We start from the raw sequence: 144,179 nt of genomic DNA, 5'->3' as shown, positions 1-144,179 counted from the left end.
ACATAATAATCCGAAAACCATATGTATTTGTAGTGTGAAATACATATTAATTCTCCCCCTTTTTATCAATAAAATTGGCAAAGGTACAAGAACATGATCCTAATGAAATTTCCAAAAGAGACATTTCATGACCAAAAGAAAGCATATATCATCTTATTTAGATGCAATCATAAAGCCGAAGCTAAATGCATTCATCAAGGAGTATAAAGATACAAGATAACCCCTATAATATTCCACAGCCGCATTCCCCACAAAGATTTGGCAATTAAGCACAAGTTCAAAAGAACTCTCCCCCATAAAATGTCATTCCCGAAAGAACAACAAGAGCGACCTTAATTTCAAAAAGAAAAGAAGAATTTCTTTGGACATAACATACTAAACAACCTGACAGGAAATCAACCTATGTAAACAAATACAAACCTGAAGCAAACACTTACTGGAGTTCCAACTCAATTGCCCAAAAGATCGATATAAGCACAGGGCATGAGTCATGGAAACAACTAATGAACCAGAACAACACCAATAGACTGCCTCAAGTGTTGAAACGTAGAAGTGTCTAGTGGTTTGGTGAGAATGTCAGCCAATTGTTGTTCGGAAGGCACAAATTCCATATTTATGATACCATTCTCATAGAGATCTCAAATAAAATGGTACCTTATGTTAATGTGCTTTGTTCTTGAGTGCTCAACGGGATTTTCAGTAATTGAAACGCGCTAGAGTTATCACAAGAGATCTTCATTATTCCAGTATCAACTCCATAGTCAGCCAGCATTTGTTTCATCCATAGAAGTTGAGTACAACATGACCCAGCAACAATATACTCTGCTTCGCATGTAGATAAGGATTGTGAATTTTGTTTCTTGATATGCCAAGCCACAAGATTCAGTCCTACATAGTAGAATCCCTCTGATGTACATTTTCTGTCTTCTACACATCCTGCCCAATCAGCATCTGAATAGGCAGAAAGGTCAGTGTTAGTATCAAAAGTGTAGGAAAGACCATACCCGACAGTGTGATTGACATATCGTATGATCCTCTTTGCAGCTGTAATATGAGATTCCTTTGGATTAGCCTGAAATCTAGCACAACAACCAACACTAAAAGAAATATTAGGTCTAGTAGCTGTAAGATATAAAAGGCTACCAATAATAGATCGATACAATTTTTGATATACTTTTACTCATTTCTCATCTCTATGCAGTTTACCAGTAGTAGGCATAGGTGTTAGTTTTGGAGATGACTTATCCAGGCCGAATCTTTTCACAAGATCCCTTGCATACTTTTCCTGGGATAAGTAAATCCCATCCTTATGTTGTTGAATTTGTAATCCTAAGAAGAACTGTAATTCACCAACATTGCTCGTTTCAAATGCTTTAGCAAGTGAAACTTGGAAATCCTTTGCAAGCTTCTCAGAAGTTGAACCATAGATAATATCATCTACATAGACTTGAGCAATGACAATATCTTTCCCACTCCATTTGGTAAACAAGGGTTTTATCAGATCCACCTCTTGAAAAACCTTTCCTAATAAGGGAAGTGGTAAGTTTTTCAAACCAGGCTCTAGGTGCTTGTTTTAACCCATATAATGCCTTTTTGAGCTTAAGGACATGATCTGGGAAATCAAGGTTTTCGAATCCTTTAGGTTGAGCAACATAGACTTCCTCATTTAAGATTCCATTTAGGAACGCGAATTTAATATCCATTTGGAAAAGTTTGACCTTAAGAAAACAAGCATGAGCTAATAAAAGTCTAATGGACTCAAGTCGTGCCACAAAAGCAAAGGTTTCGTCAAAGTCGATACCTTCAATTTGTGAGTATCCTTGAGCGACAAGTCTGGCTTTATTTCTGATATTGTGCCAAATTCATCAGACTTGTTCTTGAATATCCATTTCGTACCAACAACATTAATATTGGAGGGACAAGGTATAAGTTCCCATACGTCTTGTCTCTGAAATTGATTTAACTCTTCATGCATTGCATTCACCCAGAAGGGATCGCTAAGAGCTTCATCAATATTTTTTGGTTCTACTTGTGACAGATAACAACCAAAATTGCACATATTTTGAAGTTTTCCTCTAGTTTTAGCTGTAGAATCTCTTCCTCCAATAATACTGTTGGGATCATGACTCCTTTGAACCCAGAGGTGTCATGGAGGGACACGTTCTTGTTCGTCAGGATTAGCCTGATCAGTGCTCTTCTCCTCGTCACTAGAAATATCAGTAACAGTTGGGATGATTGATCGCTGTCGTATGCATCAAAAATAAATTACACTTTCTTACTACTCGAAATATATAATATATCAAGGGCAAGAAAGGATCGTTCCCACAGAGAGGACTAAGGTTGTCAAGTTGTTTCGGTTTCCTATAAATACCAATGAGAGGTTTTCTGATTTTTATGTACTAAAATAAAATAAAAGCAAACAAAGAAATAAACACGCAAATCAAGGATATAAAAATATTGGTTAAGTATTTCGTTTTGTTTCACTAACATGCTTTCTAACAATAACTAGAATTGATATTTAATCTCTCTTTTATCAAAGGCCCTAAGATACCTTGATCGCAAGTATATCCCGCAAATCTCCTATTTTCATCAACAAACACATTAAAAGATGCGAGTATGAATTCTAACTTAGAGAACAACCTAAGGTGTAAAAGCACTAATCAAGTTTAATTCCCTAGATGCATTAAGTTCTATGAAATCAGGCCAATCAAAGCAATCGAACGTATAAAAGCACTAATCCGATTTAACAAAGGTTATGACTCACTTGTGACTACTAGGATGTATCACTACAAGCAATAATCACAATTATGCTACTTGTATTCAAGGTGTATCACGTTTACGTATAATAAACCCTAAATAGCAATAGATATGATTATGAGTTCTACCAATTTGCAACTTGACAAAACTAAGAATCAATCATACATGGCGATATTTCTAGTGAATCATAATCGATAAAATTGAGACAAAACTAATTTATTGAACAAGAAACATGCTTTGTAAAATCCAACTAATCCATAACCAAAAATAAGATTAACTACTCATGTTCATGGAGTTCATAACAAGAAGGAATAAAAAAGCCATCATGTTCTAAACCCTAGGCAAAAAGTAGTAGAAGAAGATGAGATAAAAAAATCCTCGAATAGAACCTCCGGCCTCCTTTTTATAGCACCGCCATCTCCTTTCATTCTCAAAACTCGATGGCAAGTCTCTGATAACCAAGCCCGGTAAAATAAGCCCAAGCCTTTCTATGTGTCAAACCGGGTTCAGTGAGTTATATCGTGAATCACTGAGTCGACTCGGCAGGATAAAAGTCTGACAGAGTTTCCTCTGTTTTCAGGAAATTCCCAGGACAATTATGGCCAGTTTCTTCCTTCCTGCACAACCTAAACATTCATCTATCATCATTCATTTAGCCATAGTTCAACCAATTCATTCTAACTGCATCCGTCTGTTGCTTCAGTAGTACCAGCCAACACCAACACCTTGTTGTTCCTGTAATTTCCTATAATCTCCATAACTAGCTACTGCTTCTCAGCTTCCTCCTTGATCATTAACTGCAACAACAACATTTCTTCTCCATGTCAGTTCCCATATCAACTCAACTCCTTCTCTTGTGTTCAGACCTGCCCTGCACCTCAGTATCAACACCAAGGCTATCTGACACCAAATCCTGGCACTCATTTCTCTACGGCTGCACATTACTCCAATATTTTATCGACTCAGATCATACACACAGTTCATCACCAATCCTTCACACTTCAAGAACCATTCAATTTCACTACCAGTTCCACCAGCAGAACCCCCTTTAGCCATTTCAATTCAGCTCCATCACCAACTCCGTTGTAAAAAACCACCAGTTCCATGGCAAGCATCACAGCACCACCAGAACAATTCAAAACTGCACTAGAGACCAGCACAGATCCCATTTTCCTCTATGCCATTTCAGCACAACCAACAATACTGCACTCAATATGTAGCTGCAACACCACTAATATCATTCCAATTTACCACTGCTTTAGTCTTGACAGCAACAACTCCCGTGACTCCAACTTCAGTTCGCTTCACCAGCCACTGCCATCTCCAGCTTCAATAACAATGTCAGTCCACCATTTCCAGTGCCACTAGTTCAGCTGCTTAACCACTTGCAAATTCAACTCTGGCCATCACATGCATCTCTATCTCTCTGTTGACTGCAGTAAGTTAACAAGACCCCTTCGAAAACATCCACCATTATCAACACTACCAAATCTGCAATCTCATTGCCACCACCAACACCATTATAGCCGCAAAAGATCAAACCTTCTTATTCTTTGAACATCACAGACCCATGACAATCAACATCACTTCATCCTGCCAATCCAGCTCATACCCATTCTAACTCAGCTTCGAATCCCATAAATCCTCAGTATCATCAGTAACAGCATCCTTAAACTACCACCTGCAATTTCAGCTTCTCTGGTTCGAACTCTAACCCATATGAAATCTCACTCAAACCCATTTTATCTCAATCGAATTGCAGCAACACACCCATCAACTCCATCGATCTCAGAAACATGTCCTTCTCTTAATCTCCACAAACCCCAATCTCTGAAATCCGTCAAAATCATCACCAGATTCTTCAATCGATTTTACTAAAATGCAAACCCTAACTTCTTCTCGATCTCTGTCATCAACTGAGCGACAAAAACTCATTTTCTTCCTCAATTGCTTGTATTTTATCATCGGTTCCATCTTCTGATTCTTAAACTCTCTATTCGGCAACAACATCTTCTCAATCTCAGAAATCCAGCTTTACCCTTTAATCTTTACCGGTAGCAGAACCATCTCTGGTTTTACTCGACACAGAACCTCTCCTCTCAATTATGATGCCGCCATTGTTCAGACCAAGATGGAAAAGTAACAACAGATGAAGAGAAATGAATTTTCTCTGACTTTTAGGTTTGGTGTAGGAAATGAAGTTGGATATAACCACCCACGTAAAGTAGATAAGGGATACCCGATGACAAACTCAAACATGGCTTTTCGGTTTCAGAGAACCGACGGCCTAATTCCTTTCTCAACTCCACTGTCAGTTTTGAGGAACTTGCAGTTCATTCTCTACCTCCTTCTCGCGCACCTTAGCCCGCCCCAAGTGTAGCTCCCATGTGAGTTGATCTCTTTTCCCTTTACGCTCCAAATGGACGTCTTCTCCTTCTTTTGCTCATAATGACTCCATTGCACCTAATAACTCAAAAGCAAACATAAGATACATAATTTACAAGCAAACTCGCAAAGAAAGCATAAATACTAGATATAAAAGTAGGTGTTTACAACACCTATCAATGAGTTCAACTGAATCTGGTATTTCTTTGACTTTCTCAATTGTCTCAGTTGGAGGCAATTCAGCGGGAGGATTATCATGATGAAAGTTACTAATATCATCAATGATAACATTAGCAGATTCCATCATGACCTGGGTTCTGAGATTAAATACTTGTAAACCACGACTATCAGAGGCATAGCCAAGGAAGATACCTTAATCACTTTTTGTATCAAATTTCCCTCTCTGTTCTCGATCTTTTAGAATGTAACACTTACTACAAAACACTCTAAGATAGTGCAAGTTGGGTTTTCTACCGTACCACAACTCATAAGGAGTATTGAGGGTTTTAGACTGTAAGTAGACACGGTTGATCAAATAGCATGCTGTAAAGACAGCTTCTCCCCAAAACCTTAAAGGTAAGTTTTTGCTATGGAGCATTACCCTAGGCATTTCCTGAATGTTTCTGTTTTTTCTTTCTGCAACTCCATTAGCTTGAGGAGTAATAGGTGGAGAATATTGTTGAATAATTCCCAGTTCGTCACAGAATTCAAACACCTTGGTGTCGTTGAATTCAGTTCCACCGTCGCTTCTAATCTTCTTTAGTTTGCGACCTTGTTCTTTCTGGATTTTATTAACAATAATCTTGAATTCATCAAGGGTTTCATTCTTATGAGATAGGAATACAACCCAAGTGAATATGGTGTAATCATCTACCATAACCAAAGCATACTTCTTACCAGCAACCGTGGGTTGTTGAATTGGTCCGAAGAGATCCATCTGAATTATATTAAGTGGAGCTTTAGTGAGAATATCTCGAGATGATTTATGGTGAACTTTCATTTGTTTACCCTTTTGACAGGCACCACATACACCTTCAAACTTCGCATTGATTTTGGGAACGCCTCTAACAAGTTCTTTGTTAATAATCTTAGTTAAAAGATGATAGTTGATGTGACCAAAACGCTCATGCCAAAGATGTGTAGATTCCACTTTAGTCAAATTGCAACAATTGCTGAACTGAGTATCCAGAAGATAACAGTTATTTTTTCCAGGAATTCCCTGAAAAATTACTTTCCCAGTTTTGTCTACAATGTCATATCCATTTGCATTGAAGACAACTCGATGGCCTTTGTCACAAATTTGAGTAATATAAAGAAGATTTGTGGTCATACCTTTTACGTAAACTACATCATGAATATCAGGTACGCCTGGTAATTTGATCGTTCCCTTCTTGCTTATGTAGCAACAACTCCCATCTCCGAATGTTACTGGCACACCTTCATAGTCATCTGAAGAAATAAACCAAGTGAGATCACCTGTCATATGTCTGCTACATCCACTATAAAGAAACCAACAAAAGCTCCCACGCTATTAGTATTATTCTGTCTAGAATTTCCTAATAGTTTTGTGTGTCCTTTTAAAGATGCAACGAGTTGTTTAGTTTTCTTGTGAAGATTACTTGCAACTTTTAATCTCTTTTGAAAAGACACACAAACATGTTGAAAGTGATTAGAGGAATCACAACACACATGGGCCTGATAGACACATTTTTGTGTCTAATTTGTCCTCAATGTTCTGTATTGTTGGTACTCAATTTCGTACTTATTATGGTATTTTATGTGTTTGTAGGTATTTTTGGGAAATAAACATTTTTGGAAAATTCGGCTCGAAAAGTTGCTCGGGGCACCCCCGGAAAAGTACTAAAAGCACCCTCATTTTGGATAAAGGCCACCCAGGGCACCCCTCCTGTTAAAGGCTCCCCTACTCTGGATAGGGGTCACCCCCTTCTTCTTCATTTGAAAATCATTTTCGGCGGGAAATATTTCATCACCACTGCACGAGATTTTGGGAAAGATTTCTGGGAGATTTTCATGGATATTATGCTACGATTATGTTGTCACTTAATCAATAGGTCGCAGGACGTGTTTTTGGAAGGAAAACAAGGAATAAAATCTGCCCATGAATGGTTGTTGCGTTAAACAGGGTAACAAATATTCTCGGATTACGCTTGAGTTATAAGAGCATATTACGTGGGATTTAAGAGGATATATTCTCTGAAAATTTGTTTCTATCCAATCCAGAGAGAGTTTGAAAAGTTTCGGACAACTCAGACGCGTATAATAGAGGAAAGGAGAATAAAATCTCCTAAACTTTAATACGATATTTTCTGGTATTTACTCGAGAGATTGATGGTACTGTGGTATATTTATAGCTGAGTTTGGAGTCAGATAAAAAAATGGAGCGTTAGGGGGAAGAACAGAATGGAGAGAAATCAAGTTTGAGAAACCTGCTGCTGCTGCCATTGATGAACACGAAGAACATAAGACGCCTGTAGACAATCGTTCATGCTACAGTGACAGTGAACATTAGTTCGTTCTTTGTAACAGGCATAATTGTTACAAACCCGGTTTTTCATCATTTCTCTCCTTTTCATCATTTGTAAACCATTTTTGATTATAAATAAATTCTTTGAGAGGGTTTTCAACATGATGAGCTAGACCCATCGCTGGGACGACGGATGAAGCTGAATTTCATCATGTTGTAAATTTAATTAATTCCTTATTTACTTTTTGCACCGATTATAAATGATTTATGATTTCTATTAATCAATTGTTATCTTGTTTGATAGTGTATGCTTAGTCTTAGGTGCTTTTGATACACTATGCTTGTAATTTACATTTGATGTTTTACGAAATCTATTTTGGAAAATAATAGAGTTAATATTTCTTGTGTTTGGAGCTATAATTGCCTAGGATTAATTTCTAAACCACTTGAATATGAAAAACAATGAAATACCGAGTCCCAGTGAATTCTTCATCCCGTGACATATTTTGTATATAATTTCTTATTTTTATATTTAAGCCTATAATTGATCTCAACTAAGTCCGAGTGAACGACAACCTTCTATAAAAAAAATTCGATCAATTTTCACGCCGCCGACGCGGATTTGTTTATAGATTTGTTTTTAGGTTTTATTTTATCTTTTTTTTTGACGCGTTTTGGTATTTTTGTTTGCTTTCAGATTTCGAGCTAAGCTAAAGGAAAAAGAGAAAGTGCTGAAAAGAAAGGAAAAGCCCAAAAAGGAAAGAAAAGAGAAATCCAAAAGGAGTGAAGAAGAAGATTTTGTAAATAATTTTATTTTTATTTTTTTAGAAACTGTAATTAAGGTTTTTATTTTTGGACATTTTTTTTTCTTTTATTTTGGACATTGAACATTGGACGTTATTTTTAAAATCCTAAGGAAGGGTTGGTTTAAATATAAACTGCACAGGGAAGGACGACAATTACGATACTGACTCGGCCCCTCGGGTTCGTACACTGACATTGGAGTCGGTGGCCCGAGTCGACTTCAATGGTTCATCCCCCGTATGGAACGGGAGGTAAGAATTTTAAACACCTGTGAATCCCCTGCCAGCGGGTTTACTGGATGATTTTGTATGCATATATGTTGAGGACCTGAAATCGGATTTAATTTTCTAGTAAAGGGCAAGGCCTGGCCAAATCAAGATAAGGACTCGGATTTCATCAACGTTTCCTTCTTGCCCGCCTTAGGAACACGTAACCTACGCGAACCTAAAACTTAAAATTTGGACTATAACGAGACCGATAGGGTAACAAGCTTATTAGGAAAGTCGTTCGAAAAATATTGCTTACTCTTTTGAGCATACTTTGAAGTTCATGATGGCTTCTGTGAGTTTAATACGCCTCCTTGTAACGCCGGTGAGGCCTTGGGTATCAAAGCTCCACTGAGCTTCCCTCGTCTCTATTAAACTTACTTTAACTCGGATTGATTCCAGAGAGGTTTGCTCAGATTGTAACGAAATCCTTTTCGAAAGAATAGAAGCTAGTCTAAAAATAATCTAAGTGGAGCCATCATGCTTTTTGTTTTCTAGATAAAATAGGCTTGTTGTGGTCGAGTCAGCCTTGTTTGTGCTTGTTTAGAATTCCCTTGCAGTTAGGATGTCGAACTGGTATAGCCAATACAATGATTTTCCAACTGAACAACATGGACATTACTCTTTTTATTATCATAATGTGAATAGTGGTTGGGCACGCCAACCTTTTCAAGGTTTTGGGTCATACCATGGTGAGCCCAATTACTATCCACACGCGCATCGGTCATACGGGAAAGAAGATTATAATAATAGTTCTTCGTGTTTAGAGGATACAATCAAACTATTGAAAAGTAGTCCTTTCTATGATCCTTCAATTCCTATTCCTTCTCTAGAAGAATCTCTCACGAATTTAGCTGAGTCATCACGTAAGTTAGCTGAATCGACATACAAGTTAGATGAGGTGAACAACATAGTTATGGACGAAAGAACTGCAGCAACGATTGAATCTTCTTTGGAAGATATCCTTAATAGGTTAAGTGAAAACTTAGATCCAACACTTAGGGAGCTTTCTTTAGAAGAGACCCTTGAGAGGATAGTTTAGTCGACATGTAGACTTGAGTTAGAGACGAACGAAAGTATTGCTCAAAATGACTTGAATTTCCAATATAGTGTATCCAATAATACTCTTGAAAATAAGGATAGTTATTTTCATAATCAAGATATCGAGGTTAGAATTGGTGACACTCCTTGTGTAAATGAGGTTCAGCCATTTCCATGTTATGATAATGATGAGTATGATGTGGACAATATTGATGAAGAATCTGAAGTATTTAGGCATGGTGATCAGGAATTTGTTACTCCTATTGAGCTTGATAGTGATAATGATATTTCTGGTTCAAATCCCGATAATTTTAATTATTATCCACCTATTCAAAAGTACGGGGATTTGACTAGAGATAATACTGTTTTAGACGAAGTTGTACTTCCTTTTGATTACGAAGTCAATGATGGTTTAGAGGAACTAGTTTATCCTGAGAATATTATTTTCGAGTCTAGAAATTTAGAAACTCTATTCTTAGAAGAAAATGAACTCGTAGAGATGAGTGAGGATGAACCTGACTTAGAAGAATCAATTGACCATTTCCAGGAATCTGATGACCTAGAAATTAGGGAAGTTGTGACTAGTCTTTTTAGAGACACTGAAAACTCTACGTTTGGGGGTGATCATCATTCTCCATGTGCTTTAACTCTTAGAAAGCTCCCTCACTTGGGACTTGACATATGTGCCTCAACCATTTTACAAGATTATCTTCATACGCGTTTTCCCGAACCTAATAATGTCCAGGAAGAAGTTCAGTTGTTATAAACCCATCCTCTGGTTGATGTGGCTTACCCAGGCTATGATACCCAGATTGATTTTTTTTCCCACCAAAAACTTTTATTCCAATTGTGGGAACGTTTGAATTTGAAATGTGTCAGTTATTGAGTTTTGAGACTAAACCTAATTACTTTAGGAGATTAGGGTCGACACATTTGTTCAAGGAACACCACCACTCTCATTGTGGTCAGATGTGTGAATCAAATCTGATTGACTTAGAGGATCCCCAGTTATTCAGGTTATTATTATGTGCTTCTAAGTTTGTATTTGAGTTTTTCCAGACTCTAGAACCTGAAAATTCGGATCTAACTTATGAGGAAATGCAACCCATGGAAATATTTTATCTAGACCCTGTTATAGAACCTGAACCCGAACCACAGCTAGATGTAGTTGTCTTAAACAGGAAGCTAGACAAGGTTGTGCTTTATTTGTTAATTTTCTTGGCATGTTGCAGATTCCTTTTACTCGTGATAGCTCTATTTGGTTTTGGTGATCCGCAATTATTCCGGCTATTACTTTATGATTCTACGAGGTGATTAATTCCTTCCGATGTCTGGCCGAAGACTTTAAACTTAGCACTTCTTGGGAGGTAACCCAATCTCATGCAACACAGTAATATCTTTCCTTAACTCTTTTGCTTCGAGTGGTAACAGTTTCTCCTTGTTCATGCTTTTAATTTTATCTTTAGAACATTGAGGACAATGTTAGATTTAAGTTTGAGGGTATGGGAGAAACTTTATAGTTGCAATAAATAAACTCCAAAGCCTATAAATTTATGCTTATTAAGGTTGGCACTAACTAATCTAAGTGGATGGGAACATCTTGGTTGTAGGAGTTGAGGAACCAATCTAATTAGATGGAAACATCTAAAGAGTCTATTCATAAAAGCACGGAGCTCAGGTGTTAGAATTTAAAAAAAAAAAAAAAAACCATGGTAGTCTCGCCATATCTCGTTGAATCCTAATCCTTCTGTTTTTATTTTTATAAGTGACTTGGTGGGGCACACGATTCAAGTTGTTACCTTTACTAGGGTGAATTAGGATGATTGAGATACCAAAAAAAAAATAAAAAAAATAAAAAAATAAATTGAGACCATACCATCAGACCAACCGGAATAAATTCAATAAAGTCGACCACTGGTGCCCTTGTATATGCCAGTTGTGTTGACCTAGAGTTAGGTTTATCAACCACTAGTCCCCTTGTATATGCCAGTTGTGTTGATATTAGTCAGATCGGTATCTCAGTCCATTAGGATAGGTTCATCTTGGCAGAGGCCTTCAGACAAATATGGGAAACACCGTTCACTTTAAACCATCTACTTTTCTGTTTATCCGTCTTCTTAATCTTTCCATGTGATTGGTTGACTCCGGTTATGATGTCCAGAAACTATTTGAGTAGAGCTCTGTCACTTATATATGAATTTTAGTATGCTGAGTGCAAACTCGTGTACAACAATTGGAATTTCGCATCAGGGTACTTCTTCCTATAGTCAATGAGAGTATGCCAACCAAGGAGATTCTTTAGTGCCTTCCAAGGTTTTGCGTAGATAGCTAGGGTTTGGAGTAAAGGTTTTGTGGGTACACCTCTGATAAACCCTCCCGAGATTAACTCGGTCGCTAGGGCCACCTAGCGAGTTAGAATTTTATTTTTCTAGATTAGTTTTGATCGAGGACTAGCAAATAATAAGTTTGGGGGTATTTGATAGACACATTTTTGTGTCTAATTTGTCCTCAATGTGTTGTATTGTTGGTACTCGATTTCGTACTTATTATGGTATTTTATGTGTTTGTAGGTATTTTTGGGAAATAAACATTTTTGGAAATTTCGGCTTGAAAAGTTGCTCGGGGCATCCCCGGAAAAGTACTAAAGGCACCCTCATTTTGGATAAGGGCCACCCAGGGAACCCCTACTGTTAAAGGCGCCCCTACTCTGGATAGGGGGAACCCCCTTCTTCTTCATTTGAAAATCATTTTCAGCTGGAAATATTTCATCACCACTGCACGAGATTTTGGGAAAGATTTCTGGGAGATTTTCATGGATATTATGATGCGATTATGTTGTCACTTAATCGCCGGACGTGTTTTTGGAAGGAAAACAAGGAATAAAATATGCCCATGAAGGGTTGTGCGTTAAACAGGGTAACAAATATTCTCGGATTACGCTTGAGTTATAAGAGCATATTACGTGGGATTTAAGAGGATATATACTCTGAAAATTTGTTTCTATCCAATCCAGAGAGAGTTTGAAAAGTTTCGGACAACTCAGACGCGTATAATAGAGGAAAGGAGAATAAAATCTCCTAAACTTTAATATGATATTTTCTAGTATTTACTCGAGAGATTGATGGTCCTGTGGTATATTTATAGCTGAGTTTGGAGTCAGATAAAAAATGGAGCGTTAGGGGGAAGAACAGAATGAAGAGAAATCAAGTTTGAGAAACCTGTTGTTGCTGCCATTGATGAACACGAAGAACATAAGACGCCTGTAGACAGTCGTTCATGCTACAGTGACAGTGGCACATTAGTTGTATCGTTCTTTGTAACAGTTAGTTTGTAACAGGCATAATTGTTACAAACCCGGTTTTTCATCATTTCTCCCCTTTTCATCATTTATAAACCATTTTTGAGCATAAATAAATTCTTTGAGAGGGTTTTCAACATGATGAGCTAGACCCATCGCTGGGACGACGGACGAAGCTGAATTTCATCATGTGGTAAATTTAATTAATTCCTTATTTACTTTTTGCACCGATTATAAATGATTTATGATTTCTATTAATCAATTGATATCTTGTTTGATAGTGTATGCTTAGTCTTAGGTGCTTTTGATACACTATGCTTGTAATTTACAATTGATGTTTTACGAAATCTATTTTGGCAAAGAATAGAGTTAATATTTCTTGTGTTTGGAGTTATAATTGCATGGGATTAATTTCTAAACCACTTGAATATGAAAAACAATGAAATCCCGAGTCCCAGTGAATTCTTCATCCCGTGACACATTTTGTATATAATTTCTTATTTTATATTTAAGCCCAAAATCAATCTCAACTAAGTCCGAGTGAACGACAACCTTATTTACCACTATAAAAAATTCGATTACGGCCAACACCTTTTAGTTTGGCAGAGTAGTTCTGAGTCATATCAGTTTTCACAATATTTTCTCGTTGTTTATCACCTGATATATGACCATTCTTCAGAGAAGAACGTCTGGAGTTACTCACATCCATTAAAGGATTTATAATGGGTTTCAAATCCTTAAGCATTGCAATTTCCGCAACAAGATCAGAATTGATCCGGATTTGTTCATCCAACCTTTTATGGAGAATAACCAGTTTACCAGAACATCTTCTACGATTGGTTTTTAAACCTGGTGAAGCGTTACAAGAGACTTTATTGTCCATAGAGTCAGATCGCTACAAACACAGACTTGTAAGGTCCTAAACGTGTTTGCGTGCTCTGATACCAATTGAAAAAGCGGGGGTCTAACAACCACACCCAATATTTCGCTTAGGAATCTTTATGGACAAACTCCAATATACTTTCTAGAGAATCGACTAGACAGTCAGACTCAATCTAGACAAAAAGTATATCAAAGAGTTTTTATCTCTATCTCTCGATTTAAATCTTACTCAATCAAACTGCGAGTCTCAATTTAAATACAAGAGAGATAAACTTGGATGGTACCAAAGACCAAAATCCAAGTGTCAATCAATTTAAATAAATAACCAAAAGGTCGGATATTCTAATTGATTGAACAACGCACAACCTATATTATTTCAATTATATAAACAAATATAATGTGGAAAAGAAATAACACAGACACCAGAAATTTTGTTAACGAGGAAACCGCAAATGCAGAAAAACCCCGGGACCTAGTCCAGATTGAACACACACTGTATTAAGCCGCTACAAACACTAGCCTACTCCAAACTAACTTCGATCTGGACTATAGCTGAACCCCAACCTGTCTCACACTGATCCAAGGTACAATTATGCTCCTACGTCTCTGATCCCAGCAGGATACTACGTACTTGATTCCCTTAGCTGATCTCACCCACAACTAAGATTTGCTACGACCCAAAGTCGAAGACTTTAATAAACAAATCTGTATCACACATAAAAGTCTATAATAATAGATAAATCTGTATCCCACGAATATACCTATGAGTTTTGTTCAGAAAAAAATAAATCAAGGTGAACAGGAACTAATTGATAAACCGGTCTTATATTCCCGAAGAACAACCTAGTATTATCAATCACCTCACAATAGTCTTTATCGACGCGTCCAAAAAAGATATTGTGGAATCACAAACGATGAGACGAAGATGTTTGTGATTACTTTTTATCTTGCCTATCGGAGATAGAAATCTCAAGCCAATTATTACAATTGTACTCGTAGATAGAAACAGCAATATCAGATCACACAACTACAAGAAAAGTAGTATCGATCTGGCTTCATAATCCCAATGAAGTCTTTAAGTCGTTAACCTGGTTTAGAAGAAGAAACCAAAGGTTAAAGGAGAATCGGATCTAGCTTAGCACAACTAGTATCACACAGAATGTGTGGGGGTTAGTTGTCCAAATTGCTAGAGTTCTCCCTTATATAGTCTTTCAAATTAGGGTTTGCAATCAATGTTAGCTTAGTAACAAAGCATTCAATATTCACCGATAGATGAAAACCTGATTAGATTCAAGCTAATATTTATCAACCGTTAGATCGAAAACATATCTTGTTATACACAAATGAAATGCACGTTTCTGGGCTTGTGTAACCGTACCCAAACTTATACATTAGTTGGTTCAACAATAGTTAACCAAATGGTTAGTCATATGATCACTTTCATATCAACCATATTCTTCTTCACCAGAACTAGTTCAAATGACTCAAATGAACTAGTTGGAGAGTTGTTCAATTGCAAGGAAATCTCATGTACTACACAAGACACAATTGAAGTAAAAACGATTTGATTCACATGAATCGATTCATGAACTCTATATCCACGGTTTGCAATTGCATTCCTTAGTTTATAAAGATAAGTTCACTGAACATCGTTTTTTGACATAACCTACTCAAGTTCGCGGATGGAGTTTACAAACTCCAGCAGAAATTCTCGGGTTTGAGAACTTCGCCAGTTCGCGGACTGGGTTCGCGGACTGAGCTCACACACTTCTCCGGTTCACTTGATCAACAAAGTTAGCAAACTTCGGTTCCAGCAATAAGGACTTATACATATATGTGTTTCCACAACAATGCTTATATCCTCCAAATGGTTATATAGTCTAAACTCTCATTTCAATCATTGAAACATTCTCAGAGGACGTTATATAACTCAAACCATTTTTTGTCAGAGCAATTTTCAAAGTGATTGAGACATAACATGACTTTCGTCACTAGGTAAAGATGAACTTGGCTAAAGCGAAAGCTATACCAACACATATTTCGAGAAATAGATAGGCGAGGTAAACTCGGCTCGAAATACCAAATGTGTATAATCTAAGTCTATATAGCAAAACGACTTGTCTCAAGATAGGAGATAAATAGACTTTTGAGTGATAGACAAGTCCAAGTCTCCACATACCTTTTAGTCGATGAAGATCAACCAGTTTCTTGAGTATTCCTTCGTCTTGTATGATGATTTCCATGGAGTTCTTGAGCTCAACTACATTTTACATCCTAGTCTGATACCTTGGCTATAATAGACTAGAAATCAAGACTTATAATTTTGATCACTAACATTGACAAACATGCTTGAGATAGCAACGCATGCGAGTTCGACCGAGCAATGCTCTAACACTTAGAACCACTAATCTATTGAATTAGAAATTAGTTTATTGAACTTAGAGCTAAAAATTTTAAGTCTTAGTTGTAGAAAGATATATATGTTTGTATTTCATTTCACGTTGTTTCGAATTCATTTAAAATGGGTTGCTTTTCGCACGTATGTAAGTATGAGATGTGCTTACATTGAGAGGTAGATCGATTTAGTTTTCGAGGTCCAAAACTCTTGTAAGGTGGGTAGAATATAAGGATTCGCAAGCTCGTCAATGCTATTTGACCGGCCAAGTGACGATCTAGCCGCTAATGACTCGATTAGTTAAACACGAATATTAATTAATATAAATTAATCAAACAATAATCTAGATATGAAAATAGTACAATTGGTTAGATCTCGAAAAGTTATACGAAATAGGCTACTGGATCGCGTCATTCGGATACCTGACAAGGGAGATACGTCACTTGGAAATTTAACACATAATTTGACTAAAGTCAACTAATGTTGACCATTGACCATTAACCGTAAAGTCAACTTGTTGAACGAACCTCTAACCTAACTGAACTTATGCTTTGCATCTGGATATCCCTTACTAATTTCCAAGAGTTGGTTTTAATGAAACCCCAAATCAGTGTATCCTAGGTGTAAGTTTAATTAAATAAAACAAAATATTTAAGTTTATGAGAAGTTATCTTCTCTTGCATGGGAAGGTGGTGTTGTTGGATGTGTGAAGAAACAGATAATGATAAGAAGAGTTAGTGCTGGGTTATAATAGGTGAATGTTGGTATTGATAAATGAATATAAAGCTTTGGTAGAAAGTTATAAGAGAGTTAGACAAAATTTGAGCAACGATGAGAATTATAAGATGAAGAAGAAATGATCTTGAAGTGAACTAGAAATAGTAGTGATAGAAGAAAAGATAGCTGGTAAGAATGGAAGGATAGATAGAGGGAGTATAACTATTGGGAAGAAGAGAGACAAGATAGTGAAATCAAGAGTTAACTTGGGAATTAACTAGTTCGTTTATATTAACAACGAGCGATTCAACGAACGAACCAGCGGATTATGGATTTCTAGGTAGGCTGGCCTGTTATCAAAACAGGTGGGAACTCTGTAACCTTCTTGTAATCATTAAGCTTTCCTTTGTTTGCGAGCATGATGAGACTTTACTATCTGTGTGCATGAGTGTGTGTACTTTGATGTATTGCTTATATGTTCTTTTGTATGCAATGTATGTTATATCTGCATTTATGATGTTTGATATGAATGTGTTTGTGTGTGATATGCTTTGTGAGATTTCCCTGCGAGGATATTCTGTGTTTTCCCACGGCTCTTAGCTAAGTTCAGTAAGGCGGTGAGTCATCTATCGACAATATTACATTAGTAGGGAGGTAAGACACCCGTTTTAATATTATTATATCTATTTCATTTAGTAGGGCGGTAAGTCATCCGTTTTAATATTATTGTTTATTAACATAATAGGGCGGTAAACCATCCGTAAGCAATATTATATAGTAGGGCGGTAAGTCATCCGTTTTGATATTATATGTACTCTTTTATTTGAGGTAAATCACTCGTGTGCATTACGCTTGTTTGACTAACTTTCTGATCATGATGGTAATATTTTGAATCATGGTTTGTATGGGCACTCTGTGTGGACGATGTTATTATTATTGATCAGGGTTGCTCGTGTCGTCTTATCCAATGAGTTTGGCGAGGTTAGAGTGACACTTGCTTCATGATGCATAAATAGCTAAATGATTAGTTTCTTCTTGTTTCTTTCGATTTATATTCTTTTAGAACTGTGAAGAATGTTAGTGATTACTTGGGAGTTATATGTTTTTATTGAGCACCCTTTTGGGATGATGTGCTCACTCGTTCCCACTTCAGTTTCAGTTATCAGTAGAAATGGTGCACGTGAAGATATCTGTTTTTCATAGTTTAAAGCGTTACCGAACTGTGTTACATTTATGAATCTTTTGTCTATGTGTATTCTTTATTTATTGTAAAAGAACATACTAATATATAAATATCATTTGGGAGTTATTCACTTATAAATATCAGAGTGTTGGGTTCAAGTTGATTTTAGTTCACATTATGTAATTATGATTCTTAAAATCGTCAATTTGAAATTGATTCTTCAATTAGGTTGTAATCCTATCATTTAAGCAGGTTTATGATTTGGGTCGTCATAATTGTCAAGATATTAAGTCATAGTATCCCTATGTTTCTGAGATAATGCAAATTTTTAAAAAATGTTAGTACACTTAACTGAAGCATACACAAGACATTAGTTTCTAGCACCATAAAAAGAAGCCGGTGCGAAAAAAACCTGTCCCAATGGATTGACCTCAAAGTAGTCTCGGCAACACCTATCCCCAAAAGAGGAGGAAAATTTCTCACGGAGTATGTCGCATAGAAGTTGTGGCAGAAAATCTTGTAGAAAATATGTGAATTTATCTAGTTAGTCAAATGTAGGTGAAAAGGAATAGAAACTTGCAAAATGAACAGCTTCGCGTTCAGATATAATGGGATAACTTAAATGAAGAAAAAGTTCAGTCAGAGAAACCAACACAAAAAACAAAATCTCATAGGCAACAAATCATTAAAAATAATAAAACACACTCATCATTGTAGAAGACCTCTTTGTAAACTCAAGAGTACATTTATTTTCCTTCCAGATCCGATACATATTTAAGATATATAAGCACGATTTGTACTCATGATAATTATATTGGAACCTTCCTAAAAACTATAAGATTTATTGTATGCCAAGAACTCAAGGATGCAACGCACACCGGCACAATGCCCATCAAAATGAAATCTGTCAAAGTAAGAGTTAAGCTTAAAATAAGTGTTCATATATTTTTCAAGATTTAACTAATAATAAACACATATACCTTATATATATACTTATGCTTATAAGTTTCTTACCATAACGTTGATCTCTTATGTATAAGAATACTGATATCTTGATAAGGTTATCGCAATAATAGCAGGAAACTAAAGATAACATCTAGGTATGTTCAAAGCTTTTGTGAGTTACTAAGATTTCATCATGATTCCCATATTATAAGCTTTACTGTATCTAATCACAAAAGCTAAAGCTAATATAACAACAACTACTTCACATAATTCAAGAATTGTTCTACGCGGGTAATTTCCCTACTGGTGCGAATGTATTTCTTGAGTTTGTTGTGAACTTTTAACTCTTCCAAAGTTTCGACAATTCCATCTAACCCCATTATCTTATAACAATCAAACCAACCCCACACAGTAATAGAGTTTTCATCCTCATAAAGTTAATCAAGAGGTTGCACCACCTTCAAATCATGCAGTTTCAGATTTTAAATCAGCTAAAATACTATTCAAATTTATAACATCCATAATCATGAATAACTCTCGAAAACGATCAATTTAACATAATTTTTAATTTTAAACCTAATTTACTCAAAAATCAATAGAAAACTCAAATATTGGGAATGAGAAGATTTAGAAGTAACCTGTTTGAAACAATAACCTTCACATCTTCTCCATCAATAATTTTTGTTAATTACCCATGGCCTATAGCCAAGGAACAAAATAAATTATTTTTTGAGCCGATGAAAAAGAAAAAAGGAATAAAAAGGAGAAATTTACCCATATATGGAGATGACTGATAGTTGCTTTCCATTGGCGATGAATTTAGCTACTCTCGATCTAAAACCATAACCTTTTTATGTGAGATAAGTTTTTTTTCTTTGGTAAATTCTATAACTTTTTGATGATGAAACGTTTATTAAAAGCTCATAGCAATCCAAGTTGTTTCTTTTTGAAGCTCTTTGATTTGATTTTGATGGAAATTTACCATAATTTGGATTGAAATCGTTTTCCTATAATTTTTTGGATTGAATTTTATAATTCACGTAGACAACAGATGAATAACCCGATTTTCTTATTAATTGGTTTTCCTAATTATACGTGTTTTTAATATTTATTTGTCTTACACGGTTTAGGTGTATAGAAATGAAGGAATCTTTTTTTAATATTTATTTAAATAAATTATATAAAAGTAGACTGTCGATCGAAGATATCGTGCACCGACTGGGGTTATGTTGACCCGATATAATTAAGTATTGGGTGTAAAGGAAGTGTAATAACCTTTTTTTAAACATAACCAACATGAGAGTGAGTTTCCACTACCACATAATATTTTTACCAATTACACCTTGCCAAGTGTCCTCACCATAATTTCTGTATTAAAAAAGACCTATTTCAACCATAGGAAGCGAGGGTTCCATCATCGTTGAGTCAAGGCCTTTAAAGGGTACACCTGTGGACTGACACATTCCTACTTTAAAAATATGGAATTTTGGACCTCCGGAAATAAAGCCTTGAAGATAAATAAAAAGCCCAACTCAAATGGGCGAAACGTTAGGCTACCTTGATGTCTCAAAAACGTTACTCTTGCATAGCGCCCCTAATTATATAAAACCCTAGCAAAACCGTTTGTTAGTTCAAACATATTCAAAGTTTTTTTGCACCGAAGAAAAGTAAAAACTAGAAACCACACACCCTTAAATTTCCCGCGGAATGGCTAATCATCAGCTCGACAACGACATACTTCGTGGATTTGAGCTTCGTCTTCTTCGATGTACTCTGTCATCATCATCATCATCACCGCCTTCTACAACTGCTACTACTATACCTTCTTCATCTTCTCCTTCCCCAGCAGCAGAAAACGGAGATGAAAAAACTCTATACGAATTAATCGATGAAATCGTAAGTTTAATCGAGAATGGAAACTATCTTCAGGCTCTTTCATCTCAAGCTGTCCGTCTCCTCTTCGACGATTCATGTCAGAACTCCATTGATTCAGTTGAAAATTTCTACAATCAAGTTAATATTACCATTGAATCCTTTTTATCTAATCCACTCGAAGAAGTCGGCGATGAATCAAACTGGTTTTCCAGGGCTTTACTTGTCAACTGTGTTGCTGTTGCTGCGTTCTTGGCTTTCACACAAATCAATCTCACAGGGTTAGTAAGTTAGTTAGTTTTACCTATTTACTTCCGTTGTATGACAAACGATTAAATGGTTGAATGATTGCAACTGTTTATTGCAGTCCTTTGGAGAATTTTCCTTCATTTCCTTTGGCATCTTTGGGGTCGACAGAAGTCAGCTGTGGAAGGGAATGGGATATGTGGGCGCGCAGACAGCTCATGTCTACGGGTTCTGATTTGCACGGAAAATTTTCGCTTTTACAGGTATTTTATATTCTTTTCATTCAGATTATAGAATACATTAGCGGAACATATAATGTTGTGTGCTAACTGTGTGGTTGTTTAGTAATATATGAGGCTTGCTTTGGTTTAGAGTCTAGATGGGGATATTATATTATGTTTTTTTATTATCCTTGTTTTAGTTGATTTCGAGTTCTTAAGATTTGATGCAAACTGTCTATGTTGTTTACAGTACATAGTGTTTGCAAAAATGTTGCTAGTCAAAACCAAAGATATATCATTTGAGAGGAAGAATTCTTCTTGTGGTGGAACTAGAACCCTTTCATGGTGGTTGTCGAGACTCATTCTCCTGCAGCAGAGGATCTCGGAGGAGCTATCATCCTCATTGTTTGATACATTGCAAGTGTTGATGCAGGAGACCCTAGACCATTTTGGTAAATTGGAGAGCATAAGTAGTTATTGGGGTACTCAGTTACACGAGGGAGAAGCATTAGATGTTCTGACAGCGGCTCATTTACAAGCAGGAATAATAGAATATACATATGGTCGGATTGATCATTTCAGGTCAGAAATCTAACTTTCTGTAAATAACCATTTACTATTGATTTTGAGACTCCAAACTAGATGTTCATGCCATATCTGAGGTTACATTGAGCTACTATCATCCTTCACCATAAAATTGTTTCCATATCATCCCAGACAATCTTAAAAAATTCAATTATTCAGTGCTGTTGTTTATGTTGTTTCAGCTTGCAATTCTGAATATTTTGGTGTTTGTAACATCGTTCTGGTTTGAAGCATTTGTTTCATGTCATCGACATTCTGTCATGGCCATTCAATATAATTAGATAACGACATTCTGTTATCTAATTATATATATCAAGAGAATGTCTATTTAAAAAAGTTCAAGCCGATTGTCTTCTGTATTATTTTTCTCTCTGTTAAGACGATCTTTTTTTCAGTGAACATCTTAAGTCTGCTGAGATAGCATCTGGACTACAGCTTTCGGTCACTGGCATGCTTGGCTTTCGGACTGTACATCAGGTTTCTCTTCAAACCATATCAGCCTAAAACCTTTTTATTAGTTAACAATTTCTTTCTTTTATATGTTATTTCCTGCGCGCAGGAGCGACCTGTGTCCCTAAGGGTGCTTGTGGTAAACTCAAATACATCTAAACCTCATGATATAAGTCCTACAACAGGCCAAGGAGATACTACTAGTTCTGATGACTGTAGACCGAGTTCAAATTCTTCCGAAACCTATGGGGTGTCTGACATATTAATGACCCCAAAACTGTTAGATGATGGCAAAGTTTCTGAAATTGGTGCAAGTGACAGTAAAGCTGGTTGGGCTGCCAATACTATGTTGGGGGAAATTCAACAGGCTGTAGTCCTAGTACAATGCCTTCTCATATCGAAAAGTAGCCGCGAGGCCGAATATGAGAGTAAGCTACTTGAACTTTCGAACAGCTTCTCTATAATGCTCATTTTTCAAAGTATATAAGGAGTCCATTGTTTGTGCTCTTCCATCTTTGTTATCGAAATTTCTCTAAAGTGTGAAAGTCCTTAATTCATAATTTGCCTTTTTCGCAGCTTCCAATAATATTTGGTTGTTGTCGTCGTAGGTTACTGTCTTATTACTGAAGTAACATAAGAGTGCATACATTTCATATTCTTTCTTATACTCATAAGCTGTGCACCGAATTCCCAAGATGGAGTGTATAATATGTACATGCTTCACAGTTTAGCTTCATGCCTTCCAGTGAATATGGATGCGACGAAAATCTTAGACTTTGTAATGCGTGTAATAGGTTACCACTTCTAGGCTTAAGCTTAGGTTTTTCTATTTTTTCCATTGTCCTTCAACCTGACAGAATGAAGTGTGTGTTTTTCAAGCACATTTCATTTTCTTACTTCGTCAATGTCCTATGGTCTAGTTCTCCCTCTAGTTTGTCTGAATCACTTCTATAGTTACAACTAACTCCTGCTTTTAAAATGATCTTTTTAAGAAGTTTTATTTTTTCTGTCCTACAAACTGTAAAAACATCCAGATTTCGTCGGCGTGGTCATCTTTCTGTATATACTTTATGTTTTTGATAAACGAACAAACAAACAAAAGAATGATTCACATGATAAGGTTAATATCTCTTTGAGTGTTATGTCACACGGCTAGCCACTGTACTATTGAGTATGTAATCTTTTTTTATATTTGGTATCTGATCTTGTTTCAACTTATACAACTCACATTGCCGTATTGGGATTTCAGGATGGGACATGTCCCCCTACATTGAGGCTATTGATGCTCAGCAGTTATCGTACTTCATAGTAAGTTTAACTTCTAATATTTGATATTTCATACATCCCTGCAGATTTTATGTTCTTACCTTTTAGAGGATTTTATTTTTTGGTTTGTAAATGTTATAAGTGCTGTGTATTAGGCGGAAATCGCTTTTGGGCGTTTTTCTCATTAGATGGCCTTGGCCTGGGCGCCGCCTTAGGTCCAATGAGTAAAAACAGCAATCTTCAATTTTTTTGGCTAAATCAAAGAATAAAAAGTAAAGCAGTATAGTAAGAAAAGAGATAATTTTGTGAAGAAATCCTTCAAGTCTTGATTTTTCTTCTTAAGTTTCTCCTTGTTTATACATTTATGTAAATTTTATGACTCTAGGGTCTAATTCAAATAAAATGAAATATGTCTTGAAAAAAGACGACTACGACCTTGTAAAATTAGACTTTTTTACGTGTATATATATATATGTTGGTATATATATCCACCTACTCTCGGCTAATCCCCAAGTACACCCAGCCGCCTGGCACCCACCCAACGACTTCTGCTACATGGTATAGTTGTGATGTGGCACTGGTTTACTGTTCATCTGCATTGTCTTTTCACATATGATATGTTAACCATTGAACTTTTGTTTCTCTCCAAGATTCGGCGTTTTTGTGACTTGTTACGGATCCGGTGGGAATCCAGTCGTGGCCGCACAAAGGAGCGCTCATTGATGATGATGGACAATCAGGTACTTGTTTCCAGTTTAGCTCCACTCAGAATTCTGAGGGATTTGCTTATCGTGAACTTTTGGTTCCAGAGAGAATTAAATTCTGTCAGAAGTTTCCCAGGTGTCCACCACTTTTGTATTGACTTTTCCAGGACGCGTGTTTTAGGTTCAGGGTATTTATAATTCTTCTCCTGGAGCAGCAGATAGGATTCGATTATCTTATGAGGTCTATGTTCCTACAATTCCAGCATTGCGGAAGTATGTCTATTCCTATGATTGGTATCTTATCTGTAGGAATAGTTGATGGTCCATAGCCGTGAAATTATCTAATCATTTGTTCTTTGTTGTCTAATAGAGAATATGGGGAGCTTTTAGTCCGGTGTGGTTTGATAGGAGAAGCACTAAAGATATTTGAGGATCTGGAGTTGTGGAATAACGTAATTGATTGTTACTGGTACGGCAAAGCACAAAGTTGTAATCTAGCTAGGTTTTTATTTTAGTATTTCGATATTCATGCTCACAGGCACCTGAATTCTCATGTGTTCAGCCTAATAGAAAAGAAGGCTGCAGCTGTTGAGCTCATCAAGGAGCGGCTATGTGAACTGCCCAATGATCCAAGGTTATGGTAAGTGTAACCCTGAAATTGCATACATAACCTTTCTGTTTTAAATGTCTAAATTAAATATTCGTTATTTATTCACACCTACTGAGTTTTCAAAGTAGTTTCACTAGCATTGTGTACAATTTGATAAAGATCTCATTGACCTTTATTCTTTTCTGAATTGAAAGACCACGGAATCATATCAGTGGAAATAGAAAATACCAAGTAACGTCACCTTGATGATGTCATTTTATACAAATCTAGCAGTGGTTTTGTAAATCATACTGGAGTGTAGGGATTAAGATTCTTACCAACTTTGCTGACGAAAATAAGCATTGGACTTATCTATAGCTAATCTTATAATAGAAAAACAGCTGGAAGTAAAAAAGAAAAAAAAAAGTCAAGCAAATCACACATTTAATTTGTTAGTTTTAGCTCAACGAATGCTCTTACTTTATTTTCTACCATAATTGACAAACTTTCATCATATGCATATCTTCGCTTGTACTAAATGGCTTTTGTTCCAGGTGCTCACTGGGTGATGTTACAAACATTGATGCTCATTATGAGAAGGCATTGGAAGTTTCAAACAACAAGTCAGCTCGAGCTAAGGTGATCCAGTTTGTCGACAGCCAACCTGACATAATTGTTGTGTTCATTTGTAATGATTGTTTTCTCCTTTTTGTTTCTTATTTGACAGAGGTCTCTTGCTCGTAGTGCGTATAACAGGGGGCATTACGAGGAATCTAAAACCCTTTGGTATTATGCTTCTAAGAACCTCACATTTATTCTCTAATTAGCTTCTCCTATTCTTCATGTGTTCTTCTGGTCTTAAGTGTGGGATCAACTCTTATGTGTCTCATTTTAGGGAATCTGCAATGGCCTTGAATTCTTTGTTTCCTGATGGTTGGTTTGCACTTGGAGCTGCTGCATTGAAGGTGAAAATAGTAGTCAAACTATAATGTTGAAATGTTGAGAAAAAATAAAACATAAGAATAGGCGTTTTCAGTAGGATAGGTAACCTTCCTACGCGAAAGGTTACCCATTCTCACTCAGTGTTCATTCGTCGTTTAGTAATTGGGTTAACCGCGATAGAGAAACTGGTCAAATAACTTTTTTCGGTTTGTGCAGGCTCAGGATATTGACATGGCATTAATTGGCTTTTCTCGTGCCGTTGAACTTGATCCTGATAATGGAGAAGCTTGGAACAACATTGCTTGCTTGTATGTTTAGCTTCTTGATGTTACTTTTCTCATTTCCAGTGTTAGAACTAATTAATATCGGATCCTAACTTGTGTACATGGAGGAATTGATGCGATTTGATAAAATTTTAAGATTTGGAAGTGTAACCAAATTACGTAACAGCAATGAAAATGGACCTATTCCATCACAACTGTTCAAACACTTATAACTTCTGCCATTTTAAAACTCCTTTCAGGCATATGATGAAAGAAAGCTACAAGAAGGCCTTCACCGCATTTAAGGAAGCCCTTAAATTTAGGTTTTTCTTCGCCGTCCCTGCATCCTATCCTCGTTTTTTTTTTTTTTTTTTTTTGTATATCCTCTATCCAAATTTTGAGAAGCAATTGGCTTGCTCACATGTTTATTTTGAACCGGCAGACGGAGCAGCTGGCAAATGTGGGAGAATTTCAGCCAAGTTTCTTTTGAGATTGGTAACCTCAGACAGGTAAAGTGTGTTTTTTGCTTAGGTTCTACTTTATTTTTATCTGAAAGAAGGGCTCATAGTTTCTCTTGTAAAATTACTATAAGAAGCTTTTGGTGCGAATTACTTGTTAGAGCCATTCTTTTACATCCAGCATGGGCCTTAGATGTGAGTGTGGGTAGAAACACCTCATCCTAATTAATCATCCACTCTCTCGTGATTTACTGATTTACATGGCGAAGTATGGGTATCACCTGGGTAAAGTATATAGTATCTGCATGTAAGAGGAAGGACAGCAAATGAATGCTCAACTGCTTGATGGCATCTTTTAGGCATTGGAGGCTACAAAGAAGGTACTGGATACGACAAATAATAAAAGAATAGATGTGCAATTGCTGGAGAGGGTTATGGTTGAGATTGAAGCACAAGCTTTGGAGCATAGTTGTGCTCCTTCAAAAGGCAATTCATCATCACCAGACTCTGACTCGACGAGGTCACTAGAGGCTGGTCATTTGGTGGAACTCCTTGGGAATGTTCTTCAGCAGGTACCTTTCTCTGAACCCTTGTAATTTTGGCGTATCCCTGTTTTCGACTCTTTCCTTGTATCCTCCTGGTATGTTCTGTTTAATTTCATTGATTTATTATAGGTTGTCCGAGGTGGTGGTGGGGAAAATATTTGGGGTTTGTATGCAAGGTGGCATAAACTTAAAAGGGATCTCACTATGTGTTCAGAAGCCCTTCTGAAGCATGTCAGATTCTATCAGGTAAGTTTGATTGATGTGGTATATACTTATGCCGTGCTAAAATAAACAGTACTATTTAGTGAAAAAGGTTATTTTCTCTTCCTTTTAAGGCATGTTATCATCTGGATAACACACAGTACTTCTAATACACTCGATTTTCAGGGAGCTGATTTGTGGAAAAACAGAGATAGGTTTAAGAAATTTGCAAATGCATCCTTGCAACTCTGTGAGGTATATATGGAGATCGCTTCATCCACTGGTAGCTGCCGAGAACTCAATTCGGCTGAGATGCACTTAAGAAGTGTAATTAGGCAGGTATGGTTCAATTGTTTAAGATATGATCCAGAGAGCGGCTCTTGATGTAGTACCTTTTAGTCAACAAACATCACTATGCATGGCTATAGGACATCTAGCTACTTGAATTTGACCTCTTAACATTAAGCACACTTTGTATCAAAACAAACAAAGAAAAAAACATTAAAAAGTGTTTTGGTTTGTTGCTTAAACCATAAAAACCCAACACCTTTCGCCTGGTATTCTTGTATCCGTCTTTACATTGATAAAGCTACTTTCAAAATTTTCTTTCGTTTCAGGCAGTAAATTTCTCTGATACTGATGAATTGAGAGATCTTCAAGCTTGCCTTGAGGAAGTAAAGAAGCGAATAGAAGCGGCTTCAATATCATCTAATGGTAACATAGTTGTCTGAAAAAATAAATCCCAACGTACAAGGTAGTGTATGGGCAAATATACACTTCAGATAGAGACCACAGTCTGGTTGCGCAAGGCAGCACGAGTAATTGTAATGGGATTTTTTCCCCACAAAGCATTTTGATCTGATGTCACTCCATTGATTTGATAACCAGGAGAGAGGCTGAAGACAAAGTCATAAACCTCTGCAATTATTGCGAAAATGGAAGCGAGAGGAGTTAGTGCAGCAAGACGCGAGAGCAGCAGAAAGTTTTGAAAGTGGTCGAAAGGGGTCATCTACTTATTTTATTAAAAGTAGTGCACCATGAAGTAATGTTTACTTTTATGTTCAAAATGTTCCGACTTCACATGAATGATTCAGTAAACTTAATTGCGCTTGATATAGCAAATCAGCAACGAATAATTTAGCTGTGCGAAGAAAATGCGTCCTCATAGGAGTATGTGATTATTCATCACTAAGCTTCATTCAATACTCAACAAGTACATCATGATTCATGAATCAACAAGTTTGCTTTAGGATTCAGTTAAAAATCCAAATTTTTTAATATTTGTAAACTTAAATTTGTGTGGTATCCAAAATTTGTAATCTCTGGTTTATTATTATTATTATTATTATTATTATTATAAGAGCCACTCAGGATGTTTTATTAGCAAGACGACGGAGTGTATATTACAAGTCGATAGAACTAAAACACCTCTGTTAGTATTATTTCTAGTCTCGGTTCTTCTTATCCTTTCTGGTCTTGTCGGATGATCTGCTGTGAACTTCCCGCCCTTATGATTTTCTCTGGAGAAAAATCACCCCCTTGGAAGACTTTGTCACACCTTTCAGACCAAATGCACCAGGCAACAATAACTATTTTGCTGAGTTGCTTCTCTACCATTTGGTTCATATGTAACTTATCAAACCAGTCACGTAACCAATCTACCAGGTTTATATTGTTTCCGATCTGCAAACCCAAAGTGGCGAACCACACGGCTTTGGATAAAGGGCACTTTATGATGATATGTGCAGGCGATTCAGTGTGCTGAGAACAGAATGGAGTTTGCATTTATATGTGGCATGATCCCCACCAGCTTATCTCTTATTGGAAACATATTTTTAATGCATTTTGTTAGAGCAATGTTGGGTTGAATCCACAAGTTTTGCTATCTCAACCTTGTCGTCAATATTAGATGAACAAGACTATATCTTGATTTCTAGTCTACTAAGTCAAGTCTCGAACTAGGTATAGAAATTGGTAGTTGAGTATCAGATATCACCCTCAAAGACTGAAGATCGACGAAGATATTTGAAGAACTTCATCAACAAGGTATGTGAAGACTAAACCATTCTATTTACTCACAAGCTTTACTATTTTATCTATATGAGACTATGTCGTATCACTTCTAGTAGATTTACAAAGAAATTTTTTCGAGTCAAGCTTGTCTTGTTAAACATCTCGAAATATGATTCAAAGCATTGGATGTTTCAAGGTCCCTAACAATATTAGTTCGAAACAATTTATTGTTCAAGAATTAATTTTGTGGATCAATTGAAACTTTCCCAAGCAATGATTTTATCATTTGGGAAGGTTTCAAACATCAAAGAGAGAAATCCAGTTATTATGTAATTTTGGCTCAGGGTATATTGGCAAACCATCTTGCAAACCCTAGATATTTGAGTTTCCGGATTACAATGTTGGAGCATTGCTCTGTCGAACTCACAAGTGTTGCTATCTCAAGTTTGTTGTCAAATTCAGTTGATCAAAACTATATCTTAATTTCTAGTTTACATTTAGTCAAGTCTCGGATTAGGATAGAAGTGTGTAGTTGAGTAGCAGACATCACTGCGTTCTACCGTTTGAATGCGAAGATCATCCGAAGCTTTTGAAGAACTTCATCAACAAAAAGTAAGTGAAGACTGAACCACATATTTCTCAGGTTTTCACCTTTCTATCTACGAGACATTGTCGCATAACTAAATTATACAACATGCATAGCAGAAATTTTGAGTCAAGTTTATCTTGATTACGTTCTCGAAATATGACTAAGCTTAAGAACATTTGTTCATACTTGATGAATTTGATTAAGAACAATTTATTGTTTATGACCTAAACTATGATTCAAGATTTGATCATTTGAAAATAGCATGGAACAGTGATGCGTGTCATTGATGCTATTCGGGAATGTTTCGAATTAATTACTCCCTCCCTCCTAAATTATTAGTCCGTTTAGACTAAGTCAAGATATTAAGGAGCCCGGAGGAGTGTACAAAACTATCCATATTAAATGCTATGTTATTACTAAAACTAAAAGGAGTACATGGAGTATATAAGAAAAATACATTGGTAATTATAATATTTATAGAAATATTTAAATAGAAGATAAAAATAAAAATCTTTATGGATTGATTTAGTAGATTTGTTTCCTATTGAGGAAGATATCTGTTTGTACCATGAGTAAAAATGCCACATATTGGGCCAGATTAACATTGAACCACCATTTAGCCCTCATTCAAGTCTGTCATTCAGCCAACTAACATAGTATACAACCTAACCAAGTTTGTCGGTCGGTCAATGGTCAAAGTCAACCATCGGTCAACTGTCGAAGCCATGTTGCCAGTCGCGCTCCAAGCCAGTTTCCAGTCATGTTGCCAGCGGTGCTGCCAACTAGCATCCAGTCATGTTGCCAGCAGTGCTGCCAACTAGCATCCAGCCAAGTTGTCAGTCGCGCTACCAACTAATTTCCAACCAAGTACTCAGACGGCTGCCAGCCAGCCTCCATCCAGTCTCCATCCATGTCTCCAGTCAAAGCAGTCTGCCAGCCAAAGATCGATAGTCGCAGTCAATAGCGAAAGTCAACCTTGCCAGTCAAGGTCGTTGGTCAAACTCGCAAGCCCATGTTTATTTAGCCAGTTTCCACCGATCCAGTGCAAAAACCCTGGAAGAAGATTCTGGATGACTTGCTGACCAAGCTGTACATAAATTTCAAGAACATTCCAGATGTCTTCCTAGCCAAGTGACTTGCAGAGGAAGTTTGTCTCGAAATTAGGGTTTAACTCATGTATTCAGTTGTATAAATAGGGGGAATCTCAACCCAAAAGGGACACGCCCTGATAGACGGAAATACACCAGCAAACCCTAAAAGGGAGAAAACCATTCTAATCAATACATCAATAAAATATCTCTCCTTACGGGGATTCGTCCGTGGATGTAGGAAAACCATGTTGAACCACGTAAAATTCGTGTCTCTCATATTTCTGCTTGTTTTGCGTAAAATCATAGTTCTGATCATCATCACCAAAATCATCGTATTTAGTGCCTGGAAATATTTCTAGGTACAAACATTGGCGCCGACTAAGGGGACTACGAGAAAAAGAATAGTGTTTTCATGTTGAGAAAAGTATTACCGAAAGCTTCAAAATCGTGTTCGTGAGAAAGCAGTTTGGACGCCATCATAAACCACTGTTGCAGTCTAGTTGATCCTAATTGTTGCAGTCTAGTTTGATCGCAATTGTTGCAGTCCAGCTAATCACATCTGCTACAAACCAGATAATCGCAGTTATTACAGTCCAGTTGATCGTAACTGCTGCAGTCCATATTCGTTGTTCGAGATTTGCAGAAACTATTACATTCGTAAACCACCGAAACTGCATCACTACAAAGTCCGATGAAACTGTTCTCAGGACGTTCGGTTCACGGTAAAAGATGGAGTGAAAACATCATCAAAACTATTGCAGGATGTTCGATCCGCTGCATGTTCAAGTCCAAAGTTCGAAGAATTTGCTTCCCAAATAACGCAACATCCACATAATCGAGTTTGTAGTATGTTGAAATCACTACTGTCATGTTCACATGGTTGTCTAGTTGCCTATATCTCTAGGCGCTTGCAAACCCTAGGGAAAGCCCCCAGAAAAGGTCATAAGCAAAACTGTCACAAGAGGTTCTGAGAAAAGGAAACAGTTCAAAAATACTGTTGCAAAAGGTTCGCAGAAAAGATAACAGTTCAGCAAGACTGTTGCAAAAAGTTCGAACAAAAAAAGATGACATTTGAAGAAAAGATAACAGTGTCCTGAACTATTGCAACTGTTAAAGAGAAAAGATAACAGTTCTTACAACCATTACAGAAACTTCAAGGTTAGAGGCAACAGATCAGAAAAACCGTGGCCGGCGGACATGGCCAAGTCAACTGCCACGTCAGCATTGAGGTTCGTCCAGAATGCCATTACAGTTTCCACGTAAGCATGATGTCCAATCAATATTATGCCACGTCAGTACTTCGCCGTCTCAGATGCCACATCACCAATCTTACCTATACATCTATGGCCACGTCGTCCCATTCTCCACGTCGGTGATGGCCACGTCATCAAGGTAGCCGCGTCGACATAAGTGCCACGTCACCAATGGTGCCACGTCAGCAACCTCTTCCGGGGCCTTACTACCACGTCAGCAGTGCCATGTCAGCAACAACATGCACGCTAAGTAAAAATCTTCTTTCGTCAATAACTTCTTCGTTTTAAGTATGCTTTGGGTGATTTTTGGCTCGTTGGAATCGTCTTTCGATTCCCTACAACATAGAGGTGAAAAATCATGAGTTTGAGTTTTATTTTTTATTTTTAAGGTTCCGACCGGCGACATCAAACACGATCATCGACCAGTATCAAGTAAGAGCTCCATATCATTCTCAAAATTCGAAAACACTTTTGTGTCAATTTTCTATCCACAACATGCTCGTTTTCAACGTTCGTAACACTGTTGGGTCGATTTTCTATCCACCAATGTACGAGTTCAATGTTCATCAAGGCTATTATGTTGATTTGTATCCACGTCGTGTTCGAGTTCAACCGTTCACGAATCCTGTTGTGAAGATCATGCCAGTAACATCAAAAAGTTTGATCATTCGTTAAACAGATTGTGTTGACTTTTTATCCACAACGAGTTCAACTGATTTGTGGAATTCTCTCAACAACTGCTAGGGAGAGTGGATGTGGAATTTACAGGGGATGCTTGTATCTTAAATCTCCTAGATGAGACGCTAAGTATTTTATACTCTGTGATATCATCCAAATAAAAGTTGATATGTGTTTTCTCTAAGTCTTGAAGAATTTTTTGTTTAAATTCAGTACGATCCCATAGTTTTCGTACCTTTGCCAATTTTTATTGACAAAAAGGGGAAGAATTAATTAGTAGTTTCTTACTACATACATATGGTTTACGAATCATTATGTAAGGGGGAGTGAATCAACATCTATAGGTTTCACCTATTATGCAAAAGATGCAAGTATTGACTAAGGAGGGAAACATATCATCATAGTATTACTTCGAAGTTGTGATACAATTAAACTTTGGAGAAGATAATAATATTATGTTTCTGTATAACAACGATTGAGAATATATGTTTTCAAAGTTGTTATCTCTACGGATCTTCAACAACAACGATGCTGAGTTGAACACGTTCAGAATCATTGCAACTTGAAGTAACGAAGAATTCAATGAGTTGAATAACCAAGAAATCAATCATGATGGAGTCTGGATTCTTAAAGCTTTATTTTTTAATCCATATGTATTGATAGTTTTGTCACTAAAACTGACAAAGGGGGAGATTGTTAGAGCATTGCGTCCATAGTGGCAATATCTGTGAAAGATCACCTCCGGATGATCTACAAAAGTGAAGCCACTCACAAGTGTTGCTATCTCAAGCTTGTTTTCAAATTTAGTTGATCAAAACTATAACTTGATTTCTAGTCTACATTTAGTCAAGTCTCGGATTAGGATAGAACTGTGTAGTTGAGTACCAGATATCACTGCGTTCTACCATTTGAAGGTGAAGATCAACCGAAGCTTTTGGAGAATTTCATCAATAAAAGATAAGTGAAGACTGAACCACCTATTTCTCAAGTTTTCACGTACTTACCCTGTCGAATATTTTCAGATGCACCATCATTATTTCTATGAGATAATCAGCATTTGAACAACTCTATAAAAAAACACTATCTTGATATGTTTGATCACATTTGTGACTCAAGGATAGTCGTAAAGTTCTATATGAAAATGGTAAAGCTTAACAATCAATTGGCTAGTTTCGGCTAACCTTCATGAACATGTCATTGTACACAGTTCGGTTACGGTTCTTCCTGACCAGAGTGTATATTTTGTTATAATAATATCAAGTCAAGTTTTTCATCTAACAGTGATTATTAATTGCTTGATTCCTAAGCTACCTTAGCTTAAATCTAAAACAATTGGGAACATGTCGTATAGTCTATAAAAGGAAAACCTCAAAAAACTGGGGGCTCTGAAACCCTGACATTATTCGTGTGTGTCCAAGTTGTAAACTAGAGTCGTCCTCTCCTTTAAACCTTTTTTAGGTTTTACGATTAAAAAGACTTCACCTAAGGATTCGCGAATCCGGGTCCAACTATCTTTATCTTGATAGTTCGTGTATCTCGATCTTGCTCCAAAAAACAGTAGTGAATGTCGCACGACTACGTGTTGTGGCCCTGGCCTAAGCTGCCAAGGCTGTGAAAGTCGCACGACAACGTGTTGTGGCCTAGGCTGCCAAGGCCATGAATGTCACACGGCTATGTGTTGTGGCCTTGGCCTAGGATTTCAAGGCCGTGAAAGTTGCACGGCTATGTGGTCGGGCGTGGCATGGTGTCACGGCTTACGATTTGGCGTTATGGTGAATATGCCACAGGCCATATCTTCAAAGTTGTGTTAGGGACTTAGTCAGTTATTTTGGAGTGATTTCTTCTGAGTTATCAGTCCATTTTCTTAGCCAAAGCGTTGTAAGCCACAATGGCTATTCAATTGCCTTAGACACATTTGGCTAAGGTACCTTCTGAGATGTGCGGCGTACACCAGTGGCTTGATCATGTCTAGCCAATATGCCGCGATGATGTGATCATTTTATAGCTGTAATATAGGGTTTAAGTTTAAGGCAATATGCCAGATTTAAATTTGGAGTCAAAGTGCTATTTTACTATAAACTTCGAATATAATAGTGTCGCTATAGTATGCCCAAGGAAATCGGACGCGGGAGTTTTTGTGACTTAAGGCGATACTGATATGACTATATATTAAGCATAATATTCTTAATAACTCATTAAATGATGCCTAATTTTGTTCTGAATAAGACTAATACCATTATATGACATAAAAAACATGTATATTAGCACATATGAAATAACAAGGTTTTTGCTGGGGATATCCCTAAAATTTGGCATACATATACACTTTCAAAATAGCTTTAGGACTGCTGAGCTCATTAGCCAAATAAAATTTATTGATTCTCTTGCGGAAACAAAAATATACTTATGCAAATTCAACGATCCTGGTGCCGGGCCAGGGATTACTTATACAACTAAATCAAGGCTAATTTATTACAAATGCCCTTATCAAAAACTCACCATTAACATTAGTCCCCTGGTTAGCGCGGAACAATGTCGTGTTGCGTGGTAAGCATCGGATGGTGACACAAATATCACATAACCTAAAATTTCATGGGCGAGGAAAAGCGTTACTTATCTGCATGGCCGGGATGCAATATGGTGTAGCGGGCGCGGCTGTGGAGGCTTATGGAATGGTCGTGGTGACGGGGCCGGTCTTCACACTGGCTAGGGCATGACCTCGCGTGGGCCCGTGCGGTTTGGACGGCCACCTCTTGCCTAATTGGCTTTCCTAATCCAAACATGAATTTTTTTCTATGCTCGTGTCGTGTATATACATATACACATATATATTCGTGAATGAGCCATTCTTCCATCAGCGACTCATCAATTCTCACGGGAATTTCTTCCAAGTGAGAACTCAGTGATTCTTTATTAACACCTTTTAAATATGCGTCCTTCAAATTAGGGTTTGACAGCAATATAGATTAGGGTTTGTACATGAACCACAATTCCTTTAGATGTTTTCACAAGAAACTTCTGCGATGCATGATGATCATGGAAACGATGTCATGATGAGCCCTGCTCATGAAGATATTAACACAGCTACCCCGGGGACTGTTTCCAATCATTATGACAACTTTTTCGAAGGCATCATAGATAAAATAAGTCATTCCCTCATTATCGTTCTGCTCTTCCTTCAATGGAAAATCTCAAGAAATCCTTAGATATTCACATCGTCTTTGGTACAAGTATCCCTTTTCGTCGTGTTGGCAGGAAGGCACATATCACAGAACGGTAGCGAATGTTTTGGGACTTACAACTCTCCTTTCTTTGTAGATTTTTGTTAGAGATTCCAGGCGCCGTACGCGGTATTCTTCGTAATGATCAGTTATCATCTCGCCCGAACTTAAGAGTAATTTCCCCTGAGAAGGGAATGTTCTCATTTTCTGCTTGTGATGTTGCGGGTTCCAATGCCTCTACACCACGATATGAACCTAGTTTGGGACAGGAAAAATAGTTTTCAGAAGAGACTTCTGAAATTACCACGATTGCCGCTTCTGATGAAACAACATCGTCACCTTCGAGCAGTGGAAGTACTCCCTCTGACACAGTTATTGTCACACAAGATAGTGACGCTGAATATCCAAATGCCGTAGCTTTCGTTGATTTCAAGTTCGTCCGGATCCGCCCTAATTACGAATGCATCGGCGGTTTTACGATTCCTTCTCTTTATGCTGATTTGTATTCCAAAATATGAAAGAAATTTGGTCACTTCTTCGTGTGTGATTACGGCAGGTCCTTGGAAGAGAAGGTATTTATGCCACTGCCGACGGTCCAAGCAATGATGCTCCTTTCTTGCCAATATATTTCCGGTGAAGTGCTCCACGATTGGAAAACTTTGGATGAGGATGAGGCAGCTAGGCTGGATGTCGGATAGTTGCGTGACTTTCTTGCAGACGCACAAAAGAAACTAAGTCTGGCAGGTACCTTTTCTGGTCTGGAGGCGGTCGAAAAAGCAAAAGCTAACATTGAATTTGAGAGGTTGACTCAGGAATTAAAGATCGCTACTGAAGATCTCGAGAATTTGGAGAGACCGTATGCCGAAGGTGCTGAGCCGATCTTCAAAAGTTTCTTCTCTGCATAGTTTTCATAGGTCTTTAAGAGATACCATTTTTTTTCTTGGGTTTTATTTGTCTAGGTTTTGAACGGATATATTCGGGAAGGATTTTATGATGAACTGAAATAAATATTTTTGATTAAATAAAGTTTAAATCCTAATCATGAGTGCAAAATATTGCAAACATTTTGGAGGAAATACAAATATTACTGAAAACAGGGAAATTGAGATAAAAGTGGTGAAAATACTTTTAAGCTGTGATAGCTTTGAGCCATTTCCCATGTATGAATACCCCCGCGGGTTTGTCAGTGTTGACGATCTTGTAATATCCACCTAATATGGATTCAGTAACCAGGTAAGGTTTTTCTGCAGGAGAAGTGGTTATTTTCTCAACTGTGTCACCAACTTGAAAATGAATGGGATTTGGTATCTCATATGGACACATCTTCAGGATGATTGAGCTTCTAATTCCTTTAGCTTCGGCAGAAACGACTCATAGACATCTAAATATTTGAAAAGTGTTAGAGCATTGCTCGGTCGAACTCGCAAGCATTGCTATCTCAAGCTTGTTTGTCAAGTTTAGTTGCCAAACTATAAGTCTTGATTTCTAGTCTACTTATATCTAAGTCTAGGATTAGAATAAAAAGTGTATTCGATTGAAGACAAAGAACTACTAAGGGGAGCTTGTGGAGACTTGAACTCATCTATCACTCAAAAGTATATCTACTATATCTCCTATTTGAGAAAAAAGTCGTATAGATATATAGATTTCGATTATACACATTTGATATTTCGAGCTGAGTTTAACTCGCTTACATATTTCTCGAAATATGTGTTGGTAAGATTTCGCTTTAACAAAGTTCATCTTATATTCTTGACGAAAGTCAAAATATGATAATGTGAAAATCGCCTGGTAACATCTTACATGAATTGTGTGAGACAGTCATTTGATGTAGACTCGGAATGTTTCGTATTGATCTATCAATCACTTGAAAATTTCTTTGAAGCTAATAGTTTGTGTGAGACAGATATTGTCGTCTTCCGAGAATGTTTCAATGATTAAAATGGGAGTTTAGAATAATTAACCATGATTGGATATAGCACAATATGTGTACTTGTATGCTAACTATTGCAAGTTATTCCAAGTCCGGGAACCATAGTATGCGTACCCGTATGCGTACTGGTTGGTTTAATGAAAGACCGAGAACTTAGTATGCATACCCGTATGCGTACTGGTGTAAGTTGATGTCGGAAAATTCAACTGAGTTTGGAAGGTATGCATACCCGTTTGCATATTTGCGAACCCAAACTAAGTCCGGGTACTTAGGTATGCGTACCCGTTTGCATACTTGAGTAGGTTATGTTCTAAAATCGGTTTGTTCATGAACTAATACATTTATATAATAAGGAATGCAATCTTTTCTAAACCGTGGATATAATGTTCATGAATTGATTCGAGTGAATCAAAACAGATTTTGCATCAATTGTTTCTTGTATACTTCTATGAGAACATAAACAACTGAACAACTTTAGAACTAGTTTCATTTGAGTCATTTTAACTAGTTGTGTTAAGATGAACAAGGTTGATATGAAATTGTTCATATGGCTAACTTCGGTTAACTATTGTTGAGCCAACAAGGTGTACACGTTTAGGTATGGTTACCCATATTTAAATGAAATAACTTTTCATTTGTGTGTAATAAGCTAAGTTCGATCTAACGGTTGAAAGATATTAGCTTGAGTCTAATCAAGTTTTCATCTAACGGTGAATATTTAATGCTTTGTTACCAAGGTAACATTGATTGCAAACCCTGATTTGAAGACTATATAAGGGAGAATTCTAGCAACTGGGAAACCTAATCCCCACACCTCCTGTGTGGTATTAGTTGTGACTAGAGTCGATTCTCATTTAACCTGGGTTTTTCTGAAACCGTTATAGTTTAATGACTTAAAGACTTCATTGGGATTGTGAAGCCAGACCCAACTATTTTCTATGTAATTGGGTGTTCTGATCTTGTTGTTTTCTATCGTGATTGAGTACTATCTTCTTTAAGATTTGATCGAGATTTAATCTCCGATAGACAAGATAAAAAGTAGTCACAAACATCTTCGTCTCATCGTTTGTGATTCTACAATATCTTGTTTCGCTACCATACGATTAAGATTATTGTGAGGTGATTGATATTACTAGGTTGTTCTTCGGAAATATAAGTCTGGTGTATCAATTGTTTCTTGTTCACCTTGGTTTATCAAAATACGAAACAAAACTCATAGGTATTTCTGTGGGAGACAGATTTATCTATTCAATAGACTTTTTTGTGTGGGACAGATTGGTTTATCAAGTCTTCGACTTTGGGTCGTAACAACTCTTAGTTGTGGATGAGATCATCTAAGGGAATCAAGTGCGTAGAGTCATGCTGGGATTCTGAGGCGTAAAGAACGCGATTGTACCTTGATCAGTGTGAGATTAGTTAGGGATCAACTACATTCCAGTCCGAATTTAACTTAGAGTAGGCTAGTGTCTGTAGAAGCTTAATACAATGTGGTGTTCAAATCTGGACTAGGTCCTGGGGTTTTTTCTGCATTTGTGGTTTCCTCGTTAACAAAATTTCTTGTGTCTGTGTTATTTATTTTTCGTATTATATTTTCTATATAATCGAAATATCACAGGTTGTGCGTAGTTCAATCAATTAGATAATTCAACCTTTGGTTGTTGATATAAATTGATTGACACTTGAACATTGGTCTTTGGTACCGTTCAAGTTGTTTCACATAATAATCAGGCTCGCGATTTTTTATTTGTTTGATTTGTTGATTACATTGTGAAACAAAGATACAACTCTTAGATATATTTACATTGATTGAGTCTGAATGTCTAGTTGAATCTCTTGCGATTGTATTGGATTTTATCCATACAGATTTCCTAAATGAAATATTGGGTGAGGTTGTTAGACCCCCAGTTTTTCAAAAAGGATCATCCTCCCATTCGCATCTTCAAGTCAACATGGGATTGATAGCCGGTCAAGTCCCCAAGTCTTGACAAGTTGCGAGATGGATGTTTCCGATGAGATATGTGGAGTAGGACTTACTTGTAGCGGAGTTCCAAGGGTGCACAGCTTCATCTTTTCCTCAAACATTGTTATCGAATCAGGTTCAACATTTTGCGAAGGTGAGTAGTCAACATGGTATTTTGATCGTCCATCATTTCCAAACGAATCTTTCAGGGGCGGCTTCTATGGCAGGGGCGTGTCGAACTTGGTTTTACTGATATGGGTCCATGGACGGCCGAGGACTATATCATAACCCATATTTTCCTTGATTCTAAAATGTAGCATCTGTCTCAACATTCCCTATGTTTACTTTGAGGGTGACGCGACCATAGGCATTTATGGATCTTGAATCATGGCAGGTGCGTGCACAGCTTCGTGTCTGAAAATTTCAGCAGCCTGCAAAGCTTTGGTAGTTATGATGTTGATATCCGATCGGGCATCAATAAGTGTTTCTTTGAATTCGATCTGTCTGAATCTCGATCTTGGGAGCAGGCTTGTATGGAATAGTGACTTTTTTGGCAAAAAGCAGGCGCTTACCATAGATGACTCGATTGAGGGATGTGAAGATATCCATGCGTTGACCCTTTGAAAGATAAAGAAGTTAGCACATAAGTTCCATTAGACTCTGAACCGTCTTGTCAACGGATTCCTCGGAAAGAGTGAAATTTCTGACAGGTAGGGGATCTCTGTGAATGCCTTCAGTCCCCAAGTGCAATTCTCCTGATTCTATCTTTTTCCTAAAGATATGCTTCAGCCCATTACATTCACGATTAGGGTGATTGACGAACCTGTGGAAGCGACAATAATTTTGATAGCTTCATCTTATATCTAGACTTCTAGTAATTCGAGAACCTCTTCAATTGAGCAGGGAAGTCAGGAAACGCCGTATTCGATTTTGCCGGTGGTTGTTGCCATGCCGCCTTTTGAGGACCCTGTGCAGGTGCTGGGGAAAACATGGCATGTTTTGCTCGAGGAGCTTGCTGAGGTGCGACTTTTCTCTTCGGCTCCTGGTTGGTGACAACACCGATAGAGGGTTGAACTGAGTATTGTTTGTTGATTAAACGCATATTTCCTCAGGTGTCGCAGCCTTCATCCTTAGCTGATCTTGTTCTTTCCAGTAGTGACGGGGCGCTTGTGGATGATCGCTTGGACGCTTCGTGCAATTCCGAGAAAGTTTGAAAATGTAAGTTTTCAAGTAAGGCGTGATACACAGGGATCATACCGTTGATACATGATTCCACTAGTTGCTGCTTTGTTATGTTTTGGGTCATGGCAGTCGAGGGCTTGGATTTTGTATCTCTTGAAATAATCTTCGGGATTCTCGTTGTTGCGCTGAAACATCCTTCCCAGATCTGAGAACGTAATTTTCTCGGAAACAAAGAAATACTTTCCATAGAAAGCACTCACCAACTCAGACCAGCTTGATATACTGTTTGGGGCGAGATTATTGTACGAAGTATACGCCCTTCCAGTGAGTGACTTAGAAAATTCTTTGAGTCGCAATACCTGGTGGTATTCATGCACTCCTAAGCTTCTGGAAATATGAAGATGTGTTCACGGACGTTACCTGTCCCATCATAAAGAGAAAAGGTAGGTGATACATATCCTCTTGGTATTGGTGCTTTCTGAACATCCTCAGTATAAGGTGGTTGGTGGTGGTGGAATAATGACGACTCCTCTCTTCCACGGTTTTGCAGGAGTTTCTCCAAATCTTGTCGAGTGATGAAATTTGGTTGCTGATTGTTTTCTGGTACAATAGTGCGAACACCATCTTCTCGTGGTTGTTCCCTTAAATCTTCGATACTTATGGAGGATCCAGGGACATTCTGGGCCTATTCTGTCTGAACTTGACGCTACTCCGGAGTTAACTGCGCTGTTAAAGTTTTGAGGCAGGTAAGTACTTCTGTCTGAGTTATCGCCATCTGTTCCTGCGTCTTCGCCAGGTTTTTTTGTCTCTGCATCAAATCGGCTATGCTCAGAAGCGTTTCTTCATTTCTTCCTTCATTGTTGGAAGCACCTTCCGCGCCACCGGTAGGAGGAGTAGTGTTGTTTTCCGGTACGATATTGCGAGAGACATTTTCAGGATCTGGACCATTGAGGTTGCTGGAACTGGGATCAACCCTTGCACAGGATCTAAGCTCTACCATGTTTTCAAAAGGTTGAAGAACTGATTTTCACATGGATGGAGAATCTGATTTCGTGACCGAGAGGTTGATCTCCGTCTGTGGTCGCCAATTGTTAGTACCTGAAAATTACTTTCAGGTAAAACAAATGCACCGCTGTGGTACTTTCTGTTTAGGTTCGAAAATCAAAATCGAACAGGACAAGCCTAAACCATGATGGCAGCCGTTCCGTCCTGCTTCGGTCACGATGGAGAGGAAGATAGGTTGATGTTAGGGGAGGAAAGCAGAAAAGTTTAAGAAGTTGGCAATGCTATTGAATTGTGTGTATTGGGTATTGAAAACTATGAAGAATACAGAGCTTTTAAGTATGAAAGCTTGTTCATTTTTTCTGAATAGGCTAAGCGGCCTATTTATATTAGTTTAGAATACGCAATGTCAATTTCGTGAGTAGTGGAAGTCGTGAGTTATGGAGAGATGAAGATGATGGGTTTGTGTGAGATAATATAGGGAAGTTTCCAGAAAACCCATTTATGTTACGCCCACTACATCTCCTACTACTATAACTACCACATTACTTAAACTTTTCACATAGGGTGTTGCCACACCGCATGTTGTCGTAGACCACCAGAACAATGCTCTATGAAGAACACTCCCCCACCCCCACGTGATGTATTTTGATCTTTCTCAGGTGTTTTTAATGAATCATAGATCTCATCTTAATTAGGCTAAATCATAGCCATTGATAACATGCCATATGTTTAGAGCACAATCGTGGCTTGTTGTGGCATAGGCTTTTTTGGCCGAAAACAGTGCATAGAGTCTTGCCATGGCCTTGGACTCAGCTACAATGGTCTAGAATGACGCACGACGACGTGCCATGGCAGTGGCCTAAGATGCCAAGGCCGTGAATGTCGCGTCTACGTGTTATGGCCTTGTCCTAGGCTTCCAAGGCCGTGAAAGTCGCACGACAACGTGGTGTGGACTCGGCCTAGGCTGCCAAGGCCGTGAAAATCGCACGACAACGTGTTGTGGCCTTGGCCTAGGCTTCCAAGGCCGTGAAAGTCGCACGGCTTACGATTTTGCGCTATGGTGAATATGCCGCAGGCCATTTCTGCCAAATTGTGTTCGAGACTTAGTCAGTTATTTTGGAGTGATTTTTTCTGATTTATTAGTCCATTTTCTTAGCCAAAGCGATGTAAGCCACAATGGCTATTCCATGGCCTTAGCTAAGGTACCTTATGAGATATGCGGCGTAGCCAGCGGCTTGATCATGTCTAGCCAATATGTCGCGATGGTGTGTGTTAACTGCTCGATCGAACTCGCAAGTGTTGCTATCTCAAGCTTGTTTTTCAATGTTAGTGATCAAAACTATAATTCTTGATTTCTAGTCTACTTATAGTGATGTCTCGGACTAGGATAGATTGTGTAGTTGAGAACTAGACTTCACGGCGTTCATCAATTACAGAAGAATAATTACTAAGGAGAGCTTGTGGAACTTCATCATCAAAATGTATGTGGAGATTAAAACTCATATGTCACTTGGAAAGTCTATTTCTACTCTATCTTCTGTATTGAGAAAAAAGTCGTATTATTATATAGTTGTCGATTATACACATTTGAGATTTCGAGCCGAGTTTAACTCGCTTACATATTTCTCGAAATATGTGTTGGTAAGCTTTCGCTTCAACCAAGTTCATCTTATATTCCTGACGAAAGTCAAAAGATGATCATGTGAAAATCGCCGAGTAACACCTTACATGGTTTGTGTGATAGAATCATTTGGTGTAGACTTGGAATGTTTCGTTATGATTATTTCAATAACTTGAAAATTGCTTTGATGCTAATAATGTGTGAGAACGGCTATTGCCATCCTATAAGAAAGTTTCAATGATTTAAATAGAGTTTAGAATACTTAACCATCATTGGATTATAAACATAATGTTCATTCTTGCATGTATATGATCCATGACCGGAACTAAAGTATGCATACCCCTATGCGTACTTGTAGTTGTGAAATTCCGTGTACCAAGTACACATACCGGTACTCATACTTGCGTAAGGTATATGTCCGGGAATTTCTGTTGGGTTTTGGAAATGTACTTAAGTATGCATACCCGTTCGCATACTGGCGAACCCAAACTCAGACCGGCTATTTAATACATTTATATATTAAGGAATGCATTCTTTGGAAACCGTGGCTATAATGTTCATGAATTGATTCGAGTGAATCGAACCGACTTTGCTTCAATTGTGTTCTTGTATACTTCTATGAGAATATGGCAATTAAACAACTCCTTAACTAGTTTCATTTGAGTCATTTGAACTAGTTATGGTAAAGACGAATAAGGTTCATATGAGAGTGTTCATGTGGCTAACCTTGGTTAACTACTGTTGAGCTAACATGGTGTACACGTTTAGGTACGGTTACTATTTTCTCTGTAGTTGTATGTTCTGATCTTGCCCTATTCTATCGTATTGAGTACTGTCTTCTTTAATATTTCCTCGAGATTGATTCTCTGATAGGCAAGATAAAAACTAGTCACTAACATCTTCGTCTCATCGTTTGTGATTCCACAATACCTTGTTTCGCTACCATACGATTAAGATTATTGTGAGGTGATTGATAATACTAGGTTGTTCTTCGGGAATATAAATTGGTTCCTGTGAACCTTGATTAATCAAAAGACCGAAAAAAAACTCATAGGTATTTCTATGGGAGACAGATTTATCTATTCCAATAGGCTTTTCTGTGTGAGACAGATTTGTTTATCAAGTCTTCGACTCTGGGTCGTAGCAACTCTTGGTTGTGTGTGAGATCAGCTAAGGGAATCAAATGCGTAGTATTCTGCTGGGATCAGAGACGTAAGGATCACGACTGTACCTTGAATCAGTGTGAAATGGATTAGGGTTCAACTAAATTCCAGTCTGAAGTTCACTGGTAGTAGGCTAGTGTCTGTAGCGGCTTAATACAGTGTGGTGCTTAAATCTGGACTGGGTCCCGGAGTTTTTCTGCATTTTCCTTGTTAACAAAATTTTGGTGTCTGTGTTATTTCTTTTCCGCGTTATATTTTGTTATATAATTGAAGTATCATATGTTGTGCGTTGAGATCAATTAATTAAATAATCCAACTTTTGGTTGTTGATATAAATTGATTGACACATAAATATTGGTCTTTGGTACCGTTCAAGTTGTTTCACATAATAATCAGGCTCACGGATTTCTATTTGTTTGATTTGCTTATTACATTGTGAAACAAAGATACAAAACTCTTTGATATACTTTTATATAGATCGAGTCTGACTGTCTAGTTGATTCTCTTAAAAGTATATTGGAGTTTGTCTATTCAGATTGCCAAACGAAATATTGGGTGTGGTTGTTAGACCCCCGCTTTTTCAGATTTAATTTGTCATGATTTCTGGATCAAGAGTGTTGTTCAACATTTCAGAGATTCAGCAGGTTTGGGACTGACTTGGTGGTTGAGTCTCTTAAAAGTATATTGGAGTTAGTTCATACAGATTGCCAAACGAAATATTGGGTGTGGTTGTTAGACCCCCGCTCTTTCAATTGGTATCATAGCAGGCAAACACAATTAAGATCTTACAAGTCTGTGTTTGTTGAGATCTGAATATGGACAGAAGTGCCATCTCTGATAAACACATCACCAGTAACAGAAGTTCTGTTTCTATGAAATCTATTAAAGAGAAATATTTGTAAATCTCGAATATAGACGAACCTAGTGTTCTAACGAAACAGACTTTTATTGACAAGTGTTAACCAGATTACCTTACGGACGAGTCTGACTCTGAAGTTGAAAGGGATAAAACCAAAGAGAGTGCAGTGATTCTAAAACTTGTTAGAATCCAGGCTGATGATGTCAACCGGTTGAAACACAAATTCAATGTCCTTGTTGGTATGATAAATGAGCATGACTCTCTTCTAAAGGTTCTTCGTGAGGAAATCACCTCAGTTTGTTCTTCACAAACTCTGCTTGAGGGAAAACTCAAAGAGGATGCTTTGGAAACTGAAATTCTCTTGAGTAAACTCTCTATTCAAGAATGTTCCAAGGAGTCCACCATACCAACTACTTCTGAGTTAACTGAAAAAAAAAATTGTTCGAGAAGCAAAATCAAAATCCATTCCTGTTGAAAAAATCTTGCTCGTGTCTTCCTCTAATCAAGGAATATCCACAGCACATGGAAGGAGATATCTCCCAACGATGGTATTAAGACTATTCTGTCTAATCACTTAGGTGATCAGAAAGTGTCTCTTTTGTAATTCAAAAAGACGTGGTGAACAAAAGAGGAAATCTAGGTTGAATGACAATTCTATTGATCGTCTTCAACACACCTTAGATCTAATTCTCAAAGGTGTAACTGACATTCGTATGTCTAAACCAATTGGTTTTAGTACTCACCCTGTGTACCCCACCAAGAAAGTCAGTTTGATGTGTTCCTCAAATGTTTAATTGCGAAATAGTCTTCCTAAACCATTTGGTTCAAGAAGAACTCATGGGTTTTCTTATATCAAAAAGGGAGATAATGTTGTTCAGGATGTGAAAAGGGTACCAGGAGAAGGAAGCAGAAATGGAAAGATGGAAGACAACCTAAAAATGATAATTGAAGTTTATAAAGAAATTCTTAACAGGCTGTCAATTCCCTCTGAATAAATTTCTTCAGGTAAGAACAAAATCTATGCGTCGTATTTTGATGATAGTAAACTTTATGATAACTTTTCACATCATAACGGTTTTCCTCCAAAGATCGGGAGAAAGATATTTAACCGAAAGCAACGTTCATTTGATGAGCTCAAGGCTCATACTTGTACTAATTGATCACAAGGTTGAAATCTCACTCACAAAAAACCTGGTTGAGTGAGAGATGGTCAGGTATACTTATGAAAAATGTCTTCTGACTGTCTAGCTATTCTCTTATCGTTCTTAGCTAGATTATCATTCACAAACATTTTTGCATAAGTAGTTTTTTTTTGTCATGCTTTTGTCTTTTTTTTTATATGTCAAAATGCTACTCTTATACTCTAAATTTTTCTCTGATGAAAATGTAAAATTTATCGAGCTAATTTGTGTAAAATTATTCGTGTAGCAAAACTCTGCTTTCTTGCGTTATGTTTTTCACTATTAGGGTATTTTCCGACTATGGGTGTCTAGTTTGTGTTCGCACGGGTACCCATATTACTTGTTACAGACCTTCTTTGGAAACCCTAAACTGTGTTTCCTTGAGAAACCATTTAAATACCAAAACCTTCTGCTTGATTACGCTTACTCCAGGTTTATTCTATCTAGAATGGTTGCTCCTCCGTGTTCTTGGGATTTTCCGGAATATTTTATCAATAACTCTATTTATTTTGACTTCGAAGTAAAGAAGAAAAGAACCATTGTTAAAGTTGGAAATCTTCATCCCGGTGCATCATGCTTTTATGCATACTCTCATCAAGATCGAGAAAATGTCGAGATGGTTTCTGCTGAAGTAGTTCATGGTTTTCTCAATGATCCCGGGATAGCAAAACTGAAGCTTGAAAACTCTAATAATGATCTTGATGTGTTACAAACCGAGTTGAAAAATGTTAACTCTGACCTTGTTCTCATGAAGTCACATGTTAAGGATCTTCTCAAAGAGGATATCTTCTCCAAAGAAGTTGTTGATGATATCAGTCACAAGCTTGAAGGTCTAGAAATCCGTGAAGATACTAAGCACAATCTCTGATTTTAACGTGTGTTTGGTTGTGTTGGTCTTAGAATTTCTTTTGTTCTTTTCAATGATTGTATAGGAAACTTCTTATGAGAATTTATTCTTGTGTTTTTAAGAAGCTTAACTAGGGTTTGGAATAGCCATTATTGTGAGTACACATAGCTGTTGCCAATGTTTTCATCTTACAATGTTTTTAGATTTATTTTTTTAAATTTTTAAATTGATTTGAAAGATCATTTTTGCAGTATTAATATTTATGGTTTTATACATTGCAAACTGTTATGGGATATGTTATTTACGACCGTGAACCTTGACTGCCCCATATTTGCTCAAAAGTTAACTCTATTATATGTCGGTATGAATGTATTGATAAAAGATAGAATGAACTTTTGATTACAAAAGTTAAGCCTTTTATGTCATTGTGCAAATATTGATGAAACAAAGGATGAAATTTTGTTTACAAAGATGAATTCTATTATATGTCATTGTGCAAATAGTGATGAAAAATAGAATGAATCTTTGATTATTCCGCAGTATTAGTCTTTCCCTGATCCACATCTTTGTGTATGTACTATGTTGCTTCGTAAGTTCTCTTATGTTGAGAATGACCAATTGAATTGATCATTTTTCTTGTGGTTAATTCAATTGAGATTTTTGGATACAAATTCATGTTTCATGTGATTTGTAATGTCCAAAAAAATCCATGTTTTCTTGTAAAAGTAAGGTCGCTCTTGTTGTTCTTTCGGGAATGACATTTTATGGGGGAGAGTTCTTAATTGAACTTGTGCTTAATTGCCAAATCTTTGTGGGGAGTGCGGTTGTGGAACATTGTAGGAGTTATCTTGTATCTTTATAAACTCCTTGATGAATACACTAAGTTTCGACTATGTGAAATCATCGAAACAAGTTGGTATGTTGTTCTCTTTTGGTCATGAAGTATCTCTATGAATATTTCATGAGGATCCCACTAGTTTTCGTACCTTTGCTAATTTATATTGACCAAAAAGGGAGAGAATTAATGTGTAGTTCACACTACAAATACATATGGTTTACGGATCATTATGTAAGGGGGAGTGGTTTTCATTGTGAATGAAGTACTGACTAGGGGGGGTGATACATATCACCATAGTATTGTTGTCAAAGTTGTGATACAATTGAACTTTGATGTTGTGTAATGATACGATGACACTTCATAACAATGATTGAGAGCAACTGTTTTCTCATTGTTATTGTTATGGATCTTCAACAACTATGATGCTGAGTTGCACACATTTGAAATCATTGGAGTACTTGGAAGTGGTGAAGATTTCGAGTAATGTTGAAGAACCAAGGAGATCAAGCATTTGGATGAGAATCTACAAAGCTTATTTATTTTGTAATCCATATGTATTGATAGTTTTGTCACTAAAATTTACAAAGGGGGAGATTGTTAGAGCACTGCTCGGTCGAAATCGCAAGCGTTGCTATCTCAAGCTTGTTTGTCAATGTTAGTGATCAAAATTGTAAGTCTTGATTTCTAGTTTACTTATAATGATGTCTCGGAGTAGGATAGATTGTGTAGTTGAGCATTGGAAGAAGTTCATCAACTGAAGACGAAGAACTACCAAGGAGAGCTTGTGGAACTTCATCAACAAAAGTATGTGGAGACTAAAACTCATCTATCACTTGGAAAGTATATTTCTACTTTATCTCTTATATTGAGACAAAAGTCATATTACTATATAGTTGTCGATTATACACATTTGAGATTTCGAGCCGAGTTTAATTCGCTTACATATTTCTCGAAATATGTGTTGGTAAGATTTCGCTTCAACCAAGTTCATCTTATATTCTTGACGAAATTCAAAATATGATCATGTGAAAATTGCAGAGTAACATCTTACATGGTTTGTGTGATACAATCATTTGGTGTAGATTTCGAATTCGTTATGATTATTTCAATAACTTAAAAATTGCTTTGATGCTAATAATGTGTGAAAACGGTTATTGTCGTCTTCTAAGAAAGTTTCAATGATTGAAATAGAGTTTAAAATACTTAACCATCACTGGATTATAAACACAGTGTGCATTCTTGCATGTATGTGATCCATGACCGGAACTAAAGTATGCATACCCGTATGCGTACTTGTAATTGTGAAATTCCATGTACCAAGTATACATACCGGTACGTACACTTGTGTAAGGTATAGGTCCGGGAATTTCTGATGGGTTTTGGAAGTGTACTTAAGTATGCGTACCCAAGTACAATAACTTGAAAATTGCTTTGATGCTAATAGTGTGTGAAAACGGTTATTTTCGTCCTCTAAGAAAGTTCCAATGATTGAAATAGAGTCTAGAATACGTAACCATCACTGGATTATAAACATAGTGTGCATTCTTGCATGGATGTGATCCATGACCGGAACTAAAGTATGCATACCCGTAAGCGTACTTGTAGTTGTGAAATTCCATGTACCAAGTACACATACCGGTACGTATACTTGCGTAAGGTATAGGTCCGGGAATTTCTGCTGGATTTTGGAAGTGTACTTAAGTATGTGTACCCATTCGCATACTGGCGAACCCAAACTCAGATCGTCTACTTAGGTATGCGTACCCGTATGCATACTTGAGTGGTTAAAGTTCTAAAATCGTCTGACTCATGAACTAATACATTTATATATTAAGGAATGCATTCTTTGCAAACCGTGGCTATAATTTTCATGAAGTGATTCGAGTAAATCAAATCGATTTTGCTTCAATTGTGTTTTTTTATACTTTTACGAGAATATGGCAATTGAACAACTCTTTAACTAGTTTCATTTGAGTCATTTGAACTAGTTATGGTTAAAATGAATAAGGTTGATATGAGAGTGTTCATATAGCTAACCTTGGTTAATTACTGTTGAGGCAACATGGTGTACACGTTTAGGTACGGTTACTTAAACCTAAATGAGGGTACATTTCATTTGTGTATAACAAGCTAAGTTCGATCTGATGGTTGAAAGATATTATCTTGAATCTAATCAGGTTTTAATCTAACGGTGAATATTGAATGCTTTGTTACCAAGGTAACTAAGATTGCAAACCCTGATTTGAAAACTATATAAAGGAGAACTCTAACAACTGGGAAACCTAATCCCCGCACCTCCTGTGTGATACTAGTTGCATAAGATAGAGTCGCTTCTCCTTTAACCTTAGGTTTTTCACGAATCCCTGTAGGTTAACGACTTAAACACTTCATTGGGATTGTGAAGCCAGACCCAACTATTTTCTATGTAGTTGTGTGCTGTGATCTTGCCTTGTTCTATCGTATTGAGTACTATATTCTTTAATATTTGCTCGGGATTGATTCTCCGATATGCAAGATAAAAAGTAGTCACAAATATCTTCGTCTCATCGTTTGTGATTCCACAATATCTTGTTTCGCTACCATACGATTAAGATTATTGTGAGGTGATTGACAATACTGGGCTGTTCTTCGGGAATATAAGTCGGGTTTATCAATTGGTTCATGTGCACCTTGATTAATCAAAAGACGAAAAAAAACTCGTAGCTATTTCTGTGGGAGAAAGATTTATCTATTCCAATAGACTTTTCTGTGTGAGACATATTTGTTTATCAAGTCTTCGACTTTGGGTCGTAGCAACTCTTGGTTGTGGGTGAGATCAGCTAAGGGAATCAAGTACGTAGTATCCTGCTGGGATCAGAGACATAAGGAGCACGACTGTACCATGAATCAGTGTGAGATTGATTAAGGTTCACTGGTAGTATACTAGTGTCTGTAGCGGCTTAATACAGTGTGGTGTTCAAATCTGGAGTAGGTCCCGGGGTTTTTCTGCATTTTCCTCGTAAACAAACTTTTGATGTCTGTGTTTTTTCTTTTCCGCATTATATTTTGTTATATAATTGAAATATTATAGGTTGTGCGTTGAGATCAATCAATTAGATAATCCAACCTTTGGTCGTTGATATAAATTGATTGACACTTGAACATTGGTCTTTGGTAACGTTCAAGTTGTTTCACATGATAATCAGGATCACAGATTTCTATCTGTTTAATTTGCTTATTACATTGTGAAACAAAGATATAAAACTCTTTGATATACTTTTCTATAGATTGAGTCTGATTGTCTAGTTGATTCTCTTGAAAATATATTGGAGTTTGTCTATTCAGATTGCCAGACGAAATATTGGGTGTGGTTGTTAGACCCCCGCTTTTTTCAGTGTGATCATCATATAACTGCAATCTAGGGTTTGAGTTTAAGCCAACATGCTAGATTTAAATTTGGAGTCAAAATGCTATTTTAGTATAAACTTCGAATATAATAGTGTTGTTATATTATGCCCAAGGAACTCGGCCGCGGGAGTTTTCACGACTTGAGGCGATACTGATATGACTATATATTAAACATAATATTCTTAGTGACTCATTAAATGATGCCTAAATTTGTCCTGAATAAGACTAATACCATGTATACGGCATAAAAGACATGTATATTGGCACACATGAAATAACAAGGTTTCTGCTGGGGAAAGCTCTGAAATTTGGCATACGTATACACTTTCAAAATAGTTTTAGGGATGCTGAGCCCATTAGCCAAATACAATTTATTGATTCTCTTGTGGAATAAAAAATTATACTTATGCAAATTCAACAATCCTGGTGTCGGGCCAGAGATTACTTATACAACTAAATCAAGGCTAGTTTACTACAAATTCCCTTGTCAAAAACTCACCATCAACACCCACCAATGGCACTATCTAAAGTCTTCTTGATCCCATAAAAGTATTCAAACTTGCGGATGTAAGAGATTTTTCCTAATTAGGGTACTCTCCTCTCCAAGATAGTATTACGAGTAATACTATTAGTGGGCTACGACAGTAACTACAAAATGAAGGGCCTGTGTCAGGATAAGTTTTTAAAAAAAACAAACTTCAACATTTATAGGCCAAGGCATGTGTCAGGATAAGTTTGGACATCAAGGAATTTCCATAACCGAAAATATTCTAAAGATATGCAATAAACACCAATTTTAGGTTTTGTCTAATTCCAATTAATATCCAACTAATATACCGAAATCCTCATGGATGACAACTCAACATTAGCTAGCATACAAATATACTTTACTAATATATCTTCCAGAGATATGTTTTACTTGTTGGAAAAATAAAAAATATATATATTTAAAAATATTATCGAAAAGATTCTCAAACATTTTGGTTTGGGATCTCACCTTGATCAAGGAATATCTTTGAACAATAAAAGATAACATTTTACACATGTTCAAATTACTCACAATTTCAACATCTTGAACTTTCCTTAATAGCAACTCATATTCCGATATTTACAAAATCCTAAAGTATATGTAAAACCGGAAATGTGAGATTATCTACTGGGACCGGTCCGGCAAGAGATCCCCCAAAGGGATCGGTCCCGCTATAGATCCCCAAGTAGGGATCGGTCATACTATAGATACCCAATGGGAATTGGACCGCCAATCCCATTGATTCCTTTCAGCTACAGATTTTTCCCCGCAAGTCTACTTACTTAAACTCATGTTGTTAAACATAGTTTTATAGGTATGGGAATCAATCCTAAGTTCATTACAAAATCTAGTAACAAGTTACAAAGATATTGTCTATGTCTTAATTACAAAGTTCAAATGATAAGTGTTATACTTCATAATTCAGTATACATAAGTTGCAATGCAACTTGTATATTATTCCTTGAGACTTTGAACATCTCTAATACTAGAGTTTCATATATATAACTACGCATGTTATGTTTTCAATCTAAACGTCTTGAAAGTAACGAAGATAGAAATGGATATAAGTCAAGTCTTGTATTACTAACCTCGGACAGAAGGATGATGTGTTCGGTATGTCGATATATCTTCGGATTCTCCAGGTCTTCAGAGTAATAGGTGTATGTCTCATCATTTCTAGACTTCCTAGTTTAACCTAATGGGGTTGAATTTAGTAATTTAATCAAGCAACCTTGAGTTTTGAAACTAAAATATGACAACCAATCTTGACATACCAACGTTTGGCCGGTTCAAACGAGCAATGCTCTGACAATCCCCCCTTTGTCAATTTTAGTGACAAAACTCTAATACAAATGGATACTACAAGAATTAAAAGATAAAGATATCAATGCTTATATAACAATAGTGTTTGGTGAGTCACCCAGCGACCAAGATACATTGGATTTTCTAACTACCTGATGGGATCTTCCCTCCCCTCCTAGAATAACGTACTTGATTTGGTTAATCCAATGGCTGGACGTCACTCACGTCCCACGCTATAGTGTATTAATTATGTTTCGAATCATAAAATTGAGTTTTCATTGGGTTTTCATTCATATTCTGTTTAATCTTTTCCTCTTAACTCTCTTATTCCATAACGTATCATAAACCCTGGATGCGTTTCTCTCTTCCATGACAGAAGGTATTCCCAATCAAGGTATTCGCAATCCAATTCATATTGAATTTTGCCTGCTGCTCAGAAAAAAAATGCTCATCCTTTCTCTATAAAATGGCTAATCCCAATCGAGATCGGCATCAGTTCCCGAACATGTAAGTCTTCTTCATGTAGATTCCAATTTCGTTTTACCTCCACTTTCGATCCGGTGAATATTTTTCGTTTTCATGTTAGCTTGGGAATAGCGACAAAATATTGACGTGCTTTCTTACTTTCTTTTTCTGACTTTTGATTGTTTGTCTAATAGCGATAAAATATTGTTAACATGTTAGCTTGGGAATAATATATGGGATGTTATTTTTTTAGGATGGATCCCCTGTATGATTGTTTTTTTTTTTCTGTTCGCGGGTATTTAGGATGCAAGCAAGACCACCCCACCATACATAGTGGTCATTGGCCATGAAAAAAGGAAAAGCGCCTATGAGATTTTGGATACTTACAAAAAAAAACTATTACCCGGCACATCCATATGAAATGGGACCTCTCCTACACCGTCAAACCACCCACTTAATTTTATTTTCTCTATTAATGTACCGCATATGCATACAAGCAGCAATAACTACATGAAGAGATCAGCACTACGAAGGAGTACTGATGGATAACAATTGGTACTATCTTGCTTGCTGTTTATGTAGCAAGAAAGTTCTTGGTGAGGATGGTGACCTTTGATACACTAAATGTTAATTACATTACATAACAGCTCCTAACTCATTCTTCATAAGCTTGATTCCGAGTTTCAACAGCACAATAACATGCAGATATTCAAAAATAAATGTCGTTGTTGAAGCATTTGAATGACAAAAAGTTTTACCTCCCCTGAAGAAAAGCTAGGTATATATTCAATCCAAACATATTTATTATACCCTTTTGTTGTGTGCAATACTACACAACATAATGATATGTTTCCCTCCCTAAGTCAATGCTTTACTCTTTACTTAGATATATACTTTTCAACACATATATCATTTCTCAGTGATTATAAGTCACCATATACTCCATATATTTCTCCTCCTTTTGTCACAAAAATGACAAAGAAACGAAAAAAACACATAAGTAATCCGATAAGATCTTACAAGTTCATACGAACTCGATATACAACCTATAAGAGTTAAGCATAAAGGTTTATCATACCACTTTTGATAAGCATCACTAAAACCGAAACTACCAAGGTAATTTGTCTTAGCCTATTACCAACGAAACAATTACCCGTAGTGATTTTTTTTTTTTTGATAAGTCAAACTAAAATCTGAATTTACTTAGCTACTTATCAGGATCCAATTATTCAGAAATAACTGTACCTTATTTTGATAAGTCTAAGCTAGGTTAGCTAACTGGTTTCTTATTGGGACTGATTAAACTTGAATAATCGTACCTTGTTTTGATAAGCCTAAACTAAGATTAGAATTAACTTATTTTTCTTATCAGGAATCAATTGGACTAAAGAAATTAAACCTCTTTTTGTTAAGCACAAACAAAAATCAAAATTGATTTAGTTTCTCTTAAACATGAAATAAGGTACCAAAACAATTCTACATTATTATGTTGAGCAATAGCAAGAATAGACATTAAATAAGCTTTTCTTAGCAGGAAAACGATTAAACCAAAACTTGTTACCTTACTTCGATATGACAAACCAGAATCAAAACCGATCAAGTTTTCATATCAAGAAAGATTATCAAAATACTTCTTCCCTCGGTTTTCACAACCACTCACCCCACAAAGATATGACGCTTAAGCACCAGTTTAATATATAACTCTCCCCCATTGTTTTGTTATTCCCTGCAAGACAAAAGAATAACAAAGAGAGACAACCTTTACCGGAGAAGGGTCGACAAGATCTTAGCTATTACGCGCCAAAGTAAAAAGCTAAAACTGAAACTCACATGTATACTAAATACATAACTTATGAAACATAAATTGATAATAGTATAATCGTGACATCACACATGAGTTTAAACAATATCTACTTAGGATTATTTGATAAAGCAACCCAATATGTTAGATCTGAAATCTGCTAAATAAAAAAGTCACAAAATTAGAGATAGACATATTGTGAGATCGAAACAATAAGGTTAATAAAAACTGAAAGTAAATCTCATAATCCCAAGGAAAAGAGAGATAAGAACCACAAGATGCACAACCTATCAAAATAAAACAAGATTTATAAAATAAAAACTTATTATTGATAGTTGTAAATAAACCTTATACAATAATTGAAATATATCAACAATTGATTGTCTATAGATGATTAAGCAAAAAGGCACCTAGCTTAAGCTTTAGATGTGCTCTAATTGTTCACTGAAGTTTCTTCAGTATTCAAACTCATGAAACAGGTCTCGAGGGACTTGTCAGCTAGCATCTCTTATTTTTCAAGTTTTTCAACTTGTTGTTTTAATAGTTGTAAGATCTGCAATAGTCTCTTCAATCTTGTTCTTCAGCTAGTCTTGATTCTGAACCAATATGATGAGATTGGTTATTATTTCTTATAAACCAGTGATGAAATCGACCATACTGTCAGTGGGAATCCATTTGGGTACCTTAGGATATTGAAAATCTAAAGCAAGCAGGGATGCTCTTGAGTTCCTTTTGAACTATCTGAATCATAATCAAATATGTTTTTGGGGACAGTCTTCTTCTTCTTCCTGTTTGTATTAATCCCTTGAAATCCTTGAACTTTTGAGATTCCTCTTTGTTTGCCTTAGTAAAACTGCGAGTTATAGGTGGCATGTTCAAGACATTAAATAAATTACTGTTATAGTCAATTAATTGCACTTGTACATTATTCCACTTGGTAAGATCCCATAGTTAGTTCAGTCACGAACTTAGACTTTATGTTAAGGTACATCTTGTTGAGGTAATTTTTTGGCCATTATTGTGTTGGTAGAATTATACAAGGGGTGTTAGGTTGATACAGAAAGATTACGGTGTATTCTCAGGGCCGGCCCTCCCCTTAAAGCAAGAAAAGCCTTGCTTAAGGACACGAGTTGGAAGGGGCCACCAAAAAATAAAAATAAAATCTAATTACATTACGAAATACGAGTTTTTCTCCCTTAAAAAGGGATCACTCCAGTTATGAAGGCAAAGAAAGTTCTCAAAACAAAGAAGAAAACTGTTTTAAGATTCAAAAACTCATGGATGTATGATACTATCTTTTCAAACCAATTGATTCAATAGTTACGTAGTTTCTTCTTTATTAATCACATTTCTTTTGTGTTTTGGTGTTTCGACTATTATATTTATATATGTAATATGTTTTTTGTGCTATATTCGTTTGAGTTTTGATCATTAGATATGTGTTGTTCGAGCCTTTAGGGTGTCCTTTTCTAAATACTAACAATGATGTTTTTAAAAACTAAATTAGTCTTTAGATTTTTGGGATCTTGATATCATTGTTTATGGACTTATGTTTTATGTTCAGTATATAGTTGCATTGTTATTAGATGCAATCCATTTTAAAAACACAACTTCTTTTGCCGCACTTTCATTTTCATGTAATCTTTATGTGATACACTAATTCTCTAGAATTCATGTATTGCCTTAATGATAGCAGTGTTTGGATAAAATTGAGATGTGAAGAAATGAAATGATGCGATTACAATATGTTATATAATTTCTGCAAACAACAGTATATGTCATGTGTTGTGAACCACTTCCTTAGCCTCGCGTTTTTAGGGGCCACTCAAAAGGATTTAGGGGCCAACAATAAAACAAAAAAGGTCACCCAAAGGGAAAATGTAGCCAGCCCTTATCTCGCGTAATTCATAATGGCAAAATTACCCTTATATATTCGGAGGATATGATAACATTTTTATCCTCCGATTGCAATCGGAAGCCAAAATATTACCCAGACTTCCGATTGTAGTCGGCGCAGTATTAGAATGATTTTTGTTTCATTTTTTCCATTTCTTTTTCATTTTTGAGTTGTTAGAGTTATAGAGAAGAAGGTGAAGGAAAAAGGGAAAACCCATTTTATCACTACAAAAATGGATGGATATGAATAAGAAGGTGAGAATCATGGCGAAGAACAAAATGTTGAGGGTTCACGACCGTTTAGAGAAGACGATTTGGGGTATATGTTGAATGATCCAAACTTTTGTGGAGAGGAAAACCTAGACGACCCTTTCATGGAAGAAAATGGAGAATCGCCTGATATTGAAGCTAACAATGCATGTAAAACACAGGTATTGTGTTAAGAAACTCAAATACTCGATTTGCATGCGTTTGTGTGCTTTTGTAAACAAGAAAAACCGATTATTGCATGCATTGAATGCCATGAACTACCCAGATTCGGTAGATAATTTCTCGAATAAACTTACGAATATAACACACTGGGTACCAAATATGTATATTCGGTAGTTCCAAGATAGTAGTTTACTGCCGAATATGAGAAAAAACCCCAAACTGGTTTTCCAAAAAAATCTACATTCGGTAGTTATGTAGAGTTATTTACCCCCGAATGGCCCCAAAAACGAATTCCTCAAAAAAATTCAAAACTCAGTATTCTTATCCTTTACAATCGGTAATAGTTTAACATTATTTGACTGAGAGGGGTTACCATCCTTATATAGATTAGAGTTCCAATGGCTTTAATTTTTGAAAATATGGCCGTTGAGGTTTCTGAAAATATGTCCCTTGAGGTTTCGTATCAATGATGCACTACAATCGGTTGCTAACGATACACGTATTTCCTCCGAATAGGACATTCGGTAGCGAACTTAAATTTTTATCTACCGATTAGGTTGGTATTTCTAAACACGACTATATTATTCGGAGGATAATTTTTTTTGTAAAATCCTGAATGTACGATGGCCCAAAAATCAGAATCTGGGAAAAACTGATACTTTTCAAATTTTGAACTTGCAATAATCGGAAGTCAACTCAGTTACCCAAACTTCCGAATATGGGTTGTCTAACCTTCTATATTGGCCCTTGGAACCACCTAAAGCCATGACATGGTTTGTTTTGAACTTGTAATATTCAGAGGATAATTTTTTTTTGTAAAGTCCCGAATGTACGATGGCCCAAAAATCAGAATTTGGGAAAAACTGATACTTTTCAAATTTTGAACTTGCAATAATCGGAAGTCAACTTAGTTACCCAAACTTCCGAATATGGGTCGTCTAACCTTCTATATTGGCCCTTGGAACCACCTAGAGCCATGGCATGGTTTGTTTTGAACTTGTAATATTCAGAGGATAATTTTTTTTTGTAAAGTCCCGAATGTATGATGGCCCAAAAATCAGAATTTGGGAAAAACTGATACTTTTTAAATTTTGAACTTGCAATAATCGGAAGTCAACTCAGTTACCCAAACTTCCGAATATGGGTTGTCTAACCTTCTATATTGGCCCTTGGAACCATCTAGAGCCATGGCATGGTTTGTTTTGAACTTGTAATATTCGGAGGATAATTTTGTTTTGTAAAGTCCTGAATGTACGATGGCCCAAAAATCAGAATTTGGGAAAAACTGATACTTTTCAATTTTGAACTTGTAATAATCGGAAGTCAACACAACACAAATCATTGTCATTTATCTGCTCTTCTTTACTTTACGACCGTGACTACCTCCCAGTCCTGCACGACCACGGATTTGAGCACCTTCAGTTGGAGCACCTTCAGTTGGAGCACCTTCAGCGCTCGATGAAGCTCGAGTTCTTTTACCCGTCTTTGATACTGCCACCTTGGGAGGATGCCTCTTCGTGACTTTCTCCCCAAACTGGGCAGCATAATCTTCGTTATCCATATTATCAACTAGGTCTTTATCCTCTTTGATCTTCTCAGCTAGCATGGGATCTCCGCTCTTCAGGCATGCAGTTAACATTTTGGAAACACGCTTGAACCTATTCACCTGTTTTTTATACGTAATGACATAACATCAAACGGTAATTACCTAAGATTTATAGGAACAATATAAAATGAACAAAAATATAAGAACACATACCAGTCTATCATAACCAGCTGGTTAATCTTTGATGATACAATTATAACTTGAACCCGCCGCAGTAGTGTTGGATTTGATTTCACGGATAACCAAAGGATGTGATACGTTTTTATACCAACTCATATAGCCTGGAGAATTTTCATCACCTCGGGTGGTTCGTCTACCAGTGTTGATAATGAAGTCATTCCTCTTATCCCAGTTATCAAGAACAATAGGTGGGCCTGTGTGAACAATCGTGAGATTGTCACCACTAGAAGAGCACAACTCCAACTCCAATTTGTAGTAATCCCCATTTCTCCACAGGTTGATGTTGTATATACCCGTGTTGTCGCATCACCCTAGGGGGTTATACATCACATATCCTGTGGGGTGCCACAATGGTCCAAAATAAAGGGACAAGTCCGACGAACATTTATATGCCCACTGGCTCGATCTTCCTTGTATGGATCAAAGCATACGTCCGAGGCCTTCAATTGGTCCAAAATCTCCCTCATGCGAATCAACTGCTGCTCTTTTGTCCTAGAACGGTTGTCTTCAAATATATACTTTGTTCCTCTAGGAGTACCTTTGCACCACCCCGGGTTCTCTCCGGCCAACTTCAGGATAGGGAAGTGGTCATAGATCCATGCCTATATACATAAGAAACCAAGTTTTAGTAAATAGATTGTGTATATTCGGTAGTAATTTCCAAACATTATTTCCGATTATATATAATCGGAAATAAAACTAAGTACCTATCCACCGAATAACCAACATTCGGAAATAGATATGGATCATTTCCTAACGAATATGCGTCATTTGGAGTTCAGTAACCTATAGTTTTTCTGGCCTGTATATTCGGTATATCAAAAGAATATTTCCGATTATATATAATCGGAAAACAAAATAAGTACCTAGCCACCGAATAACCAACATTCGGAAAAAGAGATGGATCATTTCCTACCGAATATGCGTCATTTGGAGTTCAGTAACCTATAATACTTTGGCCTATATATTCGGCAGTAACTCAAGACTAAACTCCGATTCTAAACAATCGGGAAAAAAACTAAGTAACATGTTCCCGAATAACCTACATTCGGAAGTTAACAATGTAGATTCCTACCGAATATGCATAGTTTGGAGTTATGAATATGCATCATATGTATTGTCTACCGAATAACTATAGAGTGAGTTATAGAGTTAAAGAAAAAACCTGCAATAGAGCCACGTTCCCGGCAACTTGGCAGGTTCCTAGCCTCGAAGCCTTTCTCAACTCTTCCATCAAGAATGCTAGGCATGCCGTGCCCCAAGAATAGTCACCGACTTCATGGAGAGGATCCAAAAGTTGTATAAGGTTGGCGTCGATCCGGTTGCCAGAAGTATTGGGGAATATGACACATCCCAATACACAAAGGAGATATGCGGTGGCAGCGTGGTTCACTTGCTCATCAGTTAACGTTCCATTTTTTCCTTCTCCAAGGTGCCTCGGAACATATTCATCAAAGCTGTAATGTTGATCTGTCTTGTTCTGTAACTTGCATGCCTCCTAAACTCTGTGTTGTTGTCTCTTCATCCCAACCTAAGCACTTTTTAGTTAGAGCATAAAGTTGTGCCCAACTTAACTGCTTTGTGTAGTTAAACTTCACAGCTGTGCCTTGGTCGGGAAGGTTAAGAATCTGCACAACATCATCCGGGTAATCGTCATCTCCCCAAACGGCATATGGAAAGTATCGGTCTCAGGATACATTCTCTCCACGAACGCCGATATGGCCACACGATCATGTTCCAACAATGAATTCTCGGCGGCATTAGCTAACCCCGAGTTGGCAACAATTGACTTGAACCTTTCACATTCACCGGATAAAGGCCACGCAAGCATTTTTGTTGGTGCGGCGGTAGGTTTGAGTAGACGGACCGCATCTTGATGATCCTATTAAAGTACATAAAAAAATCCTTAATACAAATATTACGATATAACACATAGACAATACATTAATAAAAAATAGTAATTTTATTACCTCGGTTTCGTATATTTCTCTGGCCCATGAGTCTTTGTATCCAAATAGCAATTTTCCTCCATGCCGGTAGCCCAAGGATTGTGCCTGCTGGAATACCCTTCTTCTTCAAGTGCTGAGGGACAAGATGTGATGCTTTCTTAGCAATATCCTTCTTTACACCATCTTTTCCTTTTTTGGCTTTTTGGGTACCACTTGGTTGTCCTTCTTCTTCTACTCTTGGCACTGGATCAACTGGTTCAATTTCATGGTGGGGTGTAACTTGTGGAGCAGTTGGTTCTGCACTTTGTTGAGCGGCTTGTTCAACACTTGGTTGCACCCCTTGTTCACTGCCTTGTTGTTCTACACTTTGTTCAGCACTTGGTTGCACTCCTTGTTGACTGCTTTGTTCTTGTAAGCTTTGTTGAGCACTTGAATTACCTTTGGCACGCCTTTCCCTCCTAGCACTAGCTGTCACTTTCTTCCTCCTTTCTCGACTTTGTCTAAACAACCAAAAATGAAAATATTTACAAACTATACAATCGGAAGACAAGTATGGGAACTATACCCGAATGTTACACATTCAGACGTAAGAAGACACATACTGTTCCCGAATACAAACAATCGAAAGCTAACTAAACATATTTACAACTGAGTTTCGAAGCTCTAAATTTTTCATCCTACACAATCGGAAGACAAAGTACACAACTATAACCCGAATGAAAAAATTCGAGTAAGAATACACATATTTTTCCCGAATGAAAACAATCGGAATATAACTAAACATTTTTACAACCTAATATTCATCAACTGGAGTTCAGAAACTCTAAAATTTTATCCTACCAATCGGAGGTAAAAACATTATATTGTCTTCCGAATACTCTGGCCCCAAATGAGATTTTTCCTATATCAGGAATTTTGAGATTTTTTCAATATATATATATATATATTCGGTAGTGAGTGTACTTCCGAATACTGTGTGTCACTTAAATATATTCGGGAGCCAAAAAATTCATTAAACTACCGATTATTCCAGTTTGTATCCAGAAGATATGACCAACAATATTCGGGTCGGCCGGCCCGATAACCATCAAATATTTCTCCCGAATACTGTCGATGTTCTTGAGAAATGAAGAACACGACTACATTCGGAAGTAAATAAGCATGAATATCGCCCGAATCTGGATAAATAACCGAAAACCCTTGAATTTTTTTTCTCGATTCGTCGAATTAAAGCGAAATAAACCCCAAAAATGATAGATTCTTACCTAACTGGGGCCATTTGAAGTTGACGAAGTGTTTGACTATCGGAATCGCCACCACCAACTACATCGACGGGTACTTCTTCTTCGCGTTCTTCTTCATTTGCAACAACAATTTCTTTATTTCTTGCTAAAATCCCAATCTTTGGATCGATACCCCGAGCAACGTTTTTGGTTCTAGGTCTGTGGGTTTCATTTCCCTTATCCATTGTTTTATAAACGAATCGACGATGTTTTGATTTTACGATTCGCGACGATGTTTCCGTTGAACACAAGAACGAGGGAAATTTTTTTTTCTTCCACAATCGGAAGATAATATGAAACTGGAAGAAGAAGTTGAAATGAGTAGAATTTTTTCTGATTTGGTTTTTATACAGTTTTACCAGAAGGGCATTTATGTAACTTCAACATCATATAAAATAGTGAAAAATACTAGAACCCCCTACTATATGGGTTCAACCATATACAAGCCCCACAAAATGGATCTTACACCCTCAACTCCACACTTTCCGTTTTTGATATTTCTAGGCCCAGAAATATTTTTTTTGGGGCCTGGTTTTCAATTTTCCCGGATTGCTGACGTCATCAGGATTTTTAATAAAAGTAAAAATACCGAAATTAACCTTCCCTATTTATAGACGTTTTATACCTACCAGAAACTGAAAACCAAATCAGATTCAGCTCTTTCTTCTCTCCGCTCTCGTTCAGAAACAGAATTGGAGATTTTTCTTCAGACGAATTCGTGAATTTTGATAGTTTCATACTGATTTTCGTTAATTTGATAGGAAGAAAACGAGAAGAAGAACAACATAAACGAGAAGAAGAAGAAAACGAATTTTCTCTCAATTCGTTGAGGTGTATTCGTCTGTTTTTCAGATCTGACGAGATAGTGAAGCTGCATTGATGAACAACAAATAGGTTTGTTCATTTTTAGCTTTTCTGTTGCTTGATTCACTAGTTTTGTCATCGATTTTTTGAATCTCGATCTTCTACTGATTACGATTTTTGTTCTGTTTCGAATTTGTTGAGTCTGAGAAGAGGAAGAAGACAGTTGGGAATACATAAATCAAAATAGGTACGAATTGTGATTTCGATTTAGTTTTCAAATTCAATTGATTTTGATTTTACCGTTTCGATCTATTTTTGTCACTTTTGATACTTACACATGTTTTTGTTGATGCTTACACATGTTTGTTTGATACTGAGAAGAGGAACAAAATAAACATTGTTTCAGAAGAAAGAAAACAACAAATCTAGGTAAGAATTTTATGTTGTTTTTGATTTCAGATCTGTTTTCAATTTTTTTTTTGAATTATTTTGTTGTTCTTTCATGTGCGATCTGTTAATTTGTTGTTTTACTTTTTGTTGATACTGAGAGAAGTATGAAGAAACAATTTTGTTTCAAAAAAACAACTTCAAATTGATTTGTATACATGCTGTTTTTTTTGTTACAGTATGTGTAACTTGAGGTTACACATATATATCATGTTGTATTTTAAGCATGCTTAAAGAAGATGCAGATGTTTTTTAGTTGCAGCATGTGTAAATTTATTTTACACATATATATCCTCTTTGTATTTTTAAGCATGTGTGAGGAAGATGCAGATGTTTTTTTAGTTACAACATGTGTAATTTTAGTTTACACATATATATCCTGTTGTATTTGAAGAATGTGTAAGTTGAAGTTACATATATATGTCCTGTAACATGTTTTATTTGTAAACAATTGTATCATCTGTATCTTTTACTTATATTTAGCTTGCCGCATAGAATATACTTCTCACGAGGGGGCAACGCCCCCGAGTGAATTGCGTTCGTTTTCAAATTTTGATATTCTTATTGTGTATTTGATATTTTCAGGTTGTCATGGCTGTTGTTAGTTGCGCTGCTGTTAGTTGCATTGCTGTTGTTCGCTACTTTTCTGATTTCATTACCCTGCGTGTTAATACTGATATCAAACTTGATGAGTTTAAGGAACAAGTTTGCAAGGAATGGAAGCAGTATACTCCACTTGGTATTACTTTCTTCTTTCGAGAAAGTGGGAAAGATTTTCCGCTTGACTGTGATTTTTCTTTGCAAGCTCTTATATCTATCACAAATAGTAAACAGAAGACCAGTGTTGATATTTTCTTGCAAAATGTTCCTCGTGTGGCCTCTTCCTCTAGCTCTAGGGCAGATTCTTCTATTTCTAATGGGTCTAGTAGTTCGTCTTCGTCCACAAACAATCTTACTGTTGCAATGTATTTGGAAGATAAAAGTAAGCCAGCGAAACCTTTGTTATCGGATGGTTGGCCCAAGGTTCTTGGTGATATTGGCCATGTGTTTGTTGAAGGAGTTAAGCAAGTCAGGGTTGCTTTTACCAAGTATCGTCTTCGCACTGGTTTCCAAATGATTGTAACTCACAATGAGCGTTCTAGGTTCACGGCTAAGTGTGCAGATGAAAAATGCGGCTGGAAATTCCATGCAGCTTCTATCGATGAAAGGAATGAAATGTTTCAGGTAGGTTTTCCGTGTTCTGTCATCTAATGCTTAGCATATGTTATGTTTTGTTACAGTATGTGTAACTTTGGTTTACACATGATGTTTTTGGCACCATATTGTGTTTTGGTTGAATTGTTTATATTTTGTATGAATCTCTTCAGGTCAGGTCTTATAACCCTGAGCACATTTGTGGTGCTGGTGGACGCAACTTGAACCAAACTTACTCCACCAGCTTCTCGTCTAGTTTGATTGAGGAAGAAGTTCGCAAAAATCCTCACAAGAAGCCCAAGCAAATTGCTGCTGATTTCCAGACCAACTATGGGATCAACATGGAGTACTACCAGGCATATAATGCTAGGGAAAAGGTTTATGATACGATTTATGGCGACGATGTCAAGTCCTACTCGCACTTGGTATGGTATATTGATGCTATAAGGGAAACCAACCCTGGTAGTGTGATAAAGTTTGAACGTGAAAATAAACAGTTCCAGCGGATTTTCATCGCATTTGCTGCATGCATCAAAGGGTACCGGTTTTGTCGTCCAATGGTATACTTGGATACTACTTTCCTGACTGGTACATTCAAAGGTTGCTTGATGGCAGCTACTGGGATCAATGGTGGTAAAGGTATGTTTTTTCTATGTGTTTTTTTTTTTATGAACAACTTCAGTTGACAAATAACTAACAGTTACACATGTGTAACTCTCAGTTACACATTACTTTACTCAGTGTGTAACTAAGAAAATAGCATCTGTAACCTTAAGTTAAATATTTGTTTTAGCATGTGTGAAACTTATTATTCTTTCGATTCTGCACAATTTTTTTGTAGGATTTTTCCCCCTTGCTTTTGCACTAGTCGATTCTGAGACGATCGACAACTGGGAGTGGTTTTTAAGGAATTTGAAAGAAGTTGTTGGTGATGGGAGGCCAATCACCTTCCTTTCGGATCGCCATGAAGGACTCTTGCAAGGTGTTCCACTTGTTTATCCAGATGGGTTCCACAGCTTCTGCTACTATCATTTGACGAAGAATATACCCATCACTGCAACAGATCCTAGGTACTCACTTGTGATGGACCATTTCCGAGAGGCGACATACGCACTCTCACCTGAAAACCATGCGAAAGCCATACAGAAGATTAGAGATTTGAACTGCGATTGGGTGGCTGATTACATCGAGACAATCCCACCTGAAGCATATGCGAATGCCTATTTCAAAGGTTGTCGGTATGGACGAACATCTAGTACTCTAGCAGAATCAGTCAATAGCTGGGTTCTGGTTCACAAGAAGATGCCTGCATCTGCTCTTCTTGATCAGGTTAATTGAGTGTGTGTGTGTGTTTTGTTGTCTTTTTATTTCATGTTTTGTCACTTTATGCATTGATGAGTTTTTTTCTCCTTTTCAGATTAGGAGGAAAATAATGTGTTTGATGGCGGAGCGTCGTGAAATTGGTGCTAATATGATGACTCCATTAACCCCTGAGTATGAAGAAAAGCTTGTGGCTCTTCAAGATGAAGGTTTGGCTTGGGAAGTATTGGTTGCTAGCCCTACCGTGTTTGAAGTTATTAGTGAAAGGTCTCACATGGTGGACCTCGAACACGAGACTTGCACCTGTCAAAGGTTTGGTTTCTTATGCTTTTTTCTTCTCTTTGTATGTTCTTTTGTTTAAGAATGTGTATATCCACTTTACATTAGATATATGCATGTGTTAATAATAGTTACAAATTTATTTTATATGTGTAACTTAAAGATACACATCCTGTACATGCACCTGTAGCTAGCTAATTTTGAGTGTTTTATGATTTGTATGTGCAACTAACTGATTTTTGATTTGTTTTTTGTTTTCTTCCAGGTGGCGCGTATATGGTTTTCCTTGTGCTCATGCTCTTGCAGCCATACGCAAGATTAAACGTGAGGCTATTGATTTCATTTCACCGTATTTTACAAGCGACTATTTTAGGAAGACTTATATGCATGCCATCCAACCGATTCCCAACTACAACAGGCCTGTTGAATATCATCCAGACGACACCGTCAACCCACCTACCGTGAAGAAGCATCCAGGTAGACCACCAGGGAAAAGGATTATAAGTAAACACGAGAAGAAGGTGAAGAGGAAAGTTCATTGCAGCAACTGCAAGGAAACAGGTCACAACAAGGCAGGTTGCAGGAATCCTCGGAAGTTCACACCCCACTAGCTTGAGCCTAACAAAATTCATTTCTGCAACTAATGATTTGATTGTTATTTATCTTTGATTATTTGTTTTTTTAATTTTCTTCATGTTGGTTTTCATGGACCAAACGCTTTTATTTTTCTTCAACGTTGATTATGTGTAAGGATGATTCATTCAGATTTTGTCAGTTCACAGTTGAAATGCGTTTTATTCTATTTTTGATTTATTGTATACGTCTGATCAGTGGTCAAATGCTTTCTGTAACTTTTGTTTACACTCAAATATATGGATATGTAACCGGAAGTTACACTGCTGTGATTGCATGTGTAACATTAGCTTACACATGATAAATGCTGGTGTAACTTTATTTTGATTTATTGGACAATCCGATCAATGGCTTGTGTAACTTCAGTTTACACTCAAATATATGGATGTGTAACATTAGCTTACACATGATAAATGTATATGTAAACTCAGGTTACACTTTCTGCATCAAATTAAGATGTGTAGTTACTTAACCTGTTGCATACTTTCTGAAACCTGTACACACAGCAGTAGTAGTTCTAACAAGATAAAAAAATTTAATTCAAAGAATTTCAACCCAAAAATATTTTGCAAAACTAAGAACTGCTAAAATCTACTAACTGACGAAATTTAAAAGTTTCTAACAACATATTTTCCAAGTCTAACATCTGTTTGTGGCTAACAACATATTTGCGAGTATAGAATTTTTTCTAATCCTAATGACTGCTTTACACATCTCTAGATGGATCCGAAAGAATCTTGTATAGCATGCTTCCTCTCATGCGGTTCAGCTTGTCAGTCCACCATAGCATCATAGTTGAGGTTAATTTTTTGTCAAGTGGTTTATTCTTCATCCTGATCTTCATGTAATTGCATACACATGGAAGACAGTCAGGAATTGTACCTTGTGGGGGCGCATTGAGATTCTTGGCATTTTCATTCATCCCAAGAGCAAAAGGACAGCGTAGTCTGAGTTCTGTAGTAATTGCAAATGCATATTTCTTGGCTTGAAGAAGGTGTTCACCCTTGAGTTCCTTAACGTTTGACGAGTTCATGTAGGACCAAGGATTAGAGCTCCTCAAGTCATACTCCAGCAGTGTGTAGTGTGTGTTGTTGTTGCACATTGGGGCGAAAAGTCTGACTGCATCGTTCTTGTACTTGACATACTCCTTCGCAAGCTTCGGAATCCAAAATTTCTTGAATTCTTCGTAATCCTTCAAGTAAGAGATCTGCAAAAACCATTTGGAATGTCAAACTCACATTTTTAATCAAAAGTTACAAATGAACAAGTGATTATGTAAACAGAAGTTACACACAGGGCCTTGGGTTTTACACTGGAAAAAAAATCTTGAGTATGTTATCATAATCTTACCACATATACTACACATTATAAATGCAATAAGATTTTAAATATATTGAAGTACTTACGTATGCTTTTGGCGACAGGAATATCGCTTTGTCATACTTGCTGTTAGAGTTCATCTTTGTCTTCAATCTGCTAATGTAGAAGTCGATGAATTCTGACTCCAAATAGGATTCTTTCTTTGTAAGCTGTAGCATTAGTTCTCCAGATATATCAAACATCTGGTTACCATCTTCGTCGCATTCTATCCAAGCAATGTCTCTGCATTACAAAGAAGTAAACTATTATCAATCAAGATAACAGAATCAAGTAGTAAAATACAAATCAATAACAGAATCAAGCCTACTTGGAGTCAAGCTACTTACGTTTTCGGATGAGTATTGAAATATTCAAGCACTTTATTCTTTTTCTCGCCTTCCAGCCTTTCGATAACTTCTGAACCTTTCACATCGTTTCTCATTGTTCCATCATCTTCTTCAGCAACCTCAGCCATTCTATCTTCTTCTACTTCTGGAACTGCGGCCATTTCTTCTTCATTAGCTTTCTTCTTAATCCTCTTTGAATTTCTTTGATATTGTTTCAGATCTTGTGTTGGGATTTTTCTATTCCTCAGCACACGTTGTTGTATTAATGATGGTTGCCTTTCTCTTATTGTATTTGCAGCTTCCTTTAGTAACTCTCCTGCAGGTTTTGGAGTTTTTTCTAATCCAAGGCTAAAAACGTTTTCCTGCGTTGTAGCTGCACAAACAAATATAGGCAGAATCTCAGTAAAATTAGCACATGTATGTAACTTAAAGTTACACAAGCCAAAATAATAATGTATTGTATGTAACCTCAAGCTACACATGCCTTTTACAATGTGTAACTTGAAGTTACACTTCCATTACAAACAAAACATAGAACGGAAGAGTGGTTACCAGTTGAGGTAGGTTCTGCATTCTCCGTCACTGCGGGTCCATGTTCAGTTTTGTTAATGTTGCTGACGATCTCATCTATCATTTCACTCACTTCAACATTCGTCATATCATCAGGGTTAGCTCCTAGTTGGACCAAACTGTAGGTCTGAGCATTGTCAGGCTGTGTTTGCGGTGTTGTAGCAGTTATCACCATGGAGTCCTCAAACTGTGTTGAAGCAGAACTGTCATCAAAAGTTCCAGGTGTATCCTCATTGACTTTTGCAGCTACATCATCACCTGCCCCATCCACAACTCCACCATCTGCAGCTTTCTTCTGTGCCTCATCCGTAACAGGTGTCTCTTCAACATCTTTCTTCTGCTCCTCATCAACATTATTTGTAGGAGTGGGCTTTTGCTTTGCGACAGGCTTTTTCTTTGGTGGAGTCTTGCAAGTTGTCACACTCTTCATACTCGAACTATATGTCCTGAGTGGTCTTTTGTGCCCCTCTGCAGCAGTTTGAGCTTGCAGAATTGTTGGCGTATTTCCAGCTGCAAGGCTCATACATGGAACTGCACAAGTATTGAAACGAGAATTAGGATGATGATGATGATGTTAAATTTTTTTAATAAAATTTCAAGAAGAATATATCATGTGTAATCAACTGGCTTGGATAACTAATATGTGTAACTTCATGTTACACATGAATATGGCATGGATACCTAGTGTAACATGGAGTTACACATGCATCTAACTAGTGTAACCAGAAGTTACACATGCATGTGGCATGTGTAACTAGGGATTACACATCCATATGATCAGTTTACTCAACATTTATTAAGTCTAATCAAGTTAAACAAGCAAGTTAAAAATGAACAAGTAAAATATGAAATTAAAAAGGTTCAAAGACCTTAGTGTCAACTAATTGGGTACCTCATCAAGTTAAAGAAGCATATTAAAAATGAACAACTACTTACATTCTTCATTGAAGGAAGTTTCCGCGTCATCTTTCTCTTTCTCTTGCTCAGTACTTCCATCTCCATGTACATCATCTTCATGTTGCATAAACTCTTCCTGGGTCACTTTGTAAGGATCAATACCCATTGCTTGGATAATTTGGCAACTAAATTTGTGAACCTTGAATTCCGCTGTTCCTGAAAGGTCCCCTTCTGATATCCCTTCTCTTGCAATTGCATACACTGCTTTAAGCATTGCTTGCTTTTCTTGCAGTTGCTCTTTCAGATGGCTATTCTCAATAGTTTGCGCTTTCAGCCAACTTTGCAGGTCGTCCTTGCTGGGTACCACGGTTGATATACCCAGCTGCTTCTCAAGCTGTGAAAACTCAGCCACAAAGCTAGGAGTTGGCTGCAATTAACAGATGAACATTCTAAATATACATTTTTTCGGTTGTATGTGTAACTTAAAGTTACATAAGCACATTTTATATGTGTAACCTATAGTTACATAAGCACATTAGATGTATCTAATGTAAAGTGGATATGTGTAACTAAAGGTTACACAAGCACATTTAAATGTGTAACTTATAGCTACACATGACAATTTTGATTACATCAAAGTTTTATCTAAATTACATTACCATAAATTTACAAAACCTAAACCAACTGACATATAACACTTACCGAAAACTGTGTCATGTCTGTTTTCCAAATGTAATCAGAAATCTGGTATATATCCCATCTCCCAACCCTCGGGATATCTTCCTCGTGGTTCTCAACTTTCGGGATTAATCCTGCTGGCGTGTGTTCAGCAAACAATAACTGCAACATATAAATTTTAATTAGTCGATTGAACAAAAATATCCATCACGTAACACTAAAACTGCTGGAATAGAAATTACACACAAGCTTTTTACCAGTAGGTATTGCACACAAGCCTTCACATTTGACAAACAACTAAGATTAGTATGAATCTCTTCAAACAAGTGCTCGTGTATTAAATCAGGCCACGACACCTTGAGCACCGTATCATAAGTTTCAACTATACTAAGATATTTCGCGTTCACTCCATTGGCATTTTTGTCGCCAAAAAACAATACACAGCAAAGATAAAGACCTATCAGGCAAACTAGATCCTTTTCATCAACTTTCTTTCTTTTCCCACTTTTTCTCCTTTTTGCCATAAGTTGTTTTATCTTCTCTAAAATGTTTGTCTTAGTCACCGTCGTCTGATGCTTTGTAGATTTGATATCGGTGAAGTATTTGCTGTATAAAACATTGTCAGTCAAATCACTAGGACAATAGTACTTTAACAGCTTCTGACCCTTTCTGCTTCCAATCCTCTGCATGCAAAATATACCAGACAGCTTTGCCGGTGTAGACTCTATAATCTTATCATCAGCAAACCTGAATGAACATGGTGTCTCACAATCCATGTCAAAGCAGTTCAAGAGCTTCAAGACGCCGTGTTTGTTGGTAGTTATCTGTCTTGTTGTAGTTGGTACAGTTGTATCATAGTCATCGTAATACATCATTACGAGTTCTCCGTAAGCAGCTCTCCTAAGATATCTTTGAGCCCTATCAGTCAGTCCTATAGGCTTTATCACCTTTACTAAATCCTTTACTGCATTCAACGACTGCCTTAGGTTTCCTGTACACATCACACACAAAAATAGCATGAGTCAGTATGTTGTGTACTTATCAAATACACTCGTTTTTAACTACAAAATGAAAATCATGTTACAAACTATGTGTATTTGCCAAGTACACAAACTGAATCATTCTATTCTGTGTTGTGTAACCTTAACTTACATGCATATGAAGGTTATGTTATTATGCATGTGTAACTTAAGGTTACACAGTCAATTGGCAAGTCAGTGATTAGATTTTCAATGTGTATCTTATAGTTACACAACCACTTTGCAAGTCATTGGTAACATCTTGAATGTGTAACTCACAGTTAAGATGTGCAACTACAAGTTACACAGCCACTTCTGCAAGGCTCATTTGTATGTGTAACTACAAGTTACACACTCAATATACAAACCACAACATAGTGGTGAGATTTTGAAATGTGTAACTTAAAGTTACACAGGCCCTTGTTTGCGTAGTTATACATTCAAAAGCATCACTTACATTAGAAACTTTTAAATTTCTTCAGTTAGTAGATTTTAACTACAAGTTACACACTCAATTCTAGACATTCTACAAGGTGTAACTTTAACTTACACATGCATATTAATGAGTAACTTCAATTTACACAACCAATTTTCTATGTGTAACTACAAGTTACACATCCTAAACACAACCAATTTTTTATGTGCAACTACTAGTTACACATCCCTAGGCAAGTCAGTGGTGACAGGCTCACTTGGTATGTGTAACTATAAGTTACACAATCAATATACAAACCACAACACAGTCAGTGGTTACATTTTGAGTGTGTAACTTATAGTTACACATGTCCTTGTTCTGTGTAATTACATATTCACAAGCGTTATATGAGAAATAAACATGAGACCATGACAACAATAGTTTTCACAACTTAGTACCTGTAATTGTATCATCTTTTCTAGGGGGATTCATTTTTCCTTTCACCATTTTTATTCCAAAAGAAATTTGATTCTGAATCTGCAGTTGATGTAGTAATAAAATCAAGTTAGTTGATTGCAATTCAACTTAGAGTTTCTAGGGTTTTCAAACAGTAACATCTCAGAAATGAAATCCACTAAATCAATCAGTTATATCACATCCATGACTTACCTTTGTTTCTATTTAATCAGTTATTTCATGGATTTTATGCACAAACGATTGTTCTCCTTCTCCGATCTGTAAAATTATCAGTCAGAATGAGTTATGTTTGTTGTAATCTTATTACAAACCCTAGTTCAGAAATTTTCGACCCACGAATCAGTAACAACAGGAATCAAAACTAACAGCTTCAAATCAAAACTTACCTAGTGATTAATCGTCGGAGTATTTCATCAACAGGAAAGTAACAACGGCGAATAATGAAACTGAATCTGAAACTGTTTCTTTTGATTTTTTTTGGTTTTTGAATCTGAAACTTTTTCGATCTGTTTCTCTGATTTAGGGGTTAGCAAATGATGAATAGTTTTTGATCTCGATCTTTGTTTTGGAACAGATTTCAGGAAGATTTCTTGATTTTTTCGGTTTTTTTCTAGATTTCTTTCTGTTTCAGGTGAGTGAGATTTGTTTTCTCTCTCCTTGGAAATGAAATAATGACGTCTGAACGAGAGAAAGGTAGGTGACGTCTCTTATATACTTGAGGCTAATTTAGTCTTTTCGCTTTTATTAAATTTATTTTTTAATTCAGGGCCTACTAATAAAACTCTTTTATCTAGGGGCCTCATATTATGGGTTATCCATGGGTTGGGCCTGAGCCTAATTTTCCCTATAAAATACTCCTTAACTAGAGTCTTTGGCTGGGTATAAATTGATGGCCCCTAAATCCTTTCGGGTGGCCCCTAAAAACGCGAGTTTCCTTAGTGCACGATATACAACTTTTAGTAGTTAGACCAATTTTTGATTGACATGTTAATAAAGCAACATTTCTAAGAGCAGATGAACTTTGATTTTTTCTCTTGCCATAGGTGGCTTACCACTATTAAGCATACCTTTATAAGGGGCCACAAAGAAAAAGTTTGCATTAGGCCACAAAAAACACAGGACCGGCCCTGTGTATTCTGTACCCTGGTCGTTTTATAAATTTATGATCACATGAGATTAAATACCTAAAACTTAAAAATGATTAAAAATGAGTCACTTTACGATTCACGATTTTAAAAACCTTGATCACTACTATTACGATCGCGACATCGCATCAGAAGTGGAAACTGAGATCACAATTCACAATGTTTCTCCATGTTTCAGCAAAGCATGGGCTGAAACAACCTGAACCGGAAGTACTGGGCTTCAACATGGTAAAGAAGGTCACGCAAACTGGTCCACTGCACTTTAACAAGATCCACACATCTTTCGGTCTTTTCAGTCCATTTTTCTTCTTCTCTAGAAAAAAGAGAACACAGCCTCTCTCCCGCCCTAAGAAACGAAACCAAGGGAAGGGGAAAAGTAAGGGAAATATTTTTGTTGTTGGTGCGAGGATATGAAGAGTGGATCAATGGCGGGGCTGGAAGTTCCTGTAATCGGCAGTGATGCAATCAAGTGGTTTGAGATTCAAATTCCTTCTTCTTCACTTGCTATTACTGGTAATACTGCTACTTCTCAGCAGCAGCACTCCTTCGCTCCCATGACGGAAGATGTTTCCTCATATCACATCATTGGAAAACCCCCTGCATATCTCATCTGGTAGTAGTACTCTACTTATAATCTCTATTTCTTTTTCTTTTGTCCTTGTTTGATTTCAATTTCATAATCTCTTTTATTATGTATTTTACAATATTTTATGTAACCCTATTATGTAACCCTAAGTACGTAGTGAGTTCTTATTCACTCTCCGTATGTACGTAGTGAGTTCTTGAAGTATTAATATTATTATTTTCCCTATACATAATTTCTTTTGACAGGAGAATCCACAAGAATCAACCCAATGCTCTTGAATTGATTGAATTTTCAGCTTCAGAAGAGTTTCCAAAGACTGGTCTTCGCCTCATCTTTCAAGACGCACTATCCCCATTTGCTTTCATATGCAAAAACGAGGTTATAATTGTTTTTGTTTGTTTGTTTGTACTATGTTCTTTTTTGTTTGTACTAGATTTTGGTTTAATACCTGTCAATGTCTTCTTTGCGGTGCAGACTCGCAGTAACCCATATCTTCTTTACACACTTACAATCTCTGGAATTGCTTATGTTATTCAACTGAGAAACTTATGTGATTATGCATCATGTACCATATACCCACAAAATGAGTTTACAGAATTCGATTTGAAAGCTAATTCACAACCTGAAACAACCATAACTAGTATAGCAGCAGTCAAAGGTTGTTTAGTTGTAGGGAGAAGTGATGGCTCAGTTGGATGTTTCCATCTTGGCATACTTGATCCATCTTCACCAGGTAATATCCTGTCTGTGTGTATCTATTTATTACATTGTATAAGACAGCTAGGGATAGTTGTGTAATATTTGGAGTTCTTGGTAAGCATCCAGACTGGTACATTTCTTAAGACATATTCGTTATTGTGAATCTGATTTGTTATTTTGCTGCTGTAGATTAACCAGTTTCGAACAACTACAAAATTAATTAAATGAATATCTGATTTAGCTATATTGTTGATACAGTAAGGGCAACCAGTTTCATACAACGGCATATGTCAACCTTACAGAAAAACATCTACAACAGTCACTTTTGTCAGGTCCCAGGGTTTAGCAGTTGTTCATCCTAGGAATATTTTAACATATGGAACAGGCCAAGTTGAAATTTTATATTCCCTAATGTGAGGCTGTTACCAGCCTCATTTGACTCTAGGTCGCATGAACCTGACTTCTTAGTGTGTTATTTAATTGAGTCAGATCTTTATCTCAAATTTGTCTAATATTTCGGGTCTGAATACCCAATATACTAACTAAAAAGTAGTGTCTAATTTTGAACACATGAATAGTAATTGATCATGATGAAGTAAGACCTTATCGTCGTCTACATCTGCTTCAGATTGAGACTGTTTTCATTTCTATGCCCCCTGCAGATAAAACGTTGGAATATGTGCATTGTTTATTACTTTTATCATTGATGCAGCAGATTAACAGTAAAAAAATTCTGTCATTTATGGTTAGGATTTGTGAACGAGCTGAGAGATGATGCTGGGATTGGTCGCCTGTGGGGTTTCATGTCAAGGTGTCCTTGTCTTCCCTGTTGACATATATTTTTCCGCAACTGACTTGAATAAGAATGTTCGATCAGCTGAAACGATTCTATTGTCCAACTGCGATATGTATTCTGGCTGCGCACATCTTCTCCTCTTTATCTCAAATTTTCTTTTTGTGTTCGCATGTCAAACAGGGGTAGAGCTGTTGGACCAGTACAAGATATGGTGATATCGGATGTGCAGGGAAGAAGTTTAATTTTTGCACTTCATGCTGATAAAACCTTACGAGCGTGGGATCTTCTAGGTCATACAAGAGTTCTTCATCATACACTTAGCATTCCTGAATCAGCAGGTAATCTTGTTTATTTCTTCCTTTTTTCTTCAATTGGATCTGTAGATCATTACACGAGGCAAGATTACATTGTGAAGACATCCGAAAGTGCACAATTATTTATAGGAGACTTAAACATCCAATTTACTTAGCCGAAGTCAGATCCCTAGGCAACTAGCTATTCCCTACTCTTCATCATCTCTTGTTATCACCACTCTAGATGTTACCTGCTTAATCCTCTAGTCCTCTTTCACCGTCCTCAAAATATCAGTTAAATTTCAGCCACAGGGGTAATATTGATGTACTGCAATGTAGGAGTTCAATCTCAGGTCAGTGAGCGGTGTGGGGCCTCAGCCAAGGGTGAACCCAATATTTATACCACAGCTTTTAGGCAATGGTGACTGACCCTGGGGTTAAGCCCGTTCTAGTTGCAGATCGACAAGATTTTTCTAGTAGGCAATGTGTTTACTGGCCTCCTCTTTTTTTGTTTTACTTTCAGGAGCTACACTTTTGAGATTTTGGGTTGGTGATGCTAATCCTGTTACGCGTCTGATTTCCGTCGCACTCTTATATAGAAATGACATGGTACGTTTCGATGTGCTTCTTCGTTGACCGAGTCCGAATTTGTGCACACTCCTTAACGAGGGTGCACATAACATTTTAATCTGTATCATTGATTTAATTTAGGGAGTTATGTAACGAGGGTCCAGATTCTAAACATGGAGGGTAATGGGGCCATCGGTTAAATAATCAACCAATCAGAAGAATATGTTAAATATACACTTGTTAGAGGAGTGTGAATAAATTTGGGCTCTTGTTGATCAATATATTTACAATTATTTTTTTCTCTGCATTGCTTTCTCAATCTGGCAGGGCATGACTTGCTCTTTGGATATAGAAAGATACCAGTGCATATCTCAAGTTTCTAATTGCAAGCACTTATAACTTATTAGAGCTAAATACCTAATACTTCTCCAAGATTCATTTAAGAACAATTGGGATATGATTTCCTCTTTGTTTCCTTCTTTCTCGGCATGGGGATTACCTTGAAACACGGCCGTGTAGTCTTAAAAAGCCGAGGCTTAATAAACTGCAAATATATTTGGTAATTTCATATGCAATGAAGCTGAAGTAAACAGACACGTTTACTATACGCCCCCTCCAGGATATTTAGATTGATGATTTTTCAAAGGTTTCTGTTACATGTGAACCCACCTATAGCTAATGGTGATTCTGATTTGTTTTGTTGAATTTTGAAGGAAGTGGACAAGGACATCATTGGCATGTTTATCCTACGTTTTAATCCAGGAGACAAAATCAATTTGTCAATGGAACCATCAATGCAGAATATATATTTGGGAGAGGTAATAGCGTATTTTCTATTTTATTTGAAATACGAGATCATCATTTGCATTCATTTCTGCCAAAAAAAATATCGACCCTTTGATTGATTTCCTAACACAACAGTGTTGGCTTTTTAAAGCGGTTTATGTCGCCATTATGCCCTAATACTAGCTTAAGGTTAATGCTAGATTAAGTTAAAGATAACTAGGGAACTGTCCCATGTAGCCATGAGGTGTGTCTCCACAATGGAAAGGTTAGAGAGGCATGTGGCATGCATGATTAGGACTCTTTTCTAGCTTCATACATAAAAAGAAAATTATGTTTTATTCATCAACCAAGTATGAGGAATAGAAGTTGTAGAAGTCCAACTCAAATGCCCAGTAAGTTAGCATCATTTTCTTCTTCAATCTTCATAATGATGTTTTATGTGTTGTTCATGAAGCTGTATATACTGTTTATGATACTTCAGTAAGAACTGAGAACATGTCCTAACTCTGTAGAAAATGAGTAAGTATAAAGTTATGCCTATTACTGAATTGTATATAAAGGGTATGATCTGTTTTGATATGCATGGTGTGTATACCATGTATGATGCAGATTTTATGAGCTGTAGCAGTTAGTTGATATCATGTAATGATGAATAAAGAGCTGAAAATCTAACAAATATAACTTATTTCCATCAGGGAGCTCTAGTCGACTTGAAATTCGCTTCTGACAAGCTTTGGATACTGAAAGATGAGGGGCTAGAATCGTATGATATCCTTAACAATGATGTTAATCTGTAAGTGTAACTTATTGTGCTCATCATTTCAGCAGTTTGCAAAGGATCCTTTTCCGCCCATCTCTATTTTTCTCAGGAAAATATACCTCTACACTGTCTTAGTCCATATAAAACTCTTTGTCAGAGAGAAAGTGCACAGCTATGGTATGCAGGAAGCATGTGTTGCCGACCAGCTACTTCAAGTTTCAGAACATTCATCGGATGATCTGATTTGGGCAAGCAATTCATTATTTTCTTCTGTTAAGGTGCTCGCAATTGCCCTTGTTTTTTTTTTTTTTTTAATATATTCATCTATCTACAATTACACGTACTTCAGTTTTATTTACTTCTTCTCTCTCTAAGCAAAAAGTGAAAAGTTCAATGTTGTGGTTGCTCATGGACGAGGCTTTAATTTGCATTTTTTTTTTTTTTGACACGATTTAATTTGCAGTTCTGCTTTACCTTGATCTGCTTCCATCTGTAGATAAGATGGACGATAATTTAAAATGCATTCTAGGACATGCATAAGATGGACGAAAATTTGAAATGCATTCTAGGAAATACATGTTGAATGGTTATAATTAGGGTTAGCTTAATAAAGGAAACTAGGGGCTCCGGATGTTGGAGTCATTTTTGAAACCTCAGGTTGCTCGATATCTTCTTATTTTTCCTTCCAAAAGTCAGTTTTTTTCTTCTCTCATTTTGCAGGATCTGGTTGTTCCCTTTGTATCTTCTATTTTTTCACGTAGGCTGCTGCATCCCGGGGTTCATCAAAATGTTACTTTTCGTGCAACTATTCAAGACTACAATAAGTACTGGACTGATTCTGAGTTTCAGTCCTTATCACTTGATGATCTAAAGCAGGAAATGTTTTCTCTTATTGAGAGTGAGGTATGTCTCTCTCGGCACTTGTATTAATTATTATTGTTGCTTTGTGTGTCAATATTCATAATAACATTGTTTGTCCACTGATTTTTTCCTTTTCTCGGAGGAGTGCGCAACTGAATAAAGCTTATGATTGATTGTTTCTTCTGTCTCAGGGAAGTGCCGAAAACCCAATTTCAATAGTTTATTGCTGGAAAAGTTTTTGTGCTCGCTATTTTCATTATTGGTGTATAAATAATAGACCATATGGCTTGCTGGTTGATAAGGCGACTGGTGCTGTTGGTTTAATCAGGAAAAGTTCTATATCCTTGTTTCGTAGTTTGGAGAATGTTGAGCTGCTTATCTATGGTATGTGTGAGGTCCTTGGTTACCTCAGATGATTTTCCAGAGATGAAAACTGCTATTTCTTTGTACTGACTTAATTTTGCCTTTTATTTTAGGTGCTTTCGATGAATTTGGTCATTTAGTTATCTCTGGCTTGGATTTGCCAAATGATGATAGTGACCGTGAAATTCTTTTTGATGTTTTAAGATGCATTAGTAGTATTAACCAGCAATTGGGAAGAGCTGCCCCGGCTATTTTTTATGAATCTCTTGTTGGTTTACCAATTATCTCGTCTGAAGAAGTTGTCCCTCGTTTGCTGAAGATTTTGGAAACTGGATACAGTTCTTCTGTAGCAGCAATCCAAGTATCACAAGTTGGAGCTGATAGCGCCTGGTTGAAGGAATTAGGGGACCACAAAAATCAGAGAAAATTTTCAATTGACATGCTGCGGTCTCTTCATTCTTTATGCAATAAAGCTGGCACATGGACCAGAGTTTTGAATGTCATAGAACATTATCTAAAATTTCTTGTCCCCTGCAAAAGCATGCAAAAATTGGATTCAGAAGTGGACTTAAATATTAGTACATCCATTTTGGTTCAGTCTACATCTCAAGTTGCAAAAGTAATGTTTGAATCTGCCTTGGACATACTTCTGCTGTTAGGCTATTTGGTAAACATTAGTGGACAGGTATTATTTTTTGCTTTCTACTTTTGCAGATACTAAAAAACTACAAGTAGCATCATATGCACTTTGGCAACCTATGATTGATTGAGAGAATCAATCAGAAGAATGTACTCCTGCATGTATGCACTCAGGATTGCTTTAAGAGCTTACCAACTTGAGGATGAATGTTTTCTTATACTGAATAATTTAAGGAGTTGGAATTCTGAAGTGCAATACTGGAACCCATTTCGATATATCCCTTAATCTTACTATTCTCATTTTCTTGGTAGCGTTCTGTGTTTTATGAGTTATCTTCACATAATGCTTCAATTTATTCTCTTTCTACGAAATTCCTAATATATTTTAGTGCAGGTGCAAATGGTAGGAGACGATATCTCAAGGATAGAACAAGAACTGGTCCCGATGGTTCAAGAGATTCTTATGGAGTGGCTTATCCTGCATTTCCTAGGAACTATGCCTTCCAGATCACCGACCCCGGAAGATTTCAGTTCTCAACTCTCAGCGCTGCACATTGGTGAGCTTATGCGATTGTTTCTTTAGAACTTTGTCTGTTATCTTCATGTGGTGTGATGGGGTGAAACAATGTTCTGGTCTGTGAGAGAAAAAAGATTTACTGACGAGTCTGACATACATGAGGTTTCAGACATGTCATATACAGTGGCAATCATGGTTCTAACCTCTGATATTTCTGTACCGTGAGGTTCTGACTAAAATTTTACTATGTCTGGTGTACATAGTTTGTCCATAAATGTTTAGATTCCCGACTCTTCTGGTTGAAACATCTTGTCTGGTGTATAGCAGTGGTTATGCCTGTTGCCATGCATGTGATTTTAGATATTGGTTAGAGCCCACACTTGAAGTACATTGATTAGTTACCACTTACTTTTGGTTCATCTTCAGTGTGTAGGTTTGATTTTGATTTTTTTCCATGCTTTTTTCAGATAGCAACGCTGATAAGAAACGTTGGAATCAGAAGCTTGGCACTCATGATTTCACGTTGGCCAGTTTGCTTTTTTTAAATTTCCAAAGTTCCGCTGAAGACAATGTCTACCTCTGTTCTAGATATCTTCCTAGTCCAAACAAATATATTAAATCGGTAAGAAATTTCATCAGTTGGATTATTTGGGGTGGGATGGGCGGAGAATCTTCTGGCTTTTTTAGTCATTCAACGGAACTCGCAAAAATCCTACTTAGGCATGGGCAGTTTGAAGCTGTTGAGGTAAGTTTTACATCCTCGTTAATGCTTTTTTTTTGTTGGTATTTAGCATAACCATCGCATCTTATCCAACAAACTTTAGCTCACTGTTAGTGTTAACAATGTTGGCTGTCATTGAATTACTGAATATTTAATCTATTTTATGTAAATTAGTATGCTAATTGAAGTGAAGGAATGGCCTTCCCTGCTAAGTCTTTATGAGTAAAGTCCTATATGGACAGTGAGAGCCTAGTTTATCCAGTTTATAAACATTCTGCTCTATTAAACTTACTATCAAGTATCAAATGGTTTGGCTGCATTCTCTGTGATACTAAATTCGATATGCCTCCTTCCGTATTTTCCTTTCCTGGTAAATAGGTTTGTAATGAGATTGGGAGACACCTGCCAGTGCTGAATATAAAAATGTCACTTTGATCTCTGATCGGGAGAACAATACACTATCTGGAAAACCGAAGTTTTTACTATCCCTCTAATGGTTCCACAGTTTCTTCCCCATTTTGCTTAGTTGCCGCCAAATGGTTTATAACATGTCACTGAATGCTCAACGGTGTCCTTAAAATGATAAAGGAGTCTGACTAACAGTAATAAATAGAATAGGAAGGAGACTCTAACGAGAGCAAAGGAGTAACAAAGGGAAGTGAAGAAAGATCCCATTGGTAGTTGTGGTCATTGAATTGAAAAGGTGATTTTGGACTAGGCTTTTTAGCCTACGATGATGATGTAATACTTTATGACTTTTTCAGTAATTTAATAGAACTGAGAAGTTCCGAAGGCATAGGTCATGATTTACTGCAAAAGTAATTGGGGCTGTTAACAACCTGCCTTTTGTTGATACTGCTACATTTTTGCAGTTTTTTTACAAAAATTTATTTTCTCTACTTAATAGAGCCTAATCGCAATGATCGATGCACACTCACGTAAAGAAAAGACGTCCCAGGGTGTCCAGACTACTGATGGCGACTGGTGTATACGCCTTCATCTTCTAGGATTGTGTCTTCTTGCAAGGGCACAATCTGGATTGCAAGGTATCTCAAAAGAAGTAAAAGTTCGTGAAGCTGTTCGCTGTTTCTTTAGGTATTAACATTTCGTGCTTTATGTTATCTATTGGTCTTTTGTGTTTCGTTGACCATCAATATGTTCTTTGAATCTATGTATCTGGACATGGTTAAAGATTTACTTGCATGGCTGTGTGCCTGAGTTTCAAACTTTCTACTGACAAACCATAAGGTATAGAGTGATAGCTTCAAACTTGCATTTTGATCATGTGTACTTCCCTATATTATTATTTTTAATCTTGCATCTTTTTAGCTTTAAACTTGCATTCTAGGATGATCATGTATACTTGTATCATTATTTTTAATCTTGCACCTTTTTAGTTGTTAATAATGAGCCATATAATACAGGTTTTGGATCCGTATTTTTAATCTTGCACCTTTTGGTTGTTTATAATGAGCCATATAATACAGGTTTTGGATCGATATCAACATGAATTTACAAGTTGTGCGTTGTTGTTGGAGTATGATTTTCATCCTTCATCAGTATCTCGTAAAGATGTCTAGTCCTTAAATTTGAGCGTCAATGCATTTATTGTTCTCAAAATTTCTGACCTTTCTGTGTCTATTCAAAGTCGATATCTGTATAATTAGGATGCTGCTAGTTGTTAATGTGACTATATATCACTGTCAAACACATCTAACTTGTTAATATTCCTAACCTCAGTGTCTATTTGGATATGTGAGGGTGTCATGTGTGACTGATGTAACGTTATCTAACACATAAGAACAGAGAGGGCTTCTTTTACATGTCCAAAATTATTTTTTTAGTATCTAAGTACTCTAATCAATGACCTATAGTTATACAAGAACACATTATACGGGTAGTTTGCAGTATAATTTTCAAAATTTGAGCAAGTATGAAGAATAGAAAGTCAGGCATGTTGAAAGCAATATGAGCAGATCGGGGTTTGTTTTAACTTTCTGGAAGTCATGTAGTTTGGTGGAAGAGTAAGGTTCAGTTTGTTAACAGGGCTGACAGATTGTGTGTTGGCTTACACATGCCTTTCTTTCCTACAAGCTTGCATTTTCTTTTCTGAACTACAGTTGTTTATACTTACAGGGCTTCTTCTGGAAGTGGAGCATCAGAAGCCTTGCAGAGTTTGTCTTTCCCAGGCCTCCCCAACCCTGGTCATTGTGAGTTCAGTTACGGAAACATGTTTTTTTAGTTAAGCATGATAGACTTTTGACTCTGTTTTCCCCTCTTTTGTTTTTAGCTGATTGTGAGTCGGCAGCAGCATGGAAGCTTCATTATTACCAGTGGGCGATGGGGATTTTTGAGCAATATAACTTGAGTGAAGGTGCTTGCCAATTTTGTCTTGCAGCACTAGAGCAAGTTGATGAAGTTGTTGACTTAGAAGATTGCACACATAGAGGAGGTCTTCTCGATGAATCTGCAACTATGATTAAAGGAAGGCTATGGGCAAATGTCTTCAAGTTTACATTAGATATGAGCTTCTATAATGATGCTTACTGTGCTATTGTCTCTAATCCGGACGAGGATAGCAAAAACATCTGCCTGAGGCGTTTCATCATTGTTCTATGCGAGCGTGGAGCTACTAAGGTGATTATATATATTCTTGTCTTCTATGACTGTGTATGCTATATATTTATCATGTTTCATTGTGTTTAGATGTGTTCCTTGTGCGACCCTCATAAAACTTCCAACAGCTCAGAGTTCATTACATACAAGTAGGAACCCACTCTTAGGTCAGTCCTATCACTGTGTGAACGAATCCTGAGATGTTTTAAGGAATAATCCTACTAAAATTGGATCTCGATTGAGTAACTCTGTTAGGACTTCATCTCTCATATGTGCCATAAATTTTTCTTTGACCCTTGTAGCTGACCTTTGAATCTTGTTACAAAAAAGTAGGCGTAACTTAGTCTTAAAAAACACTTTTCCTAGTTTCATCTCTTACCGCATCTTGCACATCAAGATCTTTCATAAGGAGAATGAGACCCCTAAGCAGCACAAGCTCAGATGGAACATTATGGTCATATGTCATTTATTTTCTGTATGAATCCGTGGCATCAAGTTATCCAATGTTGTGTATCAGTGTGTTCATATCCTCGGTGCGGAAATGTACTTGGACTAATAGATTCCTGTATTGCAGGCACTTTGTGATGGTCAACTACCTTTTGTGGGGCTAGCGGAGAAGGTCGAGAAAGAGCTTGCATGGAAGGTATGCCTTTCTTTCCTTTGCAAACGCTAGAATATGCATATCTGTCAGGCTATCTCTATTTCCTAGAATTTATCATTGAGGTCCGTTTTATGAACTCAACAGGCGGAGCGGTCAGATATTGCAGCAAAACCAAATGCATATAAGTTGCTTTATGCTTTTGAAATCCGGAGACATAACTGGCGAAAAGCAGCTAGTTACATGTACCGATATTCAACACGCTTGAGGAGTGAATTAGCCTTGAAAGAGAACCAGCAGCTTTCCATGGCACTACAAGAGACACTCAATGGGCTCTCTGCTGCTATTAATGCTCTGAACCTTGTGCATCCCGCGTACGCATGGATAGACCCTCAATTTGATGGATGCTCTTGCACAGATGAAAATTATCCAAATAAAAAGGCTCGAACCAGTAATGAGGAGAGCTGTAAGTGCCTTTAACCACTATTTGTCTAGGAACTACTAATTGTCTTATTCTTTCACTAACTCAACATCTGTAATGCAGTATGACTGTGCTTGCACAAGCTAGTGATTTAACCACTGGTGTGCTTTTTCATCATATGATACTGTTGAGAGGTTAGATGACTAATTGTGCGAAAAATCTTTTACTTTTGCAGCTCTGGCTGACAAGAATATTAAATCTTCTTGTCCCCAGCATTGCATCGATATTGAGAAGCTTGAAAAGGAACTTGTCTTCACCTCAGCGCAATATTTGCTTACACTAGCAAATATGAAGTTGAAATTTACAGGTAGAAGGTCAAACACTCAGTTCTTTAAATATATTCTCTCTGCGCACACCAAAAAAACCCTTTCAGATGTGCTTATTGTATTGCCTGGTCTGTATTTCAGGAAAACAAACAATTTCGTCAGAATTGGTGGATATTTTGGTTCAAGCAAACTTTTATGATATGGCATTTACGGTTCTTCTGAAGTTCTGGAAAGGTTCTGAATTGAAGAGGTACCATCTTAGAATCCCGGGAAGATATTTTTATTCTGTAGTCTTGTTTGCTGCATGATTATAATATTGAACATAATTCTTTGCACAGGGTATTAGAGCGAGTATTTGCTGCTATATCGATAAAATGTTGTCCCAGTGGATTAGGATCCACATTTATTGGGTAAAGTACATAGTTTCCATGTCTGATCTTTCAGTCTTTCTTCGGTCATGCAGATGTTGTTATTGGTGACTGGTGCCAAATATACATAATGTAATTGACATCTTGTTTTCAGGAATGATTTGAAAGCACACAGTCTTATACTGACATCATCAGAAGATGAATCATATGTCCATGGTGCAATTGATGCAACTCCCCTTATTCATCAATCGAAGGGGAGTGGCCAGTGGGAAAAGCTCGAGCTTTACCTTGTGCGTATCTATTGCACAACTATACCTTCGATTCTACTTTATTTATCTTGCATGCATATATTTGAACCGCAAGCAATTTATTCCCACAAGTGATGGACATTTGCAGACGAAGTATAAAGATTTGCACCCGAGGTTACCAGTAATTGTTGCTGAAACACTAATGCGTATAGACCCTCAGATTGAGTTGCCTCTTTGGCTGGTTCATATGTTCAAGGTAATTCTCTTAATTACAAGTCTTGCTCTTGCATAATATGAGGAAAGGTACCGTGTTACACTTTTAGTTTCTGTATAAGAGGAAAATAATACCGTTTCTTTTTCAAAATTTCTGTATGGTTATCTGTAATTTTCTTGCCTAACACGATATATATACTATATGGCAAAGCAAGACCCCTGAATTAATGCAGTCGTGCAATCTACAGGGAGGTAGACATGCAACCAGTTGGGGAATGACTGGTCAAGAATCAGATGCTGCATCTTTATTCCGGTTATATGTTGATTATGGTCGATTTACAGAAGCTACAAATTTATTGCTTGAATACATGCAAGCCTTTGCATCTCTGGTAATTTTTATGAAATCAGTTCTATGCGACCGTATATAGCTTCACTTTATAGCTTGCTGCTTAGCTGTAAATATTTCTTTCCACGTTACAGAGGTTGAAAAACCATGTATTTTTATGCTTTCTATTTACCTCAGGTTATTTTGAACCTTTATGATATACTATCCTCGTTTTTATATGTGCTATATTGATAGTTATTGCCATTTCCATGTTGGGTGGGCTACTAAAAGGAGGCTCTCCATTCCATTTGATTATATGGTGCAGAGACCAGTGGACATACTCAAGCGAAAAAAGATGTCTTCAGTTTGGTTCCCATACACAATGATCGAGAGACTTTGGTGCCAAATTGAGGAGTGGAAAAGCTCTGGTCATAATAGTGATCAATGTGATAAGCTCCAAAAGCTATTGCACGGAGCTTTATTGAATCATCTAAAACTAGTATGTTATGCTTTTCCTTTTGATGAATATGTTCTCTGATTTGGTTTTTTCTTCACCAGTAAAGATCTTCATTCTTTCTTTTCCCCTCAACTCTGCTTTACAGATAAAGGTGGATTCACACGATGCAGTATCTTCCGCACACTGTTAAGAAGCTATCAGCAGCCAAAGATGGTGTCCAATGCTGCAGAAATATTTCAAACTGTGTGATCTGCATTATGAGCAAGAAATTAAAGTAAACGGTCCTTCACGCTGTTCAAGCAAGTTTTAAGTGATCTCAGTTCAGAATATCAAGTGTTCAGGTTACAAGCAAGTTGGAGTTTGAAATGTCTCTTTTTTTCTTCCCAAGTCTCAGTTGTACAGAACACAGAACTACAGATAAACACCATTAATCATCAGTTGTGGTTAGTTCAAGTAAAAAGTTTTTTAAGGCGACTTCTAGAAAAGCCTATTATCTGCGTCCGATGTTGTATTAGCTCAAGCAAGTATTACAAATATGTAATGTTGAAGACAAATGATTGTTAAGCCATTAGAAGAAATTTAGGAACAAATGTGCATCATTTCAACAGTAGTGGAATTTTGTACGTACCAATTTCTTGGTCTCCGCGTGATTTTAAGGAATGCAATCGTTCTGCTTTTGCTGTGAATTTCTCAATTTGCCCCAAGGAGATGCTCTTTTGTCTTATGACTATGCCATATTACTAATATGTTTCAACAATTTCTACCTACTTCTCGGATGGTCTCTCACTCTCACTCTCTCTACTATGGTTTAACAATTTCTACCTACTTTTGGAATGGTTGTTCAGTTTTTAAGTTGACAAGGGTAGTTGAAATTTGAGAAGACACAGATAAGAGCTTTTCCAATCGCTTGTCTGTGGGAAAAAAAGTCTTTATCCACTGTGATACACATCCACTTTCCTTAAAAACTTTCTCCAACACTAACCTCATAAATTAATGGGTTAGTGTATCTCTAGAGGTTCACATAGAGATGGCTACCCATCCTAGTCAGATTTTTTTCTAATAAAAACTAACTTTTCACCCGTGCGATGCACGGGCAGGTATCTCTATTATGAAATATTTGATCCATGTTTTAAAATTGACTTTGTTAAACAAAAATTATTATTGCATAACTAATAAAAACTCAATACGTTGATGACCCTGTAAGCCAATAGAAGACATTTAATAATAAGCTAATAAAAATGACATTGTAGTAGAAAACAGAACTAAAAAATTATGGGCTGCCAACATCTTCGAAGCACACATAATACTTGCTCTAGCTTCATAAAATTGATTAAATGTTACCTCCTCTCGTTCTCTCCAATTTCGATATTCAATAATTTCTGAAGCTCGTGATTTTTGTTTATTTATATGCTCTTGTGCAATCATCATTATGTGCATGTATCTCATCAGTAAAAGCGTTATCAACATCGCAATACATTAAAATATCAAAAAAAGAAAAAAAAAACTCACTCGTCGCATCATAATTTCGAAAAATAAATAAATCTCACTCATATGTTTAATTTTTTATAAATTCCTCCATCTCAATTATATCACCGGAATTGTGTTAGTAAAATGGATATGAATAGAGAATTGCTTCAGTTCGGTAACTTAATGACTTTCTTATGGTTTTCTTTCTCTTTACATAGACCTACAAATATTTTTATATGAAAATTATCAATCATGAAATAAATAGAATTAATATAACATAGAGATAATAAAATTAGATACACAGTAGAGACAAAAATATATATAACTACGATTCTGTGCGAATTGCACTTGAATATCCTAGGAAAATTAAATTTATTCCATGAGATATTTTCTTGCCTACCTGTTTGAGTAGTTAAGTGCAATCTTAAATTTCTTGGGACAGGCCTACAACTTACCATTAACCGAATGACAAAGCCTGTTTGGACTGTTACTCTTAAATTCTCCTTTGTGATTTTATAGTGAATTTTCCAGATACTGCATTTATTAAGTTTGTTCTCCCTGCTAATTGTTTATATTATTAATCGATTTTCTTCAAATGTTTTTGTGAAGTAAAATCATGTTGCACTGGAAATATTTTTCTTTGTTAAGTGGCCTTATATATCCCACACTCTCCGTTTTCTAACTTTTGTAAAAATTATACTTGCTCCATCCGTGATTTTTGTTAAAAATGGACTCTAGAGTCTCTCCATGTTTTTATTGTCTCTCGAATAAATAAGATATCAAACTCAATAACTTTATCACAGAATAACATTACTTGCAATTTATATAACTTTATATGGGTGCAAGTTTCATCACAAACCGGAAGTTTGTCAAAGAACCACTAATTAAACTACGAAGTGATTCATAAAAGCTAATACTATAACAATTATTTTCATAAATTCAATTATCCTAAAAATAAACCGTAATTTTATAATTTAATCATAATGTCCCAATAATTATCTAAAAATAAAATTGTTTAGAAAATCTTAGAGTGTGCAATTATGTGTAAACACTAAACCGCAAAAAAAAAACATTTATCTTTGCCTGTTTTTTCGTGTTGGCTTTTCGCATGGTTGTTGTTGATATAACATGTTTTATTTTGTTCCGCAAAAATTCCACAATATGTTAACCCCGTGAATTATAAATTAGGTTACGAATTATGTATGTATTATGTGCATGTGAATTATTATAGCACATGCTCAGCGCTCGTGTACCCGTGAATTCAATAAATATGTTGTGACCGAAGGGAACCCGTGTTTTATTTGGGCACAACAAAAAATTTAGGATTCAAATATCAAAATAATGTCGATGCTAGTATTTTTAGTTATTGTAACTTATAATGTAAGGTTGAACATCAATCTGGCTGTACAAATACATTTTTTCAATACGAAAGAAAAACTTATTAAATGCGTAAATGCTGGATTGGATGCGGATGCAAAATTTAAAATTCGTAATCAACTGGTTTGGATGTGGATGAGGTAAAAATGGCCAATAGGGGCGCATGCTCACCACTACTACTCGTACATAAATCCCATATATATACTATCCATTTAAACCGATGAAAATTCATAAATTATAATATTGTATTCCAAACCCTTGAATTTCTATTATTGTAAGGTGTGTCATATGAATTACTTGTGAATCTCTAAATACGGTGTGTTTTATTTCGGTGGGAAAAATAAATAAGGATTCAATCTCAATGGCATTATGTAGAGTGAGCACGTTAAAGCATGTGTTTGTACTTGGAAACTATAGAATGAAACCCCAACTGATACGAAGAACTCACAATTCACATATGGTTAAAAAAATTCGGACGAAGCAGGAACCGGGATTGTTAGAAAATTCCATTGTAGTTATCCTCGAAAAGTAATTTTGAAACTCAGGTTGCATGAACTTTTCTAGCACGTAAATAACAAATGAATGGACATAGGCCTTCATAACATTATTGTATGATTTCATTTAATATCCGTTAGATGTATTTGTTCAGTGATACATGGTCTTTGTGTGGAACTTTCTTCCTCTAGATGAGATTATATCGTTGGGTACTATCTTGCACTTCGACTTCCTTCGAAATTGCATCGGTTCTTCTCTGCTTTGGACGTTCGTTGATGCGTCTCTTGGCTGCATTCATAAATTCAACAAAAGATAAGTTGAAACCTGTAATAGGACATAAGGGATTACCCTTGTAATTTATCTTTTTTCCTTATTCAACATTAGAAAAGTCAAGAGAATGTTGAAACCTGTAATAGGACATATTTTTTCATAAATTCTGGGATATTAAAAATAGACCTATTGAGATGTTAGATTTTCCAGTCTCGTTTGACTATACCTTGAGAAACCATCGCGCAACATCTATAGGAGTGCTGCAAATAGTGTTTTGGAGAAGCTCCAAGTTGTTGTCTTCAACCCTCTCATCCAATAGGTTAAGATGAAAACATTGGTGGTAAGGCTAATAGATGAATCATGAACGTTCTTTTGTAAGCATCCTCCATAGCAGGGATAAATACTGAAATATTATATGTGCCCAATCTGTACAAAAATATAGTTTTCCTAAGTCAGTAAGCATACCCATGAAAAAAGAAGAAAAATACAGTTCTCTACAACAAACAAACAACATTACTAAACAACATTACGTACAACAAACAAACAACATTACTAAGGAAGTAACCATATATCTTTCCTTGTAATTCAGAATTAGGAGTTATTCATCAAAGTAATCCAATTCCTAAAGGACCAAACTAAACTTGAATGATTTTAAGAGGTCAGTGAGGATTTTTAACTCAAAAATAAATCTACACATCCTCAGCATATAAATACGTTACTCCCTGTTACAAAATATCTTATTCTCAATAGTCACAAATGATATAGTATTCAAGACTGAAATATACTTACCTCTTTAATAAAAAAATCTTAGTCACATCTATATAAAGTTAATAGTTTCGTAAACAGCAGGTAAGGTAACCAAATGATTTTTATACACTAATGGCTCTATCTGGAACATGGAACACCTTAACCTGCTTACTGTCAACAAAATCAAATCGAGTTTAACACTACTATAATCAATATTAAATTGTTCACGAAAAAACTGAAAACAAAATATACAAAAACCAAAAAGATTACCTTGAAAAATCATCTAAGAGATATTGTCGTTTCTGTTACTGTTTTTGCATGAAAAAAGCTGGACGATTACCCGATATTGCTGCTTTTATCACTGTTTTTTCATGAATAAAGAACTTGATGATTATCCATTAATGGAAGGCACTGAAAACTCCCATCTCCGCTGCCACCACCACTAACAACACCTTACATGCAAGATTTTAGTAATCTTTTTCCGACTATTCGTGTGATCGAGAAGAAGATCATTTAGTCCGGAATTTAGATAATGTGTGCATAACCTAACAAAACATGTATTTGTTGAGTTATTTTTCTAAAACATTATTGTGTATCTTCTGCACGTCTAAAAAAAGAATTTTTTTTTAATTTTTTTTAATTTTTTATGAAATGAACAGTTTTAAGAAAAATAATGCTGAAACCAATATTCATTTTTGTCGGTTTTTTTTATTGAGGTTTTTGGGTTCCTTATTTTTAGTTTTTCTTAAAGCATGTTATGTTGTTTCCATCTTTTTTATTGACGGTTTTAAATTTTGAACTATTGGACATGATTAATGATCGATCTTTTGCGGAACAGGTAGCAAGTTTTGATCCAGTAAGCATTCACAACTCTATGAATATTGATTTATAAAATTTGAATCAAAGTATCAAATTGTAACTGTAATATCAGTTAGAATTAGTTTTAATATTAATCAATATCTTCGAATTGTAATTAGGATTAGTTTAATTACCAAAAATTGTAATTGGACATTTGACATTTTTTTATTTTTATAATTTTGTGATGAAATCGTGATCAATCTTTTTTTTTTCTAATGTGATCTTATTTTAACTTTGTTTGTACAATATTTTTTAGTTTACGAATTTATTTGTTAGGATTAAATGTATTAGTTTTTCTTAAATATTTTTGGTAATTTATTAGATTTTTTTATATTTAGTTATCTTAGGTTTGTTTGTTTATTGTGATTGGCTGAAAATACACAATAATTTGTTGATTCATCACCACAACATGATAAATTTTTTTTTTTTTCGAAAACGCTACCCGTAATCGGTCTACGTTCATGCACTCGTAAATCGATTCTGGGTTGGTGTTTCGCTATTCACGAAGGATATCCAGAATCGGTTAAAGTATGCATAAATAAAATCCGATTCTAACAATCAGGTTTTTCCCAGTCACATACAAACGGATTGTTTCACATAATCGGTTTATGTGAACATCCACATAATTCGATTCTAACAAAAATAAATAAATACAGAAAACTGGGTCTCTTCCATACCATAATTGGTTTATATGGGCAATAACTTTTACCGATTCAGGTTAAATTTTCTTCGACCAGAAAACACATTCAGGACAATCGGTTGACGTGTTCATGAACATCTACCGATTGTCATAGGAATCTGCAAATATAGACATGAACGTCGACCGATTATGTTAAACACAATAACTCAAGATTGTTTGTAGTTTTTAGTTTTGAATAGATAAATCAATCACAAGTATAATAAAGAGATATAGGTCCCAATCGACGATGTTTAGTTTGATTTTTTTTTTTTTAAGAAAAAAATGAATAATGAAATTTCTTTTAAATCGATCGATATTGTTAAATCGATGGATGAATTTGAGTTTGAATTTTAATTTGTTAGAGAAATGATTTGGATGGGTTTTGGTTTTGAAATGGTATTAAATTTAGAAGAATAAAGATTATGATTAAAATTTAAAAGCGAGGGTTCCTTAGTACTTTTACCTAGTTTTGTCACGTAGTGATATGCCCCAAATAATCCCTATAAACTCCAAACTAGTCAGTTTTTTTTTTTACACAGAGCCATTGAATCAATCATATAAGATCATTATTGCAGCATCTGACAATCTTGTACTTTTTTCTATTATTATTATCAAGATGAAATTTTTCTCGACTAAGAGTAACTTTTTTTTGAAGATAAGACTAATATGACAGTATTAGCATGTTATAGTATCCTACAAATCATAAAAACCTTTAGTAAAGCTTCAGGACAGTTAATTAGCTTTGATAAATCATGGGTCTTTTTTAGTAAACAAGTTCAACCAAACACATCAGAGAATGATAAGCAAGTTGCTAAAGATTAAAAAAATAGATTTAAAAGACTCTTATTTAGGGACTCCTCTTTTTATAGATAAAGCAAAAATAAAACTTTTCGAAAGAATAATAGAAAGAATGGAACATAAAGTGCAGGGATGGATAAATAAAATCTTAGCTCAAGCTAGTAAAATGGTTCTTAACAAGGCAACTCTGGTCAGTATGGCAAGTTATCAGATGTGTTTTTTATTCTCCCTAAAAGATTTACCAATAAATAGATACTTTACAAAGGGACTTTTGGTGGGATAAAGAAACTAACTATAAAAGATATTATCCTAAATCCTACTCTTGTTTATGTAAGTCAATTAGTAAAGGAGGTTTAGGTTTTAGTAATGCTCATAAATTTAACTTGACACTTATAACTAAATTGGCTTGAATACTTTTGAATGAACCTAAGACCCTTTGGTATCGCAGCTTACACCTAGATATTTCAGGAACTCTTCAGCCTTTAAGGATAAAATTCCATCAACTAGCTCTTGGATTTGGAAATGCATCAGTAAGGGGATTAAGCTGGTAGAACAAAATAGCACATGGTAAGTAGGAGATGGGAATAACATTAACATTTAGGAGGATAATTGGGTCTATCATTTGGAGTGAAATCTTAGTCTTTACAAAACTGTTACTTACTCTAATTTAACACTTGTGAAGGATCTTATCGATCCAATTACCAAAAAGTGAAATTTTCTTTAGTTCTTGAATCTTTTCCAATCACTATTATTGCTAGACAAATCTGTAACATTAGAATTGCTCTAGGTAGTAATTTGGAAACTAAACCAGATACTCTTAGATGGCTTCTCACTAAATCAGGAAAATTCACTGTCAAATCCATGTATAACAAGTTAAATGAAAGAACAATTAATAATTATAATCTAGGACAACCAGATTCATTTTGGAAAGGTTTATGGGATTTAGACGTATCTCAGAGGATTAAGATTTTCACTTGGAAGTGCCTACAAAATGTTGTCTCTACCAATCTTAAGTTATCTAGATTTATGAAAGACATCACACCTACTTGTACCTTTGGCTGTTTGGAACATGAATCCATAGAACATCTCTTTCTTCATTGTCCTTTTGCTAAATCTGTATGGGCTATAAAACCTTTTCCAGTTGATTTAAATTTTGATAGATCTATCACCTTTCTAGATGTATGTAAAGATTGGATTGGTAAAGATAATCCAGTCATTCCCATATAAATAAACATGACAAAAATTTGGTTTATCTGGAAAGAAAGATGTAATAGATCATTCAAAAAAAACAATAAACACATACCCAGTTAGCCTTAGAAATACAAAGACACTTAATCTTCTGGCATAAGGATAAATACTTAGCTAAAAAAGACTCAGCTGGTATAGTGGAAAGCCTAATGGAAAGCTCCCATAACTTCTCAAAAGAAAATTAATTTAGATGCAGCATGGATTTCAATAAATGCACCAGCAGGTTTTTCTTTAATCTTCAAAAATGATGCAGGGAGTTTCGCACAGGGAAAAGCAGGACCTACCTCAACCTCGTCCCCGAAGAAGTAGAAGCTTTAGGGCTTTTGCAGGCAGCACAGTGGGCAACAAAGGAGAATCTATCAAATTTTAATGTGGAGGGAGACTGCAAGAATCTTTTTGACTACTTGAATGGAAGATCATCTCAAATTACTTGGCAGAATCAGACTATTATGGATGAAGTAAAAAGAGAGTTTAATCTCTGTCAGAATTATTAGGTTTTTTTTATATTCCAAGATTAGTAAACAATGTAACTGATATTCTAGCCAAAGAGGCTAAATCTTTTAGAACTATTACCAATTGGAAGAATGAACTTCCATCTTGCATTTTGCATGCTTTAGAAATAGATAAATCTAATATTTGGGTAGGAGTTGATAGCCCAACATTAGATGGCTCTACTATTCCTGATGTAAGGGTTACTAACTCCCTAAGTTAATCTTTTGAATACATTTTAACTTACAAAAAAAATAAATGATCATCATCGATGATTAAATCAAATTTTCTTTGGGTTTATAATATAAGAAATCTATTAGAAAAATAAAGAAAAATAAATCAAGTCAGAGGAATTTGATTAATTTTTTATACAATAAAAATAGATGAAATCATCACATAAATGATTTGGTATACAATATTTACATTTGATGCGGCTTACCGTTAATTTGTGGTACTCATCTTCTTGTACCGGTGTTATACAATGGTATTGGTGTTTTAATCTTAGTATTCTCTGTAACACTCATCACATTACAATATCAACAATAATATGATTGTATCGGAAGAAAGAAAAAAATAATAATAAAAAGGAACGATTGATAAAAAAGAAGGAAAAATATCATTTGGTCCATTTTTAGGTGGTCCCATGTCTGTTTAGTCCTTTGGGAAAACGCCTTTACTGTTTGGTCCATAATTATTTAAAAATATTAACTGGACAAAAATACCCATCCGTGTTAATTTCTACTTATTTTTTTGTAGCAGTTCATCTTTCAAAATGAACTCTTGTTAATTTCTACTTATTTTTTCAGAAATCACCTAAAAAAACCAGAGTTCATTCCAGAAATGAACTCCATATAAAAACCTAAAAAAACAGAGTTCATTGCAGAAATGAACTCCATATAAAAACCTAAAAAAACCAGAGTTCATTCCAGAAATGAACTCCATATAAAAACCTAAAAAACAGAGTTCATTCCAGAAATGAACTCCATATAAAAACCTAAAAAAACAGAGTTCATTCCAGAAATGAACTCCATATAAAAACCTAAAAAAACAGAGTTCATTCCAGAAATGAACTCCATATAAAAATCTAAAAAAACTGAGTTCATTTATGGAATGAACTGCAACATCATCATCTTCGTCGTCTTCAACAACAAACACGAGTTCATCTTCAACAACAACATCTTCATCACAAATCTTCGTCGTCTTCATCATCTTCATCGTCTCCACCATCTTCAACAACACTAGCAGCAAGAAAAAAAAAACGCACAAATCTTCATCGTTTATCATCATGTTCATCATCTTCACCGTCTCCACCATCTTCAAGAACACTAGCCGCAAGAAAAAAAAACTCACAAATCTTCATCATTCATCATCATGTTCTCCGTCTTCATTGTCTCCATCGTATTCAACAACACCAGCAGCAACAAAAAAGAAGAAAAACATACAAATCTTCATCACTAATCATCATGTTCATCGTCTGCAAAAAAAAGAAAGAAAAAAAATGGAGAGGAGAAAACTAGATCTGAAAATAAAGAGGAGAGAGAAATTAAATCTGAGAATGAGATATTTTCTATTGATTTTTTGTATATATGTGGTCCCAAAAGGATATTTCTGTCACCCCACAATGACAATTACATCATCCATGAATCACCCTAGGACCAACCCATAATATATTTTTCCAAAAAGGACTAAACAGACACATGACTGAGTCAACTAGACTAGACTCTCTCTAATACTCCCTCCGTCCTAGTTTACTTGCCAAAATTGAGTTTTTTTTAGTAAAAGTGTACAAAAAAATTACTATGTTTTCCACTAAAATTTTCTAATTATTAAGAAAGAAATAAAATCTAGGATATAAAAACTAATATAGTAAACAAGTAATTTGGAAGATTGATGGCGTATGTGAAAGTAATTTGAATTTGTTTCAAGTTTTTGCAAAACGCTATTTTGACAAGTAAAATTTTCTAATTATTAAGAAAGAAATAAAAACTAGGATATAAAGACTAATATAGTAAACAAGTAATTTGGAAGATTGATGGCGTATGTGAAAGTAACTTGAATTTGTTTTAAGTTTTTACAAAATGTTATTTTGGCAAGTAAACTAGAACGGGGAAGTATATTTTTCCTAGGACTATATGATATTTCCTACTAAAAAGTAACAAAAAGGATGGAATTAATAATTTTGGTAATTTGAAATTACGAAAATAAAGAGGACAACTCGCCAAAAAAGAAAAGGGAAACAATCTCGAAAAGTTTTTATTCCATTATTTTAGGAAAATTAGTTACCATGTATGATTAAGGATGTCTTCGCGAAATAAAGAACAATAATAGCACAGTAGTATAATCTCAGAAGTGCTGGGGCATTCACAAACACAAATATACTGTTCTCTTGAGGAAAAAAAAATGATAACCATACTGTTCTCTTTAATCAAGAAAATAATCATAATCCCATTAACAGTCTGTGGACCCACCTCACCATAGCCTTGTCAGCACAAAAGAGTGAAATTTGGGACTGGAAAGCATCGCTAAAGCACTCAGCATACCCATCTGATCCTACATGGATGCTCACTGTCAATCAGCCACAAGCCAATATATAACACTCACTGTCCTTCCATGTCAACTCTTTCTTTGTTACCCTTGTGCGTTTAATTTCCTTCGCGCATTCAGCCTCTCATTCCTCCTGCAACCATTCTTGTAGTTTTGCTTCTCTATCAGCTTTGAACTCCTCGTAGTTTTCTGTAAGCAAAGATAATTCATGAGGGGGTGAGTCTCCATCATAGGGTACTGGTCTTTCATGCTGCTGCTCTGCAATCTGACTTGACAATGGGAGCTCTTCAGCTGCTTCTTTATCAGGCAATGTTGAAACATATGCTGTAGCTGATACCTCTTCAGAGAGTGGAGGATTAGGAAACCGTAGCTTCTCTTTTGCCGACTTCAGAACACTTGACAAATAACTAGCACTTCCTTCTCCATCTTGCGGGTTGCCAACTGCTCCAGACCCAAAAGCCACGGGTCCCCAAGAGTTGATGCTTCTACTTGTCTGAGATGCTGAACTCGAGTTGCTGATTAACCTGAGACAACACTGCACAAACTCATCAACAGATACAAAATAAAAAACAAAATCTAGCTAGTCATAAATCGATATCTTGAATTTGATAGATTTTGGTTCCTGCTCTGGTGTGTAGCAGCAGCAGCTTAACTCAATAGACAATTTTGCGAGTTTTCCTTCCAAATTTCCAAGCTTATCTTTGTAAATCATTACATTATGTGGTAATAAGATGATTCAGTTGCAAAAGATAGTAGAAGCAGGAACATAAGTAGATAACACAGTATTACATGTCAACCAAATGATCCAAAGCATGTTTACACCAATTACTTCAATATATAAAATATATTACCCTCGCCGTGGGTGTGATGTCGACATGACAATTAGAGACTTATTGATCTCCTTAACCATATCATCGGCAATTGACAATCCACATTGTTTCATTGACCTCACCATAGTAATAGAGTCTTCCAAATCTTCTGTATAAAGCATAGTTTCGTAAGACTTGCTCACAACTTTTCCCTGCAAAATTATATGTACATATTGCCACATCAACATACATCTCTTTAAGATTGAGACTTCTTTTAACGCGGTGCACGCCGAAGAAAACAACTGTCGACCCAGAAGCACCAGAGCAGTGTTTCTACAGCAATATTGGATCTTTGGAATGAAAAGTGTACCATAGTTATGAAACATGATGTAGGCAACATTTTTTTTTACAGCAACTATAATTTAAATTCCCAATCGTATGTTTGATACTATAATACCAAATTCTGATTGCACTAAAAGAGAATCATAAGGCAAAATATGGAAGAGAGCTAGAATAGACTCACATTGAGATGGAGAAGATTAGGAAGGGCGGTGTGGGTATGTTGTTGGACGTAATAAAGACCAACAGAAGGTTCATTTGCCAAATACTTCAACATATCTACCACGCCTTCGTTCACTATTTATAAATTTTCAATCAGAAGAAAAAAACTCATTCAGTTTGAACTCACCAAACCATCAATCAAACCCAACAGTTAAAACCCATCAATCGAGATCGAATTTTTTTATGCTAACAATATTTACATATTTATTTTTGTGTGCCCTAATAAATTGTAAACTTAAACCTAAGAAACCGAGATGAGAAATAAGCAAGGAAGTATTACCATTCACAAAGCCATCGATTGTGGAGAATCCTTCCATCTTGTTATCATCCACAAGGAACAGAAACACCACCCGCTCATCACGAGTCACTCACTGATTGCTTTTTTCTTCTTTTTGTTACCCGAATTGGATTGAAATTAACCTATTTCCTAACCAGACGTTTTCATTACTAAAAAGACGATTATTGTGTGTAAATGAGACAAGAGTTTACTCTGCTTTTAACCTGACATCATCAGATAAACAATGGTCCATGTAGATTGCTGGTAAGTGGGTAGGAGTAGGTAGGAATTTGATGGAGATTGGATTGCTGTTTATCGGTTATTTCATCTGAGGTTGAGACTTGAGATGTATATATACTGTCTCTTATAACCATCAAAGATTGACTTGGTCAATTTCAATTTCATCCACCACGAAAACAGGATCCAAGAGCTTCTCCTATGGTTGTTATATGTATTTCGGCAACACAAATAAGATATCTTTATTCCAATTTTTTCTTAATTTTAGGTGAAAAAAGTTATTCATCTCCAATGGTGTTGTTTGTGATCATTTTCTTATTATACGTGAATTTTATGTTTAGTAATTTTAAGATTTTATTAGATCTAAAAATGATTATTTATTGTATTAGAACTAATTTTAGTAAATAAAATATATTTTTAATTAAAAGAAGCTGACTAGGATGGTAGATAATGTCAAGGGGAATGTGAAAAACTAGACATTACTCTTGACATTTTCTACCTAAAGTCATGCATACATTGATTTATGACATCTGGGTTGGAGAATGATTTTAGAGAAAATGGATGTGCATCCTAGGTGGATTTTGACATTTATCTCCACACACATGCCATTGGAGAAGCTCTAAAATCTTAGTTGTGATTTTGTCTTGGACCGGTATTTTTTTCTTTTTTTATTTTGTTTTACCTAATTCAAGTTAAAGATCTAATACATGACTTGCATCCTCTTGAAGTCAAACCAGGGACGGATCCACCGTAGGATAAATTTCCTTTGAACGTCCGGGCTAGAAGCCTTGGTCGAGCAGATTTTTTTTTTGGGCTTGTGGACCGGGAAGGCTACCCGGGCTAAAGCCTCCTTTAGCCCAGTGATAGGTCCGTCCCTGAGTCAAACCAAATCCGAGTGAGTTTATCTATGTAGGAATTACTGTTTAATCCAATCCTAGAGAAACCGTTTAATCGGTAGTCCACCCGCGAAAACCGTTTACTCGGTAGTCCAAAAACAAGTATTTTGGACTGAATTTCTTACTCGCTGATCCATCCCACGCGCGAGTTTCTTAACGTGTATTTTACATATCCCAGGAATACCCTTGTCCAAAACACATATAATAGTGGAAGATTAAAATCGAAAATTATGTTTTCCTTTCTTCAGCTCAGATCCGAAACCATCTCTCTGATTTCTGCTGGTGTTCTGCATTTTTAGGGTTTCGCTATTCAAACTTCAGGTAACTCTTATAGTTAGCTTCTACTTTCCCTTTGTTTTGTTGTTATGATTTTTGTTTTTCGTTTCTTTTTCAACCGAAATCATGATGTTTTGTTACAATCAACTCGGTCTCATGATTCGTCGGTTTTTCTTCACAGTTTTCTTTCTCGATCTAGTAATTTTATTGTTCAATCAGATTCTATGATGTACATTGTTCAATCGCATGATCTTTATGATCCCGTGATATGTTCAATTTTTTTTACTGTTTATGTTGATTAATTTTTTGTTCATTAGATCATTGTATTCATCTTGTTTGATTATAGGTTTGGTTTTAGTTTTAATTTATCAGGAAATCATGATATCGACTCTTTTTTTGTATTTTTTGTATGATCCTTTGGTACATATCAATATGTACCGTGCAGTATAACATTTTTGAATCAGTACATATTTCTGTTTAGTGTAGATGTAAGTAAGAAAATCAGTACATATTGTGTGGTACATATATTTTTGTTTAGTGTAGATGTAACAAAATCAGTACATATAAGTTTTTTTTAGTGTACATATTTTTGATTCAGTACATATTATGTTGTACTAGTGTTGCTATTATCTAAATCAGTACATATTATGTTTGCACACTGTCTGATTTTATGCTTTTGTGTTTGTGGTGTTATTTTCGGCCGTTTTTGTACAGGTTGAAACATGTCTGATGTTGGTACTGGTCCAAATAGCCTTTGTTACTCTTATGTACACCATATTCAACACCATATTGCGTATTTGGTCACATTGCCTTCGACATTGGAGGATTTGAAGTTCACCATTTGTAATGCCTGGTGCTGGTTAACTCCCTCGACCATTGTTGTTAATTATGTTGAAAATGGAGTGACATCCCCCTGTTATTGCTGATTATTCACTTCAAGGGCTTGTTGCATTACATTTTAAAAAGAAATCATCTTTCTTTAATTTGTACGTGGATGTTATATCTTCCGGTGCATCTTTTTCTTCAAGATGTGCTGATGTTGACAACAGTTCAGAGTTGTTGAGAGTGCGAAAAATAGTTATTTGAAAGATGGTAAAGAGAAACCAGGTGCTTTTTTTTCCTTATGAATGGGAGTATATTTTTGAAGATAGAGATCATCTCTTCCATGGTGGTGTTGAAGCTGTTCATCTAGCACGCAAAAAGTATTGTTTGAGGACAGGATATAAGGTGATAAAAAAAGAATAATGAATCTTCAAGATTCACGGCGAAATGCAGCAAGGACGGATGCTCTTGGATGCTTCACACTGTCGCCATTAACAAGTCTTTGGATATTTTTAAAATAAAGAAATATGGTGGGAGGCACAGTTGTGGTGGTGGTTGCATCTTGAGGAGTCCTACTGTTTCAAGAAAGCTTGTAAATAATTTGGTTTATGAGCATGTCAAGCATAACCTCCTCATTAAGCCCCAAGAGATCATTGACTATATCAAAGTTAGTGGGAGGATAAACATCAAGTATCACCACGCGTACCATGGATTAGAATTGTCACATCAATTGATTTTTGGCAACGATGTAAAGTCATACACTGATCTTGTGTGGTGGGTGAATGTTGTTAAGGAAACTAACCCTGGTTCGCATATTGATTTTGACTTCAATGATGCAACAAGCAGATTCAATAGACTTTTCGTTTGCTTTGGAACTTGTAAAGAGGGTTATAGACTTTGTCGTCCGATGATATTTCTCGATGCTACATTTATTAATGGGCCTTTCAAAGGAACTCTCATGTCCGCGACTTGTATTAATGGCAATCAAGGAAACTGTTTCGTTAATATGTACTCTTTTTAATGTACCAATACTTATTGATATGTACTGTCTATTAAGAGATATGTACTATCTATTCTTAGTAGTTTAGAATCAGTTGCTTAACTTTTAATTCATTTTGCACGTTTTTACCCACTTGCATATGCCTTAGTGCCCGGAAAAAATAATGAAAGTTGGCTTTGGTTTTTACGAAATCTTAAGGAAGTTGTAGACTATCGCCCCATCACCTTTATGACTGACCGAGCTGAAGGGTTTGTGAGATATATTCATGAAGTTTTCCCTGATTTTTATCATAGCTTTTTCTTCTTCCATTTGAAGAACAACTTACCTATGAACAAATCTGATGAAAAGTACAAAGAAGTGATCGATTGTTTCCGTAAAGCTACGTATGCGCTTTCCCCAACAAGATACGAAGAAGGTCTTCAAGAAATGGTATATTTGGGAAGGCCGTGGGTTGTTGAATATTGCCGCAACATTCCTATGGAGAAGTGGTCCAGTGCGTTCTTTCTAGGCTGTAGGTTTGGTAAGACTTCTTCAAGTGTTTCCGAATCATTTAATAATTGGATTTCCGATGACAAGAAGTTACCTGCCTGTTCTCTCGTTGACACGATCAAGTTAGTAATGCTTTCTTGTAACAATACAAGCTTATATGTACTCTTTTTGAGGTTTTTAAATGTTGATATGTACTTGTCAAAACATATATGTAGAGTTTAAGCATGCTCCACTCATCCACTGCTTACATCTTGAGGAGTCTTACCATTTCTAGTGCATGTGTGTCTTTGTTCTGATGTGCTTTTGTTGTTTTTTTGTCGTGTAGGCTACGTATAATGAAGATGATGTCAGAACGCCATAAAGAAAGTTCTCTGATGAATCCAGAACTCTTAACCCCTGCGTATCAAGCCTTGCTTGAACTACACATTCAGATGGGTCGTCCTTGGAGAGTTACTCAGTCGGATAATCACCTCTTTAAAGTGCATTCTCCAAGGTTAACGTTGACCCCTCACTCGATCTTTTTCTGGAATTATTTTTTTTGTGTGTGAATAGATAATATACTTTTGGTTTGTTGTTTTTGTGCAGATCTCATACGGTAGATTTACAGGGATTGTACTTGCTAAAGATGGCGCGTCTATGGATTCCCATGCTCGCATGCTACTGCAGCAATAGCTGCAACTGGCAGTAGGTTCCTTGATTATATCGACAACTACTTCAAAGTTAGCAGTTTTCATGAGCTATATTCATTAGCTATTAGACCTGTTCCTAATTACGACAGGTACGTGTCTATGCAATACATATCATTTATAAACTGGGATTTTTTAAACAGTACATATTGATATTCAGATTAAGATGCATCAACGGAAAAACAACACAAGCACAGTACATACTAATATGTACTGTTGAATTCTCATTATTTTTCTATTTTTTTTTCACGACAGGCCTGATGAGTATACCGAGGAAGATATTATTCTGCCACCAACTGTAATTAGGGATCCCAAGGAAGAAAAAAGGCGAATCGCATCAAGAGCGCATGGGAAAAGGGAAAAAATCCCGTTACATGTTCAAATTGTGGTTTTGAAAACTCATCACAACAAAGCTACATGCAACATTATCCGTCAGTACTTGTACCAGTGATAATTCAGCACAGTTTCTTTAGTACATTCGACATTCAGTTTCTCTCATAAGAAAACTTATCGCGTTTGTTTTGGATTTCTCTCTACAGTACAACCAATTATGTTTCGAATATGTACTGTCTGTAAGATTTTAAGTTCTTATTTCCCCAGAACTCATTTTGTGCGCCTACTGAATTATGTTCCAAGTGAGAATGAGAACTACTGAATTATGTTCCTTTAGTAAAAAATTTATCACCAAAACCTTCCTTTTTTTTTGTATAGAAACTGATCAAAAAGTACCATTCTTCATAACACATGAATATGCTACTTTGATATACTTATTGATATTACATAACCAACTGTCAAAGTGGTACATATTGATATGTACTACTTTGACAGTACTACTTATTGATATTACATAACCAACTGTCAAAGTGATACATATCAATATGTACTGCCTTTTTTTATACAAATTGAAAAGCAATCTTAGTAAAGATATTCCAAATATATAAACAAAACCTAAATAAGGTCCTGATCCATGGAATACACATCGTATGTACATACCAAAAAGAGAAAAGGAATTTCAATAAAAAGATATCAAAGGAAGTTACATATATATTTATGTCTAACTACCGTGGGACATCTTCATCAACAAAGTCAGGATTCTTCCAACTGATTTCAGGTGGGGTGGCTGTCAACAACCTGCATGCTAACTTGATTCTTCTTTTTTGAATCTTTTCTATCAACTGTTCGTCATCTCCTAAAATCCCCCCATCATGGTCAATCTTTGATTGCCTCTTCATAAAATGAACCATATATAATAAGCAGTCTGGATATTCTCCTTGTTGTGGACACCCATAGTCAGTCACCCTTGCATGATCTACTGTGTCTTTCTTCAGCGCTTCTTTATTACTCACCAGGAAATAGTTGATCGCCTTGAAAATGTAACTTTCCATTTGTTTGGCGTTCTCAAAACAATTATCTTTAAATGCTGCAGAGGAGTTGTAATGAACGAATTTCTGGGTATCGCAGTTGTACTCGAGTAGTGTCCAATAGTGGTTGATATGGTTAAGGGGTACAAGTATCTTCTGCGTGTCTCTCCTCATTGTCGTGATCGGCTCAAAAATAGAAGTTTCTGTAGCTCCTTCGAAACTCCTTGGGTTCTGGACATGAAACTGAAATACGATTCCTGACTTATGATTCTCATTTGTGTTTCAGTCAAGTTGATTTTTGCATCCTTAATTTCTTTAACGAGAGATTAAATCCCCTTTAAACACGATATGTATATGTTCCTAGCTTTTTTTGCAGGTGCTTTCCCACTATTTTTGGTATTCTTGGCATTACCTACATGTTGAACATCAGTATAACCATCAGTACATATCAGTATGTACTGACAGGTACATATCTTAGAAGTACTTTCAACAGTGCATATTAAGTGTTTAAACAACTCACACACTAACCATGTTCATGACCTTTTCCCAGTACATGTAAATATGTACTTTTGCATCATCCACAACAAAATAATAGGTACATGTAAAATAACTGGTACATATTGACATGTATTGTTTGCATCATACAGTAAAAATCAACATACACTAAAGAAACATACAATGGTTTAAGCAGTACCTAACAACAGTACATACCAACATGTGCTAGTTCTAATATTCAAGAATAAATGATGTTTTTACAGAAAAATAGAATAATGCAGCATACCAATCAGTAATTCCTACAAATAAAACTCCTAAAAAATTCAATAGAATCAAACCACTATTACGTTACCAGAAAAAGGAAGATCTAATAATTCAGCAGTAATAGCTTCAAAAAAATAAAGAATCGACTAAAGGAAAACTAATAAGTTGTACCTTTTTTGGGGGGGTTTTCTTTCTTCCCCATTGTTGTTCGTGGAGGAGTAACAGCAACTGACGGACAAACAGTTTTCGTCTTCTTCTTTGCTCTTGGCGAAGGTATACTTTATTCTTAAATTACTTCTTTGATTGTTCTTTTAATAGTTCTCTTGTTAACCATTTTTTATTAGTGAAACGGTTTTCACTGATTTTAAACCCTAGTTTTTTCAGTTACAGGTGGTTTCGATGATTGATTTTTCAGTTTCATACAGTTTTCGATTAAAACTGAAAACCATAGTTTTCGAATTGAATGTTGAGAGACGGTTTGCAGATTTAGTGATTTTTTTCTATTCTAATTTTGAGAGACGGTTGCAGATTAAGAAAGCAATTTTGAAGGTGTACTTTGTTCTTCACGTCGATGGTTTCACACGTGGTTACTGATGGGAAGTAATGTAAATTTCACTTTTTAAATCTTTTTTGGACTTCCCGATAATCGGTTTTTCCCGGTGGACTACAGGATAAACCTATTCCGGGTTTTTGGACTAACCAGCAAAAATCTCTTTATCTATTCTAGCCAATTTGACAGATGATCGACTACCTTGTTTATCTCTTTTGGCATACAAGAGCAATGCCAAGAGGTAAAGATGAATCTTATTTGTTGACGACATCTAACACCACTTTGGAGTCAAGCTCAAACATAACTTTCTACAACCTCATATCTATAGCCCATCTGACAGCTTCCCACAAATCTATGCATTCTGCTTATTCTGCACTTCTGATATTCCTCAGGTGGATGCACTTTGGTGCTTGTCGTGCACCTGCAAAATTATGGATAATTAGGCCTGAAAAAGAGGGGGTATAACAACCACACCCAATATTTCGATTAGCAATCTGTATGGACTAACTCCAATATACTTTTAAGAGAATCAACTAGACAATCAGACTCAATCTTAATAAAAGTATATCAAAGAGTTATATCTCTCTTTCTCGATTCAATACTTACTCAAGCAAATAGAAATCTGCGAGTCTAATTGAATACAAGAGAAATTACTTGAACGGTACCAAAGACCAATGTTCAAGTATCAATCAATCTCAATCAACAACCAAAGGTTGGATTTCCCAATTGATTGATTCAACGCACAACCTGTGATATTTCAATTATATAACAAAATATAATGTGGAAAAGAAATAAAACAGACACCGGAAGTTTTGTTAATGAGGAAACCGCAAATGCAGAAAAACCCCGGGACCTAGTCCAGATTGAACACACACTGTATTAAGCCGCTATAGACACTAGCCTACTACAAAATAACTTCGGTCTGGACTGTAATTGAACTCCAATCAATCTCACACTGATACAAGGTACAATTGCGCTCCTACGTATCTGATCCCAGAAGGATACTACACACTTGATTCCCTTAGCTGATCTTACCCACAACTAAGAGTTGCTACGACCCAAAGTCGAAGACTTTAATAAACAAATCTATATCACACAGAAAAGTCTACAGTAATAGATAAATCCGTCTCCCATAGAAATACCTAAGAGTTTTTGTTATGTCTTTTGATAAATCAAGGTGAACAGGAACCAATTGATAAACCAGACTTATATTCCCGAAGAATAGCTCAGTATTATCAATCACCTCACAATAATCTTAACCGACTAGCAAAAGAAGATATTGTGGAATCACAAACAATGAGACGAAGATGTTTGTGACTACTTTTATATCTTGGCTATCGGAGAAATCAATCTAAGACAATCCTTACGATTGTACTTAGTACGATAGAAACAACAAGATAAGATCACACAACTACAAGAAAAGTAGTATCGGTCTGGCTTCACAATCCCAATGAAGTCTTCAAGTCGTTAACCTACAGGGTCTCGGTAGAAACCTAAGGTTAAAGGAGAATCGACTCTAGATAATACAACTAGTATCACGCAAGAGGTGTGGGGATTAGGTTTCCCAGTTGCTAGAGTTCTCCCTTATATATTCTTTCAAATCAGGCTTTGCAATCAATGTTATCTTAGTAACAAAGCATTCAATATTCACCGTTAGATGAAAACATGATTAGATTCAAGCGAATATCTTTAAACCGTTAGATCGAAACTTAGCTTGTAACACGCAAATGAAATGCATGTTTATCTAGGTTTGTGTAACCATACCCAAACATGTACATCTAGTTGGTTCAACAGTAGTTAACCAAATGGTTAGCCATATGAGAACTTTCATATCAACCATATTCTTCTTTACCATAACTAGTTCAAATGACTCAAATGAACTAGTTAGAGAGTTGTTCAATTGCTTAGATCTTTATAATAGACACAATTGAAACAAAAACGATTTGATTCACTTGAATCGATTCATGAACTTTATAGCCACGGTTTGCAACCTTGCATTCCTTAGTTTATTTAAGTTTAATTTCACGAATAATCGTTTTTAGAAAATAACTAACTTAAGTACGCGGACTTAAGTACCCGGAATAAGTTTGTAAACAGTTCACAAACTCCAGCAGATTTTCTCGGGAAGAGAACCCCCGACAGTAGGCGGACTGGGTACGCGGACTCTAGTTCCGGTTTTCCTGAGCAGCAAAGTACGCATACTTTGGTTCAAGGAATGAGGACTTATACATGTATGAGTACCTCACAATGCTTATATCCCACCATGGTTATATAATCTAAACTCTCATTTAAATCATTGAAACATTCTTAGAGGACGTTATATAGTTGTTGTTCACAAACCATTTTTCGTCAAAGACATTTTCAAGTGATAGAAACTTAACATGACTTTCATCACTAGTAAAGATGAACTTGGCCAAAGACATTTTCAAGTGATTGAAACTTAACATGACTTTCGTCACTAGTAAAATTAACATTTTCAAGATTTTAAAATAGTCAACATGACTTTCGTCACTTGTAAAGATGAACTTGGCCAAGGCGAAAGCTTACCAACACATATTTCGAGAAATAGATAAGCGAGATAAACTCGGATCGAAATAGAAAATGTGTATAATCAAAGTCTATATAGCAAAACGACTTTTGTCTCAAGGTAGGAGATAGAGTAGATAGACTTTTGATTGATAGATAAGTTCAAGTCTCCACATACCTTTTAGTCGATGAAGTGCCAACAGTTCATTGAGTATCTCTTCGTCTTTGTATGATGATCGCCATGGAGTCTTGAGATAAATTACACTTTCTATCCTAGTCCGAGACATAGATAATAGTAGACTAGAAATCAAGACTTATAGTTTTGATCACTTTCATTGACAAACATGTTTGAGATAGCAACGCATGCAAGTTCGACCGAGCAGTGCTCTAACAATCTCCCCCTTTGTTAATTTTAGTGACAAAACTATCAATACATATGGAATACAAAAATAGATAAATAAACTTTTGTAGCTTCTATTCCACATACCTGATCTTCTTGGTTCTTCAACATTACTCGAAATCTTCGTCACTTCCAAATACTCCGATGATCCCAAAGGTTGTAAGTTTAGTATCACCATTGTTGAAAATCCATAGTCATAACAATGAGAAAACAATAATTCTCAATCATTGTTATACAATGTCATAGTATTATTATACATCATCAAAGTTCAATTGTATCACAACTTTGAAAACAATACTATGGTGATATGTATCACTCCCCCTTAGTCAATACTCCATCTCACATGAAAACCACTCCCCTTACATAATGATCCGAAACCATATGTATTTGTAGTGTGAACTACACATTAATTCTCCTCATTTTTGTCAATAAAATTGGCAAAGGTACAAAAACTAGTGGGATCCTAATGAAATTTCCATAGAGATATTTCATGACCAAAAGAAAGCACATATCAAATTTTTAGATGCCATCATATAACCGAAGCTAAATGCATTCTTCAAGGAGTTTATAAAGATACAAGATAACCCTTATAATATTCCACAGCCGCACTCCCCACAAATATTTGGAAATTAAGCACAAGTTCAGTTAAGAACTCTCCCCCATAAAATGTCATTCCCGAAAGAACGATAAGAGTGACCTTACTTTCACAAAAATAAGGATTTCTTTGAACATAACTGTTGATGGTGGATTTTCAACAAAGGTCAAAATTGTAAAATCATGATACTGCATGTCCCTGACACGGATTTCAGGCATGTGACGATTCATATTTTCCGAGCCATGATGAACATATTTTTCGAAAAGCCTCCACTAACTGAGCATTCGATGCCTCGCATTTCATCATGCCCTCTATGTAGAATAACATAATTGGAGGTTCTCCTCAGATTGAGAACTTAACGCCTTCAGGACGTCGGTGACACTCACTGTTCCCTAACTACATAGAGATACCCCCCTCCACATAGAAGCACGATTGGGCGTTTCTCCTCAGATTGAGAGCTTAACGCCTTCAGGACGTCGGTGACACTCACTGTTCCCTGACTATGTGGAGAGACCGTGTATAGACTCAGGCGGTTCTACTCAGATTGAGAGCATTAACGCCTTCAGGTCGTAAGCAACACTTGTGACTCCCTGACGATGTACCTTTCAGGATGGATGTGACGCTTTAACTGGCTAATATCCTTTCTGCAATAGATTGATTCTACCGTGACATTCACCACTAAATTCCTAGAAGATAATCTATTTTATCTCATCATTTCGACTTCATGGTCGAATCCACGGCTGATCTCATGAAATGGTGATAGATAAATTATTACTCTGATTTCATGATCGAATCCACGACTGATCTCATGAAATGGTAATAGATTACTCCAATTTCATGATCGAATCCACGACCGATCTCGTGAAATGGTAATAAACAACCATTACTCCGATTCTATGGTCGAATCCGCGATCCCATGGAATGGTAATACTCATTTTATTATTCCGAATTCATGGTCGAATCCACGCTAATCCTATGAATTGATAATAAAAAAACTCAGTTTCATGAATCATTCTCCACTGAATTTCATAAATTAGTAATAAATACTCAACAACCGGGCATCAGGACCATCACTAAGTAAGCCCCATAAAATGGTGCAAGTGTACTCGACAATGATGCACGTCCGAGCAATCGAATGCACGAACGAGCATTCAAAAACATGGACAAACGAGGAATCCTACACGAAACATGAGAAAAATAATAATAATAAAATAATAAGAGGCGCTCATGGGCCGGGTCCACCGGCTAGCCGGCCGTGGCCGGTCCCATGCCTCTCCCATTATTTTTTCTTATTTTGTTATTTTTCATGAACTCATGAAAACTCCTTCATTCTAGCAACTTTCCTTGTTTGAGCAAAACTCACGGTTTCTGAATAATTTTATGGTTTCATGAGAAATAATAATATAAAATAGGAAAAGGTGTTGCGGGACCGGGCAACCTAGCCGGCCGGCCAAGCCCAAGCCGCGACCGGTCTCACACTTTGCAACCCCTAGTCTTCTATATTTATTATTTCTCTAATCTCATGAAACTCCTCCATTTCAACAAAACTCATGGTTTCTCCATAGTTTCACGGTTTCATGAAAAATAATATTATAAAATAGGGAAAGGTGTCGTGGGACCAGGCAACTTGGCCGGCCGGCCATGCCCTAGCCGTGGCCGGTCCCACACCTTACAATCCCTATTCTTTCATAAATATTATTTCCCTCGTCTCATGAAACTCCTCAGTTTGATCAAAAATCATGATTTCTTCATATTTTCTCAAATATTGCTCAAACCATGAAAATCCCAAAAACCGACATGGTCACACGACCGACTAGGATACTCACGAAAAATATTAAAATACCATTATTTTAATGTTTACAAAATATTGATCAATTGAGCATACATGCTCATTCCAGCAAAAATCAAGAATTTCAGTCAAGATCAAACTCTTCTGCAAATCCAACATGTTGCTCAAACACACACCAGAAAATACTGAAACTCTCAGGATTGAGATACGGTCATTGTGGTAACACAGGCATGCTCTATTATCCGACTAAGGGCGGCTCTAAGACTTGCAACAAGCCAGTCCCACACACTTTCATAATTTTGACCTAATCTGCTCAATTGCTCATACTATCCCAAACTCTTTTCAACCAACCTGGAGTTTGCTCAAACGACCACCAACTGGTCCCACGACCACCAAGATCCGGTCTCATACCCTCTTGGTCGCCCCCCACTTTTACATGATTAGGTTTTATCATCTAATGCTGAATCGAGCAATATTTCAATAAATGATGAAACCGTCATTTAATCATCATTCTTTCGCCAACTGGCCAACCAAGGACCCTGGTGCACGCTCACTCGAGCACACGGGTGCCATATGGACGCCCATCATCCCATGTGGTCGTCCCTCCATCACTCACGACCAATTTTCAGCAATTCTTCAAGTGATGAACAATTGATAAAAATTAGGGTTTTCGAATGAACCCTCCAGGAATCATCATTCTGGGAAAGATTCAAACACTAATAAATTTATGTTGATTCAGCAACATCTGGATTAATTATATAATATTCGGTAATCTACCAATATTTTAATTAATATTTTATTGGGTCACGTTAACAATAAATAATTCGTCGAATTGAGCAGTACTTGCTCAATTGCTCGAATATTGATACAACTTTCAATATTCAGTAAGTCGTCGAATTGAGCAATACTTGCCTAATTGCTCGAATATTTATCTAACTTTCAATATTCAGTAATTTGTCGAATTGATCAATACTTGCTCAATTGCTCGACCCAATTATCAGTAACTTTTCGAATTGATCAACACTTACTCAGTTGCTCGAATATTGATCTAAATATCACTATTCAGTAAATTCATCAAACGAACAATACTTGTCCAAACCACCGACATTATTCATTTATGAACTACAACGTTCAATTAATGAATTACTAAGCATTCATCACCCATGCTCAATCCAACAAAACTTAGACTCATTGTCTAACCAGTCAACAACTGACTAAAATACACGTCTGTCATGCAGACTCCACGATTCGTGAGACATCAATCACGTCACATGGGGGGATATCACTTAGGGTTTTGGTATGGAGGCCTACGACACGTGAATACATCCACGACGAGAAGTGTGAGTAAGTCGTGCAAACGGTTGAAGGAGTTAGCAAAGTAGTGGGTGAATGATCAACAATGTCTCCGCACGACCTGGAACTGGTTTCACCATGATCTACCACTTTCCCACTCTTTCACTCAAGAAACCGTCACACTTACAGGGATCAATGTGTTTACTGACAATATAAATAAGTCTCTGAATCCATGATTGAGGACAACGAATGATTACCATCATCAGCAATTGTCGACATAGAATTTTTCGAGTAATTACTCTCAGGAATTCATCAATCTACCAGAACTTATTCGAACTCAACAGTTCATCATTATTGCAGAAACCTTCAACACATCCACAATCCTTGATCATCATTGATCCCACACAATTCTCAACTTCCCTTCTACAGATCAATCAATTTCCCTCTTTGAGACCGAATTGACTCTGGAACGACCATTGACTTGGTTTAGGCCGGAGTCCTACAGATTGATCTATCGAATATAAGCACTCCCTTTGCAGTGCATCTGTGTGAGGTTGAACAGTTTGCTCAGTTGAAGAGTCTCGACAACACGCTCGTCTCTTCAATTTCATGAAAAATCAGCGACTCGTTTTTCCCCATCAACAGATTGGCGACCACAGTGGGAGATTGATCTCTCGGTTGCAATCTCACATTTTCGCAAAATGGTTGATCTTAGGTCAGGTTCAGTTACAAATCCTAACGCGAACAAGGCTAGAACTACCAACAATGGAGGTATTCCAGAAACCATTCCTGCTTCCAACAATGGTGGTGACACTACTCCTCCTCAAACCAATGTCGAAAATCATCCTCTTTTCGGCCGACATCCCGAGGAAGTCAGAGAAAATACACCCACCATCGCTGATATAATGAAAGTGCAAGAAACTCTTGCCAAAAATCAGACCGACATGGCTGCGACGCAGAAAGAGCTATGCAACTATCTCAGAACCCTCACTGATAAAGTGTCCGAGAAGACTCAGGAGAAAGGGAAGGCCAAGGAATCATCTGCTGACCCCGAAGTTGTTCCTGTCCATGTAGTTGATGATGATGAAGTCCATAAAGCTGCAGAAACAACAAAAGAGCCCGCCGGTTTCATCATTCGTGAAGATCTGGGATGTTTTATGGAGGATCGAGGGAAGGGCAATGCGCAGTCTGTCCACCGCCATCAACCTCCACACCATGTTGCTACACAGAGAATCCCTATCCCACAAGGTTACACTTCACCAACGTTCACACTGTATAACGGAACGGGAAACGCTCGGGAACATGTTTCTCGATTCTTGGAAGCACTAGGAGAGCACGAGCACAACCATGTTGTGCGTCTGAAAGAATTTTCAAAATCTCTGACGGGCCGGGCATATACTTGGTACAACAACATTTCACCTGGGAGCATCACTAACTGGGGAGCAATGGTTAACGCCTTCTACAGGAAATATTTCTTCGTTTCTGAACAGATTACTCTCTCCGACTTAGAAAGGATGACTCAGAAGAACGCTGAAAATCCGAATGAGTATGTGAAGAGGTTCAGAATCCTAACCTTAAATTTCCATGATCCAAATGTCACTGAACAACAATTAGTGGATTTGTGCATCAACGGGATGATTCCAGTCTATAGAGTTCTGCTGGAAAATCTTCGATTTCAGACTTTCTCAGAACTCCATGAAGCAGCAAAGCGATCAGAAACTACTACCCCAGCTTTGCTAGAAAGAACAAAAACCGTCAAATCGAGGAGCCGCGAGACACTCGAAACAGCACCACCAGGCGTTTAATTAACAAGCAGTACAATGTTGAGGTTTCCGTGAATGTTGCTGAAGGAAGCAAAAGAAAAGCTGACGCACAACGACCTAAGACGTTCCTCCATCGTCGAAGGCACCAAGGAAGGACAACCAAACTCGAAGCACACAAGCGCCGGCTCAACAGAATGATCAGGTAGTATCGGATTTTCCTTTCCCTATTGAAGAGATGATCGAGTTACTGGAGGTCTGGATCCAAGATGGTGCGATCAACTTACCTCCTGTCAAAAGGGAACCAATTGAGGAATAAATGGAAAATCCACGCTACTGACGCCTCCATAGATATGTCAGTCATCCGACAAGTGATTGCAGAACTTTGAAGCGCATATTGAAGGAAAAGGCTTATTCAGGAGAACTGGGGACTGAAGGAGTAAACAAGAATCCTTTCCCAATCCGAACCTTCACATTTTCTGAACCACCAGTCAAAGAAGCAGTTCAATCATTAATCCAACATGCATGTGAATTGCTGTATCTGTCAAAAACTCAAAGGATGGACATGTTTTCGGCTCTGAACCATATAGTGTCCGGGAAACGACTGTCAATCCCAGAAACACACCCTGAACCTCCAGTCGCTGACAAAGAAATGTATGATTGGGTACTTCCCACCACGGTGTACCTGAAAGGAAACGAGTTCAAGCGAGCACTAGTCGATGTTGGTACTGCTGTCAATATCATTCCTTTAAAAACTCTCAGAGCTGCAGGCATCACTCGACAAGAAACAACTCACGCTCCTGCCCCAATCAGAGATCATGAAGGAATCCACAGGGATGCTTACGGTTACATCATTCTCAAGATGAAAACCGACTCAGGTTGGACTGAAACCAAGTTTTACATAATTAGAGAAGATCCAGGATACGACATGATTCTTGGGAGGACATGGATCCATGCTGAAAAGGTAATTCCAACATCTTCAATTGCACACTTCTCTGTTGAAGAAAGCTCTGACTCAGGGGAAATCTCTGACCCAGAAGAAATAGAGGACACTCCACCATTCAAGCATCTAGAGAAAGTCCAAGCCTTGATGGAGCTCACACAAAAACCTGAGGAGAGCGCACACGATTTCTTCAAGAGGTTCCGCACTCATGAAAGTCTTATTCCTCCTCATGTGCCTGTAATATCAACTTTCAAACATGCTACCCTGGTCCGGGGACTCAATTATGCTCATAACTTGGCTGTCACCAAACGCTATGCATGGTGGCTTCGCCTCAACTATATTACACCAAGTGGTTAGATGCAGAGCCTCTATGGATCCAGCATCTCACAAACACGATCATTGCTAGAATAATGACCGAGTTTGACAACCAATATTCTGGGTACTCTTCCTTGCATGAGTGTCCACACGTGCCGCAGAGAGCTTCTCAGACCTGGGATCCTAGCGTACGAGGAATGCCTAACCAGCAGAGGATATTCAAGGCACGAGCGACCCAAACCAACAAATTTCATGAAGGATATTTAGTTCTCAAAGCAGTTAAACTCAAAGAGCGTTCAAGGAGGAAGCCTAACTGGGAAGGGCCTTTCATGATCACCAAATCCATGGTCGGTGTGTACTACAAGTTGATCGACATGGATGATAGAACCATTGTACCAGTGATTCGTGAGAAATGGCTCCAAGCTTTTGAAGCCTAAGACATGGACATTTGAGGTATTGGAGTTCAATACATGAACGTCCAAAACATCTGGATTTGGCATTTAGGATTTTCTTTCATTGTATTTTCAATCCCCCTAAAACGTTTGCAATACTTGCATTCAATATTTGAATTCAGCAATTTATCAAAGTTCTTTTGCTTAAAGAAAAAATCCCTATCAAGTCCAAAAGAAAATCCTCAATCATTCACCTATCCAAAACCGATCAAAAACCAATACCAAAATAAAACCTCACATCTCTCAGAAGTTCGAGGTTCAAGAGATTATAAAAAGAAAAACTAAAGGAAGCCGTCAAAGTAATATTTTTGCTTCTCTTCATTCTCCAAGACTTGCAAGGTCGTTTTCTCCAACTCCAGCTTTTCGGTTAACTCATCAATCTTAGCCATCTTCTCCACCATAGCATTACTGGTGAAAGGTATGTTGTTCGCTACTGCATCCTTGATGGTGTCGATTTTCTGACGAAGCCACTTCAAGTTAAAACCAAGTTCTTCGGATCTCTCCAAGTTGTACTCCCTATTAAAGAGTACATCTCGAGTGACAGTACTTCTGGCTCTGGTACGAATATCATCTATCACATGCAATATGCTTCCTAATTGCATTGTCAAGAAGTAGCTGCACTCAAGGTCTCTTGTAACCACAATATGACCATACATCTTCCACAACTTCTCATACATATCGGCATACCCAGTAGGAACGCCGAATCCGCTAATAGATACGTGATATGGAAGTGAAGCACCAAACGGAGGATCACAAACTATCCCTGCATTGGGGTATTCATGCAATATTATAAGGTTCTCGATCATTGGGGAAACCTTAGCAGTCGTAAGAACAGTTTCTTCTATTGCTGGAGCAGTCTCTTCTATTACGGGTCCGGTTTCTTCTATCTCCAAAGTGGTGATAACTTGAGCATCATTCTCTTTGACAAATTCAGTAGCAACATTATCATGACCCTGAGGTTCAGAGTTGGTAACACCACTATCTTGCTTTGTCACGTTGCTCAAATCATCCTCATTGGTCCCATTATTCTCAACTTCGGTATTCGGCTCCTAATACGAATATTACATGAGATTAGAAGAATTCAAGCATGGAAACCAAAGGAAATCATAGAATCCAGCATATAAGTTAACACTATATAAGTTCTTTATTATGCATCCAAGACATGAGCAACTAGTGAGGAAGTCATAAAATACGTTTTTCAATAAACTCGTCTGAAGAGATTTTATACCTCCATGTATAATACGACGAACTAGGAGCAATTGGTAAGGAATCTAAGGTTGATTCATATACCATTATCTTCGTATTGATGTTTTCTACGACATATCAAAATTTCATAGCAATTGGATAAACGAGTAAGAAGTTGTGTCCAAAGCATTTGACTACACGCTAGCTGAAAAATTCCTGAAAGTCTCCTGGAAGTTTACTATTTCGATGATTTCGACCCCTAAACTTGCTCAAAACTTAAAATGCTTCTTTCGTAAAGCTCGGAAATTTCCTGGGCTTAAGGATACATGGGTAGATCGTGAAAATTTGACACCTTATGAAGATTTTATGGTGTTTTTGCTAAAACGCTGAGTTCTGAATTTTCTGATGACGTATTTTGCTAAAAGTTTTTCATTCATTCATGTGGATTCTTATTCATTCAATCTCAAGTCAGAAACCTTATACTTCTATAAAGATAATACAAAATGGATACTTACTTGAGGAGTCTCCAAGTCATTCGAAAGGTTAACAGGGTCGGCATCAACACTGGGAGCGCCATTATCTCCATTCAGTCGCGATTCTTGAGGATTCTCTTTCTCACCACCATTTGAAGGCGAATGAATAGAATGAACATATTGTATTTCCACAAAAATATCCTTCTGGATACGTCAACAATAATCGTCATTACTTCAATCAAGGAAAATCCATAATCACTTACACAAAGAATACTTACATCCACTTAATCATCGGTGTTGGATTCCTAGATTGTTCGTTTAGAAACAAGGTGAAGGCCATCAATGTTCGATGAAGCAAAATTATGAAACAAGTTAACAATATTCTTTTGGGATCCTAATTACATGGACAAGAAAATCGCAACGATAAGGGAAGTACTAACAACTCACCAAAGAAATGGCTGGGGACTCCACATTGTTCGGTATCATCCTATAAGATGTCTTGCTCATGCCTTCTCCACCCCGGGGACTTTCTTGAAGGTCCAAGAAATTCACATGAATTTGAGGTCTCACAACACGACCATCCTATCACCAAGGTAATAAAATGATTAAGATACGGTTATCATGCTTTCGTCGAAATCATAAGAGAAATACTTACCTGTGAACTTTCTGGGGGCGTTTTCCGTTTGTCACCACTGGAAAGATATCTCAACCTGGGTCAATCAGCAGTCATGTCCGGGGAAGGAAACTCTCGAGCAAAAGACTTAACATCCATCGTAAACTTATACAAACACTCAAGTTGTTGACGCCAGAAATCTATGTAACCCGGAGTTACGAAAGTAGCTCGCTCAGAACATGGAAATAAATAATTATTTCCTTACACACGTGTGCAATCTAAATGAACCTTCAGATGCTCAACCGATGGTTTATTCATTCGATGACCTGGAACACACTGGTCGACACCCATTTGCCGATCTGCTCTATCGATATTATATTCTTATACCTGGAATTCTCTATGCACCACTGATACTAAGTAACCAGGAGAGCAACTCAATACAAAATACCTCTCTCCATCACTCATACCAGCACCAGTTTTCAACGTGATACTTTCTTCAGCAGTATTGAAAGTAATCACTTGTGAGAAAAGAGGAGGAACTGACACCCATGGGCGAAAGTTGAACTCAGACTCGATGTCTAAAATGTCAATGAGGCGTATCTTGTGTTGTGGATGCTTTGTAGACCAACGCATAATTCTGGCATTATTTTTCTCAAGGAAAACATGACGAGTATCAACATTGGGTCCTTGCAAGACACTACGAGGATTTGGAGCATAATTCTCAAGGTGCTCCCACATCAAGGCTTGGAGGAACATAGTGTTAGCATAGTCTCAACTTTCATGAAGCCGTTGGAAACACTGGAGTCTATGACCAAGGAGTCTAGATTGGAAAATAGTGAACCCAAAAACAGACTACCAATGGGAAGTTTATCACCTTTAGCCATCTTTATGGCAAAAGGGATCACAAATAGCTTCTACAAATGACCACTATCTTCAAAAACATCTCTGGAGAGCCACAAACATAAGAAAGCAGTGATGCTCAAGGGACCATCAACAGGTTCTTTGGGAACCTCGTCTCTCGGCCATCAGTGTTTCAATCACTGAGCATAGCAAGTTTTGTGCGACTTGTTGAATTCATGCATTTTGGTTTCCAGTACATCAGATATCACATTCTCCCCTGCTGAGAGCTTTTCAGTAAAATTACCAATGATCGGGAGATGTAACAAAACAACCTCATCTTCCAAAGTAATGGTGAATTCTCCCCATCTGCATATGAAAGTATGAGTTGGAATGCACCAGCGAGCAAGCAAATCCACCATACCTGGTATGTCGTGATGGATGACCAGATCTCCAGCAGCTTGAATAGCTCGGGTTACCTGTGCACGGTCTAACATGGTCCTTACACGGCTATGACCCAACATGTGTCTTGCCCATCCATAGAAATGTGGCAGAGGTTTCCTAGAAAGTTTCAGTTCCACATGTGAAGCCAAATAATATTTCCCTTGCAAACAAAATCGAATTATTGCTGGAGGAGATACCAACTTGTTCTGACTGGTGCTTCTGGGATTTTTAAGCAGCCGAAACGAGGAACCTAAAGAACGCTTTTCGGGCCTATACAGGTACACAAAGAATTTGTCCTCAGCATTCGGGATGTTCTTAGTTTTGGGAGTTCCTCTTTCTCCTTAGAAGTCTCAGAATCATCATTTCTGGAAGACGCGTCTGAAACGTCCTCTCCTGAAATTTCCTCTTTGGAACCATCCTCTCTGGAAGACTCTTCCATAGAAGCATTTCAGAAGCGCTATCCTTATGGTCAGTCATCTTTACAAAGTCACTGTGACATCCACACGTAAATTTCATCAGTTGAATTAAAGCGAAGGAACAATCACGATGCTCAGCGTCTACAAAAATGGTAATCCTCAACTCTTACCTATTTACAATTTCACGAACTTAGTGATAACAACGTAAACTTCGAAAAACATGCTCACTCCTTCAAACCTGCGAAGACGAGCAAAATCTATCATTAAGAGTCAACACTGACTTTTCATGAAACTATGAACAATTCATATAAACCTTCATATGAGCGTTCCATGATTTTATGTCACAAACGCATATCATAAAATCACACAATTGTTTATCCTTAACAATTAATCAAAAATTATCATTTGATTTTTATCAATATATTAAAAAAACAAACTCACGCACGTAAAAAAAAATATATGAGTTTTTGTTAAAAAAATTATTATTATTTTTGCTCAGGCGAGCGTCTTTCTACGAGGGTCTTTTCTATTTTTGAAAAAGTCCACATATCCTAAATAAAATTTTGAAAGTTCACAAATAAGCTTTATCATGAAGTACAGGTCATTTCTAAATTCTTCAAACTCTAAGGATCATTATTACTTTTACTACGAACCTACGTTCTTTAGAATATTTGTGAAAATTCATGCTCTGAAAACAAATTTGAGTTTTCATGAAACCTCATAAAAAAAATTTCCCTATTGCAACTAGATCATGTCTATCCAATAATATATGTATCTCTTTCATATTAGGGATATTTGCTCGTTTCTTAAATTATCGAACGAACGGACATACATGTTTTCACAAACGACGAATTTCATAAAACCTACGCAGGCATGAAACTATTGGATTTTTGTTTTCAACAACTCATCAAAACACATAGCAAAAAAGAAAAAAAAATCTGTACTTGTCGGCGACGGAGTTCGCCGGAAATGGGTCGGCGGCAGTCGGTGGTCACTGAGCTCCGGCGTGCGCGAAATATATTCCTCCTTCTATGGACGTGGAGAAATCAAGGAGGGGGTGGTCGGTCAGCTAGGAGAAAAAAAAAGGGTCTCTTCCCTTTTATATTAATTTTATTGCCAAAACCTAATAAAACATGGGTTTCCTTTTTGGGCTCGGGCCCATAAATCCTAAACCTACCATAACTAGGCTTCTGAACGTCCAAATCAGCAGTGCTTCATTCCTCCATGCTCATGGAATCGCACTCTATCATATTATAAGGGTCCTTATCATATTATCAGGAGCAAATCGAGGATTCTGAGAATACCTTTGTGTGACTGAGTTCAACCACTGATCTTGTCGACTGAAAATCACCATCTAATGCTTACTGTAGAACATGACTGTCCCTCACTAAGCAGGGGACTTAATGTTGATGGTGGATTTTCAACAAAGGTCAAAATCATAAAATCATGATACTGCATGTCCCTGACATGGCTTTCAGGCATGTGAAGATTCATATTTTACGAGCCATGATGAACATGTTTTTCGAAAAGCCTTCACTAACTGAGCGTTCGATGCCTCGCATTTCATCATTCCCTCTATATACAATAACATAATTGGGAGGTTCTCCTCAGATTGAGAACTTAGATCATTCAGGATGTCGGTGACACTCACTGTTCCCTGACTACATAGAGAGACCCCCCTCCACATAGAAGAACGATTGGGAGGTTCTCCTTAGATTGAGAGCTTAACGTCTTTAGGACGTCGGTGACACTCATTGTTCCCTGACTATGTGGAGAGACCGTGTATAGACTCAGGCGGTTCTCCTCAGATTGAGAGCATTAACGCCTTCAGGTCGAAAGCAACACTTGTGACTCCCTGACTATGCACCTTTCAGGATGGATGTGACGCTTTAACTGGCTAATATCCTTTCTGCAATAGATTGATTCTACCGTGACATTCACCATTGAATTCCTAGAGGATAATCTATTTTATCTCATGAAATGGTGATAGATAAATTATTAATCCGATTTCATGATTGAATCCACGGATGATCTCATGAAATGGTAATAGATTACTCCGATTTCATGATCGAATCCACGGCCGATCTCGTGAAATGGTAATAAACAACCATTACTCCGATTCTATGGTCGAATCCGCGATCCCATGGAATGGTAATACTCATTTTATTATTCCAAATTTATGGTCGAATCCACGGCTAATCCTATGAATTGATAATAAAAAACTACTCACTTTTATTACTCAGTTTCATGAATCATTCTCCGTTGAATTTCATAAATTAGTAACAAATACTCAACAACCGGGCATCAGGACCATCACTGAGTAAGCCCCATAAAATGATGCAAGTGTACTCGACAATGATGCACGACCGAGCAACCGAATGCACGAACGAGCATTCGAAAATATGGACAAACGAGAAATCCTATACGAAACAGGAGAAAAACAATAATAATAAAATAATAAGAGGCGCTAATGGGTCGGGCCCACCGGCTAGCCGGTCGTGCCCTAGCCGTGGCCGGTCCCATGCCTCTCCCATTATTTTTTCTTATTTTGTTATTTTTCATGAACTCATGAAAACTCCTTCATTCTAGCAACTTTCCTTGTTTGAGAAAAACTCGTGGTTTCTGAATAATTTCATGGTTTCATGAAAAATAATAATATAAAATAGGAAAAGGTGTTGCGGAACCGGGCAACCTAGCCGGCCGGCCGGCCATGCCCAAGCCGCGACGGGTCTCACACTTTGCAATCCCTAGTATTTTATATTTATTATTTATCTAATCTCATGAAACTCCTCCATTTCAACAAAACTCATGGTTTCTCCATAGTTTCACGGTTTCATGAAAAATAATATTATAAAATAGGGAAAGGTGTCGTGGGACCAGGCAACTTGGCCGGCCGGCCATGCCCTAGCCGTGGCCGGTCCCACACCTTACAATCCCTATTCTTTCATAAATATTATTTCACTCGTCTCATGAAACTCCTCAGTTTGATCAAAAATCATGATTTCTTCATATTTTCTCAAATATTGCTCAAACCATGAAAAGCCCAAAAGCCGACATGGTCACACGACCGACTAGGCTACTCACGGAAAATATTAAAATACCATTATTTTAATATTTACAAAATATTGATCAATTGAGCATACATGCTCATTCCAGCAAAAATCAAGAATTTCAGTCAAGATCAAACTCTTCTGAAAATCCAACATGTTGCTCAAACACACACCAGAAAATACTGAAACTCTCAGGATTGAGATACGGTCATTGTGGTAACACGGGCATGATCTCTTAACCGACTAAGGGCGGCTCTAAGACTTGCAACAAGCCAGTCCCACACACTTTCATAATTTTGACCTAATCTGCTCAATTGCTCATACTAGCCCAAACTCTTTTCAACCAACCTGGAGTTTGCTCAAACGACCACAAACTGGTCCCACGACCACCAAGATCCGGTCTCATACCCTCTTGGTCGCCCCCCACTTTTACATAATTAGGTTTTATCATATAATGCTGAATCGAGCAATATTTCAATAAATGATGAAACCGTCATTTAATCATCATTCTTTCGCCAACTGGCCAACCAAGGACCCTGGTGCACGCTCACTCGAGCACACGGGTGCCATATGGACGCCCATCATCCCATGTGGTCGTCCCTCCATCACTCACGACCAATTTTCAGCAATTCTTCAAGTGATGAACAATTGATAAAAATTAGGGTTTTCGAATGAACGCTCCAGGAATCATCATTCTGGGAAAGATTCAAACACTAATAAATTTATGTTGATTCGGCAACATCTGGATTAATTATATAATATTCGGTAATCTACCAATATTTTAATTAATATTTTATTGGGTCACATTACCAATAAATAATTCGTCGAATTGAGCAATACTTGCTCAATTGATCGAGTATTGATACAACTTTTAATATTCAGTAAGTCGTCGAATTGAGAAATACTTTCATAATTGCTCGAACATTGATCTAACTTTCAATATTCAGTAATTTTTTGAATTTAGAAATACTTGCTCAATTGCTCCACCAAATTATCAGTAACTTATCGAATTGAGCAACACTTGCTCAGTTGTTCGAATATTGATTCAACTATCAGTATTCAATAAATTCATCAAACGAGCAATACTTTTCCAAACCACCGACATTGTTAATTTACGAACTACAACATTCAATTCATGAATTACTAAGCATTCATCACCCATGCTCAATCCAACAAAACTTACACTCATTGTCTAACCAGTCAACAACTGACTAAAATACACGTCTGTCATGCAGACTCCACGATTCGTGAGACATCAATCACGTCACATGGGGGTATATCACTTAGGGTTTTGGTCTGGCGGCCTACGGATCGTGGATACATCCACGACGAGAAGTGTGAGTAAGTCATGCAAACCGTTGAAGGAGTTAGCAAATTAGTGGGTGAGTGATCAACCATGTCTCCGCATGACCTGGAACTGGTTTCACCATGATCTCCCACTTTCCCACTCTTTCACTCAAGTAACTGTCACACTTACATGGATCAATGTGTTTACTGACAGTATAAATAAGTCTCTGAATCCATGATTGAGGACAACGAATGATTACCATCATCAACAATTTTCGACATAGAATTTCTCGAGTAATTACTCTCAAGAATTCATCAATCTACCAGAACTTATTTGAACTTAACAGTTCATCATTATTATAGAAACCTTCAACACATCCACAATCCTTGATCATCATTGATCCCACACAATTCTCAGCTTCTCTCCTACAGATCAACCCATTTCCCTCTTTGCGACCGAATTGACTATGGAACGACCATTGACTTGGTTTAGGCCGGAGTCCTACATATTGATCTCTCGAATCTAAGCACTCCCTTTGCAGTGCATCTGTGTGAGGTTGAAAAGTTTGCTCGGTTGAGGAGTCTCGACAACACACTCGTATCTTCAATTCCCTAAAAAACCAGCGACTCGTTTTCCCCCATCAACAATAACAAATCACATACGAATATGAATTTGAATCCAAGAATACTCAATTAAATTAACCACAAGAAAACCCATGATTAATGAATCAGAATACACAACTAAATTACCACAAGAGTGTGATCAATTCAATTGGTCATTCTTGACATAAGAGAACTTACGGAGCCGCACAATATATACATAAAAAATGGACCAGGGAAGATCAATACTGCGGAATAGACAAGGATTCATTCTATTTTCCATCACTATTTGCACAATGACATACAATAGACATAATCCTCATAAACAAAAGTTCTTCCTATCTTCCATCAATATTTGCATAATGACATATAATAGGCTTAAAACTTTAGTAATGTCAAAAGTTCGTTCATTCTTTTATCAATACATGCATATCGACATATGAAAGACTTAACTTTTGACAAGGTATGGGACAATCATAGTTCACGAACGCAAACACACATATCTGATAATAAGTTTGCAATATATAAAACCATAAATATTAATACTGCAAAAATCATCTTCCAAACAACTTTTTAGAATTTAAACAAATAAACCTAAAAACAATAAAGATGAAAACGTTGGACATAGCTATGTGTAATCACAATAATGGCTATTCCAAACTCTAGTTATTCTTCCTAAAAAACACAAGAATAAAATTCTCATAAGAAGATTTACTAGAAAAAATAAAATCAACAAGCTAAAGACAAAGTGGACTCCTATGTCGAAGGCGAACACGAACTATATAGACAATTCGGGATCCTCACGAGCCTTGAGGTCTTTGAGCTTGTGATTGACAACATCAACTGCTTCTTCAGAGAAGATATCCTCATTGAGAAGATCTTTAACATGTGTCATTATGAGACCAAGGTTAGAGGTAACCTTTTTCAACTTAGTTTTTAACACATCAAGACTCTTCAAAGTATTAACGAGCTGCAGTTTTGCTTCCTCAAAATATTTAAGAAAATCATGAACCACTTCAGCAGAAACCATATCCTCATTCTCAACATCCTGATGTGTATAGGGCATAGTAACATGAGGAATTAGGATGATCATCTTCTACTAGGTTTATTTTCTTCTTTCCCTTGGACTCGAAACCAATACTTTTGTCAAGAAACCCTTTTGCAAAACCGCTCGAGTTAGAAGAGGACATTCTTGATTGACCACAAAAATCCCAGAGTATACGTACGAGACTCAAGGGTTTTGGTATTTAAATGGTTTCTTAGGAAAGGAAACTTGTAGGGTTTTTTTAAAAATTGATTCGTGACAGTAACACGGGTACTCGTACGAACACAATCTTGACCCAATAACAAAGGTACGCTACCGGTCGTAATTTTACGACAACACAAAATTTCTGCTATGTGAAAAATATCACAAATTTTTGGCTCAATAAATTTTATATCTCAATAGAGAAAGTATATTTGAGCACAAAAGCAGCAGGCAACATAGTTGGAAAGAGAAAAAAACTTCTTCGAAAAAGAGAAGGAAAAACGAATAACCTCATTAGACAAAGCCAATACTTTATGCAAAGTTGTCTGCAGACAATAGTTGAGTCATAAACGATAAGAAGATAACTCAACTAAACAGAAAACAATTTTGACAGAAGTATAGTTGATTATTAACATAACTTACCCAGCATGATTTTTATGAGTAAGTTCTCAACCCTTGTGATTAATTAGCACAAGTATGAGCTTTCAACTCATTAGATGAACAAAGTTCATGGTTGAGTTTCTTTTTCCTTTCAATTCTAGGAAAAAATCTCTTTTGATGTGAAAAATTATCATAAAACTTACTGTCATCAAAATATGAGACATAGTTTGAAGTCTTACCAGAAGAATTTTGACTTGAGGAGGTTGACAACCTGTTGACAATTTCTTTATAGCCTTCAATGATCTCCTTCAGGTCATTTCTCATATCATCATTTTTTCTCCTTTCTCCTGGTATTTCGTTCACATCAAAGGTAATGTTATCTCCGGAGAAAATGACTTGATCTTTCCTTAGACGATTTTTTTTAAGACGTCTGTTCTGCTTTTGAGCATTCGAGAAACTCATTGAACTAACTTTCCTGATAGCATACACATGGTAAGTACGAAAACCAATTGGTTTAGACATACGAATGTCAGTTACACCTTTGAGAAATAAGTCTAAGGTGTGTTGAAGTTGAACAATGGAATTGTTATTCAACCTAGAGTTTCTTTTTAGCTTAACATGCCCTTTTGAATCACAAAAGAGACATACTTTCTGATCATGAGGATGATTAGAAGGTTTCGTCTTAACATCATCATTTGAAGATTTCTTCCTCCCATCTGATGTGCAACATCCTTGACTGATGGACATTTCAGGCACATCTTTTTTAATAGGAAGGGATTCCGGTTTTGCTTCTGAAACTGGAGCTCTTTCGGTTTCACTAGAAGTAGATGGTATAGAGGACTTTTTTACACATACTTGAATGGAGAGTTTATTCAAGCGATGTTCAATTTCCAAAACATCCTTTTCAAGGCTTGGCTCAAGTAGGATATGTGAAGACTGATCTTCAGCGTTTTTGGAATTGCAGTCACTTACTACACCGAGAAGGACATTGACATGGTTTTTCAACCGATTAAATCTATCATCTTGGATTTTAACAAGATTTAGAATCAGTTCACTCTTTTCAGCTGTTTTCCTTTCATTAATAGAGATAGACTCTTTCGAATGGTAATCAGAACAACATATGTCAGTGTCTGTCTGTCTCGTCAGAACACTAGGTTCGTCTATATTTGAGATTGAAGATTCTTTATCTTTAATAGATAAAGTCGAGACATAACTTTTATTTATGGTGATGCGTTTATCAGAGATAGCACTCTTGTCCATAGAGTCAGATCGCTACAAACACAGACTTGTAAGGTCTTTAAACGTGTTTGCCTGCGCTGATAACAATTGAAAACGCGGGGGTTTAACAACCACACCCAATATTTCGATTAGCAATCTGTATGGACTAACTCCAATATACTTTTAAGAGAATCAACTAGACAATCAGATTCAATCTTAATAAAAGTATATCAAAGAGTTATATCTCTCTTTCTCGATTCAATACTTACTCAAGCAAATAGAAATCTACGAGTCTAATTGAATACAAGAGCAATCACTTGAACGGTACCAAATACCAATGTTCAAGTATCAATCAATTTCAATCAACAACCAAAGGTTGGATTTACCAATTGATTGATTCAATGCACAACCTGTGATATTTCAATTATATAACAAAATATAATGCGGAAAAGAAATAACACAGACACCAGAATTTTTGTTAACGAGGAAACCGCAAATGCATAAAAACCCCGGGACCTAGTCCAGATTGAACACACACTGTATTAAGCCGCTACATACATTAGCCTACTACAAACTAACTTCGGTCTGGACTGTAGTTGAATGCCAATTAATCTCACACTGATCCAAGGTACAGTTGCGTTCCAACCTCTCTGATCCCAGCAGGATACTACGCACTTGATTCCCTTAGATGATCTCACCCACAACTAAGAGTTGCTACGACCCAAAGTCGAAGACTTTAATAAACAAATCTGTATCACACAAAAAAGTCTACAATAATAGATAAATCCGTCTCTTACAGAAATACCTACGATTTTTTGTTCCGTCTTTTGATAAATCAAGGTGAACAGATAAATCAGACTTATATTCCCGAAGAACAGCTCAGTATTATCAATCACCTCACAATAATCTTAATCGACTAGCGAAAGAAGATATTGTGGAATCACGAACGATGAGACTAAGATGTTTGTGACTACTTTTATATCTTGCCTATTTGGAGAAATCAATCTCAAGCCAATCCTTACGATCGTACTTAGTACGATAGAAACAAAAAGATCAGATCACACAACTACAAGAAAAGCAGTATTGGTCTGGCTTCACAATCCCAATGAAGTCTTCAAGTCGTTAACCTACAGGGTCTCGGTAGAAACCTAAGGTTAAAGGAGAATCGACTCTAGATAATTGATCGCTATCGTATGCGTCAAAAATAAATTACTTTGCCACTTTAACTAAATATGAATATAGCAAGGGAAAGAAAGGATTGTTCCCACTGAGAGGTCTTAGGTTGTCAAGATGTTTCGGTTTCCTATAAAGAACAATGGGGGAATTTTTATGTATTTAAAATAAAATAAAATCAAACAAGAAAGTAAACACGTAAATCAAGATGTAAAGATATTGGTTAAAGATTTCGTTTTCATTCACAAACATGTTCTTGTTTTAATAACTAGAATTGATATTTAATCTTTCATTATCAAAACCCCTAGAATACCTTGTCGAAAGGATATCCCGCTAATTTCCTGATTTCATCAACAAACACATTAAAAGATGCGAATATGAATTCTACCAAAAGAATAACCCAACGCCTTGCGCTAATCAAGTTCAATTTCCATGGAGCATTAAGATCCATGAAATAAGGCTAATCAATGCAATCGAAATACATTGCGCAAACAATTTAACAAAGTTCACGATTCACATATGATTACAAGGATGTATCACTACAATCTATAACCATGTTTATGATACTTGTGTTCAAGGATTGTCACGCGATGATTAACCTTAAACTAGCAATATATGTGATTACAAGTTCTACCAACTTGCAACTTGAAAAAACAAACAATCAATCGTGTTGTAATACGTCAATCATATAACTATATTTTCCGAGAATCATGAACGATAAATATGAGACAAAACTAATATATTGAATCAAAGAACCCATGTTATGTGAAATCCAACTAATCCATAACCAAAAGAAAATTAAATACTCATGCTCATGGAGTTCATACAAGAATAAAGATAAGAGTTTCCATGTCTAAAACCCTAGAATAAAAGTAAAGGAAGAGATTAGATTTTCTCCCTCCAGGAGAGATTAATTTTAGGTTCAGAAAGTCTCCTCCCTTTTATAGCACGACAAGCATCCATACGGCTGTTCGGCTAGGTCTCATAACTCTTCTCAAACTTGTCCCGAATATGTTAGGCCCACGGCCCATTTAACACTTGGCTTGTCAGTTCCAGAGAACTGACAACACATCTTTACATTCATTCACTTCCTCCTTGTATTTCCGACCTTCTTCCCTATAAAAGTTCATCACCTAACATTCATCTAATAAGCAGTTTCACTTCATTGTTCTTGCCACCCATTCTTCAGATTCTCTGCCATTCATTCATGTACTCGCCACCATTCAATCTCTTGTTCTCTCGGTTTGGCAGGAGCAACAATTCACCTGTCTTCTTCTCATCTTAGCTGTTCCACCTGTAGCTCAAACTCCATCTTCGAATCAGCCTTAGCTGCATTCTAACTCCAACAGCAACTCGAACACTTGTTTCGCGCCACCCACACCAGTTGCTGCACCATTCAATTCCTCAATTCCTGCTCAGCTATGCATTGTATTAAGCCACAACACCACAACCCATGAAAATTATCGCTTCCACCTGCAATCTCCCATCACAGTTGCACCCTTGACCATCTCAGGCTCAGCTTCAGCTGCATCACAATTACGAGCCTACAAACAGCTCCTTGCAAGTGCCCAACAGAATCAACCACCTGGTTAGCGTCTACAACCCTTTATGACCACCACGGCAACCATTCTCAGCAACACTGTTCACTATCACCAACTCAACTCCATTCTTGTAACAGTTCCATTCATTCCATAGCATTCAGTCACAACCCACATCTGCACCTTCCATGAACTCTACAGATTCACCACCAGCAACATCTTACATTTGCAACCATTGCAGCATCACCTGTGCACCTGCAGGTCCCATTGTCACATCCATACAGTACCAAACTCCTTCTGCCTAGCACATTCACTGTTCGTAGACTCACCGGTTCAAACCTATTGTAATTCTCGGTGGCAGCAACTACAGCCACATCTTGTTGTCAACTGCACTACCATTACCTCCTGCAAACATTAACTTCACCTTCTCGGATTCATACCTTGGTCAAGTCCAGCCACTGCGAACTGTTATCAACACCACCTATATCTTCTCAAGCACCAGTTCCAACCCATTATGCATTTCAGCTCACAGCTCCCATGACTAGCAGCTACAGATTCAAACCAACATTTACTCTCTTCACTTCTAACTGTAGCAGCTGCCTAAACCTGTTCTTTCTCATCACAGACTCTTGTTTCACTCCATTGATGCTTCAATTAACAGCACCATACCCATAACTTCAGCTGCAATCTCACCTTGTTCACTACAACAAACTTTCCACTTCTTCCAACATCAGAATCCTAATTTCAGTTCACCACCAATTCCAAACAAAATCCCCATCTATGCTTCTTCCTCAATTCAAAACTGGTTTCAAGATCATTGTAACCAGCTGCATCTCATGTTTACACAGCAACCACTTCTTTTCCTTCTTCCACTGGTTTCTCTTGGCTTCAATATCTAAAAATCTCAAATCCCATAAAATTCAATTGCTTTCAGAAATCAAAACCCTGGTAAATCTCCAACTTTGTCTTGCTCTGGTTCAATTTCGAGTGAAACCCAAAATTCTTCATCAAACCTTACTTTGTTCTTCACTTCTTCACTGTGTCTGAATTCAATCTACCGAAAACCCATCTTTGTTCATCGATTTGTAACACCACGGAAACACCAATTCCTTCCTTTCATCCCCATGAAAATCAGCAGAACAAATTCCTTCTCCCATGTCTCTGAATTTTAAGTGTCGTCATAGATTCAGAAATAAAAGCTACTGATGAGGAGAAATGATTTCTCTCTCAATTTTTGGGCTTCTGTAGGAAATGAGAGGAGATACAGCCACCCAGGTAAGGCAGATAAGGGGTGACCAAGGTGACTCTAGGCACCACTCATCAGATAAGGGCCATCATGGTTGTTCGACCCCCTTGCTTTTCTAGTCTAAGCTTTAGTGCTTTTATTGTTGGCTTGGCTCAGCTTCGCTCCCAATGCACATGAAATGACGTTGTTGCCCCTTTTTGTTCCAAATGGCTAATTTATTCTTATTTTGCTCTGAATATCTCCAAAGTACCTGATAAACTCAAAAGTAAACAAAAGATACATAATTTACAAGAAAACTCACATAGAAGCATAAACAATAGATAAATATCAAGGTGTTTTAGACACCTATCACTAATACAACTAGTATCACACATGAGGTGTATGGATTAGGTTTTCCAGTTGCAAGAATTCTCCCTTATATAGTCTTTCAAATCAGGGTTTGCAATCAATATTAGCTTAGTAACAAAGCATTCAATATTCACCGTTAGATGAAAACCTGATTATATTCAAGCTAATATCTTTCAACCGTTAGATCGAAACTTAGCTTGTTACTTTCTTCATCTAGGTTTATCAATCAATGCACATGAAATGCACGTTTATCTAGGTTTGTGTAACCGTACCCAAACATGTACATCTAGTTGGTTCAACAGTAGTTAACCAAATGGTTAGCCATATGAGCACTTTCATATCAACCATATTCTTCTTTATCATAACTAGTTCAAATGACTCAAATGAACTAGTTAGAGATTTTTTGATTGCTTAGATCTTTATAATAGACACAATTGAAACAAAAACGATTTGATTCACTTGAATCGATTCATGAACTTTATAGCCACGGTTTGCAAACTTGCATTCCTTAGTTTATATAAGTTTAAGTTCACGAATAATTGTTTTTAGAAAATAACCAACTTAAGTATGCAGACTGGTACCGGACTTAAGTACCCGGAATAAGTTTGTAAACAGTTCACAAACTCTAGCAGATTTTCTCGGGACTTCTGACAGTACGCGGACTCTAGTTCCGGTTTTCCTGAGCAAAAAAGTACGCATACTTTGGTTCAAGGAATAAGGACTTATACATGTATGAGTTACCTCACAATGCTTATATCTCACCATGGTTATATAATCTAAACTCTCATTTCAATCATTGAAATATTCTTAGAAGACGTTATATAGTTGTTGTTCACAAACCATTTTTCGTCAAAGCCACTGTCAAGTGATTGAAACTTAACATGACTTTAGTCACTAGTAAAGATGAACTTGGACAAAGCGAAAGCTTACCAACACATATTTCGAGAAATAGATAAGCGAGATAAACTCGGCTCGAAATAGCAAATGTGTATGATCAAAGTCTATATAGCAAAACGACTTTTGTCTCAAGATAGGAGATAGAGTAGATAGACTAGTCGATGAAGTTCCACCAGTTCCTTGAGTAGTTCTTCGTCTTTGTATGATGATCGTCGTGGAGTCTTGATCTCAACTACACTTTCTATCCTAGTACGAGACTTAGCTAATAATAGACTAGAAATCAAGACTTATAGTTTTGATCACTAATATCGACAAACATGCTTGAGATAGCAACGAATGCGAGTTCGACCGAGCAGTGCTCTAACAAGGCCAATGCCTTCAGATTTATCACAAATAAGTCGTATCTTTCTCAGATCAATAAAAAAAAGCGGGAGTTATAGTTGAAGCTACCGGTAGAAAGCCAAAATAACTAGTTAGAGTAGGCATAAAAGAGCTAAATAAGATACGTTCTTTTTATACATATGGTGATAAAACATTTGCCTAAGTTTACATTAAAAAAATAAACTGACAGAAGCTGCTCCAATTAAAAGTTTTTGATTCATCAATCATTATAGACGACACTAATATAGATAGGGTGACAGAAGTAGAAAAAAGATTGATCTACTAATCCATCATCTGTAACATCTACCCGTTCCGTTATTTTGAAGCAACAGATTCGTTAAACTTTGTAGTGGAATTTCGTTCATTCATAAAGTAAACTCTTTATGGAATCAAATCGAAAATCGTTTCCATTTTGATCCTTTCTTTTTAAATTATATAGAATAAAGTTTCCTTTTTGGAGCAAAGGACCTTATCACAACACCTCATAAAATGAAGTCGTAGGCTCTTTAATTGTACATAATATATTATAACTCTATACTACTACATTACATAAATTTTTGGTTGAATAACACATCCTTATATATAAGGAACCAAAAAGGAAGAAAGAGTTTCTGTAACACTTCTTTTGGATACTGATTGAAATTGCGTTGTTGTGTCAGAAGAAGGGAATCCATACGATTCGGTATACTCTAAAGAGGTCTTCGTACACTATTGACGATCTAACAAAGATTAAAGATTCGTGGGTTTCTACTTACCGATCCCATCTTTCACGGAATCGATTCCCTTTGAATGTACAAGAATATGTAGAGATCAACATGTCTGGAAGCACGGGAGAACGCGATTTTGGTGATATTATTACTAGTATTCGACACTGGGTCATTCATATTATTATTATACCTTCTCCATTCATTGCCGGTTGGTTATTCGTCAGCACGGGTTTAGCTTACGATGTGTCTGGAAGCTCTCGGCCAAACAAGTATTTTTTAGAGAGTCGACAAGGAATTCCATTAATAACCGACCGTTTTGATCCTTTGGCACAACTCAATGAATTTAGTAGATCCTTTTAGGAGGCCCCAATGACTATATATCGAACCTATCCAATTTTTACAACGCGACATGGACTAGGTGTACCTACCGTTTCTTTTTTGGGGTCAAGATCAAATGCAGTTCATCCAACGCCTAACCCGAATTGAATTATAGAGCTATGACACAATCAAACTAGAATAGATAAAATGTTGAATTGAATCGTACCAGTCTTTACCGGGGTTTATTACTCATTTTTGTAATTGTTGTTTGATTTTCCAAATATTTCTTCAATTAAGAAAAAAAAAAAGAATAGTGCGAATTCTCTATATCCCACTCGGAAGGATCTCATCTCAAAATTATCTATAGTTATTTATGTCTCTAGCATGAACACTTGATGAAATGTGCAGGGAAGTGGGGTAAATGGAAAATACTACTTGGAGCATTCCTCTTTGGTTGATAGGTATTGTAGCCGGTATTCATATGATCCGTTCAATAGGTGTTTTCTTTTACGGTTCATATTCCGGGTTGGGTTCATACCTGTAATATATAGTATGAACTAACTTGTAGACATGAAAAAGTAAGAGTTCAGACCTTATCCCTCGAATTAAACAAAAGGGGTAAGATCCCATTGAGTTCTTACTTTTCCAACAAGCTTTTTATTCATTTCATAACAAAAGAGTTTCCAGTTAATACAAACATACTATTTTATTCGCATAAATGAAAGAGCGACCATTTTGCTCTGATGTTTAAAATCGCTCTTTTCATAAGATGATGCTTTTGGAGAATTAACTCTATTTATTGGAATCATAATACCCGTTTGATAAACACATTTTTGTGTCTACGTTGTCCTTAATTTTTTGTATTGTTGGTACTCGATTTTGTACTTATTATGGTGTTTTGTGTGTTTGTAGGTATTTTTTGGCAATAAACATTTTTGGAAAATTCGGATCGAAAAGTTGCTAAAGGCACCCGGAGGGCACATGTTATTTGGACTCGCTGTTTTGGATATGGGGTAACCTATTACTACGGGGCACTCCACTGACTAAGGGGCACACTAGCTGATATTTGCACCCCAAGAATTCACCTGCTATTCGTACGCCTTTACATGATAAGGGGAGGTCATCTTCTCCATTTGAATTATATTTTGGCGGGAATTGGTTATTGAAAACCCGAGAGTTTACAGTGAAGATTTCGACGAGTTTGAAGGAGATTAAATAGCCGGAATTGGCATCAAATATCCTGCTTTGACTAAACACGGTAGGTAACGTCGTCATAATCGATTAACTTTGGCTACAATCACGCGTGGGAGAAAACAGGGAGTACGTGTATGGGAGGATTTTCTTCATTAAAGTCGAGAAGATTTGGGGAGATTTTCTCGTTCCAATTAGTTGAGACCAGCCTGTTTAATCGAAACAGAGATGGTAAGAGCTTTAATTTCGAGAAATTAGGAGTGTGGTTTGATGTGGAAGAAAACATGACACATTTGTTCTTCGAGATATTCTCGAGATTTTTACTTCATATGTTGAAGGTTTGCATGAGTTTGAAGCATGCTAAACTTCTTATCGAGCGTGTTTGAGGATGATGAGAGTGTACAAAGTACCTGAAGACGTGTGAAGAAGTTAATTCAGGAAATTATTTCCGATGACTACATGGAATTATTACAGATATTTGGCGAGTTATTACGGGATATTCTTGATGGATTTGGTATAAAAAGAGTTTTCAAGACTCATAGTGGGGGATGAAGAGTTTGGGGAGCAGTTAGAACGAACAGAGAGTCGAGAAATCAAAGCTGCAGGAAACGCCATTTCTGCTGCTGCATAGCTGAAGAACACGAAGAACAGACCAACCAAGACAGTCGTTTATCAACAGTGATAACGACACACAGCAGTGGGTCTTAGGAGCCACAGTCTGAGCGACTGTTGCGCAGCAGTCGTTTTGCTACAGTGACAACGACAGTTAATAGTTATCGTTCTCTGTAACAATTGAGTTTGTAACAAATAAGTGTTACAACCCGGTTTTTATTATTTTTCTCCTATTTCATTATTGTGAACACCCTTTTGAGCAATGGAAAATTCCTTTGAGTGTGTTTTCATCATGATGAGCTAGACCCAATCCTTGGGGCGATGGAGGAAGCTATCTTTCCAATGAAAAAGTGGTAATTCTTAATTATTTAATTTGTGCAATTTTTATTTATGATTATTTGCCTAGATTGAAAATAGATTTTATGATTTTTGTTAAACAATTGTATTTTCTTTTGATGGAACATGCTTAGCCTAGGGTTTTGATGTCTTATGCTTTGGATTAACATTTGTTGTTTCTAAAAATCTACTTTTGCAATAGTTGAGAATCAGTTGAACGTGTGAAATTGCATGATTATAATTAGTATCACTTTGGAATTGGTAAATAGCGGAATCCTAGGCCCAGTCTCTCCATAATTCTCACAACACTTTTTATTCGAGTTTGTTATTTTTATTTATAAAAATTAAGTCTAAAAAAGTTGCTTTCACAAGTCTTGAACGAACCATTACTTACCACTTTTAGAAGCACTGTAAAAATTATATCAATTTTGGCGCCGCCGACGCGGACTTGTCTTTAGGCTAGAGTTTTAAGATTTTTTTTTTTTAGGTTTTTATTTGTTTTTCATTTTTATTTTATTGTTCTTCTTTACGTTTTTGGGTTTTTGTCTTTTCCTTACAGATTTTGGAGTTTGGAGCGAAAGAAAATTTTGCTAAAGCTTTTGGTGAATACTTAAAGATTTGGAGTAAAAGCAAAGCGAAAGAAAATAAAAATAAAAATTAATTAAAAAAAAGAGAGAGAGAGACATTTATTTTTATTTTTTAGATTTTTGTTTTTGGATTATCTTTTTCTTTTGCACTTTATTTTTGGACTGTGGACTTTGGGACTTTTTTTTTAACCCTACGGAAGGGTAGTTTAAATATAAATTGTTTGCAGAGAAGGACGACGATTACGATATCGCCTCGGCCCCTCGGGTTTGTACATGACATATGAGTCGTGTCCCGAGTAGACTTCAGCGGTTCATCCCCCGTCTGGTACGGAGGTAAGTTTGTTGAAAAACTCGCGAATCCCCTGTCAGCGAGTTACTGTATTCCTTCATTTGCATATATGCTGAGGATTTGAAAACGACTGCTTTAATTTCCTAGTAAAGGGAAAGGACTGGCCATACAAGATAAGGGTTCGGATTTCATCACTGCTCCCTTCTTGCCAGCCTTAGGAAAACGAAACCAAACGCGAACCTAAGCCTAAATTTTGACTAGAACGAGACCTATAGGGTAACGAGCTTAATAGGAAAGTCATTCGAAAAATATTGGTTACTCTTTTAAGCATGCTTCAAAGTTCATGATGGTTTCTGTGAGTTGAATACACCGCCTTGTAACGCCGGTGAGGCCTTGGGTATCAAAGCTTCACTGATCTTCTCTCGTCTCGATTCAACTTACTTTAACTCGGATTGATTCCAGAGGGGTTTGCTTAAATTGTAACGAATTCCTTTTCGGAGGATTAGAAGCTGGTCTAGAAACAATCTAAGTGGAGCCATCATGTTTTTTGTTTGCTAGAAATCAGTTGATTTGTTGTGGTGGAGTCAGCCTTATTTGTGTTTGCATAGAACTTCCCTTCCTTTTAGGATTTCTTTCTTTTTCTTTTGTTTTTCTAGTGTATGCCCGAGGTTATTAGAGAGCGGGCTTGGAAAAGAAACACTCTAGGTCATTTGATTAGTGATAAACCTAGTAGTTCTTCTTGTGAAGGCGGGGAGCTCGAAGACTCTTCTTCAGAGAGCCCCGTCTTTGGAAATTTTAGCTTTGAAAACTTGACAATTAGTGAAGATAGTACTCTTAGTCCTTTGGTAGTGCCAGAAATGGCAACTTTGAAAGCTTTATTAAACCCAACTAGGACCTTTCGTCCGTCTTGTATCAAGTTAGCTGAAACTTAGGACCTTTCGTCCGTCTTGTATCAAGTTAGCTGAAACCGAGGTAAATTATGAACTCAAACCTGGGACTTTACAGATGCTCCCAATCTTTTTAGGAAAAGAGAATGAGAACCCTTATTTTCATGTTAGGGAATTTGAGGAAGTTTGTAGCACTCTGAAAATTAAAAACCTTAGTGATGATGCGTTGAAACTTAGGTTATTCCCCTTTTCCTTAAAAGATAAAGCCAAATCTTGGCTGTATAGTTTGGCTTCTGAGTCAATTGAAACCTATGACCAACTTACATCTGCCTTTATACAGAAGTTTTTCCCAAGGCACAAAACATCGTCTATTAGGACACAAATCTGTACTTTTGCTCAACAAGAGGAAGAATCTTTATATATGTATTTAGAAAGGTTCAATGACTTAATATCTCAAAGTCCTCATCATGGTTTGGAGATGGTTAGGTTAGTTCAGATCCTCTACGAGGGTTTAGATTATTCAACAACAACCATGGTTGAGTACTTATGCACAAGTGGGTTTGAGAACAAAACTGTTGATGAGGCGATGACATTTTTGAATGAAATCGTCGATAAGACCCAACAATGGGAAAATAGTAGGGAAACCCAGAAAACAATTCTTCTAAGTAGAGGAAATGTCAATAGGGTAGAAGGATCTTATGAGTTAGATGATGAAATAATAGCCATAGCCAAAAGGTTAGAAGCCTTAGAATTAGGTCTTTCTGGTGGTAATAGTGGTAGAATAGAGCCTTTTTGGGAAGGCCATACTGTTGAGGAGCAAGCCAATGCTCTTTATAACAACACTAGATTCGATAACCGTCATAAGTTTGACCCATATTCAGAAACCTATAACCCTGGCTGGAGAAACCATCCCAACCTTTCTTGGTCTAAGGTCCAGAATCAAGGTCATTCTAGTAACTCTCAGGTTCCCCCAGGTTTCGGCTATACTAAGAAGATTATGAGTTTAGAAGAGTCTCTTGCTTTGTTAACTCGTAACACTATGCAGTTTCAACAATCTGTTGCTCAAGGTTTAGAAGAAAATAAGAGAATAGGTCAGGCTAACTCTCAGGCTATTTCCGAGTTGAAAACCAAGGTTAGTCAGATAAATGAGTCTTTAAGAGAAAGAGGTAAGTTTCCTAGTCAAACTCACCCCAACCCTAGAGGAATTAATGAAATAGGTGAAAGACCATCCGATCATGTTAATGCAATAACAACCCTTAGAAGCGGTAAAACGGTAGACAATAAGGTAACATTTTTGGCCATTACTTACCACTTCTACAACCACTGTAAAAATTATATCAATTTTGGCGCCGCCGACGCGGACTTGTCTTCAGGCTAGAGTTTTTTAGATTTTTTTTTAAGGTTTTTATTTGTTTTTCATTTTTATTTTATTTGTTCTTCTTTACGTTTTTGGGCTTTTGTCTTTTCCTTACAAATTTTGGAGTTTGGAGCGAAAGCTTTTGGTGAATACTTAAAGATGTGGAGTAAAAGCAAAGCGAAAAGAGCGAAAGAAAAGAAGAATAAAAATTAATTAAAAAAAAAGAGAGAGAGAGACATTTATTTTTATTTTTTAGAATTATTTTTTTTGGATTATCTTTTTCTTTTGCACTTTATTTTTGGACTTTGGACTGCGGACTTTGGGCCTTTTTTTTAACCCTACGGAAGGGTAGTTTAAATATAAATTGTTTGCAGAGAAGGACGGCGATTACGATATCGCCTCGGCCCCTCGGGTTCGTACATGACATATGAGTCGTGTCCCGAGTCAACTTCAGCGGTTCATCCCCCGTCTGTTACGGGAGGTAAGTTTGTTTAAAAACTCGTGAATCCCCTGTCAACGAGTTATAGTATTCCTTCGTTTGCATATATGCTGAGGATTTGAAAACGACTGCTTTAATTTCCTAGTAAAGGGCAAGGACTGGCCATACAAGATAAGGGTTTGGATTTCATCACCGTTCCCTTCTTGCCCGCTTTAGGAAAACGAAACCAAACGCGAACCTAAGCCTAAAATTTGACTAGAACGAGACCTATAGGGTAACGAGTAGGAAAGTCATTCGAAAAATATTGGTTACTCTTTTAAGCATGCTTCAAAGTTCATGATGGTTTCTGTGAGTTGAATACGCCGCCTTGTAACGCCGGTGAGGCCTTGGGTATCAAAGCTCCACTGAGCTTCTCTCGTCTCGATTCAACTTACTTTAACTCGGATTGATTCCAAAGGGGTTTGCTTAAATTGTAACGAATTCGATTTCGGAGGATTAGAAGATGGTCTAGAAACAATCTAAGTGGAGCCATCATGTTTTTTGTTCGCTAGAAATCAGTAGGTTTGCTGTGGTGGAGTCAGCCTTATTTGTGATTGCATAGAACTTCCCTTCCTTTTAGGATTTCTTTCTTTTTCTTTTGTTTTTCTAGTGTATGCCCGAGGTTATTAGAGAGCGGGCTTGGAAAAGAAGCACTCTAGGTCGTTTGATTAGTGATAAACCTAGTAGTTCTCCTTGTGAAGGCGGGGAGCTCGAAGACTCTTGTTTTGAAAGCCCTGTCTTTGGAAATTTCATCCTTGAAAACTTGACAATTAGTGAAGAAAGTACTCCTAGTCCTTTGGTAGTGCCAGAAATGGCAACTTTGAAAGCTTTATTAAACCCAACTAGGACCTCTCGTCCATCTTGTATCAAGTTAGCTGAAACCGAGGTAAATTATGAACTCAAACCTGGGACTTTACAAATGCTCCCAATCTTTTTAGGAAAAGAGAATGAGAACCCTTATTTTCATGTTAGGGAATTTGAGGAAGTTTGTAGTACTATGAAAATTAAAAACCTTAGTGATGATGCGTTGAAACTTAGGTTATTCCCCTTTTCCTTAAAAAATAAAGCCAAATCTTGGCTGTATAGTTTGGCTTCTGAGTCAATTGAAACCTATGACCAACTTACATCTGCCTTTATACAGAAGTTTTTCCCAAGGCACAAACATCGTCTATTAGGACACAAATCTGTACTTTTGCTCAACAAGAGGGAGAATCTTTATATAGGTATTTAGAAAGGTTCAATGACTTAATATCTCAATGTCCTCATCATGGTTTAGAGATAGTTAGGTTTGTTCAGGTCCTCTACGAGGGTTTAGATTATTCAACAACAACCATGGTTGAGTACTTATGCACAAGTGGGTTTGAGAATAAAACTGTTGATGAGGCGATGACATTTTTGAATGAAATCACCGATAAGACCCAACAATGGGAAAATATTAGGAACCCTAGAAAACAATTCTTCTAAGTAGAGGAAATGTCAATAGGGTAGAAGGATCTTATGAGTCAGATGCTAAAATAACAGCCATAGCCAATAGGTTAGAAGCCTTAGAATTAGGTCATTCTAGTGGTAATACTGGTAGAATAGAGCCTTTTTGGGAAGGCCATACTGTTGAGGAGCAAGCCAATACTCTTTATAACAACACTAGATTCGATAACCGTCATAAGTTTGACCCATATTCAGAAACCTATAACCCTGGCTGGAGAAAGCATCCCAACCTTTCTTGGTCTAAGGGCCAGAATCAAGGTCATTCTAGTAACTCTCAGGTTCCCCCAGGTTTTGGCTGTACTAAGAATCCTTCAGCTCCG

General features: G+C 36.7%; 4 protein-coding genes and 2 long non-coding RNA genes across 7 annotated transcripts; 3 read left to right on the top strand and 3 right to left on the bottom strand.

The window, feature by feature from the left end:
• The first annotated feature begins 20,777 nt into the window (after nt 1–20,777).
• Nucleotides 20,778–28,857, top strand: LOC113301860 (tetratricopeptide repeat protein 27 homolog). 2 transcript variants are annotated; one of them, XM_026550702.1, is made up of 21 exons: nt 20,778–21,311; nt 21,398–21,539; nt 21,748–22,079; nt 22,478–22,559; nt 22,642–22,960; nt 23,782–23,840; nt 24,449–24,538; nt 24,684–24,775; nt 24,873–24,971; nt 25,065–25,142; nt 25,646–25,730; nt 25,819–25,877; nt 25,987–26,056; nt 26,250–26,341; nt 26,557–26,619; nt 26,739–26,805; nt 27,114–27,326; nt 27,429–27,545; nt 27,687–27,839; nt 28,118–28,254; nt 28,389–28,857. In XM_026550702.1, exons 1-20 carry the CDS (start codon nt 20,866–20,868, stop codon nt 28,229–28,231), a joined length of 2,772 nt encoding a protein of 923 aa, XP_026406487.1. In that variant the 5' UTR covers nt 20,778–20,865; the 3' UTR covers nt 28,232–28,254; nt 28,389–28,857. The 2 variants fall into 2 exon arrangements, with proteins under 2 accessions (XP_026406487.1, XP_026406486.1); XM_026550701.1 differs by having other exon boundaries at nt 28,118–28,857.
• Nucleotides 28,858–69,594: 40,737 nt separating this feature from the next.
• On the bottom strand, nt 69,595–70,189 carry LOC113301304. Its single transcript, XR_003336208.1, has 3 exons — nt 70,148–70,189; nt 69,848–70,043; nt 69,595–69,648 (listed from the first exon to the last, which is right to left on the bottom strand). It is a non-coding gene; the product is annotated as an uncharacterized LOC113301304 (long non-coding RNA).
• A 3,065-nt stretch (nt 70,190–73,254) lies between these two features.
• LOC113301303 lies at nt 73,255–74,724 on the bottom strand. Its single transcript, XR_003336207.1, has 4 exons — nt 74,590–74,724; nt 74,396–74,461; nt 74,185–74,263; nt 73,255–73,283 (listed from the first exon to the last, which is right to left on the bottom strand). It is a non-coding gene; the product is annotated as an uncharacterized LOC113301303 (long non-coding RNA).
• A 934-nt stretch (nt 74,725–75,658) lies between these two features.
• Nucleotides 75,659–89,197, top strand: LOC113301857 (nuclear pore complex protein NUP160-like). Its single transcript, XM_026550699.1, has 27 exons — nt 75,659–75,961; nt 76,180–76,312; nt 76,409–76,667; nt 77,384–77,444; nt 77,610–77,767; nt 78,246–78,331; nt 79,006–79,110; nt 79,774–79,871; nt 79,996–80,116; nt 80,559–80,741; nt 80,891–81,083; nt 81,176–81,747; nt 82,096–82,258; nt 82,686–82,963; nt 83,847–84,034; nt 85,076–85,149; nt 85,230–85,576; nt 86,130–86,198; nt 86,301–86,619; nt 86,810–86,941; nt 87,042–87,150; nt 87,239–87,310; nt 87,423–87,558; nt 87,665–87,772; nt 87,978–88,118; nt 88,380–88,553; nt 88,657–89,197. Exons 1-27 carry the CDS (start codon nt 75,759–75,761, stop codon nt 88,699–88,701), a joined length of 4,527 nt encoding a protein of 1,508 aa, XP_026406484.1. The 5' UTR covers nt 75,659–75,758; the 3' UTR covers nt 88,702–89,197.
• A 9,979-nt stretch (nt 89,198–99,176) lies between these two features.
• LOC113301855 lies at nt 99,177–101,469 on the bottom strand. The gene is made up of 4 exons (XM_026550695.1): nt 101,134–101,469; nt 100,816–100,928; nt 100,335–100,504; nt 99,177–100,007 (listed from the first exon to the last, which is right to left on the bottom strand). Exons 1-4 carry the CDS (start codon nt 101,168–101,170, stop codon nt 99,608–99,610), a joined length of 720 nt encoding a protein of 239 aa, XP_026406480.1. The 5' UTR covers nt 101,171–101,469; the 3' UTR covers nt 99,177–99,607.
• A 3,219-nt stretch (nt 101,470–104,688) lies between these two features.
• Nucleotides 104,689–105,987, top strand: LOC113305725. Its single transcript, XM_026554735.1, has 4 exons — nt 104,689–104,972; nt 105,176–105,343; nt 105,476–105,628; nt 105,792–105,987. The coding sequence occupies exons 1-4, from the start codon at nt 104,689–104,691 to the stop codon at nt 105,985–105,987; spliced, it is 801 nt and encodes a 266-aa protein (XP_026410520.1).
• The last annotated feature ends 38,192 nt before the right edge of the window (nt 105,988–144,179 follow it).

Source organism: Papaver somniferum, chromosome 8 (genome assembly GCF_003573695.1).
Source record: "Papaver somniferum cultivar HN1 chromosome 8, ASM357369v1, whole genome shotgun sequence".
In the NCBI taxonomy this organism is placed as follows: domain Eukaryota; kingdom Viridiplantae; phylum Streptophyta; class Magnoliopsida; order Ranunculales; family Papaveraceae; genus Papaver; species Papaver somniferum.
Note: the sequence above shows the minus strand (reverse complement) of the source record. Positions and strands in the feature narration are given on the sequence as shown.

Excerpts from the sequence above, each read along its gene's own strand:
- LOC113301860 (XM_026550702.1), top strand. The coding sequence starts at position 20,866 with ATGGCTAATCATCAGCTCGACAACGACATACTTCGTGGATTTGAGCTT. Across the intron at positions 22,560-22,641 it reads GCTTTCGGACTGTACATCAG|GAGCGACCTGTGTCCCTAAG; the intron begins GTTTCTCTTCAA and ends TCCTGCGCGCAG. Across the intron at positions 24,776-24,872 it reads ACAATTCCAGCATTGCGGAA|AGAATATGGGGAGCTTTTAG; the intron begins GTATGTCTATTC and ends GTTGTCTAATAG.
- LOC113301857 (XM_026550699.1), top strand. The coding sequence starts at position 75,759 with ATGAAGAGTGGATCAATGGCGGGGCTGGAAGTTCCTGTAATCGGCAGT. Across the intron at positions 79,111-79,773 it reads AGAATATATATTTGGGAGAG|GGAGCTCTAGTCGACTTGAA; the intron begins GTAATAGCGTAT and ends TATTTCCATCAG. Across the intron at positions 80,742-80,890 it reads TTTCTCTTATTGAGAGTGAG|GGAAGTGCCGAAAACCCAAT; the intron begins GTATGTCTCTCT and ends CTTCTGTCTCAG.
- LOC113301855 (XM_026550695.1), bottom strand. The coding sequence starts at position 101,170 with ATGGAAGGATTCTCCACAATCGATGGCTTTGTGAATG. Across the intron at positions 100,929-101,133 it reads AATCGATGGCTTTGTGAATG|TGAACGAAGGCGTGGTAGAT; the intron begins GTAATACTTCCT and ends ATTTATAAATAG. Across the intron at positions 100,008-100,334 it reads ACATCACACCCACGGCGAGG|GTTAATCAGCAACTCGAGTT; the intron begins GTAATATATTTT and ends GTGTTGTCTCAG.
- LOC113305725 (XM_026554735.1), top strand. The coding sequence starts at position 104,689 with ATGAACAAATCTGATGAAAAGTACAAAGAAGTGATCGATTGTTTCCGT. Across the intron at positions 105,344-105,475 it reads TTTAAAGTGCATTCTCCAAG|ATGGCGCGTCTATGGATTCC; the intron begins GTTAACGTTGAC and ends TACTTGCTAAAG. Across the intron at positions 105,629-105,791 it reads CCTGTTCCTAATTACGACAG|GCCTGATGAGTATACCGAGG; the intron begins GTACGTGTCTAT and ends TTTTCACGACAG.